Source organism: Labrus bergylta, chromosome 5 (genome assembly GCF_963930695.1).
Source record: "Labrus bergylta chromosome 5, fLabBer1.1, whole genome shotgun sequence".
NCBI classification, from domain to species: Eukaryota; Metazoa; Chordata; class Actinopteri; order Labriformes; family Labridae; genus Labrus; species Labrus bergylta.
Genome location: NC_089199.1, coordinates 8870560 through 9014738, shown reverse-complemented (window position 1 = coordinate 9014738; position 144179 = coordinate 8870560). Strand labels below are relative to the sequence as shown.

The 144179-nt window shown below is 39.7% G+C and overlaps 6 protein-coding genes and 1 long non-coding RNA gene across 14 annotated transcripts in view; 3 read left to right on the top strand and 4 right to left on the bottom strand.

The window, feature by feature from the left end:
- The window catches only part of tespa1 (thymocyte expressed, positive selection associated 1), a 9036-nt gene extending 7595 nt beyond the window's left edge, over nt 1-1441 (top strand). For both annotated transcript variants that reach the window (XM_065954679.1, XM_020636726.3), the window contains exons 10-12: nt 1-7; nt 498-585; nt 1134-1441. The exon at nt 1-7 is cut by the window's left edge and continues 1150 nt beyond it. In XM_065954679.1, the coding sequence (XP_065810751.1) occupies nt 1-7; nt 498-585; nt 1134-1246 (208 nt within the window). In that variant the 3' untranslated portion in view covers nt 1247-1441. The remainder of the gene's footprint in view (nt 8-497; nt 586-1133) is intronic.
- Nucleotides 1442-1550: 109 nt separating this feature from the next.
- tarbp2 (TAR (HIV) RNA binding protein 2) lies at nt 1551-6908 on the bottom strand. 4 transcript variants are annotated; one of them, XM_065954682.1, is made up of 7 exons: nt 6666-6908; nt 5533-5847; nt 5290-5359; nt 5082-5184; nt 4817-4944; nt 4430-4625; nt 1551-3825 (listed from the first exon to the last, which is right to left on the bottom strand). In XM_065954682.1, exons 1-7 carry the CDS (start codon nt 6716-6718, stop codon nt 3668-3670), a joined length of 1023 nt encoding a protein of 340 aa, XP_065810754.1. In that variant the 5' UTR covers nt 6719-6908; the 3' UTR covers nt 1551-3667. The 4 variants fall into 4 exon arrangements, with proteins under 4 accessions (XP_065810754.1, XP_020492450.1, XP_020492451.1 ...); XM_020636794.3 differs by having other exon boundaries at nt 5506-5847; nt 6666-6907; XM_020636795.3 differs by having other exon boundaries at nt 5082-5199; nt 6666-6904.
- LOC109986239 (uncharacterized) lies at nt 4845-5951 on the top strand. The gene is made up of 2 exons (XR_010666407.1): nt 4845-4977; nt 5111-5951. It is a non-coding gene; the product is annotated as an uncharacterized lncRNA (long non-coding RNA).
- Nucleotides 6909-14988: 8080 nt separating the features above from the next.
- On the bottom strand, nt 14989-19409 carry sp7 (Sp7 transcription factor). 2 transcript variants are annotated; one of them, XM_065954680.1, is made up of 2 exons: nt 19253-19409; nt 14989-17768 (listed from the first exon to the last, which is right to left on the bottom strand). In XM_065954680.1, exons 1-2 carry the CDS (start codon nt 19286-19288, stop codon nt 16428-16430), a joined length of 1377 nt encoding a protein of 458 aa, XP_065810752.1. In that variant the 5' UTR covers nt 19289-19409; the 3' UTR covers nt 14989-16427. The 2 variants fall into 2 exon arrangements, with proteins under 2 accessions (XP_065810752.1, XP_029133711.1); XM_029277878.2 differs by having other exon boundaries at nt 19268-19388.
- A 24650-nt stretch (nt 19410-44059) lies between these two features.
- igsf8 (immunoglobulin superfamily, member 8) lies at nt 44060-58391 on the top strand. Its single transcript, XM_020636761.3, has 8 exons — nt 44060-44220; nt 44399-44554; nt 48483-48863; nt 49980-50444; nt 52430-52608; nt 53282-53534; nt 54390-54848; nt 55777-58391. The coding sequence occupies exons 2-8, from the start codon at nt 44500-44502 to the stop codon at nt 55902-55904; spliced, it is 1920 nt and encodes a 639-aa protein (XP_020492417.2). The 5' UTR covers nt 44060-44220; nt 44399-44499; the 3' UTR covers nt 55905-58391.
- A 1654-nt stretch (nt 58392-60045) lies between these two features.
- soat2 (sterol O-acyltransferase 2) lies at nt 60046-74082 on the bottom strand. Of its 2 annotated transcripts, XM_020636808.3 has the most exons (16): nt 73895-74077; nt 71952-72057; nt 71628-71686; nt 71233-71372; nt 71044-71097; nt 70380-70487; nt 69334-69616; nt 67792-67867; nt 67094-67178; nt 65550-65595; nt 65106-65235; nt 64528-64625; nt 63200-63298; nt 62843-62978; nt 62163-62308; nt 60046-60797 (listed from the first exon to the last, which is right to left on the bottom strand). In XM_020636808.3, exons 2-16 carry the CDS (start codon nt 72028-72030, stop codon nt 60741-60743), a joined length of 1596 nt encoding a protein of 531 aa, XP_020492464.2. In that variant the 5' UTR covers nt 72031-72057; nt 73895-74077; the 3' UTR covers nt 60046-60740. The 2 variants fall into 2 exon arrangements, with proteins under 2 accessions (XP_020492464.2, XP_065810749.1); XM_065954677.1 differs by lacking the exon at nt 71628-71686 and having other exon boundaries at nt 73895-74082.
- Nucleotides 74083-76081: 1999 nt separating this feature from the next.
- On the bottom strand, nt 76082-143839 carry kif5ab (kinesin family member 5A, b). Of its 2 annotated transcripts, none has more exons than XM_029277876.2 (29): nt 143140-143839; nt 121084-121171; nt 119117-119190; nt 118648-118752; nt 118194-118242; nt 116313-116368; nt 115095-115182; nt 114780-114904; nt 113203-113307; nt 111606-111754; nt 110034-110182; nt 106126-106325; nt 105263-105331; nt 103903-104109; nt 100097-100243; nt 98519-98707; nt 97426-97543; nt 95612-95676; nt 93687-93796; nt 92048-92149; nt 91505-91565; nt 91319-91390; nt 91036-91140; nt 88382-88598; nt 85105-85381; nt 84577-84641; nt 81924-81951; nt 81256-81338; nt 76082-80301 (listed from the first exon to the last, which is right to left on the bottom strand). In XM_029277876.2, exons 1-28 carry the CDS (start codon nt 143266-143268, stop codon nt 81269-81271), a joined length of 3219 nt encoding a protein of 1072 aa, XP_029133709.2. In that variant the 5' UTR covers nt 143269-143839; the 3' UTR covers nt 76082-80301; nt 81256-81268. The 2 variants fall into 2 exon arrangements, with proteins under 2 accessions (XP_029133709.2, XP_029133708.2); XM_029277875.2 differs by having other exon boundaries at nt 81256-81368; nt 143140-143838.
- Nucleotides 143840-144179: the final 340 nt, after the last annotated feature.

Below are 144179 nucleotides of genomic sequence, written 5' to 3'. Positions count from 1 at the left end.
GGAGGAGGTACAGTATAGGGAACTTATAACAGTAATACGTAAATGTGTACACTAGATATGGACTAAAATTGAGATACATTTGTTTTTTATTCTATGAAGTGAGAGTATTGGACTTAATATTAGAACTCCCTGTGACTGTGTGCAAGTGTTTATTGTGATGTTTATAATCAATCATATTATTGTTAATGGTTTGAAGCTTGATCAAACATGGTCAGTGACTCAGCTAACGACTCTCATGTGACCATGCTTGATCTTATAATGATCCACAGAGGCTGTGTGTCTACCAGTTAGTTTAGAACTAGAGAGGCCTTTCTGTGGAGAGGTCTTCAAGATCTTTAACTTAGTCCAGTTGCCTTTGGATCAAGCTTTGAATTTTACCGTGACCTGGATGACTGAGAACCTACACAGACATTGTTAAAATAGTGATTGTGCACGTCATTGTTTCTTAATTATACAGCAGTAAAAGCAGTAAACACACCGTTCTTTTGTCTCCATAGGTACACAGTGCAGGGGAGGAAGATTTTGGACAATCAGTAGTTACTAGAACAGGAACTTCCCTGTTGTCCAAAAAACAGCAAAACAAAGGTAAAGCATGGTTTAATCACTCTTTATTTTATGACTTTTTTAATAAAGCAGAAGCTACAACTTTAGCTTTGCTACACTGCTGAGTGACATTTTAAAGAACTGTAACCTCTGAAAAGAAAATTCAAGCAGCTGTTTCTTCTTTAAACAGGATTAGTCATCAATTTTCTGAGCACCCTGATAAACAGCCAGTCTGAACACTTCTAGAGACTGTAAACATGTCAATAAAAGTGTGAAACTAACCAGAAGACACAAAGTAATTCGCAGAAATGTCTTTTAGTGAAAAAACAAACAAAAAAAACCTGCAGAACTTGAATATTTGTTGTGGGGCTCACTGAATGGGGTTGGGTTTGGGGTCAGTGATGACATGTGAGGAATGGAGTAGTTTAGGGATGAATAAGTGAGCATGTGTGTGTATCCAGGTCATTGTGCAGGTGTGAAAGTAACAAGGAAAAGACTGTTTGCCTAATCGGGTCACGCTGCAGCTGCGTTTGTGCAGAGTCGTACAGTTTACGGAGCTGTAGTCTGACTGAGTTTGTGTTCCTGTGCAGGTGAGGTGGTCCGGGGCGACAGTGTGCAGTCAGACAGCAGCGGGTATGCTGATGAAGAAGTCAGCCTGTCGTCCAACACACTGCGGATGATCGATAACCTGAACTCCATGTAACAAACAAAAAAGAAAACTCCTATCAGCCCAGAAAAAGAAGACATCTTTATACTGTTGGAGACTTTTCCCTTCACAGAAGATTTTTTGAAGAATTTTTAAATTATTGCAAGCATTTTGTTTCTCCTGCAGTCTAACATCGAATAGACTACTGTAAATAATAATAAAAATAAGTTAATAAAATGGCTTGATGACGCACTTTGTGGACATATTTAATTTAATTGTCATTTAAATGAAATTTAAGCCCGTTCAAGTTATTTGAACAAAAGCTGGCAGTAAAATTAACACACAAAAAAGTTTCACAAAGTCAGTTTCACATTTTACTTTATTGTTCGTCTAAAAACGGAGAAATTTTCTATCACCACAACAAAGAATTCTTGTTTAAAAGTATTAAAGTTAGCACCTGAAACTCACAAAAAAAAAAAACAGGTTCAGTTCATCGTTGACAGTAATGTGAAGAACAAAATGCAGATCTTCCAGTTCAGAGAATTAGGTGGTTTGAAACACACAGTGCTGTTCCAGGAGATACCAGTGGGATTGGGAGTCAAAGTAATGAAACACGGTCAGCTTGCAGTGTGCAAAGGACATTATCTTTTTAACAAGTGAAAAGTATTTTTAAAACGGTTTTTAGATGAATGCAAACACAGTACAGTACACGGTGGTGAATCCTTAAGAAGAGGAGGAGGGATAATACGATGAAGAGAATCACTCATCAATATTCAAATTTCACTTTGGGAATAGTGACTAAAAAGAAATCAAAGTGACTTAAATCACAAGTGGAACTAAATCGGACAAAAGGAGCACTGAAACGTTCAGTTTTAGAACTCCATTAAAGAAAATGAGGTAGTTTTGTTTCTCTGGTCTATGATGTCAAACACCTAAAGTGAGTTTAAAGTTTAAAGTAATACATCACTACTGCAAATGATCAAACAGTGGTCATTACACTTCACTATGTTGTTTGCACATTTTGGGGCAGATGGGACCAAAGTTGAGAAAATAAAAGCATTTGTAATGTAGAGTCTTTTATAAGCTCATGTGTGGAGTTTTTGGCTGGTTATAAAACACACTAATGTTAAAGATGATGCCTGTGTTTGCAAATCATCAAGCTAATCAGACTAAAATGGACAAGATTGATTATTTCTTGATGATCTTAATACCTGTAAACACTGCTGGGGGGGGGGGGGGGGGGGGGGAGTCAGACGGAGTGGTTAACCGTACTCTGCAGAAATAGCTTTTCTTTTCTTTTTTACTATTTCCACAGCAATTATTTTTGTGTGATACATTTAAAGGTTTCAATAACGTGGGAGATATTTAAAAAGCATTTTTTCAAAAAGGGACAAAATGAGTAAAGATAAGAGTTACAGCTTTGTCCACAGGGGGCGTCAAAATTGGGACAAACCGAATGTTTAACTATCCTCAAAGTCAAAAGATTTTCTGTCGTATGGATTGTACATTTTTAAACTTGTACAAATTTACACAGGAAGTTCATAAAAGGGGCAACACTACATCCTACTGTGACAATTCACGTTATTATTAGCCATCTAAGTCAAACGGTGACTCCTTTTCAACTTTTGGAATGCCAAGGAGTAACATGATTAGTAAGGGTCCATGTTTAAATTTGGAAAAACTTATTTCAGTTCATAATGGCAGACAAATGGCAACATGTTGAGTTTTAACCACTGAGAGTTAAAGCAAGAGGGATGAATATCCCAGAATTCAAATCTTTAACGCCCAACATCAAGAGCGTCGTGGAGACAAAAAGTTTTTAGGGTTCAAGTCCAAAACAATCCACATTTTCAATTCTTGTACAAGCTCTTCTGGAAGTGGGGCAGCCTTTAAAATAATCATCCTCTGGTACGGGTGCAGCAGAGTCTTTTTTCTCTCCCTGGTTCCTTGCGTGGCTTGAAATTTGGTCTCTTTTTTTCCATCCATGATAACGGGGCAAAACGAAGCACCAATGAGAAGCAAATTCCGTAGTCCAATTTCTACAACTTGTTTAAGCTTTTTGTAGGATCAGAATTTTCAGCAATTCTTTGGGGATTCTCTACAAGAGCGACTCTTCTATGTTAAGGTAAAGGCTCTCTAAGTGTTAGACTTTCAGAAAGAGTGCTGCTTTCCAATGCTGGGCAGACAAGAACCAAAAAATAATTTTAAAATAGTGAATGATAATTAAATGATAAATGTCAAGGAGAGGGGTCCATGAGTGTTTGGGCAACTAAATCTTCATTGGCAACATTAAGACATCCAAAAAAAAAAGATGGCTCCTGGGGGCTCATCTGGATCAGAAGAAAATGTCTTGATTTCCAAATTTGAGGTAATTCCTGTTGTTTGAAGTGACCACAAAGTGCCTCCTCCATCCTTTATGGACATTTTATCCCGGCACTGTGTCAGGGCTTGTTTGGGTCTTTGAGAAGGCAGATGACATCACTTCCCTCCGGCCATGATTTTGAGGTACTGCAGTGCATTGTGGGCCGCATTGGCCCGAGCGGCGTCTATACTCGGTGCGAAGCCGTGGCACACTGTGATTGGCTGCGTGGAAAGCTCTACCAGACACTGACACAGGCCGCTCAGACTGCGTTCCTCTGAAACAAGAAACAGAGAAGTTAACAAAAGTTGTTTTTGTTTTGTTTAGCTGTTACAGTTTAGTGTCTGCTTTGTGTTTAGTGCTGCTTCAGCAATGTTAAAGACCTCATTGTGGCTGGAGGCATGGCTGAGCCTCCTATGCAAATCGTTCAGTCGCATTTCCTAACATCAGTGTGATCAGACAACAGTTAGTAATCAAAACTGCTACGCGTTCATTTATCAGCTTCAAATTCTTGTTCATTTGTGAAGTGCTGTCTACACATGAGTAAGTACATCACTAAAACAATCATAAAAATCATAAAAAATACACCACATAAAAAAAAAGTCAGCCTGACAAAATGTGGCAACATGCAGCTGCAGGCTACTTCCTCCATTTCTGATGACAGTAACTGCAACCACACCGCATGACTTTCTTTTTCTTTTTTTTTGTGGTACGCTGTTATCATTTAAGATTTGACTAGAACGCTGTTAAAGTCTTAGTGTGTGCTGTTGTGAAACCACTAAGAAGCTTCCCCATCAGCAAACATAGTCTGATGAACCCTAATGAGTTTTGTCATAATTGCCAGTGAGTCATTTATTTGTGTTCACTGTTTTTGAGCTCACCAAGATCCAGGTAGCTAACGTCGAAGCGCTGCTCAGCTGACAGGTCACTCAGCAGAGAGCAGAAGTTGGAGTCAGAGGGCATGCCCAGAGGATGACTGCGGAGCTGCAGGATCTTCTCTCCAGCAGAGTTACGCAGAGAGTCCCATGTGCAGCTGAAGCCTTTACTTTTACCTGACTCAGCTCTGTTACCTATGTGCTGTGTGTGAGGCGAATAAGAAGTAGGGTGCCATTAAAAACAGTATTATCTGCCAGAAAGATTGATGACATTGCTATGGATATTGTGGTGAAAATACATAATTTGAATGATATTAAGGCATCACCTATAAGGATGCAAAAGGTACTTAGTTTTAGTCAACTGCCGGACATAGTAACCGTCTGTTTCCTTACCATGTTGAACGTGTCTTCTTCTGTTTCAGCTTCGTTACTTGTCCTCAGGTCTACTGGGACGTCGTGTATTCGTGATAACATCTTTGCTGCTGCGTTTCTCTTGGCTAACTTCTTGGAGGTTCCACTGCCTGCAGAGATCCAGGAGATTGAGAATGAGAAATGTTAGGCTGCATACAGCATGTCATAAATGTATTTTTAAAAAGTGGATTTTGTTGTCTCAAGAGACAAAACCGGTTAATTGTAGAATGAAACATTTTAATTTTACCAATTTCCACAAATCTCTCGACTCTGCAGGTCATGGTGAACTCTTTCCGATGTGCTGGACCGGACTCCTGAGTGACGGTGTATTCTGGCAAACGCCATCCTTTCTGCACCACCAGTTCCTAGCAGAGAGGAACACAAACATGTAATTATCAAAGCAAAAATGCATGCAACTATAACACTTAAACTACAGTGGGTGTCTGTTTATTCACCTGCAGAGCTCCTACAGGGTTACATTCGGACTGCTGAGAACTGCCTGAGGTCTTCATTTCAGACTGGGAGCTGTGCAGAGAATGAGATAAAACAAACACAGAAGAGGAAATACTGAAACCACACTGGCTTCTTCTCTCAAAGAAGGTCAATGACTTGACATCCCGTCAGATATACAGAACATACTAAGATGTTAAATCTGAAAAACATCTACTGACTCTGGAATCACATTTTGTGAAACTGACCCATCTTCATCAGTAGACACGTCAACACCAATAAATCTGTCAACTCCAACACCAACCCCGGCAGGACCTCCGAAGCCTCCTTTGAGCATCTTCAGAGCAGCCTCTGCTGCTTTGTGCTTGGCCGCCTTCTTGCTGGGCCCTTGGCCGGTGCAGCTGATCTCTCCGACGGAGACGCGGAATGTGAAGTTGGGCTGGTGGGCCTGTCCCTCGGCCTTCAGCAGGTCGTACACTGGGGTCTTGCCTATCCGCGTTCCATACTCCTGCAGCAGACTGATCGGCGTCTTTCCGGGATTCACAGCCAGCATTTGCTCAATACTAAATAAAAGAGATGCAGAGCATGAGGGAGACTGTACATCAGCTGTTCAATTTACAAAATATCAGACTACAGTTAAAAAACTATAAAGACCTTTGCATTATTATTTGATCCAAAATGTGTTCTTGTCACATGTTAACATTTTTTTTTTTTTTTTTTACACTCTTTCTACTCCATACTATCAGTACTGCACTGATCAGGGGCAAACACATTTAAAAGGACTCCAGGTTGTGGTGCTTATCAACCAAATTGTGTGTCTATTGTTTTGCCCACACCATTTAACAAAGGAGAGGGCTGGACAACAGTAACATTTCTTATGCATATTTTAGTTACATAGTTCTAACATAAGTGTTAGACCTTGGTTTTCACACTATAATCATCTTACTGCTTGAAGGACGTGCTTGCTCTCTACAGTGGACTGTGTACACTATTAACAGACCGAAACACCAAAGTGTTTTAAGTTAATTTCCTACGACTGAAAAACAATGAACACAGCAAACCAATTTAAAATTAGTTAAAAATGAGCCCGACAAAACAAAAAAATAATTTACACGAATTGGCACGATCAGCGTGACGACACAGATGTAAACAAAGAGCAGGAACAGATTTTGAAAGTATTATTGACAGTAAACTTAAATTGGCAGCTGGAGCTCCTTCAAAGGCACAACTGGAATTGTATTTTGAAACCAGCCAGATCTAAGTAACAAAATGTCAGAATAATACAGCTTTTATTACAACATATTTTGATAGAAGGGTCTTTTTTTTTTTACCATACTGTAAGCCATAACAGTGAGCTAGCTTAGCTTGTGTGCAGCTTCACCTGGAGCACCCGGAGTTTCTCTTCCAGCTGTCCGATGCTGTCTCGTCGTTCATTCCCTATTTCACACAGACAGAGCCGATCTGTTTCAGATGGTTAATCCCCCCACCTAAACAGGCCCCTTCTTTCATTTGACAATATTATCCCAGACGGATTGGTTAAGGCGGCGAAGACTTGACGAGAGCCCCCCTTTCGCTCCGACGGGACCACAGGACAGGACACAGCGGAGTGATCTTCTGGGTGCACAGATATGACGTAGACGGAGCCCCGCGAAACTTGAATTCCTTTGGTGTTAAGCCAAGCCTGTAAATGGAGTTTAGCTCGTCTTTTAAACCGGAAAACCCTCGTTTTATCTACGTTTCTACTCCACGGTACGAAGTTTAAATGTTAAAAACATCCACCTCATGACTGTTTCATCAAAACAGAAACAGGTGACCGGCTTCTATAGCTCGACCGGAAGTTGTATTTCTGAAGGGTTGGAAATAGAAAATATTTGACAAGCGGTACGTTTTAAATGTTATAATAATTAGGGTAATTTAAGGCTGAATTTATTTAAATTAAAACTGTTATTTTATCAATGTACGTCATCCTTTCAGCAAGCTGGCAAACCAGCTAACTCAGCTGAAATCTTCAACCAGACAGCTCCATCTAAAGTGGAAGAAAAAGTAAGTTCCGTGATAATAATAATAATAATAATAATAATAGTAGTTCATTTCTGTCTCTTTTTTTAATCTTTGTGTTCGAGCAAATATCTGCCCAGAGAGTAGTTGAATAGTGTGACCATTTTGTCCTGTATTCAGTAATTTGTTATGTCTAAAACAAACCAGGAGATGGCGACAGTCAGTCATTTGAAAACACTCAGTCCTCGGGGGTCTCACTGTTTTGCTGACACCTGCCATCGTCTCTTACTTCATCATATAACCCCCTTCATATATTAAATATTTGCACATTCTGGTCAATATTTTGCCCATCTATGCAAAGCTAGCTTTTAGCTATTTGCTATATAGCTTAGGCCAGGGATGGGCAACTTTGGTCACAGCAAGGGCCACATTCATTCAACTCTCACTGCCAGGGGGGCCAAATTGTAGAATACCAAAACGATTACAGACAATTATGTCTCAAATTTAACTCAACATATACCAGTGATCAAATATTATTATGGACATATTTCTGGTGATTTCAAGGCAGATTTTGTCATGTTTTCTTCATGTTTTGATATGTAAAAATTGACCTGAGGGCCACATTGAGGGTTGACGAGGGCCGCCAGTTGCCCGCTCCTGGCTTAGGCTATCATTTGTCTCATATTTGTTCTACGTTCTGTATTGTAACATTTTTTTAAGATATTTTTTTCCTTATTCTTACTTTCATGTTCTATGTTAATATATTTAAGGACCACAGATAAACATCTTTTAAATAAAATACACAAAAATACTGGGAAAGCTGAAGGTCAAACAGTGAATGACAAACAAATTACAATACATTAAATAAAAAAATGCAAGTGAGAATCTGCTTAGACAAACACTAAATAGCCTGCGTGATCTGAATCAAATTTACGCTTCTTTTTCCTTTAAATCAACAATGAACCTAAATGAACATCAAACAGACTTGAATAATAACTGAGCAGAGAGGCCAGTTTTTTCATGGACAGCCCCTTAGCTGATGTTGTCAGCCACCTTTGAATATTTATAATAATACATGTTAAACAGTTTAAAAACGTTTTCATTATCGCACATACAATACTGTATATAGCCTACATACAGAAAACCTGAACATATCAATTTGCAGAAGAAACAGATTTAGAAATGTTGCTTTTATTCCTAATCTAGGCAAAGGTGATATTGCAATTGATGGTATCCCTACAAGCTGACAACTTTTATTATTGTTGGAGTTTCATCGCTTAGTTTGGATCCATTCGCCTCAGGGAATAAATATACACCAAGGACTTGTGCAGACCCTTGAAATCCTTTGGACCCACAAGTTCCTCTCGTATGAATGCCGCCACACTTCCATAAAACATTTCAGTCCATTTTCCACCCCTCCATCATTTCCTTTATTTTTGTGGTTCAACAATTAATCTCACGATGGTTTGCTCGTAAACCCCTTCTGGCCACCATAGAAATAGAGCTTGGTCCCTGACGGCTTCATTCACTGGCATCGGTGTGTCAGTGTAGAGAAGCACATTTTGCCAAGTGCAACACTAAGTGGACTGGCAAAGACAAATGGAGAATGATAAATGAAGTTGTCTTCTGTTTGAACTCCCAAACTTACAATAAAAACATAATGATTTTTGTGCAAACAGAGGAAACCCCTTCTACTCATTACTTTCAGTGATAATTTTAACTGGACCTTTATTTGTCTGCTAAAGCCTTAATTTATTAACCAATGACATGATAAGCTTAGTGTTTTTATTGAGCTTGTGGTTTAAACAAGGAGCGAATGACATCAGAAGTTAAAACTATCTTAGCAGTTTCATTACCTCCAAAAATGTATGCACACACAGACACACACATCCACTTTCCTTTCCTCTGTCTTGGCCTGGTGAATTAGTGTGTGTGGTTCTTTTGTTGCCAAAATCATCAGTAGATATCTTCAAGCACAGAGCTGTATGAATGCTCTTTTTCCCCTCCTCCTATCCACAATATGATGTGTTTCCTTTTTTGTGTGTGTTTTGATCCCTCTCATGCGGCCGGGCTGTGCTGTGGTGAGGCGCGGGTTCGAGTGGCGCTCCTGTGTTATTTTTGGCAGCTGCAGCGGTTGGTGGCTGTTGGGGAGAGAGGAGACAGAAGGGGGGATCGCATGAAGCCCAAAACCGAGGCTGTTTAAGGGATTTCTGTCTGAAGGAATTGCTTTGTAATGATCAGAGTCTCATTATGGATGTGTGCACTCATGCATGGACACACTCTACAATCACAGAGAGGAAAAAGGCTGGCATCCACATTTGTTCATTTAACACTTCACAAACACCTCATATACATGTTCTGATTCACAGACCACACACTCGGTTGCTAAATTGCTTAACATGTGAGAAGCTTAGATTTTTAAAGAAATAAGAAATGTTCCAATACCATTTTTCCTTTCCTATCAGGTTTCCACTATCTAGACTCGAGTATCTGCCAATGTAGAGAACCCTTTTCTACTATTGCAATTAAAAAGCATCCAGATTATTGTTATTGAACAGCTTGAGTCTAGACTTGTAACCCTGCGTTGATGTCATATCATTGCAATCATTGCTGAATGACTTATACAATAAAGGAATGCAAAATAAAAAAACAAGCTAAGCACCCAAGCTAAGCTAACATTAACCTGATTTTTTTTTTTTCACATGAAATGTCTTTATTTTGTGTTTTACCAGTTAAAAATATCTAAACTTTACACAAACAAAAAAAGCTTTTAAATGTGAGCTTGGAAAAAATGTTGTTGGCTAGCTGGTTTTGTGTTACCCTCTCTGTCTTGTAGCTCTAAAACAATAGAAGTGGTTACAGAGATTCAGCTAAACTGTCCTTCGCTCTGCAAACTGGATATCCTGACTTGGGTATTGGCTAAAAAATGTCTTTGTTTGTTGGGCAAATACTCACCGATAACAGTGATGAAAGCAGACATCTCTTGCTTTGACGGTAGTTCATAGGCTACTATTTTAGAGAAGAAGTAACAGTTGATTTCTTGGGGAGGAAATATATTATAGTACCACATCATTGCACTGACTTGTATTACATGGTTGATGATCTGTTAGCACATTTTAGGTCGTATCAGAAGCATTTCTGAACGCCGTATCAGTGCAACTCCAATGAAACCAATGAATGATGGGAGAAAGGCAGAAATCTGCCATCAAATTTAAATACTTTTCCTTTTTATTTTCCAAAGTCTGTCACATGGGAACTATTTCTTGTTTGTCATCCACTTTGGTTATGCTCTCTCTCTCTCCTCTGTGGGAGTCAGTCTGAGACATGCCGCCTGCTCAGACTACATGCAGCGTCAGACATTCACGCTCCTCCCTCTACACTTCTGAAAACACCATTTGAAAAAGATTTTCTTGGCCGCAGATCAAGAGAACATTATTACTCGATTTTATTTATTTATATATTGTGGCGGCGATGTGTGTGAATGTATGCGTGTGACTATGTGTGTGAGTGAGTGTGTGTGCGGCTGAGTGATATGTAATTGTGTATGTATGTGCGTTAACCCACAAAGATATTTCAATTTCTCCAGAATATTAAATAAACATGCAGCAGCAGCAGCAGCAGCTTCAGTGAAGCGCTGCCTGCCAGTGGGTTTTGGGTTGGATGGGTGGCGGTGCTGGTGGTGACGGGGGGAGAGGGGGTTTGTGGCCATGGCTCTGGGGGGGTGAGGCAGCTCATGGTCAGGGCCCCCGCCGGACACACTGGCGCCTCGCGCTGGAGGACTTCTGAACCACCACACTCCTCCACCAAAAACCCTGCCAACCCTGGCTCCCTGCTCCCGCTCCCAACCCAAATCACTCAGTTCTCTCTCTGCATTTTAACTCTCTCTCTCTCTCTCTCTCTCTCTCTCTCTCTTTCTGTCAGTCTTACTGCCTCCCTCTTGACTTGTTCTCCTTTTTTCAGTTGATCCAAATCCAGATTCATTTGCTATTTGGCCGCCTTCTCTTTTCTCACTTACCGCTGTCTTTTTTTTAGTGGCAGGTCTCTGATTGTGTTTTCTCCACTTTTTCTTCAGAGGATTTAGTGTTTTCACATATCTACTACCTCTTTTCTGCACAGTCTCTTAAATCCCTTCACTAGAAATGTTCCAAGGAAGTATTAAATGGCTTTAAGTAAAAAAAAAAAAAAAAAGCAAACACAAATGGTTTGGGCTTCCTGTCAGTCAGAGTTTAATCAAGATAGTAAGCATTTTCAAAAGGAAAGAACAGTTTAAGGCTTTATAGTTGTAATGGTACTAGGATATAATTTGTTTTTTTCCAACCTTAACCAGTAGCCAGATGCCTGTTCCCCTTGTCGGTTCCTGTTAATACTTGTACTGAAGAGCTCCTTAAGTTCCTAAATTAATTATGTGTCCTGCTAATTAATGGCAATTAACGTTGCATGATGACAAATACTCGTGATCATTAAAAAAGCCAATGAAAGTATTTGATTTATGCCTTTAATGTGGCCGTGCAGAAATATCCTTACTGCACCTACTGCTGTGTAGCTGTGTATAATTTATTTATGGATGTCAATGATTTTAAGTACAGTGGACGCGTCTTTATGTGTCACACATGCGATTTTCTTAACTTAATTTCTCCTTGGAAGCAATTTGTCATCCGGAGGCCATTTAATGGGAAGCATAATATCGTTTTAAAGGGGCACAGAGTCACCCACAACCCTCCCACACTTTCTATAAACAAAATGGCCTCATTTAGTGCAACATTTGGTGCATCGGGCAGCAAGGGAGGACTCCTTTTAAACTTTAAAGGCACTGCTATGGAACAAGCTTCAACCATGTATAGTGAGAAATGGAAATATAAAAGTAATGCATGAGGGCACTCAGTTTTGTGTTTGTTTTCTTAAATGTGAGCGGGGGGGGGGGGTTAACCTCCATCAGCGATGTTAAAATGATCCAGGGAGGGGAGATGGAAAGTAGTGCTGCAAGAAGCAAGTAGCTAAGCCATAAATACTGAGCTTATGAAATAAGTGAAGAAAATCCCTCACATCTATAGTTATTTCATCCTTAGCTGTTTTCACACATGTACTAAACTCCTACAACATTCTAAATTTTCAGGGTGAGCTACATGAGAGAATGCAAATGGCTGGATTTTTTCACTGATTTTCACCCGGATGTAATGGTAGCCCCCCTAGAAAAACATTCCTGTAAAGTCAGGTGAGCCAACTTGTAAACGCAGCATGTAATATTCAAGAAGATATACCTCGAGCAAGCAGGCCGGGGTATTGACATTTACATCACGCTACTGGTGCGATCATCATGCGTGTAATGAAGCAGCTTCATACACGTGTGCTTGCCAGTATGCTCTATTCCACTTGTTCGTAGATACTGTGAATACTTCTAATTACAAGTAGCTTTTATATGAAAAACGTCAAAGTGTCAAAAATGTTTTAGAACATTTCCAGGAGTATATGCTTGTATGTGCTCTTTTGAAACATGCTGCTGTTTCCATTCTGAAAGTGATGGCTCAGAATGATAAGCAAAGAGACAACAGACACCTGTAAGATCACCCAACCTTTTTACCTTTTGCCCTTTCTTATCTCTTATGTTTTCCTCTTTATCCTCTGTTTTATACAGCCTGACCTCCTCTGCTCTTTAGGTCATGTTATGGTTCACTCAGGCCTTTCCACTTTGCTTAAAGCCTTATCTTGTTTTTCCTTACAGTCTGACTGCTGAGCCTCTGGGCGTGCTGACATTCTTTTCCCTTTCTCCCCCCCTCTTTCTGCCACCGTCACACCTGCAGACACCTGTGCTTTTGTCCTCCTTTATTCCTCCCACAACCCCCTCAAACTACCCTGCCTGTGGCTATGTCGGAGCACAGTCCATTGTTTTACTTGCCTATTCACTGAGGAGCAGATAATAACAGGAAGAGGAGGTTCATTAGCATTTGTTCAGCACATCATGATGATCTGCTCATTCGCATGAAACAGCAGGAATCTCATAATCCCAGGAGAAGTTCATTAAGTAGTTTATGTAGCTCATCAAGTGTTATTATTAATCCAAAGACTGCTTGAGTGACTGTTTTTAAATTGTTTCTTTGTGTTAGTAAGGTCTGAAATGGGCTGCGTGATGTTTTAAACAGGTGTCTCTGGGATCCTCTAACAAGTCTGATTCTGTAAACGGAGTACAGGGGCACGAGTAGGCAAAGCATCTGGAACCAATTTGTTCAGCTTTTCCCTCTGCCCTGAGTGTGTCAATGAATGTATATTTTTCCTTTTTTTTATGACTTTATTTGAAGCGACACTTAATGTTTCCTGGCTTTAAAAAAAAAAAAAAGAAGTAAAAATAAAGTCACATTTCCACCACAGCTGCTTTAAAAGAGAGCAGAAAATGAGCAGTAGCAGCAGAGGTTTAAAAGCCACTGACCATCTTCTCAACCCCCCCACCCTCCTGACTGACACACCCTGCCCATACCCCGTCCCCCCCTGTTTGCCTTTTATGTTGTGGACTCGACTGTGCGCCCACTTCAGACCACCATAAACATGTCGGGGCCCTGATGACAGAGTCGGCCCCGGGACGTTTTATATAAATTGACCTCAACTACAGCTCATTAGAAGTTCTAAATTGGAACCATGCTGCCTGGGAAGTGTAAACGTTACAACAGGATGGGCAGGTTCAAGATGTACAGGTCCTCAATTTAGTGAAGACACTGCTTATTTTTAAATTCAGAATGTTGTTATGCATTGTGTTTTTCCTTTTCGCAGACTTCAAATAATGATTACAATCGTAATATATCAACCTTCTTAACTTCCAAGTAACAAAGTGCTTCACAAATCCATCAAAATAAAACAGGAAGGCCTTAAAAGTTATTGAAAAGACTTGCAAAGTTATGCAGTTGAGACAAATATTGTGGGTGACTATTCAAAAAGTTTTTTGATAGAGTTTATTTCAAACAACAGATAGTATAACAAATATAACCTTCTCATCACCTTTTAGCAGATAATATAGATTTACTCTTTGATTAGTTCTTTGTCTTGCCCTTTTCCCTCACAACACATCTATCATACGCTTCCTTTACTCTTTCCTGAGGCTATATCTCTTTTGATGCAGAGTCCACCCAACTCAAGTATTTTTATTAGTCTGCAGTTTACCCTGACTGACCTGTAAGACACACAAGTGCCACTTTACGCGACTTAAACTCTCACACAAACACAGAAAAAGACATCTACAGTTGCAGCAGAGGCTAAAATAAAGGATTTTTTTGGTGGGCTCTTCTTCATTAGTATCTCCACATCATGTCCGTCGTCCTGCGTCCCACCTTAATTGGCCTCCTTTGTTTGACCGCCTCCCTCAATAAACAATAAAACCGTAGCGCCCCTGTCCTAATCCCCCTCTCCTCCTCTGCTCTGACTCTGCTGGAGCATCGCTCGCAGTAATTACCCCTCTCAGGCTGGAGAGCGGAGTAATTGTCTTGAGTGTAACTACAGTGGCTCTCTCAAAGGGGGTCATTGTGTGCAGTTAAGACCTCACTTCAGTGGCCGGCTTTGTTTGTGCTGCAAAAGATAATGAAAGTATTTGGTTGGCCACGGTGAGGTGGAAATATAGTAAGATATGAAAAGAATTGAGGAGAGGAGCGTTAAGCTTCTATGCTGAAGGAACTACTCTTTTGACTCTTAAACTTTTATAACAAAATAACACCAGCAGAAAAAGATGCTTTTTATATTTCTTTACTTTTCAAAGCACCAGAACTGTCATGATTTCACACCTTTACTTTTTACAACACGTTCACCTTTAAGAGGTTTTGTGCCTCATCATTATTTACAGTATCTGACACACTCATGTCACAATGAATCAGCTCACATCGTAGTTCAAAGCAACAAATTCAGCTTCTCTGTGTCTGTCGCTTACATGATGTTTTTATAGAGATCTGTTTCATCATAGAAAGTAACACCAAATACAGAAAAATACATAAAAACAGTAGAAAAATAACACACCCAGCAATATCTATAAATTGTATAGATAGTATGTACAAACAAGGAGAAGCCCTTATCAACCATTACTCTGCCAGGTGTGGAAGTCTTCACAATTAAAAGATTATATAGCAATAGTTTACACATCAAACAAACTTCAAGATCTTTAAATAAATCTTTTAAAACATTGCCCAAAAACTCCACATTTATAACTAATAAATACGAGAGAGAAAAAAAACTTAATTTAATGCATTTTCTTTTCTTTTTGGCCAGCTTCAACCATCTTGCGTACTTTTTCAGGCTTTATATATTTCCTGCAGGGTGCAAGATAATCTTCCACGTGTATAATTTAAGACATAAATTAGATTATTTATGTAAATATGAAATTAAATTAGACATTGTACGAAGCAAACAGCAAACAAAAGAGAACTGAAAAAAAAATCCATTACATCAAAATGTCTTTGGCAACAATAAAGCAGTAAGAAGGATTGTCCGTTGATTGTTTCAAGAGTAATGAAGTATCAAAGTACAGCTGTAAATCAGATTTTTCTCGAGACATGCAATGCTCCATCAACTCCATCATCCCGACCATAAGTCTCCTTTTAAAACTACTTTCCTTTTGCGGCTCAGAGCTCTTTTCCTTCTGCTTTTGCAGATTAAATTTCCCCAGTGGTTTGTCTCATTTGAAAGGCAGAAAATGTGTGTAGGATGAATGTGTGCATTTGTGTATTTGCTTGAAGTGTGCAGGCATTCTGTGTGTGTGTGTGTGTGTGTGTGTGTGTGTGTGCATGCATGGATGCATTACGCATGCACATTTGTTCATAGTTGTTTTCTTTGCTTGGGTATGTGTACATGTTTGCATGAACATCCCATCTTTGGTTTGTTTTATTTTTGTTTGTGTATTTTTCTGCCTGCATACATGTAGACATTTGTTTGCAGGCCATTGTGTATTAGTGTGTGTGTGTGTGTGTGTCTGTGTGTGTGTGTGGTCCAGAGAAAATGAAGTGATTGCTACCTGCAACATGGTCAGTCATTTATTATATCAACTCTTTTCAAACTCTCAGAAATCCTTTTATGTCTTGAAACCAAATACTGTCTTTTTAAGTTTAAAGGTTGAATTGTGTCGACAACAACAACAACAAAAAAGCCCACCATGTCTCAAAAAGAAAACTTAACAAAGTCAGATCTCCAACAGTCCGCTGCTGTTCTCCACTCCATTAGGCGTGCCAGTCTTCTCGTCTCCGTTGGTGATTTGGTCATCGACAGGGTTGGTTTGGACAGCGCTGGTGTTGAGCTCTGTGGTCTCTTCGCTGCGAGGATCTGTGTCCCCCTCCACAGCAGCTTTTCCCTGCATTGCAGAATCAGCGTGGGTCTTCTGGTGCTTGGACAGGTGGTCGCTGCGTGTGAAACGCTTGTTGCACAGTAGACAGGTGAACTTCTTCTCACGTGTGTGGGTGCGTACGTGCCTCTCCAGTTCGTCAGAGCGAGTGAAGCGTTTCCCACAGAACAGCCAGTTGCAAACAAAGGGCCGCTCGCCAGTGTGCCAGCGCAGATGGGCTTTCAGATGAGAGGCCTTGTTGTAGACCTTCCCACAGCCGGGGATGTGGCAGCTATGGACCGGTTTCTTCCTCAGGGAGGCAGCCGAGGCCCCCAGCCGCTCAAGCTCCTGGCAGTTGGGGCAGTCACATGAGGATCTGGTGGGCGCACCTCCTCCACTGTACCCACCTGATCCCCTGGCAGGCTTCAGGCCCATGGGACTCTCAATCAGTCCCGCACTTTGCACAGGCTTGGGCTTGTACATGTCCTGGGGCAGCATGTGCTGGGAGGACTGGAGGAGGTGTGAGGAGGAGCCCAGCCCCACAGAGGGGTACGGAGTTGGGTTTAGTTGTGTAAAGTCGGTGCTGTAACTGGGCAACTGTGGGCTAAGGGAGGCCTGGGGTGCTACAGGCTGCAGCGAGGCCTGGAGACCTCCATCTGTCTGGGACTGGGTTGCTGAGAGCCAGTTGGAGTTTGGGTGGACGTCCCACCAGGAGGACGTGGCATTGGCAGGAGCAGCAGTGATACCAGGATGGATACCGGCTTTATACCAGGAGCCGTATGGGTGCGTCATATCCAGGGAGGTGTAGACGCTGGTGAGACAGTCGGCCGTAGCATGGGCCTTGGACACTAAAAGAGACGGGTCCTGGGAGACAGAGGTCTGGAAGGAGTGGGAGAAGGGGTTATACTCTGTAGGGTAGCCTCCGGATGAAGGAGGGGGGCTTCCAGTTGGGGTAAGCAGCCCACCGCCTCCTCCTCCAGCTGTGGTGAAGGAGCCAGTGTAGGAGTCCGCCAGGCCGCTGCCGTCTGCGGTGCGCCCGTTCTTAGTCTGCAGATCAGAGGTCATGTTGTAGGGCTTCTTTACAGGAGTTGTGCTGCCGGGCTTACCGGGTGTAGCCGAATCCCTGATGGGGCTTGTGCTGCCAAACTTGTTACAGGTAGCAGTTAACATAGCCAGAGGACTGGAGCCATAGCGTGCGTCTTCCTGGGGGAGGAGGAGACAGGGGAGAAAATGAGACTGTCTGTCTACAGGAAATGGCTTCTTGCTGTTGCTCCTGTCAGTGTCAACTCTAATAAAAAACTTCTGTCTGAGTGCCACCGCCGGCTTTTCCTGCTCTCTCTGTTTTCAAAGTGGTGGTCAGGGCAATTTCAGCCAGCGAATGTTTACTCTTGTGAAGGATCTGCTCCGCTCAGCAAGGCAGGAATTCCCTGCTCTTTTGTTTCACTTAAACCACTAGGAAGAGATATTCTTAATTTAGCGTGAATGTATACTTTAAAGTTTTTCTCCAGTGCACAGAAATATACATAGTACGATCATGTTTAGGCGCTGCATTATCAACTTAAACTGTGGCTAAATTTCCACATTCTGGCATTAAAGAGGTTTGATAAGTTGATGGTATATTGTGTCACAGCAGTCTTGTTGTTCTGTTAGATTTACAATACTCTGTCTCTGCTGATCATATTGAATGATTTATCTGTTGATTGAAAATAAGTTCATATAGATATAAAATTATATGTGTCCTATTAGAAAACAAAACTTTTTCATCTTTTGTCTATCTAAAAGTCCAATTAAAAAAGTTAATGATTTTACGTTTTAGCCATTTAGATTTTTTGTGAATTCCCTTTTTCACGTTGCATAGCATTTATACTGAACGCATGAACAACTCATGAGAATCACTAATACTCTTACAGCATTTACATAAAACTAAACAGAGATTCTGCAATCTGTAATAGAGAGTAATTATGCTTATGATCGAATGTTACCTGCTGTAGGAGCAATGAAAGATTATTGTTTTGATCAATTTGTAGACTTAAATCTTGTGAAGTTGTATTTTCAATCCAAGCGCAATACATCTCTCTTAATACGAGTCTTTGACTTTAAATAAGTGTTAGTAGAAAACTGGCTAAAATATTATCACCGCTTGAAGACTTCCCTTTCACACTGGCTCTCCCCTCAGAGGTGATTAGTGGTTATCTCCTTCTCTTACAAAAAGCCCCCTGGGGATCAGCCCAGTTTTCAGGTTAATAATGTTTCATCACAGACTTATTACCCCTGTAAGGCCAGCTGTCCTCCTAATCTCTCACTCCATAAACTGAAACTGTAGAGTTCCACATAGCTCCTTTTTTTTGCTTTTGCACTTAGATTAAATACTCCTCCTCGAGGGAATGTAAATCCTAGACTTTCAGATGAACAGAGGTTAAGATTTGAGTAGTAAAGTTATTAAATGATGTCAGCAGCTCAGCCTTAAGATTCTTTAAATCAGCTTCCATTAAGACTTAAACTCTTTCTTCTACAACGTGAGCTATATGTTAAATTATCCTCATTTATATTCAGTCATACATTTTCCTGCAGACCTCCCAAACTCCCTTCTTCAACATACATTTGCATAGATTTAAATCAAACATTTACATAAGAAAAGTTGAGATTGTATGCAGAAAGAGGAAAAAGTAAATATAAAATCTACTTACAATCACATTCCCTACCTCCAGAATAGATGCGGCCATCCCTGAGAAACAAAATCCTAAGGAAGCGGAGTGGAGTGGGAGAAGCTCTGAGTCCCGGGACAGTTTGGGAGAAGTTGGGCTCTAACGCGGGGAAGTGTTTTGAGGCACGGGGAGCCCGCCCCCTAATTACAGGCTCTGGGCTCTTTGAAGACTCACTAAGAGGCAATAAAAACCAAGAGATGGAGGAGAATAGGCAGAGATTGGTGGATAGAAAGAGGGACATCCCACCTACCCAAAAGCAGAGTGTCGAATCATTTTTCAAGTTAAATGCATGAATGGGTTACTCATCAATCACCATGTTGACATTATTTCAGTTTCACTGGCATTATTTTTTCCACTGGGATTAGTCCAGAGGAGTCTGAGGGAAAAGATTACAGCTAACATCATCTCAGAGAGAATTATCTCGCAGGATTTCTTCACATGGATCGTGTTGTAAATTGTATCCGTGCTCTTTGACGCATTACTGTAGGAGAAGTGTAAATAAGAAGTGAAAAGCCGACTGAAGCTTCCCCCCTCTGGTTTCCTGTGAGAGAGGAAAAATAACAAAAGAACATGTTGCCTCAGCCCGCGACACATAAATCACAAAAATTAAGCTGAGCGAGTCTGTGGTTTCCATCTGAGATTTTATTATTCTGGTTTCAACCCTCTCTCTGTTTCCAATATTCTTTAACACAGTTAACTGCCTTTCAGACGTTAAATGTGACGGTTAAAGAGACTGAGCTACAGAGACAAGGAAGAAGAAAAGGCTTGAGTCATTATGTGAACTTAAGAGGAGATTATAACATCAAATAAAATAAAAGAAAACAGGGAAATCCTGAGGATGGAAAGACGTAGGAGATTGCTCTGTAAAGAAAAAAGTTAAAGAAATAGAAAAGGGAATGAAAAACAACAGGATAAGAGTTTGGAAATGTAAAAATAATAAGTCTTGCCAAAGAAGTTGCAAAGTAGAACTTTTGAAGTAGAACAAAATAACTTTCTGTAATTCTTCATTTTTAATTCTGATACAGAAAACTGTTGGTCAGAAATTTAACAATTTACAAGAATCTCATTTGACTAACACATTGTAAAAAAAAAGAAATCCAAACTACCTTTTGATGCTAGCTTATGGTTGTTTTTAAACTTTGTTTTAAAAAGTTTTCAAATCAAACAAATATTGATTATTCCTTAAAACTTTAGAATGATGAAAAACCTTTGAGAATTAATTTATCTTTCTATTCCTTAGATACAAAATAACTATCTGAATCTATCGAAGTTTGGCTTTTTTGCAGACACATTTTCTTTGCGTGCAAGAAGTTAGACAAAAAAGTATCAAAGAAAGTTAGATTAAAAAGCTTACAATAGATTCAAAACAGCATTTTCTCATACACTCTTAAAATCATTGTCACAATAAATAGGAGAGACTACCACTGCATCCTTTTTGTACAGTTATAAAACTACATAAGTGACAATTCTTGTTTTGCAAGTTTGAAGAAATCTCATTAAATAAGATTTAATACAATTCTATGATATTTATAAACAACAGATACATTCCAAGAGAGTGTAGTTTGGTTTTCACTGTCAGAGTTTCAGGTTAATCAGGATTAGAAGAATTTCATTTAAGAATTCCGTTTGTGAAGGAACCAAACTTTCTGTCCTGAGTGAGACAGATTTTTTGTGGGCGTCTCGTTTTCTGAAGGAGAGCACAGAAGATTAAAATTGTTGTCAAAAATAAACATATAATTTCTATCCTTATTTTCTCCTCAATTACAGGGCATGGTCAGAGCTGGGCTTGTCGTTCTGGAGAGTCTGGCCCTCACATGAACACAGCAGCTATATTTGGCAGTCTGCTCTCCGACTGACCTTCATTGCTTTATTTTCTTATTCCAGAGCATGTGTGAGGAGAAGAACAAAGGCTGCTGAAACATGCTGCACTTTACACTGTCTCCTACTCCCACAGAAACATACAGTATACCTTTAAACACATCTATCTATCTAACTATCTGTCTCTCTATCTATATCGGTCTTTCACTAGCAGTTTCAGCCAGGCATTCAAAATTACAATATAGAAATAGTCAATCTCGTCGCTACAAAAGCAAATGATTGGTGAAGATCATTTGTTTTTGCAGGTACTTTAGAGGCATCAGTATACATTGAAGTATATTTAATAAGCCATCAAATCTCCAGTTTATTTCAGATAAAAGTAAACAAAAAATCAATACCTGCTCTGTAATGTGCCAATGGATTTTAGGGAAAGGTATACCTCTGAAGGACATTTCTACCAGCTATTTCTCTGTAAAGTTAACTGAACCTTACATCATGAAGTAATGAACATTAACTTGACCTTCAATGTCAAATTCAAGTTGATTGGGAATATTGTTTTGCACGGAATCTCCTCTAACAAAGGCAATGTTTACTAGTTCATTGTAACAAGTTCTTGTTCTGTTTCATGGCTTTACTAGATGCCTCTTCTCTGCTTGTTATAACAGTTTCATGTTGATATTACATTACAAGTTACCTGTCTTGTGTGATATACACTGCAGCATACAGCAAGGACATTCCTCTTTACTGTCCTATCAATTAGGGTTGTCTGTCTGTCTGTCTGTCTGTCTATCTATCTATCTATCACAAACCCCACAGATGTGTTGTGTGGCATTATTTTCACACTTTCTTTGGCATTTCCCTTCCCTTTCATTAAACACATGGTGTGTTTCTGCTCTAAGTCTTTTAATTGAACTGTTCCTTTTCTTCTTAGCGTTCATCAGGGCTTTATGTTTTACATTTAAGTGAAATGAGAGGGGAGGTAAACTGCGCCCATTTTGCTGCAGAGTGGTCGCTTTTCCTCATCTTTTATGAGACTTGTAGTAATCTAAAAACTTTGGCGTGTTCCCATTTACAGTTCCCTTCAAAAGAGAGCAAGTGAGATCTATAATTAGAGAATGAGTTAAGCTCTTAACAGCCTCTTCAAAAAGCTTTCTCTGCTCTATTTACTATTTTCTGCTCTGTGTGGTTGAGATTTTTGGGTAGGTACAGTAGGCACTGCAGGCTTGATGAACCTCGGGGCGTTGGGTGGGCGCAATTATGCTCCCCATGGCTGATTATAAGTTTGCAATGGATAGTTATTGTCCATATGACAGCGATCACGTGTATTGGCAGCTACAGGTTTTGTAGTTTTCTAGATCATTAACCGAATCCTGTTGTTGATGCAACAAGTGGCATTGGAGCTAACAACAATCATAACTTCAAAGTTTTCTCCTAAAAGTTCAACTTCGTTGTAACTTTCTGTGCTTTTCTTGTGGATTCCTTTCAAACTTAAGTACAGATGACATACATGTTGCTCAAGCACCGTTAAACCTTTTTCTTACAAAGCAGTCAATTCCAGTCAAATCATATTTGGTATGGACCCCAAGTTTAATCCCTTCAGATTTCTGACTCAAAGCTCTGACAACAAAATACTTTGATTGACTTCATTTTTTTAGAGAAAGTGGAGCTGACTCTTCAGATGCAAAAGAGATTCAAATTATTTAATGTGCAAAAAAGTGATAGATTTGACAAAATAGGGACTTAATTTTGAACAGTATGCTCAGCGGACACAAACTTCAGTCTTTTGTAACACAAATAACACATTGTCATTTTTTATTAATTACCAAAGTTAGAAACATACTGTTTTTATCACTCTTAATGCCTTTGTTGTAGTCATTACTGTGCATGTAAGCTACCTGCCGTACACAAGACCAACCTTTTTTGCCACCATCAAGGTCAGACAGTTTACTCTCTGTGCATTTAAATTATTTTTTTTAATTTAGTGTACCAAAATAATGATGTCTTCCAAAGGCTCAGCATAAATGTCTCGGACTTTTGATTGTTGCTGGCAGAAGTTTTCAGAAAGTTTCAGTTGGGTAAAAGGCAGGAAGCACTAAGACTGTCTCCATCATGTTTACCAGTGGTCAACTTTTCATGCGAACCCTCTTGTATTTAACGCTGGCAGAAATTCTCCTGGTTTGGTCAGCTCTGTAGAAAATGAAACCACTCCCTGTAACTGGTTGATTGAAGTGAGATCAGTTTGTTGTATTGACATGAAAGTCCCCCAAAAGATAGACTCTTCAAGACCAAAGCTTTTTGACCTTTTCAGTACTGAAGGGAATGTGTCTGAAGAACCTGATACTAAAAAACCCCTCTGGAACCAAAACCTAAAAATTAAAGCTAGGGCAAACTGAAACCAACACTGATACCTCTATGACCTGCAAGAGCAAACAAGACCATCAGAAAGGGGATTGATTTTTGGTCTATTTAGTTATTTTTAATACCTGTCAACGCAGTTGAACAGATAACACTACAGGACAGGACATAATCAGTACAGTGATAAATTGTCTCGCTCTGTTCGCACAGTAGCTTTTCACAGGCGTTTCCTTATGTTACCAAAGTTTAGAAGTGGGTTGAGTAAGAATTTGACTGTGACTGAGAGTTTGAAGCGTTTTTTAAAATCAAGTATAAAAAAAAACATGTTCACATGTGTACTTTTTGTAAATGTACCAACGTTAGATATACAATTTGGACCAGCAGCAATATTCCAAGTTTTTAATGAAATTAACTTCATCACTGTTGAGTGGCCAATAATGCTCGCCTCAGAAACTTGACCACTAATGTTCAATATTCAGCAAAAGCAAGATTAAAGAAAACCTATCTTTTTGTTTCCTTTCTTTTAAATATTCATTGTACAGCTTACTTATATCCCCTTCAAGTTAATCTTTCCACTTACAATCCATATTTCATTTAACTTCATAAAGACCTATAGAGAAATGGAAATATTGTTTGCCATTTTTTTAAATTTTACAAAGTGAAATATGGTTCAGTCAGGCATGCAGTGGTCCCAGTAACTTTTTTTTGCACACTTTAGCACCGCCCAGTTCAACTATGAGACATCTTTCTTGAAATAGTGAAAACTTTGCCAGATAATCCATCTTGGTGGTAAAACACAAAGGCACAGCAGCAGTCCAAACAAGCATAAAACACAGTGTTGAGACTCCTCCGATGTTTATACATCAACATCACATGCTCAGTTGTGATGTTTTTTCTTTTTTGGGGGTGAATAGTCTTCTGTTTTCTACATTGGCTTTAAATTGGCCTCTTGGTATCATTAGGCCATTACAGCAACCAAGTAAGTGTGTATAATGGTGGATCAATGGAATATCTCGCCATAATGCATTTCCCTTGACATTCCCCTCTGGGCTGAAACCCTCAGAAAATTAACAATGTTAATAATACTGCGACGGAGGGGGAAAATTGAAATGATTAGATGTGTTTTACTTCGCTGCTGATGGAAATGTGGTGAGAGGGAATCAGGGTCAGGGATAGACTTGCCTTGCAGCATGACTCCGTGCAGTTTTTCCAGGCTGTGTGGTCAAAGATTCAGAGCGCTTGTCAACGGAAAAAGAGCGAGCAAGAGGGGATAGAAGGGGAGAGGAGAGAAAGAAAGAAACATATAGACAGAGAGACTTGGTGGTGGGTTATACAATTCACCAGTCAAGATCATGTTCATTTTTTAAATTCTGTTGATGCTGCTGAATGTGTCTATACTGTGTAAATAATGCAAGTAGTCACTGTGACATCACCCATGGGTTTGTTGACTAACTATTTTGGGGCATCAAATCTGGCATTATGCTGTCACCAGAATGGATTTCTGTAGCAGGAAGTGACCATATTTGGAGGACAAGGTGGTGCTGGAGAGTTGTGAGGGGTTGGAAAACACAAACTTTGTTATCAAAGTTATGCTGTCAGCACCCATGGTTAGTATACCATGTATCCCAAGTATAGGGACTGGCTGATGCTTCTATAGCTGATAGAACTGTCAGACTTCCCAACCCTAGACATCACATAACAGCAGCAGTCCGATGTTATTTTCCTTTTACATAAAATAAATAAACTTTGATTGGTTATTGGTTATGGTTATTAGCTGCCTCATGAGGTTGTTACCAGATTGAGATTATATTTGTGTTAGACTAAAAACCTTTGTAGAGCTTGTCAAAACTTGTCTTTAAGTTTTCATAAAAAGTCCCCATAAAGCACCAACAAGACAAACAGCTAAGAGGTTAAGTTGACTGAATTAACTGAGGTGATGTAATATATTGTAAATGGCTGAGAGCACCAATAGCCTAGTGGTTATGTCTCGGGCCCCATGTACAGAGGCACAACGACTGTGGGTATGAATCTGACCTCGGCCCCCACTCTCTCATCCCACCATTTCCTGTTGCTCTTCAGCTCTCCTATCCATTACAGCCCAAAAGGCCCAAAAATTACTTAAAATAAATAAATTGGTTGAGTAACATCCCACTTTTACTCGCCAAACAATAAACTTTCTACGAATAGAAAAGTTAGCTAAAGAGATTTCAGGTCTATTTCCAGGCTTTAAATAGGTTTTTATTGTCTTCAAGTTTAGCATTTGAAAATGGGGCCAAATGGAAATTGAAGCAAGCCTCAAGTGGCCACTTTTGAAACTGCAGTTTTTTGGCATATCAGCATCTGATAGTTCTCAGACTGGAGGTCGCTGCTTGATCATGGTATCAGATGTTTGTCGCTCTGGTTTTTTTTCATGGGTAAGAAATAAAATGGGACAACATACTTTTAATGAAATGACCGGCCCAGCCAGAGAGCTATGTCTCTGCTTTGAGGCATGTTGGTGGTTTTGAGTAATCTAACCACAAACAGGCTGCATTTCAACCAGTGGACAGAATGTATTCAGTCACCAGATAGGATGGTTATCACACTGATGCCAAAGAGAGAAAGTAATCCTTTCCCTTTATGAATTTAAAGAGAAAAAAATCATTTTCCCTCTGCTTATTACTTTGAATGTTGTTTCTAAAGAACAACATAATTTCAGTCTGAAGTCCCCACCCCCAGCAGAGTCTCTGTCTCGCTGCTGTCATGTCTCAGTGACCACATGTCAGAAATAATCTTGCATGGCACCAGCAAAGACATAAATTGTTTTTTTTATGAAGAATTCTTTCTTCTCCCTCATGACAATTAGATAGATAGATAGATAGATAGATAGATAGATACTTTATTGATCCCGAGGGAAATTCTAATTATTCAAGTTATGCTCCTACTTTAGAAATCTTAATATGCATTTTTTTATCATGCGAGTATCAGATGTAGAAAACACAGAAGTCCATCTTCTCCCAAACAAATCCCAGTCCACCGCCTCCTTGTTGTATACAAGCCGACATCTGGCCTGTAATCTCCTCGTCTGTCAAGGAGACTTGCGGCCATCTAATGACCCCAACAGGCGTCATGCATGCAATTGCTCAGGATGGCGAAATGACAGTGTCTTTCAATATCTCTTTAGACATACTTTGGGAAATGAGAGGGACCTAGAGGTGAACTATGCTCTTCTCCTGGACACTGCAGTCCATTTATGAGCAAACACTCATGAAGCGAATGTCAAGATATTTACCTGATCCTTAAATCATTTTGACTTAATTCCATAAGAAGTTTAAAAAAAAAGTTAACATGACAACTTTAATATGTATCTATTCGGCCGGTGCATCATCTCTATTATCAAAAGCCTTAATATCTGTACCACAAGGGGGATTTTAAAATACTGAAAATTACTATGACCTCTCAACATCGCATTACACCCAATGTTTTAAACTGCAGACACCAGGGAAGAGCTGGCAATTGATGGTCACTTGGGATCATTTTTTCTTAGGGGACAAACATCTTTTGGAAAGTGAGGTGACAAAGTTTTACTGATACTTTAAAAAAACAAGAAAATCAGTTTGGGTGGGCAGTCTATGGGCCGTCAAATGGACCACAAGAAAATTGGAGTTTGTTTTCTGTGGTATACACAGAGTAATTTTTATTTTTTATTGACCAACCACCGCGCCACCAGCTCCCCAGTAATTAAAAAGAATAATTCACAATGTAACTTAATGCACATCAAATCACGTTCTTGGGTTTGTTTCTTTGTTTTATTCAAAATCTAACCAACATGCTCTGGTGCCTTAACGGAATCAAACTCTGACTGGTCTATAATGTTAACCACATACTGGAGGCTTTCCTATTTAAATACTTGATATTTTAAGTTGTCTCTTTCCCTATAATTGCAGTCTTTTTGTCAAAATTTTAGTCATTGTCTGCTGATTTCATTTAAAACTACACTTGCCAAAAAAAAAGGAACAGTTACTGAAATCAGTAATTCAGCTTTTTTTCCAAAAGAACATGGCAAGGCAAAAATGTGTTCAATGCTAAATAGGGAAGATAATGACAAATCATACAGAATAAAATGACTTCACAACAAACAACTTTAAAATTACACCAGGTGTCCCACCAAAATAAACCCCTAAAAGTTTTTTTAATGGCTCATAATTCAGCCTTACAGTGAAACAAAGACTTTAATCGAAGGATACATTTGCCCTAAAATAATCGTTATCATCGCTTTCAACATTCTCTTGTAAAAAAAATGAAGTATGTCATGGAACGTGGAATTTTAAATCAATGGACAACAGTGAGGAGTGAAAAATTATTTCAACCCCCTGTAAGGATACTTCAGCATTGTTAGTCACATAAGAAAAACACTAGCACATAAAATGCTTGTTCTAGTTGATGAAGCCAAATGTGGTTGAGTCCAGAGGGGCAACAATAAGACTTGTGTGAGGGTTATTCACTAACAGCATACGTGTTTCCATGTTTCCTCTCAGTTCAGCCTGTTTACTTGCTCTGATCATTTAGCTGCTTCTTGCCATCACATGTTGACCCTGACTGATTTCTTTGAATCATGTCAGAAAGTAGTGATCAGTACCCCACAGAGCAGCCCACCACCTTCCCTCACCCGCTGCTGGTTTAAACATATTTAGTCAGAGCCCCCAGACCCTGACAGCAGCTGGTGCTGAGGTTTGGGTGGGAGCTCATTACTTCTTGGTGGAGCCCAGCCAAAAGGAGGGGAGTTTTTTTTTAAAGGGAGTAAATTGAGGTTTTCTTTTTTTGGGTTACTTTATTTCGTATGGGCAAATCCAGCTCCATGCATCGTGTGATCTGTTCCATGTGTCATGTGTTTGCCACCAGTAGTGGTCTCCGGTCCCCTCACCCTGGAAATAACTTCCGTTCTCTTTCATTTGATGTACTAACCTTGTGGATATGCCTATTTCACTGAAATAACCAGCCTTTTACTGGCTAGAATGATAACAATAATACTGTATTTGAAATATTTGAATTTGAGAAATAAAATAACTCCAAACCTTAAGTCCAAATTAAGGAAATTAAAACATAAATTAAGTATCTAAATGTGATGCTTTAGTCTTTGCTCAGTTACATCTAAGGGGCAAATATTGTACATTTTATATTAATTTAAAAGCTGCTTTTAAAGTTCCCTTCAGGCTAACATTTTGCAAGATGTCCATCATGTCAGTCAGATAAAAAAGACATTTCCCCTCCAAAATTGTTAAAGTTTCATCTGTTAACAAAAACCTTTAGGTTACCAAAAAATGATGACACATTTGTGCAAAAAATAGAGTTTTTAATCATTTTTTGACCCCTTTAGATTGATCTGGCGACCTTTTGAAGGGCCCTGACCCTGAAGTTAACGAGCAAACTAAATAAACGTGTGCAAATTAGGTCCACATTGACCATCCATAACAGTTAAATGCTGCGTATGCACTGTTATATTACTCATATCCACCGTATTATTTCATACAAAATTATTTATAAGTCACAGGAGTCACATCTGATTAACAATTGGAATCCTGGATACGGCTGATACTCCTCTTCTGTGACTGAAGTATAGGATTGAACACTGAGCGTTTAATTACACTGGAGAATTATTTTAGATTGTTGCTCTGATCAGTCGGGCTTTATTCAGCAACCTGAGGTGAGGTTAGAGTAACCAACACACACTTTTCATAAAGCACTCACAGAGATATCGGCTGCAATAACTGAAACATAATAAAGTGAGGATAAAGGAGTGCACACTTCACACAGAGACATCAGGCAACTAAGGTACATTTATATCTCCTTACTTAGAAACTAATGTAAGTCAATGTTTTTATCTCTTTCAATATTCATATTCAACAGATCACAATATGATAATTCAACAAAAGATTATTCTCACACTTTTTCGTAATTCATTTACATCTGGCTCCAACAGTTGTATTGTACTTTGATTTAAGTAAAGTATCTGACCAACTTGACAATCACAACAGTAGCTGTGTGTTTCTGTCTGTGAAGAGTTTCTTTTTTCTTCCCTCATGAGATACACTTCAGCTTCGTGGTTCGCCACCCTCATGACAAAGCCCCATCTCTCTGAGTGTTTGACTCCCAACAGAGGATCGTTCAAAGCTTTACATTTGATGTCTTAGTGCCATAACGATGTGGTCTGGAGGACCGGAGCGATTGTTTATTTATGAGAGACATATTGCACTGCAGGAGAGGGGATAATATCTTCAAGTTGGTCAGAAGAGTCTCTAAGTTGTAGACGGGTGACCAACAGTATCAGATGTCCCCGTCTATTGACTGATTGTGTGGAAGAGAAGTGAAGTGCTCTTGACTTGTGTTTCCTCTTTTGAAAGGAGACTGATGTGGGGACTCCCTGGTGATACTGATCAAGACTTGAAAAAATGGGTAAAAAAAGTGTGGGGGGGGAGGAGGGGGGTTGAAAGGGTTAAAACTGACAAAGCTGGTGCTTGGTTGATAGAAAGGTTAAAGAGTGTGAATATGCTGCATGATGGAGCTTAAAAAAAAGCTGCAAGGACTTGTAGAAGCAGTTAGAGGAGTGGGCAGGGCATGAAATACAGAAATAGAATGACATTATAGGTAGGTATAATAAGCAGGCCGTACCTACTAAAGGGAACTTTATTACTTATAACCTGAAACCCCTAAAATCAAAACAAAAAGGCCAAGCCGCACCATATGTGTGCAAGAGGAAGCTAAAGTCTTCTCTCTGCTTTAGACCACCCAAATCTTCACCCACACACACTGACAAACACAGAGCCTGAGCAGGACTGAATCAACCGAATTTCACGTATTTCACAAGATCTTGGAGCAGAATTTAATATTTTCAGTTCAACTATTCTTTTATGATTGGGAGACACTCCAAACCACACAACTTAAACAGACGAATTAAAGTTACTGTGGTGTCCAATTTTATTTTTCTTGATTTAAAAGCACTCTGTTGAGAACAAAAGCAAGGACAAAACTTTCATCAGGAAGAAAGGTGGCACTTTTTTTTTTTTTTACTTCCATTTTCTCCTCACTGTCTGAGGCTTGCAATTGTAAAAATTCTCCCAAAGATCGTGGTGCTTTGACTGAAAATAAAGAAGAAACCTTCCTTCCTTCCCCCCTCTCGCCTGAAGCCACAGCATGTGGTCTACTCTGTTGCTGCTCTAAAAATGGAAGACGGGCGGCCTCGGGAAGAGCCCAGAACAGCCTCCACCGTAATGGCCGTGTGGGTGTGGCTCCTCGTAGATGGCTTTTGAGGGGGCCCCTCCCGGACGCCCGCACCCCTTGCCAGCGCCCAAGGGCTCCAGGCTGCCTGACCATAGACACCGCGATGCGGCCCACGCTGAACCCAGGCCGAGCCGGGCTATGGTGGGTTGGGCCACGCCGGGGCCAGTGCAGGCTGTACAGATGCTTCACGGCGGGTTCCTGTGATCCTGCCCTCTGCTGGGGTCACTGAGAAGTAAGATAAACAATCTGCGGAGAAAAAAAAAGAAGATGCAAGAAAAGTTCACCAAAGAACTGCCTGTCTGCGTGACTGAAGTTTGACTGAACTCCTGACAAACATGACCGTCATGTGCATGAAACTCCTCAACAAAAATAGGTTTTTGGTGTGTTTTTTGTTACAAATAAGTATATTTTATTTTATCAAATGACTTATCATCTCCTTATATATTTTCTGCCTTATGTACTTGAAAAAATAGACGTGAAATGATGTGAACAAGTGAAATACAAAGAATTTTACTTGGGGTTGACAATGGCTTTTACATTTGATTCTACATTTTTCCTCAAATTTACAGCGTTTAAGAAGTTTTTACTTTTTAGATATGTCATGATGACTACACTGACCAGTTACTGTTATAATAACATTTAAATCTAAACATGTGATTGTATGATTAAATAAGATGAATTTCCATTTGTTAAACAACCCAAAATTAAGTCCAAACGCTGCCAATTGAAAAGATTAAAGCATTAGAAGTAATAATCCAATAATGAGATTTGATTATCTACACAGCATTTTGCTTTACATTTGCTTCAGTAAAACTATGAATGCAATAACATAAACTTGCAAAAGAGTATTATACCACAGCGGTGTTGCTACTTTTAGCTCCAAACAATGCCACATATAAAGTCAAAACAATGTTCTCCTGGCAACCACAGACAGTACGAGCAGTCAGCAGTAGGTGCCTAGCAAAGACTGACGCCAAGAAATGAGAGAATGAAATGGGACTGGGACTCTATGTGCTGCCATTTCCACTGTTTTAATGTGGCGAAGAAAAGGCTTTAATCCTTTGAAGGATCTCTGCAGGTCAAACAAACACAGTATGACTCCATGGATGTGTCCTGTAGAAACCCCAGCCTTTCATTGAAGGAAACAAACAGTAAAAAACCAAGAACAACTCTGTTCATCTCAACTCCTTTCTCCTATTTGAAGCACTAAAAAGATTTGAATTTAGGGCCAGATTATGATATTTTAACTCTTAATACATAGGAAATCCTGTTAATCTTTAACCTCCTGATGTCAATAGTTGACGTGCACCAACCACGTGTGCTACCTCTCCAAGTTTGTATGTTAACCTGCACATGTAAAGGTAACGAGGCCAGATAGTGACTGATAGGGTGAAGCAAGCCAGTCACCTTCTGTTTTGAATCATTGGAAGAGGAGGGGGTTTACTCTCGGTAGGTTGGCTTTTATTGCTTCTCCTCTTTTTGGTTTTTAACAGATCTGCCTGTTTGTGGAAGTGTGGCTGGCGGTCGGCTCCTCAGCTGGCAAGGCAGTGGCGTTTAATTGCTCTTTGTTGTGGCGGGTTGGGGGAGAAGAAGGCCCTGTGGTTGCCGCTGCACAATGGCTCTTTGGCCTGCCAGCACACACACACACACACACACACACACACACACACACATCAGCTTGCACAACAGCGTCTACACTCCAGTGTGCTATGCATACTTTAGCATGCACATTGATGGGTGTGCATGACCAGCTGTACATGTGTACCAAAACTGAATCAATTCACGTTTTCTTGTTGTATCTTCTCTTATTGTCCGTTGCTTCTTGAAATGAGAAGCTAAACAGCCGCTATATAATAGTTAACAGAGGAAACAGCTTAATGGTGTTATAATGTTGGTTTATTATAGATTAACTAAGTGGTGAAGGAAATAACGGAGGAATTACAGGGAGAATAAACAGAAGCAGCAGCCTTTGTATATTTGTGCTGTTCTCTGAATGGGCAAGCATATAATTATCACATTTACAGGGAAGAGCTGCCGAATAATGGGTTATAGTGGGTGTTGCAGCAAGTGATCGGCCCCTCCCAGTGTGTGTGTGTGTGTGTGTGTGTGTGTGTGTGTGTGTGTGTGTGTGTGTGTGTGTGTGTGTGTGTGTGTGTGTGTGTGTGTGTGTGTGTGTGTGTGTGTGTGTGTGTGTGTGTGTGTGTGTGTGTGTGTGTGTGTGTGTGTGTTTGTCCATGTGTGTGTGTGTGTGTGAGGCAGAGTAACCAGAAGACATTTGTGCAGTTCTATCACATAATGAAATAAAGCTTGCTTTACGTCTCACTAATCCATTCAACTTTCTTTGCTGATATACCTTCCCTTCCAAATGTATAAAACACATTACTTAGTTAATCCCAAAGTTAAGTTTATTGGAGTTTTCACCTTCCTCTTCCTCACAGTCTCCATTTGAAGCCTTCATCCTGGCCAAAAAGGTCTTTGCCTTGTTTACCTTTCCTCCAGCCCCTGCACGTGTGTTTATCCAAATCTGAAGTATTCATTCTTTTTCCTTTTTTTTTTTCAGCTCCTCCGTCACGGTGGCTTTTGTGCTCAACTGTGGTGAGTTTTGTGTATTTTTGTGTAATTTACTCCTACAATTGGGGGCATGCTGTGCTCATGTGCTCTCTCTCTCTCTCTTTCTCTCTCTCCCTCCCCCCTCCTCTCCCCTCCCAGAGAGGTTCTTTTCCGTTGATGCACTTACTGTAAAGTGTTCCCTCTGCCTCCCTTTGCTGACCACATCAACTTGGCCAATCACTGATGACTCATTATACACACATAAACAGAACAAAGCACAAACAGTCATCACAGAGTCACTGCATACGTTTACAAAGGCAGCACTGCAGAGCTTCTCTCAACTCACTCTATCTGTGTTTTACCTTTTTCTCACTCCCTCTTTATTTATATAGTTCTATAAAACACAACACACACACACACACACACACACATACACACACAGCATGTATGCACATAAACTGAACTGTAATCTTTGGAAACGAAAATGGAAACTGGCACCAATTAGGGAAACCAATAAAGAAACCTCAGTTCTATATGTTTGCCAAGTGGTCGAGGGGATTCAACTGGGGAGTATAGAGTTACATCCAGCCTTTAGGTTATCTTCCAGATATCATCATCCAGTTTTATACCGCATTTCTGCCATTAGACGAAGGACAACATATAAATCAGATTCGGAATCTCACACATAGTTAAAGTTTTAGGTTCAAAACAAAATAATCAAGTCTGTTTAATAGCCTCTCATTAAGTAAGTCAATGTTTATATCTGCTTGCAGTCCAGCTAGATAGCAGAGCAGTGAGAGGGACATGTTTTGATTTTGCCTTACACTTGCTTATTGTGCCCCTCACGGCTGCTGCAATTAATTGGTTCCTGCAGAATGTTACAGATAAGAAAGAAGAAGGAGGTAGGCAGATGGGGCGGTAAGTCTTAATCCTGCCTCTGGAAGAGAGACTCAGTAATTGGGTAATGATCATGCGGTCCTCTGGTGCTGATGTGGTGTTGAGAGAGCAAAGGAGAAAGGAAAAGAGAGAGAGAGACCTGAGCTTCAGGAGAACCACTAAATGCTGCCACATTCATCTACGGCAGTGACGCCATGCCGCACGCCAGTCACTCGATCGGCCACACACTCGTGGATACACACATGCCAGATTATACACACACATTAGGAGGTGCTGTAGCTGACAAACCCACACACATATGTTGGTGGAGAGTTCAATGAGTGCTTACAAGCAAATGGAGAAAACATCTTCATAGTTCTGACAGCACAGAAAACAAATGAACCATCAGGAAATAAAGACGCACAATGACATATCTGACAACACATACTCTGCATACAGGGATGTCCCACAAATACAAGAAACAAAAACAACTATAACGACATGACAAATCTTACAAATCAACTGAAACCCCAAGATGCACTAAGTAGCTGCTTCAGATGGTTGTTTTTATGTTTTCAGTAATTATAATAAGGAGCAAAGAGGAATCAAGGTAACATCATGTCAAATAACTAAACCAAACACTGTTAACATGGAATAATTCTACTCACTTTCTGTTTCTAAGAAACCAGACTGGACCAATTTGTGTCATTCTTGGGTGAATGAACACATGGTTTATCATGTGGATTTATTTATATGAGTTACCTTAGTTGTCTTAAAGGTGGCCCTGTTTAAACAAATAAAGAATGTGTCATCATGATGAAAGCTGAGAAAACAGTAAGCAAGTTGACCTTGAAGGGTGCAGTATGCTAGATCATGAGAATTTTAGAAGTGTGTAGCAGGTGTGAATCATGAGCCCTATTCACGCTGCCGCTTCAAGCCCAGGATATTTACGCCCCTGTAACGTTTGGCCTTCAATCTGAATGTCGTGAAGGCCTAATATGATGAAGTGATCCCCCCTCTGTACTGGTCTTTGGACGTAGTAACAGAGGCGAGACAGTTTCAGCGGGGGAGCGCAGCACTGTACATGTCTGACTGTGTGTGAATGTGGAGCTCTCGCTGTGCTGTGCTTCTACAACACCGAAACGCAATGTGAATTCACAGAATGGGACACCAATATTATGCCATCACGGAATCAATATGAATGTATAAAGACGTGATGAAGGCTGAGCTTAGTAACGGCACCTCTGCGGAAAACAGCAGTTTGAAAAAGACTACAGACTCCTTATGGAAGCATTGATTTTTCTCCAGGAGCAGCCTGGACGTTGTGGATGCAACACCATTTGGATAGTTGAGTGCAAAACACAAACAGACGGTACAGGAAAGTGATTGTATGTATATGTAGAGTGAAATATTATAACCTTGTTTATATTTTAAACAGATATATTTCTTCACAGATTCATCCATGTCAAAGTGACTGTGATTGTCATGTCTGTTTCTAAAAGAAACACAAATTTGGTAATAGAGGCTATTACCTAGACACAATGAATCAATCTGATAGAATACTCAGCTTCTAACTTGGATTTAATTTGTAATACCAATATTTCAAGAATGAATCCAGGAATGCTTTTCATGATGAGTGTTAAAAAGCGTGTAACTAAAAAAACTAAAAAACAAATCTTTCTTTGCTGAAGTCAGTCTGTCAGATAAGAAGATTTTTCAATTGTGATTGTTAGAGTACAATATTACAAACAGGTTTTGGAGACTGTGCTCTTAGGAAAAACAACAGCATCAGTCATTGCACCACTTTTAAAAAGTTAGTAATGAACTTTGAGTGTATTGAGCTGTCGCTGCTTCTGCTCTCACACATATGTATGTAATGGTAACAAGTAATGCACATGTTTCTGGACAAACATAACATGAGAAAGCATATACGTATACATATGCTACATGGTTATGCGTGAGTACACATGCAGGGACCACACTCAGGGAGGTTTTCTGATGAACAAGATACAAGAGTTCAACTTTAAATGGATCTCTTGCAGACTTACACAAAGTCACAAACTTCTCTGTGTGCTTCCTTTTCATGAATCCTCTCCCACAATGTCTCATGTACCCACTGAAATATTTTTGCATAATGAATACAATGTTATTCTGCACAGTAGTTTGTTTTTTCAAAGTAAAAGTCCAACAACCTCCAACCAGTCATCTGTGGCTCTTTGTGAACATTTATTTAGCCGTATCCTGACGTTTGCTTCCTTTACTGCTCTTTTCTTCCCTCTGGGCCGTCACTCCACCTCCGCTCCTCCTCTTCTATACCATATATCGTTTCCTGTCTGTTTTCGCCTTTCCTGTCTTCCCTCCCTCCTTTCCCTTCCCTCCCTTCCTCGGTCTCTCCCTCTCTTCCTCCCCCCTCTGTCTCCCTCCTCCAGTCTTTCTGGCCTCACTCTCGTCTCCCTCGCAGTTGGACTCATGTGGGACTGATTGAGCTTGCGGATCCAGCCCTCATCAAAGGACGAGTGTGGTCGAATGCGAGCAAGCCACTGAGGCTCCAATCTCGCACTGGTTAATGAGCCCCCTCTCCCCCCTTCTTCTTCTTCCTCCTCCTCGTCTTCTTCCTCACCCCCTTCCAGCCCCGGTATCCCTTCAGCGGCAAACTCCCTCTCCCTTTTTGCTTTGTCTCCTCCTCCCTGCCTCTCCACACTTGATTTGTCTATCTCCCTTTTTCTTTACAGCTCCCTCTTCTTCTTCTTCATCACTCATCTTCATTTAAGTATTCCATAACCAAATTTTCTCCTCTTTTCCTGTTTTTCCCTTTTCCCTCTTTCCCCGGTTTCTCCACTCTCGATCAGCCACAGTCCCTCCTCAGGCTCAGCTCCAAACCGAGGCTGGCGTCTGTCTCCCTGTGTCCGACCCCCCTCCTCCTCCTCCTTTTCCTCCTCATTCTCCTCTTCTTCCTCCTTCTCCTCCTACTCTTCGTCCTCTCAATACTGCCACCGTCACCACACTGATGATACATACACTACCCGAACTCTCTTGCTTCAGACCACCGACTTCAATCACTGCACGTTCTTGAGCCGCACACTTGTGCATTAGCAAAAAACCTGAACGCAGGTGTGCCGTTTTTAAGCTGCTGCATTTATGCACATCACATGCTTGTAAACACACACATTGGTTTAATTTAGCATCAGCCTACATGAATAATGTATCATTTCCGCCTTCAGTTCTGTTTTCCTGCAGCAAAGCAAGAGAAATGCCACAATATTTGAAAGAATGCAGTAAACCATTGGCAACAGAGGAACCTCTTTTGATTCTGTTCCAGATGTTAACTCAGCTTGTGGTCATTTAATTCAAAAATGACTTAAAAAACAAAACACTGACAAGATGCTTCAAACTATCTCATGATTAAGTATTATAAAAAGTGTAACCATTGGAGATGAAAGAGGGGCATCATTAGTTTAAAAAAAAAGATAAATTATTCTCTTAAAATGACATGATCATGGCAACTATGAATAATATAATCATTTGAATTAGATCGTTATTTATTTTAATCTAAGTATGCAACCTTGCATGTCCTCTAAGTGTAAATGAATACCTGGTTAAACCTTAAAAAATGTATATTCAACATGTTTAACACAAGTGTGGTGTAAAATATTATATATCAAAGGATAAATCTAGAGCAGGCTCAGCAATCTTTTACTGGCTGCTGTTTATTCTGTGTATTTCCTGATCTGTATGCATGACTTTGACCAATACTGCATCCAGTGTTGCAGACCTCATGATAATGTTGCATGAGTTTCAAAAGTTGGCATGGTTAAACTTAAGGTGGTCTTAAGGGCGCCGTTTTTTTAAGTATGAGTCCAAGATGCATGATTGGATAGAACTGAATTCAAATCTAATGTGCTATCTCTACACTGGGGCCTGACCGATATGGGATTGTTGGGGACTATACCGATATCAGTATTGGGGAGAGAATAAAATCCGATACCGATATATTGGCAGATATCTTTATTAGATCTGTGTTCGATCTTTAGAGATAGATAGATATAGACACATTTACTGTGTTGATCCCTCAAATGCAGATATCAAACATTTGTGGAAAAGATTTATAACGAAGACAAGATGGTTACTCACCGCTCGACACACTGGAGAGTGATAATGCTTGTTGTAATCCATAAAGCGCACTCTGCTGGTGACAAACAGAAAGACAACTGCGAGTGTAATACAATGAAACTCAAATTAAATGCTTTTTGACTGGTGAATAAATCTTGTATTTTCAGCACATATCTGCAATAAAATTAGCCGATACTGATAGTCACTGGATATGCTAATGTAGGTCGATTTTATCGGCCGGCTGATTAATCGGTCGGGCTCTACTCTCCGCTTGTGTTGTGGTTTGATGATTATTGTAGAGAAAAACTTATGATTCAACACTCCTTCATGTATTTTGGCTAAATCATTCGATCATATTTTTCAAGCTGATTGGACCTTAATTTTCATGTCAGATTGGTAAAAAGGAAAACTTAATCTGTGAATGTTTAATGTTTTCAATCAGCTCTAAAGTTTTCCTTCACACAATACTTATTTGTTTTTGTTTAGTTTTTTCTTTCATTCAACTATATAAACATACCACACGCAAAACACAATGCAAAATAACACAGATATCCCCCAAAAACCTTAATTATTCTTTCTCATAAGCAGTATTTACAGTCGTGTCATCTGCATTTGTTCAGCATTAGTTACTCGCCATCTTTCTTCCATAAAACACTGCGAATCCGCTACAAACTTCTGCCCATGTATCATCACCTTCTCACTCAGCCTCACACCACTTCTGGCCTGTTTCCAGTCTTTGTTGTGTGTGGTTGTCTGGCTGAGGCAGAGAAGAAGAAAGACCAGCAGTCAGACCACTGCATATGTTTCTGATTCCCCCCTTTGCAGACCTTCTTTCTCCTCTCTTGGCCTCCTCGTGCCCTCACATCCTTTTTTTCCCCCCTCTCCTAGCTGTGTGTTCGCTCTGTCTCTCTGTCCATCGAATTGCCCATTAGGCTTTCTATTTGTCTATCTGCTGGACGGCCTGTCTGTGGCGTGGCAGCCAGCTAAAAGTATCCGCCAGTCCATGCCAATTACACCATGGGAGACCACTTCTAACATTTTATACTACAGGGCTGCCAGAAGACAACTAGGTCCTCTTCCTACACGATCTAAACTTAGTAGAAACCATATAAAGGATCATACAACACATGCATGTGCTTTGTTGCATTTTTGTTGCATCCACAAATGTTCTCCTAATGACAGAAAACACCCTGCATGGAAAAAAGACACTACATGTTATGTGTTTTATTTCAGGACTGCATGCATGTGGTTTTAAAATGTGGACAATACAGCTTCTCTTCTGATCTCTTCTCTGGTTTTTATATTCACATTTTGGGTTGAAAAAAAACAACAGCAAAAACAAATTTCATACAAGTACCACATCTGTTTTTATTCTCAGATTCTTTGATACATGTATATACGTTCTCAATATTTCTTTCCCGTCCATCTCTTATAAGATTTTTTTTTTTTTAAAGTCGTCAGTTCCAAGAAAAACTGACTGATTAACCTCACACATTTCCAGTCCAAGACAGTGACCAAAAGAAGCCGAGCGATGCGGTCGAAAGCTTAGCTAAACATTGTTGTTGCGTTCTGTAATAAAGAAAGGAAACCTAGAAAACCAAAGGCCCTCTGAGAGAAAGTTATTAATATCCTGTCAGCAGTAAATTAGCTGTATGTGTACACGTCTCTGTCCCCTTTTTTTCTTTGTTTGGTCTAGCAGTGGTCCCTCCATCACCACCGCTGACTGGATGTGTGTCTTGCCGTACGGCGGTGAGACTGAGACAGAACGGTCATAAAAGTGCTGACAGAACTGAGGAACAAATGGAGCCCATTTATAGAACATGTATACATGTGTTTGATTTGTGCGAGGATGATCTATGGTCAGCACCAGGATACGTTTGTATGTATTGTATGTGTGAGGAAGTTTTTGGACCCAGTTGTACTCTTAAAACCGTGTCCGGGACATGAGAAATGGTGACAGGATGAAGAGGTGGACGAGAAAACAAACACTAAGAGACAGAACCTGAGTCCATCTGAGCCTAAGAAAATAATTTCAGAGCAAGATAAATGAACAAAAGGTGCAAATCCATGTCTTTACCTACGGTGTGAACAGATGCCACACACGGTGAAAGGATCATCTCGTTCAATCCCACCGATGACAGGGGTGTGTGCCTGACTACAGTGACTGTACAAAGTAATTAGAGGCAGGCTCCAGTAGGTCACAGTTTAGTCTATAGTGGCCTTAAAAGAGACAGAGTGGGAGTGAGGGCACAAAGAAGAAGGAGGTGAAAAGGTGAATGAGAGCTGAAACTGAAGTGAGTTTGTTCTTGATGCGTGTCTCCTGTGAGGAGTTTTTAACGGGTTATGAAACAAAATGAGATTAATACTGATTTCTCAATATAAGCTACAAAAGCAAAAGTCATTATTAATGCTTTCAAATTCTTCTGCCAGGTAGTTGTCATAATGAGGCAATTTACAGCACCCTCCAAAAACAGCATTTTTTAAATTGTTTTTGCATTTTGAACTCAGGGTGTCTCTTACCAAGGATTTACAAACATATATAGTATGATCTGATTCAGATTCTGTCTATCGTCGACTGATCGTCCAATGTCTTGGGTTTTGTTTTGAAGAAAGACGAAGAAGAAAATAAAATACGCAAAAGTACAAAGACGTCAGATGTAAGATATGTCTACCTCCTATCCCTGGCTGCATGTTTAATAAAGATTTCACTTCTAGTAACTCTTAGAAGGTAACATTGGAATAAAAGTATTTAAAAGTACAAACTTCAATAGAAAAGAGTTTGGGCTTTTATGATGGCTGTCATGTGTAATTCACAATTATTTGTTCAACAACCAACATGCAGATCAATGCAGCTTTTTAGAGGTTTATTCCCCTGGAAGTGGATCAGACTACATCATGCTCCAAACGTCCAACTTGGTTAAAAACGGTGATGTATTGGAGGCCATAAGAGTGAGGAAGTTTACTCTGCATGAGTGCCATCCCTCAGTGCCGCTGTAGGCTCCTGCTGAAGTCTGCACATCCCGCTCGCCGCCTTGTTAACCCAGAATACCCTAATGACTTCCCCTCTCTGGCTGCCGAGCCGCACTGTGAAGTCATCCATTTCCATGCAGCCTAAAGTGAGGAGAGGAGGGAAGGAAAGGAAAGGAGAGGAAACTAGACAGGATGGAGCACTGGTACCACTAATGAGCTGTGATGTGATGGCATAAATCCTCCTCAGAGTGTCCAACAGTGAACATCCTACATTATACACATAACCACATATGGGACCATATCCTGCCCCATCCTGCATTTTTCTTAATTTATTTTCGCTTAAGCTTTGATTTTTTTTCTCCTGACTCTGCTTCAAGTGTGGAAACACAAGTGATCAGACTCACTTTTTGAATTTCCTTAGGGAGATGTTACATTTAAAAAGGATAGAGAGCGAAGGAGGAGGCAGGAATGTAGCAGCTCTGCTACATTCCTGCCTTCTGTAGGCCACAGAAATGTAAGTTTGGTTTTATCGCTGTTTTACATCACTGTCAGCTCGTGAACATTGTTGTTCTAAAAACCTCATATACTGTATGGATGATTCAAAGCTAAGGAACCGAGAACGGACAAAAGAAGGTATTTACAATATATAAGGAATACAGTATCATGAACAAAAGATCATTATGGATACAGTATATCAATAACTTTAGTAAGTAGTAACACAAACAAACAACTATGTTGTCATGTGCTTGTATTGTTATTTGAATTAAGTTTTTTTAGTGGTAACTCTGCTGTCTTTTTCCTTAGCGTTGATGAATGGAGCTCAGTGAATCAATTGGTTGCTGCCATCTTGTGGTTGAGTCTATAACACAATTATTTTCATATGTGATCATCATAGCTATGGTCTTGAACACAAGTCGCGCACACAAAAATCTTTCATTGACAGAAAACAAATGAGGCCCAGCCACAAAAATACACAAGTTGTACAAAAACTATAATAACACCATAACAACCAAAACATACATTTCTGTATAAACACATGCACAAGAGAACTGAGGAAATACACTTCTCCTCTTAGTGGACATGTTGACCTTTTTCACACTAAATAAATCACAGTGGTGGTCAAGTATCCCTGCAAGCTATGACAGTGTAACAATGTATTGGCATACACAACACTGGGGCTCTGACACTGAAGAAGTTACATTTGAATTAAACTAAGATTAAGTCTATTAATAACCCCTGTGCTTTATATTTTTAAATTGTTGTTCAAATAGAAATGGCTGGTTCAAATACACACAAATAGATTAGTTATGTATGCACATGGAAGACCATGCAGTTGATTAGAGGGTAAAAAAAGCCTTTTCCATTGACTCTAGACACAAACCCTGGAGTCACATGCATGTATCCAGGTCTATGTGCAGAGATTCATGGATACATGGGTTATAAGAAGGAGAACAAAAAAAGATGCATTCTGGGGCGTTGGTAGTCTAGTGGTTAGTGTGCACGACCCATGTACGGAGGAGGTGGTCAAGCAGGAGACCCGGGTTCAACTCTGACCTGTGGGTCTTTTCCTGCATGTCATTCCCCACTCTCTCTCCCTGATTTCCAACTCTATCCACTGTCCTTTCTCTACAGTAAAGGCACAAAAAAAAAAAATATATATATATATATATATATTGAATAAAAGGTTGTATGCTGTATTGTAGGGAAGTGAACTACACAGTTGTAATAAATAATATTCATACTAGAAATTTGGTTCCCTTGTGACAAACATCAGAATTTTCCGATTTTGACTTACAAGCTTAATTCGAGAGAGCTGCAAGCTCATGGACCTGAAACACAAACGTGCCAACAAATACAAGAGTCCAAGTAAAAGAGGATATTTGACGTTTTATATTTTATTCATGCTTTGTTGTGATATAGCTTTTATAGAGACAGAAAATAAAAACCCAGAGAAAAAGAGGAACAAATGCAAGAAACAACTGTACCTTTAACTTCTATTCAATAGACATAACCTTGATTAAGATTTTGGATAGTGATGTCCTTTGGCTCTAGATTTTATATCATGTCTACTGGTCTGTTTCAGGAGTGACTGCATCTCATTAAGAAAGCCTGGCTGAATACTACCATTAATAAAAAGGAAATACCTCCACTCATTTCTATTTCCTTTTTATTTGTCCTTTTATAAGTCATTACACAAGACTGCATGTTTAGGAAGGTTTTTGTCCAGCATTTTAAAACAACAAAGCAAACTTCATTTTTATTTTTTTAAGTTCCAATAATAAAATGGACAAACGTGGGAGTAGTCTGAGATTTGTTGTGGACATTTTTTTTTTATTTCAGCATTTGCAGCAATGATGCAAGAATCAGTCGTGGCCACATCTGTAGTCTTAGCACTTCAGATGCATATTCTTGAAAAGCTCATATGTGCAGGAAAACACAAGAATTGGTCGTAACTCATCCAAAGCCTTTAGTTGTTTTGTCAAAATCAAGTTGTGTAAATATTTAAGTCAATGCCACCGACACAACACGTCCCTATGATATCTGCAAAGGTTTGTGTTTGCATGGTTAAAAGCAAGGCCACATAGCACAGTACAACACATGACACTGGAAAAAAAAACCCACATTTTATTAATCATTTACACTCCTGACGGGTCATGTATGTATTCAGGAACTTATGTGTTTTACTGCAGCGCCCTCTAGCGGTGTGATGATGGTGTTTGAACGGCCTCGCTATCATTGGTTCAAAATGCCATCGTCTCTTTCTCGACCAATGGCACCTCTTTGATTTCTTTTCTCGGAGCCTCTTTAACATGCATGCACCGCCTCCTTTCTATTGACACACACACACACACACACACACACACACACACACACACACACACCCAACCCCCTGTGATGCTATCCGCCCCATGGCTGTACTGGGACGGCATGTCTGTCGAGGAGGCGGTTTAATCTGAAACCAAAACCTGGATATTATGGAGGAATTGATGTGTTGACGGAGATGCATGAAAAAGGTGATTAAATCTGCAGATAATTAAATGTAAACATAGGTGCGCCTCAGTGCCCCATGATAGCGCTAACTCCTGTGCAGCCATAATCTCTCTTTTGCTGATTTTTTTTTTTTTTCCCACACATTGTCATCTATTTCCCCCTTTATAATAACCGCATCGTGTCTGTGGTTTGGTTGTGCAGACAGTCGGACTCCGCGGCGGGATGATTGGCGATAACCGAGCACAGGAACACGGAGAGAGAAATCTGAGTCACCATAATCCATCTGGACGCTGGGGGGGAAGATGAGGACCATGATGGCTTCGATGAAAACAGCATTATTCGTATTCGTACACTGGGGTGAGTGACTTTGTACCTGCTTTGAATCCTCTGCGCACAGCGACTCAAAGCGCTCTGCCATCTGTCACGACGCGCATTTGCGTGATTGTTTCTAGAAGCCGCCCAATCAGATTATTCATTTATACATCATCGGCATCATGTAGATTTGTAGATCGTCTCTGCTGCCATTGTTGTCGCCTCCAAACGCTACTCCTTCCCCGTGGGTCGTTTTGTTGCTCTCTTATCAGTGTTTCACATTCCAGTGGTAGACCTAGATACCAGTGGTTATTTTTCCTTTGATCACACCGCAAACAGTCCACTATATCAAACAATATCTCACTGAGAGTGGGCTACGTGACTTGACTCAGGAGAAACAGGTGTTTTGGAAAATAACAACGGGTTCCGGGAGTCATCCAGGAAGTCCCAAGCAAAAAATATTCTTCGTCAATGAGACTTTTTTATTGGTATTTCACAGTAATAATCAAGTTTTTAGTATTGCAGATAGTTAATTTATGTTTTAAAGTTAAGGCTCATGCAAATCTAAATGTTTCTTGCTGTTTTGTTACCCCATCAAAGCATTGATGAAACAGCATTTGAATATCTTGACTCTGATGTTTAATGTTGTACCTGTACATAAGAGAGCACAGCTCACCGAAGTTAAGTTCCTTGTGTGTGTGTAAGCGTACCTGGCCAATAAATCTGATTGTGATTCTGATGTGGAATCACAATGAGCACCCTCTCTGCAGAGAGGGTGCTCATCTGTGCTCCTAAATACTGATTGTGATAACCAAACACATGACTAAAAACGGGGTCAATATTTCTACCGCAGTCTGGGCTTCTTCTGTTTTCTCTTATTTCTGATATAAAATAGATTTAATGACGACAGCCAGAAGTGTCATATTGAATAATACTGCTCCTCTGTTTCTCTCTTTTCACTTTTTATAGTATTGAAGATATAGTATAAATAATAACAACCACACGGACAATCAGTCTGTGCTCTAAAATGCATCTCTTCGTGGCTCCCTATGGAAACTGGGGGCTCCCTCCTCCTCTTCATCACACAGTATGTAATCCAGAGAGTATCGAGCATTGTTACAAGCCGCCGTGTCCCCCAGACCTATCAGTCCTAGCCCAATGTTAATTAGGACTTGATCCGCTTAAGCCTCCCACTAGTCTCCCATGTCATTATCTACGGGTGTGTTGTCATCGGGCCGTGCCTCGGCCTGTGAGAAATCTTCTGTTGATTTTAGGTCTGACACACACACACACACACACACACACACACACACACACACACACACACACACACACACACACACACAGAGGTGGGGAGTGGCAAAACTCACCTGTCCAGCATTTCTAGTTGTTCAGGTGTTTGTCAGTTTAAGGTGACAGTAAATGGGTGTGTTGGTTAATACTTTGTTGATTGACAGTTTTTTGGGTTTTGTTTGTAGACAGTTATGTTTGAATGATCATATCTTATTTTGCAATTTGGTACACGTTATTCAGGAGATTGTCTTTTAAACCTCCTAAACAACTAAAGCTCAGTTAATATCAGTCAACCTTTTTTGTGAGAGCTGTTTAGGTTTCCATCTTGAATAGTTTTATCTCATTAAGTCTGCACTGTTTAACACGGTGATTCTGACCTCATTAAGCCCTTATTGTCCGTTATATGACTACAGTGGATCAGATTCTTGTTCAATGCCCTTACTAACTTATATATATCTTTTTCTATTTTCTGATTTTGAATGTCCTTGGACTGCTGCTTCTTGTTGAGTTTATTTATCTCAGCTGGTGTGAGGGAAAAGGGTAGATCATCCATTTTTTATTGTGTTTCCATAGTTTGTAGCACAGCTTTTTGTTAGCTATCATTTCTTTTTGTTATTTCGGTTATCTTTCCTCTATATTGCCCTTTTTCTAATCAGTTTGTCAAAATGACCACATAAAGCTCCTGCTGCAACAAATGATGGGAAATGAAATGTATTTTTGTATTACAGAAGAAATGTAAACAGACCATGTCCATAGAGCCAGTTAAAAAAAAAACTTTTCTTGCTTCCTTATTTTAGAAGAGATAATTATCCACCTTAACATATGTTTGCTTTTCAAAATAAAAAAACAAGGTGCTTAAAGAAATGGTTATATTTCTTGCTGTGTGTGTCCTGTCACATTTGACTGACTTGATAAGAACATGTGATTATGTTGGTCAGGGGCTGTCTTCATGAGATTTCAGTCTTTAGATAGTCCAGTGTGGTCTGTGCCTAAAACTATTTTGGAGATGTTTCAGGGGAAGTGGGGTATGCAGCCAGACAATGAGACTCAGTGAAATACAATGAGGCCTGAACCTGGACGCTGGCTGCTCTCGGCCCTGAGGCCATCATACTGAATGTTTTTACTCATAAATATAACTCTGAAACTCTGCTTTGTTGCCAAGCGGCTGTTGAACACTGAGGGGATGTGGAAGAGGTCGTTTTATTTTTCCCCTTTTCCTCGAGTTCAGTCTTCTCACTCAGGGAATATCAGGTTTAGCCATGTTTTTTTGCTACATTTAGCGGTGAAAAACTACATTTGTTAAACTCAGCAGCAACATATTTCTCTAAACATGATAACAGCTGCTCACAATGACCCACAGAACTCATCGTGAACTGTTTGATGGAGAAGAAAGAGAAACGCTGCCAGCAAACAGCCTACTAAACTACTTTGAATTCAGAGGAAAAAACAAGTTTAGAAGTTCTGCAGAATGATGAATTTCTTTAACCGGGAAACACATTTTGTGTTAAGATTTTACTGTTGAGTTTGTCAAATGTTCTTTTCAAAGCTCAGATGATTAGTGATGGACAGTCGGTTAGTCAGCAATGATTTCTGTATTTCAGTAATCATTGAGATTTGTTTTGGGTTTGAAAAAAATGACAAACACTTCTCGTAGAATGATCCCAGGCAAGATATTCTGCCACCTGTCTTTGTCCTGAGTGACAGTCAAATGAAAACTTTTTGGTTTTGGACTTTAAGCTGGAGAAGAATAGCACAGACGTCGCTTTTGGCTTATTGGATGTCAAAATCAGTATTTGTCACTATTTTCCAACAAAACTGATTTCTCAATAATGTTTTGTTTGAGAAAGTGATTTATATCTTAAACAATCATTTAAAAAAAAACCTCTTTCACTGTATTAGAGTGACATCAAGTCTGCTTTAAAAAATCTGAAACATTAAAGCTCCTGTGAGGAGGTTACGGTTTGGGTTGGTTTTGGCGCCCCCTGTGGACAAATGGGTATCCCTTTGCTTACCATATTTTGCCTTGTACTTGTGTGAGTAGCTTTCTATTTTTTTTAAACTAATAATCGAATCCTGTTCACTTTTAATAGGGAAGTGTACTGCTTGAATCATTGCTGTAGAAAATGTAAAAAAAAATCCAAGCTGTATCTTCAGCGTGCTTTTTATCTCCTCATCTGACACCTACCCTGTAGCAGCAGTTTCACACATTGAAAATAACAATACAGAAATAATCAGTCTAATTTCTCTTGGTGTTGTTTGCTTTTGTAGGTCATAAAGAGGAATCCGTATTCATTTCAGTCTGTTTCATTATCAGCTAAAACTCCTCACAGGGGCTTTAAGCTTTCTTTGACAGTTCAAACTAGTTTTATTCTGTTTTTAGCAACCTGTGCCTTAAGTTAACCAACAAATTAAACAGTGAGTTATAACATTCACTTAGATAATTGTATTCCAATAATTAAATGTCTAATTGTATTCAAAGGAAGTAGCAAAGCCCTGGTGTTTACCTCCTGAGCTATTTAATGTATTGATCGTCTGTTAGTCGCTCATCAGATCAGGATATTGATCAGAGTCCATGTACAAATTAAATGCTTCAAGCAAGACTTTGACCCACACAGATGACATAGTTACTGTTTCTGTTCTCTCCTAACAACATTTCTGTCTCTCCGTTTCTCTTCCACAGTGATCCACTACGCTGTGTGTCGCGACGTAACACTTCCCACTGGAACCCTCTACCGCGTCGCAGGGTTCCAAGTCTCCCTGCCGTGTTCGGTGTCGGGCTTTGAGGGACCGCGCACGCAGGAATTCGAGTGGTTCCTGTACAGGGACGATGCTGCTGGGAGGCAGATGGGAGTCGTGTCCACCAGGGACAAAGGCTTCCCTTACGCCCCGTTTCAGCCCCGGGTGAAGAACGGGGAGGTGAGGGTGGAGAGGGACTCGGGGGACAAAGTCCAGCTGGTGATCCAGAGGCTTCGGGCTGAGGACCAGGGGAAGTACGAGTGCTACACACCCAGCACAGACACAACGTACCAGGGGAACTACAGCGCCACAGTGGCTGTCAAAGGTGAGGCTAAATTCAGACAGAGGCTTCACTGAGATTAGAAATCACTTTAAGAGAGTCCTGGCCATAATAGCAGCCATAAAACCTATTATAGAAGAAGCTACACGCTTTTCTTTTCTTTTTTTAACCTCAAGAGTATTTTAATTGATATTTTCGACTGATTTACCGGAATTTGCAGCAAACTCTGCAGGATTTACCCAAAAATATAAGGTACATTCATATCCCATTCCTTCAGTTTAACTTCAAGACTTGAGTAAAAAACAGGAATGTGCTGGAAGTCAGAAATGAAGGAGCAAGAAATGGACCATTAAATAATATAGGTATGCAAGTTTAAAAAGGGGAACATAAATTAAACAAGAAAAAAACAAGTAACTCACCTTTAATGCGAACTTAGCAACCTGAAATCTCATTAATTTTTCCATAATTTATTATCAAGGTAATTAAGTGTTTGACTGTGTTCATATACAACCTTCAACGTCTGTTTTGTAAAATAAATTTTAATATTTCTTAAATGAAGGCTTTTTGGTAACTGAAAAAAATTACGAATGCAAAATTGAGTTCAATAGAATGGAAACCAGCAACCAGGTCATTCAAGGTCCTTCATGAGGGCTCTGAAAGATTTACTACATCAGCCACATTTGTCATGCATCAATCATATTTTGTGTGTGACTGGGTTTATAAACTGTTGTTTACATTCAACATCTGGAGTTTGAACTCTTCTTTTTCTCTTTGTCGTCACATAATCCATCTGCTGAAGTTTGTGTTAATAATCTGCCATCCAATAGGTCGTCAGTGATGTCTCCCCTCAGCATCCTTTTAGTGTGAGGTTGATGTTGGCAGGGTGCGTGGTGTTAAATTTGCTGCTGAAGAGTTTTATCTTTATAACAGGCAGTTAATCCCCCTTTCTTTGGCAAAGCTGGTGCCAAAAGCCAAAGGCTGGCAAACGGCTTTCACTCAGTCACAGCGAGCCTGTTTCATGAAAAGATTCTGTTTTCAAAGACATAGAAAAGTCTATAAACAGCAGACAGGGGTGAGAAATTAAATTTGAGGTATTTTTTCTTCCTGTTTGGCTCCTCTAGCCGCTCAATGTAATATCATTGTCTATTTGTGTCTCTGCAGTGATCCCTGACACACTCCAGATCAGCTACACTCGCTCGCTCACTGGTCAGCCTGTGCCAGAGGGGGCTGAATTAACACTGACATGCTCAGCTGGCATCCAATCGGAGCAGCTCACCCACCTGTCTGTCACGTTTGGGAAGAGGAGCGGAGGAGAGGGCACAGGGAGCAATGGCGCTGGAGGGGAGGTGAGCAACGTTAGAGAGATAATCTCCATCGACAAGATGCTGGGGATCGTTCCTGGGCGTGGGTACAAGAAGAGGTATGATGACGGAGAGATCACGCTGGAGAAGAGGAATGGGGAGGCGGGGCTGGCTGTGTACGTGATGAAGATGAAGATGGTGCAGCCGGACGACACGGGCTCATATTTCTGTGAAGCCTCTCAGTGGATTCGTGACCCTGACCGATCTTGGCAGAAGATTGCACAGAGGACTCTGGATATTGGCAACTTGACTGTTCAGCAACTAGGTCAGTGTGATTAAAAACAACTATTAATATTTCCCAAACTATGATAACATTTTCCAGTGTCACAATGTACTACCACAAGCATACCTTACAAAGAAGTTAGTAATACAATCCTTAAACAGGCACTTTGTGAAGTAGTGAGCCACACTGAGGTAATAAGATATCAGGAAATAAAATTGGCTTCTCAGTTGCAGAATAAAACAAATCGACAGACGCTTGGTTTCTCCCTGTCAGTTAAAGACTCTTAGCTCTCTCCCTGTGGCGTCAGTCGGCCTGGATGTTTAGTGCTGTTGAGCACTCTGGACCTTGTCCAGGTTTCAGGCTGGGTGTTTGTGTTACTTGGAGCTTAGCTGAATGTCTAGTTTGCTGGCTGGCAGATTGAGCGCTGTACTGACTGGACAGATAGGCAGCTTGTTGCCTTGTTTGTTGGCTTGTTTGGACAGAGAGCGTGCTTGGGGTTCTGATTAGCTGCAGGGATAGCTGGGTGGTAACTGTGTAGCTCTTGTCACTCACACATAACCTGTTGGAGGATGGATGGACATCTTAGAATTAGGGCTGCAGCAAATTCTCTTTATTGGTTTATCTGCTGGTTTATTTTCCTGATTAATCTTCAGTCTATAAAACAACAAAGTTTCAAGGTCCTGTTTTGTTCTTCTTTTTTTAGTTTTTCTTTTTAGAAATGTTCTACTTACCTGAAAATGTCTGACAAGTTTTCTGAATATCTGCAGCTCTGCTTTTACTATCAGTTCAGGCTGTCAGCTGTCAGAGCGCCTGACTGACAGGCTTGGCGCTCGGGCCTCTTGTTGAACATCCCTCTGGCTTTGATAGGTTCAGTAGTTTGCAGCATGAGCAGCTTTATAACTGCTTCACTGCTCTTCCACTTGGCTCGCTTTACATTCTGAAGAGATGGTGTTGATCTAAAGGCTTAAATCATTTCTCTCACCTTGGCCTCATCTATCCTGCAGAGAGGATGAGTATCTTTCTGTCAGACTGGTGTCTCCATTACTGTCAGGACAGCTCTGCCCAGCAGTTCCTACTCAAACTGTGTACATTTTGTATTGTGAAATTTGGCAGATTAACTTATACTACCATCAAATTGTGTGTATAAGACAGACTTGTCATACTCATTATTTTTTCATATAAAAAAATGGGCTGCATCTTATATACACGTGTGACTTATATTCTGGATTGTACAGTTTATTTTAGATTGTTTTTTGTCTTTGACTGAGAATATTTTTCCTCTGTAGCAGCTTCATCTGTGTAACCCCATTAACATAAATTCAAGGACAAAGTAAAAAACTATTTTTTGTTGACTTGGACTGGAGCAAAGTTATACGTTATTCTCAATAGTAGTAAGTTTGAGAGCTCAAAGAAATGTAGGTCAAATCATTTTCTGTTCAGCATTAAAACTGAAGCTGGAGTTGAAGAATCAAATCTGTTCAATGCATGCATTGTTTCTTCTCACACACAATGCTGACAGGCACTATTTAGTTCAGGATTTTCTGTCCCCTGCTGTCTGACTAATACAATAGTCTGACATATCTCCTTTTGTTCACATCAATAATGTGTCTCTTATTGAGCAGAGCTGTGTTTTGGAGAAGTCTTGTGGTTAAATAAGGCCTCGCTCACACAATGGACAAATCTACCTTCTAATTATACCAGGCTATCAGCACTGACTATATGAAACCCTTTCATTTAACAAAGTAAAACAAGTTTCTTCTTTTTGTTCAGAATCAAATACAGTCTCAATCTATTTCATTCTGGCAGTCACATCATGTTATGACTGCCCTGCTATCCTTTTGCAAAGGAGCTACACTCAGATTTTACTAGTTTCTTTTCAGATTTTTACTGTCACAGACTTAAGAACTTCTTTGAGTCTTTCCACCACAGAGGATTTCCGATGCTTTCACTCTCACTCACTAAGCTGTCTCTCTCTCTCTCTCTCTCTCTCTCTCTCGCTCTCTCTCTCTGGCTCTTCTGTTCCCCAGCCGAGTCACTGAGTATAACATCCTCACCCCGAGGGGAGGTGACCCTGCAGATCGGTTCCCCTCTCATCTTGACTTGTGAGGTGTTGGGGATGCCGTCTGATGTGAACTCCGGACTGCTCGTTCAATGGATGAAGAGGGGATCAGTAAGCAGCGACACAGCTGTAGCCGGGGGAGTGGAGGTACTGATCCAGATTTTTTAGACATCCTTGGACTAAAATGTTTTTTGTTGTTCACAGGTTTTTTTGTTCAATATGGGTGTTTTTTTTTTTTTTTTTTTTGACTGTAGTCAAGGCAGAGATGCTGCTGTTTGTTTATGCTGAGGTCTTTTTTACAGCAGTTATCAGTGTGTGTTTGGAATCTTACAACTATGGAAAGATGTATTTAACAAATGTTATCATTAAAACAACTTGAAGGAAAAAATTAGACTGATTTGCCTTCACAGTCTAATAAAATTCCTTTAATGATGATAGATTGATTTTAAATAGATTTTATTTGAAGCACAGGTAGAGGATCAGTCACAGACATTATTAAGGCAATATATATTTTCTGTCCAAGTCGCGTTATTGTTTCATACAGATGGACAATAAATGTTTTGTCCAAGTGCTGGAAGCAAATTCTGATAAATGACATGTGAGAAATGGCTGTCAAACAGTATATTTTCCTTCAAGAAACTTATTATCATGGTTTCTTAATGTTTGCAGATAACAGACATTATTGATCAATCTACGGCATACTTAAAAAAAAACAGTTACCTAGTCTATACATTTCATACATTTTTTGTTAAGATGCCCTCAAAAACGTAATTCCTGCTTACATTCTAACTCGTCCTGACATCTTTTAATTTCTGATCAGGTGGAGGTGGCCCGGATGAGCCCAGATGGTGTCGTGAGTTGGGGGGACGACCTCAGCCGATCTAGCGGGGGCTCCATGGAGAAAGTGTCAGAGGGAAAGTACTCTCTGAAGCTGTTCTCAGCCCGCCCTCTAGACTCCGGTGTGTATAGGTGTGTAGTGAGCGTATACGCTGGAAGAAGAAACCCTGGTCCCTCTACACCTGCAACACACACCCAGAGGTCTGAGGGAGTCACTGTCAACCTCAAGACCAAAGGTGAGAGTCAAGTCAAGAGAGGTGTAACACACCAACAGAGTTCTATCCATATCTCTCATTCTCAAAGAAGGGTAACAGCTACAGGATTTGGTTGTAGTGGCAAGTGGAGGTGAGGAAAGCTAGCGGAGCAGCTGCACTGTAAAAATGTTTTAAACAAATCAGAGTTCATGAAAAATGAGCATTTAGGTCTTAATATAGATAGCTTAAATTAATGGGACGGGGGGAAACTGTTCAAATGCAATTTTGAAGAAATGGATAAACATTTGAAAGGGTAAGATAAAAAAAATGGCTGTGGCCCAATGGATCGAGGATTCGATCCCCAGCTCCTGTAGTCACATGTCGAAGTGTCCTTGTGCCAGGGCACTGAACTCACTCAACACTGAAGTAATTGTTTCCGCTGCTGTGTGTGTGAATGCATGTGGAGTAGTGCTGAAGGGCAGTTAGGCACTTTACGTGGCAGCCATCAGTGTGTGAATGTGAGGTGAATGGGTGGCCACATCCACAGATAGTAATAGATTAATTGATCAAATCTAAGGCTAAAATCCTGATCCAGCTTTAGTTAAACCTTCTTAAGTTTACAGTAAATTCCTAAAACTTTGTCTATTTCTGAGAAATGGAAGATGAAATATAAAATGAAGTCAGTATAGATCAAACTGCTCAAGGTAAGACTGAAAGAAGTAAAACTGTGATTTGGTTCACTTCTTATTATAAATGCATGTTAACTTGATTGAACTCAGATTACCTAATAAATGTAGATTGATTAACTTTGATTGAACAGATGAAATATATTTTAGTAGTTCTGTTTTAGTATACTCTGTTATTTTCTATCTTTGAATTTGCCACTTTCTTCCACAGACGTGCTAGTTTCAGCCGTGGCTCAGCTCCCTCGAGGCCCCCTGTTGAAAAGAGGCAGCACCATCACACTGATCTGCACCGCCACTGTGACAACTACGGGTCCCGCCCAGGCACAGGTGCAGTGGCTACGCTGGCCGATCCCTGCACCGTTTATCAGGAGAGGGCAGAGCACGACTCCTGATCTCACTCTACCAGCCCCCCCTGTTGACGACAAACCCAGAGTGGTAGCTGCCCTCATGTACGATGGCGTTTCGAAAATCTACACCAACACAAGCGAGGTCAGCATCGACCGCCTGTCTGCTGTCAGCTACAGACTGAGGGTCCACACAGCTACAATGGAGGATCAGGGAATGTATGCGTGTCATGCAGAGGCTTGGGGGCAGGACCCGCATGGAGGCTGGTACAACACAGGGACCAGGGCGGAGTCAAATGCAGTGACTGTTTACCTCTATGCTAGAGGTAAGTTAGGATTTATAATCCCTTTTAGTCATAGTGGATAATGTCAAATATCACAGACAAATCCTTTGAATGTACTTTTTTCACAGCTCTCCTTTTAAAGCCCACAGTCTAAACACATTGACATCTTAATAAAGGAATCTTCCCGTCTGATTGGCTACAGAGACGGTACCGTCGGGGTTGTCGGGCAAGTGCTGCCCTTTCACTTTCCCTCCAGATTTATCACAGTAGTCTGGAAATCGGACAGGTTGAACAAAAAAGCAACCTTCGGTCACAAGCTTGAGGGTTTCCTGTCTAAATGTCAAGTGTAAATTTCAAGCCTTGAGTCTTAACCTAGAGTGATGTATGCACATTTAAAGTAGATTTATTGATTAACCTCTACATCCTTCTTCCCTCGAGCTGATTGCAGGTCAAAGTCCTCCTTCATTTACAGCTTACGAATGTAAACGTGCACTTTACAGTCCCCTGCAGCAGACATTTTGTAAGACTAAGAAAAGGCATTTCTAGCTAAAAGGACTGCCATCAAAGATTCTTTTATCAAACAATCAACAGATGGATATTTAAATTTTAGAGTTAAAATCATAAAATTCCTAAAATAAAAATATTTCTCAAAGAGCAAAATGATTTTATGTCCATCACTGTTAACATCCTAGTTGTTGGTGTTATTTTTTTACTCTTTGGGTCGATGACCTGTTTTCTACTCTACATGCTGGTGGACTCTAGGTTGAGAACACATTTGCTTTTTGTTAGAAGGTCAGCCCATTAACTTGCTTTTGATCAATATGTGTTCCCCAAATATTAAAAATCCATATAAATGCATGTAGTCCATAAATATGACCTAAAATACAACTTAAGCACATCCTACTGTATTTCCCTTGTACAGTTGTTTGCATCATGGCTTTTCTCTCTTTTTGATTTTCTCTTTCCCCAGCTGCTGACCTCCTCCTCATCCCTCTGGTTGTCGGAGTATCCTCTGCTTTGTTTGTTGGCATCGTCATCATCGCAACGGTGACCTGCTGCTTCATGAAGCGACTGGCGAGGCAGCGCGCTCAAAAATAAGTTGGCTGGCTATGTGAAATCTTAATGTTTGTGAAGAGGCCTAGAAGAGTGATGCACAGAATAAAATGGAAGAAATGGCAAAGAAATGACTTCAAGACAAAATTAAGTCAAAAATGAAACAGGTACATAATGGTTATCCTACGGTAATACAATCAAAGCCAGAAAAAAATGTTGTTTTATAATCTCATGTATTTTTATATCCAAACCTCTGAAAAGAGCATACAACTCAGTGACCCTGTCAATGTCAGACTTTTTAGTGATCCATTTTTTCCCAATGCAAAGGCAAGACGTGTTCTTAACAAGGTCAAAGTAATGAAGGTTCTTTATGTTTGTTTAAAGTGAGGAATGCTACAGTTACTGCAAAGATTAAAAAGTATCGTTTCTCTAGGAAGGCCGAGCAAAACTCCCTCACAGAAGTCAAAGTTGCTGAATAAAGAAACCAAATTGTTTGGATGTTTTCAAATGGTGCTGGATTCAACATTGATAAGTTATGATTATTTTCTCATGTATACAAAAAAACATTCTGTGTTTAACAACGTGATGATACTGTTCCAGATGATCTTTCCTTAAACAGCATGCTTTTCTTTCATTACAAACATGAACAAAGTCTTAATGTCTCTGCATGCTTAAGCCTCTAGCACTACCACTGACAGTCACATGAATGCTAATGTGAGCAGCTAAGCCTCCAGAAAGTTAATACGAGCAGGGATCTCCGACTGCCTGCAGTCAGGCCACACTCTGCATGTAAACAAAGTCTATGTCTGTTACTTAATAAGGAAGGCTCTGGCCCAGGACTTTGTGATGCCAAGACCAATTGAGAACCGATTCTAAACAAGAGCATTCCTCGCCTGTTACGCTTTAACACTGAAGGGAGTTTCCTATACAGCGTTGTATAGATTTGACAAGGAGAAATGGAAGAGACATCCATTATGCACTGAGCTAAAATGTGTAAATATTGTATTAATTTTTGCAGTTTTATTTTCTTAATGTAAGCAAGACTGTAGTCATGTTAGTCTTTGTGCAAAGCACCTGTGTTTAAAAATCTACTGCAGTCTATTCTGCTCTTTTGAAGCATTTGGACGTTAATGGGACCAGGACCAAAGCCCCTCTGTATCCTTCTTTCACTTGATTTACTTCCAGCTGAAAATTGAACGTCTTTGCCGCACTTGAACTTCAAGCTCATGAGTGTTATTTTTTCTTTCTTATTTTGTGCGATTAATTGGTTCCTCTGCTCTTGTCAGGTGACTGAGAAATGAAGTCAGTACTGTGGAAAAAAGAATCCCCCCCCCCCCCCCCGTTTGTTACACTGTTGTTGTTGTTGTGCCACACTATGTAGGATCCCTGAGGTTCAAATCACCCGAGATGTGCAGTCATATGACTCGATGAAGTCTCAACATCCTCGTCTTCGTAGTCATCATGCGGTTCCTGCCGCATATTTCTACTGCCAAGACTTATTATGACTTTTAACCTCCGCTGCTAGCCCACACAAAATCTGTTGGACAGATTTACTGTGTCTGCGCACTTCCAGTATAATGAGTGAAATCTATCCTCCTCTTCCTGTCTAAAGTAACACTGAAGAACATTATGATCATACGAGTGTGCCACATAGTGCGATCATTTAAGGTTAGAGATGTGTTGGTGAAAAAGAGGCAGAAAGGAGAGTTTGTTGTCATCAAGCTGGCAGCTATCTAATGAGGTTATTTCAGGTTGTCTTTTCCCTTTCCTTTTGATTATATTTTTGCTGAGAGATGCTTGAAAGTCTGTTTTGTTTGATTTCTGATGATTATGTTACGCTGTGAGAGTCTGTCTAAAATCTGCCCGTCCTCCCTAACCTGTGTGCTCCCTTAAACCCTGATTATAAATGTTGTCCACGAACATTAGGGAATAAAATCACAGCTCTGCCCAGCATCCTGAGCCACTTTGCTCCAGATCAACTCCTCAAAGCTGATTTTGCTCACTCACATACCCGCCCACCACATGATTACACGCACACACGCACAGACACACAGACAGATCCACGAGCACACAGCAGCAGCGCTGTGCTGTACTGTGCTGGCATTTCAGATAGAAGTATGTGAGTATCTGCGTGTTCATCTGTAATCCCTGTTCATGGCTGCAGTGTGTGTCCCGCTGCCCCTCCCCCTCCCGCTCAGTGTGCTTCAGAGGCAGCGTCGCTTGTATTTGATTCATTTCAGTCTCTGTCCCCTGAGAATCACAGCCAGCTTACAAAAAAAAAAGAAGTGTAGCACATAGCGTGCAAAGTGTGAAAGCAGCTGTCTGAGTTGTGCTTTTCTTTGACGATGTTTTAAACCCTTTCTTGAAGGTGTTATGTTTTCTTTGTATTGTTTACTCATGCTTTATAACCACTGTTCCTGAATGCATCTTGCTGCCATGGAAATATATAAAGGCGGATTATCGCTCACTTTGTTTCTTATGGTGCTTTGGCGAACCTGCCAGTTGATAAAACAATAAAAAACCCACTCTGGATTTATAATGTCACTTAGTTTTGTTTATCCCTTTATTGTCTAATGCTGCAGAACATCATCTGTTTTCAGCAGAGAAGCTGGAAATATTAATGTCAGGAGCCCCTGGAGACCGCTGGAGGACAGAATGTGCTGAGAGAAATAATTTAATCACTCTCACAAAATGGTTCATGTGCTAGTTGAGCATATTTTCCATCTATATATTATAACCAAACCCAAACATTTCTTGCGGTTGCTCCTTTTTCTGAGCAGAGGTTTGTATTTCAACTCCATATTTACTTTCAGGCCTTTGTGATGCAGCTGCAGAGGTAAACAGGCTGAACATTGCCCTACATTCTCACACAAATGTGATTTTTATAATGCAACCTAATTAATATGACAATAGAAGAGAAGAAATGGCTCTCAATGTGAAGATGTTTGTCATTTATTGACCAACGAGTAAGTCTCATGTAACACTTAAATCTATTGAAACAGTATATCAGTAAAACATTTGCAAAGTTAAAGCTGCAAAACTACATTTATTTATATATACAGTATATTGAATCAATGGATCAAATGACTGTCGCAAAAAAGTACTGTACTTTTAGAGACAAAACTCGAGAAAATTCTCACCTGAATCTGCAGGATCTTTGCTTCTACTGAGCTTTTGAGTGTCATTCAGCTCTCTTGTTTTAGTTTTACAGCAGCAATTTAACAATTTGGCTAAATGTAATAGTGCTCAACAACCCTGTTTGTAAAAGTAGCAGGCAGATGTTTTCAGTTTTCAGCTATGGCACATTTGCGATATACCTGTCCTGTATATAAAAAAAACAGCACACACACTAAGTTGGACTGTTTTTACTGAGCAAACTGGTTTAATTTAAAGACTAAATATTCTCTCATAATCCTGAAACCAGAAATAAAGGAGAGTGAATCCTGTCTTTCTATTGGCCAGAAACATTGCCTCCAAATGAAAAACAACATTTTATTCCAACACAAAAGTAAAAATGTAAGGGAATCAGCATGATGCTGTGACTTATGTCATCCTTAACCTTTGTCTCCTGTAGTGGTTAAGTTCTGCCTTATTTAGGGGGTATTATGTTATTGTTATAATTATTAAGTGTTATCATTTGATCATATAATTTTACAATTCTTTGATTCAAGCAGCAACTTCTTCATTTGAGATTCAGCTCTGTGGAGAGGATTGAGTCGTCTCATTTAAGGCTGCACTTCACAATCCAATCCATCTAAGACATAAAATATGACAGCCCATTGCTTCTGACTCGTGTATAAAACTGAAAGAGTTGACTAGGCAGAAATATGTTTAATTCTACTATTGATACTGTCTGCCCTTGCTGTGCCTCTCTGAGCTCCTGTGGTATTACAGTATATCAGTTGACAGCACGTTACATCACTAATGCAAATGTTAATCCTCTTCTTCCTGTATGTATGACTTCAGAGGTGGCAGGCAGACAAACACAGGCTTTGTGAAACACTGATAAGAAGCTGCTGCCTGTGGCTGGTTGGTACTTGCGCTTCTGACCAATCCCTGCCACCTGAACATTAACCAAGGCAGGATTAAACGAGCAACACACACTCACTGTGCAATGTTTGCAACAAGTTTGAACAGATTCCAAATAAAAACATGCGTGATATGGGGTGAAAATAAAACTTCTGTCTCAGGTTTTGTAGACATGTCTAACTTTATAATACAAGTTCTTTAGACCATATATCACAATTTAAATACATTTACTCATTTAATGATTTACATCCAGGGAGGTAAAGAAAATACAAAAAAGTCTGGAAAATGTTTATAAATTTCCCCATATCTTTTATTTCATATGAGCCGAGAGGCTGCTACCCTCGCTTAGCATGACGACTGGTAACGAGGTAATAAGCTTGCATTGGCTGTGCGCGAAGGTCAAGAATTTGGTTTACATCCAATCTAATCTCCATTACAGATCTATCAGTACTCACCAAACACATTATTTTAAATTATCACTTAACAAAGTATATACATGCTATCTACTGATTCCTGTGCAATATTTTTTTTACAGTATGATATTCTTTCACTACTTGGTAAACAATATATAATTTCAGGAACATTTTCACACCACCTGAAATAAACAGTATATAATACTGGTACATATAAAAAGTTAAAACATTACAAAAGTTATAAATCAGCGACACAAGGACAACTTAATAACAACACAAGGAGTAAAGTGACCCAAAGAGTCATTACACACTAAAAACAGAAAACCTTATTTATGTACAAGTAGTTCTTTGTCGCTCTCTGGTCCATTTTCAGTCCATCATGATTTAAAATCCTCCATCCTGACATTACTTATAACTCTGGGCCAGAACAAAGGCAGCTTCATCTCTGGTAGCTGCAGGACCAGGATCGAGGTGTCACCAACTCCAGGAAACTATTCTGTTGAGGAAGAGTCAAAGAGTTAAAATATTCACACAGGGCTCATGCTTCTAGTATTATTTTTTTTATAATTTAATCTGTATGATTTAATGTCATTTCATTATCATGTGATAATCTCATTCATTTTAATGATGTCATTTCTATTTATAGATAACAGTTATCTGTGTTAAGCCACTGTGTGTGTGTGTGTGTGTGTGTGTGTGTGTGTGTGTGTGTGTGTGTGTGTGTGTGTGTGTGTGTGTGTGTGTGTGTGTGTGTGTGTGTGTGCGCGTGCGTGCGTGCGTGCGTGCGTGCGTGTGTGTGTGTGGCTTTAGCTGGGAGTTGTTTGTAGTGGAATAAGTATGTTAAGTACATCTGTGCCCAGCTGTCACACAAATCCCTGTGACTACATTGAACACTTGAGCTATGGAGGAGGATCTTTAAGGGTTAAAAACATGCCAGAGTTTTTACAAAAATCCATTATTTGACATGTCACTCTTTTATGTGCCTAAATGTGTGGGAGTTAGGTGTGTTATCTCTTTAAGGACCTGTGTAAGCACTAGATTTGTGTTACGACATGTATGCATGAATGTGTGTGGTAACAGATGCTCATAAATGACTGGAGATAAGAATAGACCACAAAGCCAGGATGATGAACAAGTGAAAGGAGTTAGTGAGATTGATCTGTGTTTGACATTCGACATCCAAGTACTCAAGTACCAGTCTGGCTAAGTACCTAAGAATTGTGTTTCTATGAGTTGTCTCTCTGTATTTGAGTCATTTCTGTTCTGTGTATATCAAGTTATATTTCACCAGCTAGCAAATTTTCTGTTTGACCCTTGTTTGAAATGAGTGTCAAATCGCCATCTAATTAGATCATTCTGCTGTTAGAGTTGGACATCATCACACATGAAGTCACACGGGATCTGTTACTGTAGCGGTAGTTTTTTTTTTCCTGAAGAACATTTTCTGTAATCCTCTAATACATTTAAGCCTTCAAACTGCATAGTACCCCTCCCACAGTGTCGTCAATTATTTATCAATATTTTCTGCCAAAAAAGACTGATGTCAGGTTTTTCATCAATTGTTACTTGGACACTTCGCTGCTTCTGTCTCAGATGAAGCCAAGAAAACAAACAGAAATCATGTCCTGACCCACTTTTTAATAACTTTAAAAAATATAGTAATATCTGTATTTAAATGCTTTAAATACAATACACACATTTACAATACTGCTTGAAGGCCTGACTAACATCCCAACAGTACCTGCAGGTTTATTATCCTAGAGAAATAATGTAAAACCATCGACATATAAAGAAATAAAAAAAAAAAAAACATCTGCAGATCATCAGATCAGAACCAGCTGAATGTAGGTGGAGTACATACCCCTGTCCGAGGGCAGTGTATCTGTGCGTACCACTCTTGGCAGTACAGACACACCTGCACACCCTGACCCAGGAAGAGACACGCCCACATGATGACGTTGAACACAGGGCTCTGCCGCTTGTCATTCATGGTGAAGTTGAAGACCACTAAGAAAAAAAAGGAAAAAGTTGCTATTTGTTTTGTTTTCATAGTCTGACTGCAGCCGTGTCGTATTTGTGTTACTGCAGGTAGTGGGAACAGTGACAGACAATAAGAGCAGGAAGTAAAAGGTTCTGTCAGATAACTACTTATTGAGTCCCAGGGGAGAGGACATAATGTACAAGTACTTTCTATAAATATAATGAGAGTTGTCCTCTGAAAACAGCTACTAAATGTGTGTGAGCGTGAATAATTACAGATCTTAACTTGAAGCCAGAGTCCAGAGTGTGGAAGGGGACATTTACATATTTTAACAAGCAATTCAGATACAGAGCTTCAGCTTTAGTACAGTAATGAGGTGTTGGAGACTTGAAGTATTTCTCCCTTTCTCTCTCTCTTTTTCTTTTTTCCCCCCCAGTACTTATTCAAACTTTTATTTATTAAATGTTTTTCAGCAGCCCGGTTAGAGCACAAGATGATACCAAGTGTTTCTGTTAATAAAGTAGTGAAATTGTCCTCTAGAAAATGAGAATTTAAATCACCTCCAAAGACAGCAAAGAGACAGAACATGACAGGATAGAAGAAGCCGAAGCCCATGGTCAAGGCGTACTCGTGGACGACAGCAGAGACGATGAACACGGAGAGCATGGCAGCTGTTCTGCATTTCCTTTTCGACAGCTGCAGGGATCAGAGACAGAGTAAACAGTGTGGGGTTTGGCTCAAAGTTCACGGGTCAGGCTGGTTCAGAGGAATTTGTTTACAAGAATTACAGGACGAGTGTTAAACTTCTTTTTGCACTTCATAGTGTGGCACGCTTCTTTGGAAATACAGATTATTCTAGTTTTTTTCAAATATTATTGAACTGTTTTTATGCATTATTTTAGTTGAGTTTTTCTCACCAAGAGGAAGTCCCTGTATCCATAATAATAGAGCCAGTCATGAACGACCACGTTCCAGGTACGGTAATAGTTGGCGAAAGATGTAGAGTTCCACCAGTCCTGGAGAATCAGAGTGTTAAAATGAGTGTGGAACAAAGAAAAGGAAAGGAAAGGCTGTCAACAAACCCAAAACTGAATGATCTTGTTTTGATACTTAATTAGATATCGCCTTAAAACCCCAAAATCAATATCAGAGTTTGAGCTGCTGGTGGCATGCAATTGATTTAAACTCAGAGGTAGACTTTTAAAGAACATCTAATTTACATTTCTACAGTTATAATAACAAGCACAGAAGTTAAAGCGAAAGCCTTCATGGTGTGAGAACGCAGGAAATGTCACAGTCTGACAGAGTGGTTTTAGCTGCACATTCTTAAATCAGTAAAAAAAAAAAAAAAACATTGATAGAGATGAAATAATGCAAATTTCGATAAATTATGTGGCAACTATATCACTTTACTGTAAATAAATAAACAAAGCTAAGAGCTTGAACATACTACTTTGATTTTGACTGCAAACCTGATATAACGTTTTTTAAAGGTTTATTTTGGGGCTTTTTATGCCTCTATTTAGAGTTTCAACAGTGGTTAAAGTGAGAAATCAGGGAGAGAGAGAAAGTGGGGAATGACATGTGGGTAAGAAGCCAAAGGTCAGATTTGTGCACACTAACCATAACGCTACCGGCGCCCCCAGATTGTTGTTTACTTCTTAAAAGGATGTCAACATATTTGAAAATTTACTTTTGCTTTTCCTTATAAATTCAATTAGAGAAGATTGATATCACTCTCACATCTCTGCGTTAAGCTTTGAACTGCAGCCAGGTGATGATTATCTTAGCCTAGCATAAAGGTGATAGGCAGGAAAAGAAGCTAGCCTATAGCTCTCTCCCAAGTTTCAAAGTTAGATAAACAGATTGTACTTGTTTGTTTTTGTTTTTACACACATAAATGTAATAAATTCAATTTGAGGTGTTTCTGGAGAAGGTGTTAGATTAGGTGCGGTAGTTTCTTTGGTATTCCAGTTTATAACTCTCCATTCTTAAAGTCAAACACATGTTTAAACATGAACATTAGCAAAGTGGCTAATAAAAAATTAGCTAATAAAAAAAACGAAAGACGCCACCGATAAGATTAAGCTGGTATACTCGTTCTTTTGTTCAACAGCAAATTGTGTCAACAGAATCTCAGGCCACTTGGCATTTGTAATTGTTTTTTCATGTGGAAAAGCAACTCAATCTGAAGACAATGTGATGATCACAGGAGAGGTAAGGCCACACAGATCGTTTCACACACCTTGTAGAACATCCTGTCAGCAAAACGCAGCAGCTCCCCGAAGAGGTTGAGCCAGCAGTGCAAGAAGGCGAAGAAACACAACAGCAGGAGCATTATACCTGAGAGAGAGGGAGAGAGACAGACAGGCAGACAGAGTCAGACAAAGAGGGTTTATTAGGATCACTTTTATTCTGGGCACTGCTCCCAGCCTTCTCATAAGAAATGCATCTTGACACTGAGGCTCTGATATCAGCACTTACTCTGTAAGCTATTCAATTAAATGGCGTAATGAAAAAGCCAGTCTTTGATACCTGTGTCTGATTGCATAACAACATCTTTAATCTTATCACTGAATATGAAAACACAAGAGACTCTTCTCTGGTTCTATATTAAGTGATATCAACCAGCGCTGACTTATAAAGATATGAGATCATAAAGGTTGTTAGCAGATGTGATGTTACAGATCGATTATAGATGACCTTTAATTTATGTGTTTGTTGTACAAGTGACTTCCTTATAATATTTCCCTGGGTCTTCTCTTCCACGCACGCATACAGAAGAGGGGGTGAATACAAGGCATAGAGTTTGAAGTACAATACCTGGTAATATTGAGTGGAACACAGCCAGAACCATCGTCCTTTTACTAAAAGGCTGATTGGTCGCAGGTCTGAAGACAGGAATACACAGGCGGACCAGGATGAAGTAGCCGTAAAAAAGACATCCCAAGATCTGCAAATAACGTGTTTAAATGTAAATCAAAGTTATGATGGGACCTTTGAGCGGGGAAAAAGATTTAAAGCATGCTTTGGATTCAGCGGTAAAGAGCTGGAGATAGTCGTTATGTTAGATGTCAAAGATAAAAAAAGCAACTCTAGTTTATGATTGCGGTTTTTTATCGTGCCATACCAAAAGTGCAACAGTATGTAATAACTACTCAGTCAGATCTTATCTAAATCAGTTCACCTATAAAGACAGTCTATTCCAACTTGGTGATAAGTGAAACGAAAATGAACTCAACGCCCAAAATTAAAACGTCCTCTTACCATTCCAAGTGTGACGCCAACATACTTCCATCTAATGTGGTTGTTCCTGTGAAAAAAAGGCAAGATATTTTAATTCACATATGAACACTTTTGATTGTACGATGGAGGATTAGGGCCACATTAAAACTTTTTTTACTTTTTTATTTCGAGATTAAAGTCGTAAATTTACGAGAATAAAATCGTAAATTTACAAGAATAATCTTGTAAATTAATGAGTTCCAGACCAGCCTGCGCGAAAATGATGAAAGTAGAACTCTTAAAGTATTTTCCTCTGCAGACAACTTCCTCCAAGTCAGTGTGGTTCTTTCTTCGGAAAAGCCATGTTTTCTTATTTTATGACAATGTGAAGATGATGATGTGCCAAAAGCATGTGTAGTTTCATATCTGCATAAATTCAGCCCCAACGCAACTATTTGTGTCTGTTATCGGTCTGCCTTGTTAAAGTGTCTCATGTGCAGAGCCACTTTGTGTCCTGTTCATCATTTTACAGATAAACAAGGTCTTGCAAATTGAAGTGAAAACTTCTCTTGAACTGTTTTTACCGACTACACAAGGATGCAGCCTGTTTCGTTATTAGTGAAACCTTTAGGACAAGATGCTCCATGTTTGTCATTTGAGAACAGGATGCTGCTGCTCTTCTGATATAAACTCAAATAACGACTTTATTCTTTTATTCTTTAAAGACTTAAAGAGCTCTACTTTCATCATTTTCGTGCAGGTTGGTCTCGAACTCATTAATTTACAAGATTAAACTTGAAATTTAAAGAAAAAACATGGCTCTAATCCTCCATAGTATGATTGAGCAAAATGTAGGTCAAAACATGTAATGTGGCATAACACTATGTTATAAATCTATGTTGTAAGCGGTTGTAAGATATAAAATGGGCTTTTACACAAGGTATGATGTTGTATGGGCACAAAAAGATTCTCCTTACATCAGAAATTTTCACCCCATGAAATATTCATAAACACTAGGGCTTTGTTCCTGCTCTAAATCCAATATTTACAGTTACTAAGTAACTTCTAATGAGTCAATACTATTAAAGTGACACTCACAAAGGTGAGTAGAGGTTTACCAATAACATATTAAGACAGTTAAACCCAATAAACAACTATAATAAACAAATATCTTAGACTACAAGGCTTCAGAATCTTAGTCTGTCAGTCTATGGATTGTTAAAAAGTCTCCAAATCTAACAATAATGTTGTGTATTATGCTTTTATTCAAACTATCACAACTTTTTAATTGACAAATACAAATGTCAATAAGGGCTTTGGAAGGACTCATTGTATTACCAATTAACTAATGTTAACCACAATATATGTAATATTACCACAGCGACAGATCAAAAAGGTTTTACTTTAAATGATAATTTGCATTCCTACATGTTAAGGGGATGCAATAAATGCAAAATTATACTAGATTGCTGTCATACAATATACATGTCGTTACATGTCCACTCACTCACATGTCTGTAGGTAATTTTAGTAAGACCAGTTAACAAGGCATAAGCTAAAAGGATAGAGGTCAGATGGCTTCTTACCGAGGGTAGGATTCCCTGTAGATAAGGGTTGGACAGAAGAGGAAGTAAAGATAGCTGGAAAATGTCGGGAATCTGGGACTTTCTCCTGAAAAGCAAACAAAATGTGAGTAAGTTCTGAAACATGTCAGTGACAGAGCTTTCAGCAGTCAAATGTGCAGGTCTGTGGTTCTGACATTAGCTTAAATATAACATTTTTCTTGATTAGTTATGTGCGCTGACATCAGCTGTCAACTTTCTCATTTGTGATTCTGATGCACAACCTTATCTTAGTGAAGGGAACAAATGGCCTTAATATTGTATTAATGGTGAGATCTATCTATCTGCCTTAATGCCTCTAATCTTTTTCCCAGAATAATTATTGCACTTCAGTGTCTTATATGCTACTCTTTTACAGAGAAACTTTCAAACCATGGTAGAGTAGACTTTTATTCTTACTGTACTGCCGTGATTGAGTAAAAAGGAGACACATTCTTCACCACTAACAGGCTTCAACAATAGGATCTCAGTGGGTTGCACATACTTGAGTTTCTTTATTGTATGTGGGTGTATCCATTGTTAGCTTTAACTTCAGCATGAATCATTAGCTGAAAGCCTGCTGAGTTCTGTTTAAGCCATTTTTCTCTGTGTCTGTGAATGTCACAGTGAGTAACGATGCTGCCTGAGGAGTAAATACAGCTGACATCAATACTGTACTGTACCTTCCTTCGTTGGATTCTTCATAACAACAGGGGCCGTTTCTCTTATGAACGAGTAGCTCTTCATCAGGAATCGAATCTGAGGGCACAGACACAGTTATTATGTGATGTGAAGCATAATGCATCAATGTAACAACTTCTCTATTGTCCATGTTTACTGCATGAGTTTACAACGGGCCTGAAGTGGACATCCTACATCGTTGTGGCCTCAATCTCACATTTCTATGTTTATTGACAGTGTGATTTATGATTCAGATATTTATCTGTTCTTCTGTCATTAGTGAAGAGGAAGCACAGCTAAAGGGAACTATTAGGTATGTATCAGAAAAATAATTGGAGGAGTGGTTTATCAATTTAGCGTGTTAAAACTGTGGTTCAGACGTGACATGTCAACAATCTGTATACTGTGCAGCAGGAACTGATGGCTTTTTGAGGAAATAAAAAAACATCATTGTACAATGTATGTACAGCATGAGAATATAAAACAGCTGGATTTGATGGAAGTCAATTGAGGACTAGGGACTGGTTTCCCAAAAGCATCAAAGCATTGGGATTATCTCACTCCATTGAATGGCGCTAAACTGATTTTAGCACTAAGACGATTTTGGGAGACCATGGCCTGAGTAATAAATGGGATGAGGAGGTATTACAGTGTGCAGTGTGGGTCCATGAAGTTCAGATGTTGGCTACACTGATATCTACCGTCCCTTTGGCGCTTTTCCAGCAGGAAGTCTCCAATCTCTGCTCAGCAAGCTTTACAGCTGCTGGTGGACAGGAAGGGCTGCATTTGTGATGCTGCTTACCAACATGTATGATTTCATGTTATCTACAGTTTATGATTTTTAGAGAACAGCTCCTTCCTAATAAAAATGTTTGTGCATGTGAATTATTCCATTGGATATTTTTGTTTTTGCTGAGCAGCAATTTAAAGTTGGAATAAAAAGACTTTGATGATACTGTTTTTAAAGGATGCTGTGTGGAACTCAAAACAACCTTTAAATGACGTGACAACCCAATTTTTTACACTGAACCTCATTCATGTTATAATTGAACCACATGACCAAAATAATTTGTTATTTACGGACTCCTTAAACCTGCAGTGAGGTTTTAACTTGTCACAAAACCATCTTAATGTAACTCTGATGCCTCTGTGTGATCTAACAAAGCAAACTAGACGATGAGCTAGAAGATGAACAAAAGATTGGACATAAACATTTCTATAGAGTGAAGAGATAAGACATTTCTATTTGTGAAGAGATAAGAAATATTACCAGGCGGCCCCAAAATTAACATAAATCGGGAATTCCTCAAAATGCACTAAATTTGGGAAGAAAAATCTTCAGCAAGATATCTTTAAGTTGAAAGATAAAATTTTTAGTATGCTACAGTGATACAAATTAAGATTTGGTTTATTAATTGATCAAAACAATTTGTGGGCTACATTCCCAAAATATTGCCAAATATATATGTTATTTAATTATAATAGTGTTGTGAAAGTGCATCAGTAAGTCAATCATGTGGATGATCATTTCCTCTGAAACTCACCTGCTCCAGTATCACAATGAACCGTGAAGCCGGTGGCAGCTGGTGGTGTACAACCACATGGATGGGAAAATGTCCCAGTGCGCAGTACTGCACTGCAGACAGGACCAGGCCCATGCTGAGGGACAGACCCAACTTAGAGGGGAATCTGTGGTACATAGACCCCCAGAGCACCAGGGAGCAGTAGGGGACAAACAGGGAGTAGACAAACATCACAAACCAGGCCAGGGCGACTGTCTGCAGCTTCCCAAAGGCGAAGAACAGCATGTCAAACTCCAGGACCAACCTGAGAGTGCATATGTAAAAAAAAAAAGAAAGTATTATAACAGTCGACATGTTGGTGCACTCTATTTGCCACAAGGGTCTGTTTTATTGCTTTAAACTGGGTTATTGAGTAAAATGGTAATGATTTCAAACATGAATGGTTTTAATAAACAGCCGGCATATTTAAATACGTTTCAGATTTTTCCCCCAATTTCCGAAATAGACGCCTCTGGTGATAATAATAATGGATTTTTAACACCCAATCATTGCAGCATGTCAAAGCACCTCTATGATTCAACACGGTACACTTGGAAGTGTGATTTTATTATATTTTATTATATTAATTTAGTCGTATTAAAATCAATGTGAATGTTTCAAATAACTTGCACACAGTGGAGTGAGTGATCCGCTGACGCTCACTCCAGTGGGAAAAATAAGAATTAAACTCACAATCCGGCGACTGTGAACAGCAACCAAATCATTACAGAGCTGCCCAAAGCAGCAGATGAAATACTCAGAGGGATTGATTGCTCTATCTGTGTGCTGCCAGATGAGCAGAGAGGCAGGCGGAGAAGGAGGAAGGGACACAGTGAGCAGAATAAAAAGACGATAAGTATTGAGGAAGACGTTTTTTAAAGCCTTCGGGGTAATTAGATGCTGTTCAGGGTCATGGAGTTTGATACACATCAGTGTGTTAAAAACACACATGCCTCCACACACACACACACACACACACACACACACACACACACACACACACACACACACCTTCACATGAAACTGACCTGCCCTCGTCAATGTAATCAACTGCTAGAGTGCTCAGGCAGAATATGAGCAGGACGGCTATGAACATGTGGTAGATGGTCCTGATGTGGCTGATCTCAAAAAGTTCACTGGTGGAGAAGAAGAAAGACAGAGATAAAAAAACAAATCTGTAAAAACATACTGTCATTAAAATGTCTCTCTTTATTGTATTTATTTAAACTCAAGAGGTTTATTCACCAGTAAACACACAAACATGCCCATAAGTATGCTTATACAATAACTATTGCTCTCTGCAGGGTCTCTATGTCAGTCTTAACAAGCTGCATAACTCTTCTTCAATATACCAGGTATGTTTATCCTTAGTTCTCAAACATTTGTTGCACAGAAGCGATTAATGTTTTCAGTTTTTCTGTTAGTTAAGTCTAAATTCAATATTTGTTTTTTTTTATCTGCTGGTTTGACAAGTCGACATATTTCAGGATGTAACCCTACACTTCAGAAAATTGTGATTAGTGAGTCTCACTATTTACCAAGTTTCATTGAATGAGTCATTACTCAACAAAATAATTGGCAGATGTTTCAATACTGACAATCATTGTAAGTTATTAAAGTTCACACTGGTCTGCTCCTTGCTTTTTTCTTCTTCTCTAAATTAGAAATAGACTTCCAGTCCTTCATACTCACTCCAACAGTGACGGCCTGTCCATAAACACTTTGCCGTCATCCATTCTCTGAGCTCTAAAACCAAAGGACACAGAAAAGGGAAACAAGCACATTTTATTGAACTTATATACACATCTCCAAGAGAAATATATCAAAGCAAGCATATATCTAACACAGTTTCACTTGAGGATGTCCTCTCCTGCTCCTCACCTGGAATCAGGTTTTTTGGTCGTCTTTCCATTTGTTTTTGGTTGACTTTGTGTGAAAGGCTGAACGGACTCATTCAGAGCTTTGTCCAGTATGTGACTGAGCTGATCCTGGACCTGCTCCAGGACTTCCAGTTTCACCTTCTGCAGGGGGACACACAAGACAAAAATAATAATAATAAAAAAAAACATTTGTTTACAGCTTTCTGTACTCACCCCATTCTCTACATCGTAGCAATCCATGTTTTATAAACTTTAAAAAAACGACTTCACATTATATATTACTCGTCACAGCCTTAACATCTGTGTTTCGTCTCAGAAGGACTCAGACTGAGTAGATTCAGAAGAACAGAGGATCTGTCAGACGTGTTAATGGCAATGAAAAAGATTAAGGCTCACCTGTGCATGTTTCTCCCACTGCCTTAGCTCTTCTTCATGTAAGTTATTATGGCCCTCAACTGCAGAGTGAACATCATAAATTGTATGATTAGTATATAGTACAAAATCCCATCTGCTTTTTAAGAACGCATTCCCTGAGTTCTGAGCTGTTCTACAGTTAATGCTCTTGTTGCTATCAGCTTTCCAAAACAATAACTGAATATATTGAAATGGATATGTATTAACACAGAGGGGTTTGCAAAAAAGACTTCAAACACATGGAGGAAAATGAGAACAAAATACAGCCAAGTTACACAAGTCATGCTATTCTATATCAATACATACCATGACTGGAGATCTCCTCAGTTTGATGGGATTTGACGTTCCGGTGGTAAAGTCCATTTGGTGTCTCAGTGGTCGTCATGGTTTAGTGTGATTCAGGTGGACAATCCTGTGAAAAAAACAATGAAGTAGGTTATGTGTTGCACCACTCTCCATTGCCTGATTGACAATGGTTGCTGTGTTTATTCATACATATATAATGTGTTATTCATATATTTATAGTTTTTTGAATATATTTTGAGTCCTGTATGTAGCAGTTTTCAGTTTGTATTACCGTTGTCTAATTTGTTGTCCTTGTTTGAAGCCTATGTCTTCTTTACTGTACATTAGCAGTAATTTAAAACCAGTCCTATTCCTTGTATTTGCACACATAACTGTCCAATAAACTGGTCAAAGGTGTCATTTAAAAACTGATACGAGTTCTACATTTGATGTCACAGTGGGAAAATCACCTTATTAAGCAGCCTGGTTTGTGTCTGACCTGCGGAGTCTGTTTTTGACACAGATACAGACAGAAAAGCCATAGATGAACTGGTTGACCTTATTTACATCTATCTGAATCCACACATGGCTCAGTTCCTGGTTGCTATCTTGGCTAAAGCCATACTAGGTAACCTGGAGAGGAATAACTCTGGGTCATTGGCCCTTAAAGAGAAGTGATGTCATTAAAGTTAGATGACACTTCAAAACCATAGAGGGAAGTCTAAGTAGTTCCCCTTTGTGATAGTCATGATTTAGAGTAAATCTTAAACAATATATTCAGACATATCAGTAGGTCACGCAGGCCCGTTGCTGTCAGGTTATCTCAAACCAACAAAGCATTGTATAAGACCGGTGAGCTTCAGTCCCAGTGAGGAGAGAATCCCAGAAGAAAAAAAGGGCACTACTTCCTGCTCTGAATACAGAAACATATAGATAAGGGGTTTGAACGATGGTAACCTTTTAGCTTTACCATTACAAGTGTGTTATCACTAATCATTGTAACCCCAATCTCACTACTGTAAACAAATAATAAAGTTGGCCTCCCTGTCCCCTGTTGAAGTTCACACACTACAGATCAGATACACAGAAGTCTGACAGGGAGATTGGGTTAACTCCACAGAGGGGTGAAAGACCCAGAGTGACCTGGTTTTCCAATCCCTGCTGTTTGATCACTCCTTAGTAGAACATAGCAGATAAGCTTTGTGAAGATATTTATTATACATTGTGCTGCCGCGGACGTCGGCATGGCAGAGAATGGAACGACAATCCCTGTGTTTTTGTGCCGATAATCTCTTGCGCAATGATCCTTTGAATGTTACAGGTAGGTTGACTAGTGAACTTGTGGTCCATTTCCAGCCTGACTGACTTTACTCTCTTTACTCTTTATCAGTAAATAACAGTCTGGATTTATATTTAACTGCTGTGTTGTAATTAGTATAAATGAAATAACTAATCAGTTCTTTTCCAAAGAAATACTATTATTTTTCTAATAACATGTAATGTAGAAAAGTTCTAATTTGACTAGTGGAAACAGGCAAAGTTTGTGTCATCACCCATTAGAAGGTAAAAAAACAAAGCTGTAATCATTATTTTTCATAATTTCATACTTTTTAAAATGATCAATTAATTAAATTATTATTTCCCGACTGAGCAAATGCTTTTGAACTGTTGATCAGAACCCTACAAACATATAAGCTAGTTCATGATCTTTGTTCCTAAAAATGAATGAAAGTGGTAAGAATCGGATCCTTAGGATGGTTTGTTTTGATCTTTCCTGTTTGATCCCTTTAGTACAAACTCAGAAACACTTTTCCAGCAGTCAAGACAGAGAGTTACCTCTAGTCTTACTTTTCATCATTTGAAGTACGATAACTTGTTGAAAATTATTAGGAAGCAGAAACCACAGATTTTAAGAAGTAAAACCAAGATGTGTCATACAGTCTTTCCCTCGGATTCATACTCACAGAGACTCGTAGCCTCAGGCTCACTCGGCAGTCCTCGGGCTGAGAGGGTCTGATTCAATCAATGCTTCCCACTGAGAGAGAGAGAGAGCTGCTGGAGTGCTTTTAAGTGACTCACTACTCTTGATATCTGTGTCCTCTCTCAGTCCTCATCTGATTTTCTGCACTTTGGACCTTTTGGCTCCTGGGCCCTGGGCAGGACAGGCCCTCGACTGTCCAACCTCCCCTTCGCCTCCTCTGCTCGGTGTGTGAGGTCATGCAGAAAAACAGCAAAGTTTGTCATGAACTGGTATTGCAAAATGTATTACTGATTGAAGTTATTGGCCTTTCTTTGTGGCCCATCTGAACAGGTTTGCTTGTGAAGGTTCTCAGACATCCAGGTAAAAAGGATTACAAGAAGGACTCAGCAAAGCAAAGTCAAGAATAAAAAATATTACATTTTGTTGCTTTTGATTACCACATCAAAATATATATTTGTGAAGATTTTCAAAAGTCCCCATTCACTAAAAAATGTGTTGTGCTTGAAGTTCTTTTGCCTGGATGTTTGACCTTCACTGTAATGAGAAAGTAATGAGAAAAGTTTTACAGTGCTCACCTTCAACCCAAATTTAAGACCTGCAGGTAGGAGATGTTTTTCCACTAAATCATGATGAAACTGATGTGGAAAGTTGCCTTCAGAACTCATAAACGTGAGAATAGAAAAAATCCATCTTTTGTATAGCAGTAATACTAAATATCAATAGATTCTGGATCATGAAATGAGGAAGGAAAATGTGTATTTCTAGAAAGTTAAACTTGTGTATTTTTACCTAGTGTCTTATGTACATGCAGAGCATTACTCTGGCATTACTGAAATGGCCATCTGTTTATAACAGCAGTTTATTTGCCTATTACAAATATAGACCAGTCATGCATGATGTAATAAAACTAGAACGATAGCAAAGTTCATTTATTCTGTGGCTGGAAACACAATGAGCACCTCGTTTGGATGTTTTGTTTCATGACACAGTGAGAGGAAGTTTGGTCACAGAACAGGTTGTCCAGATGATTGTTTTTTTTGGGTCCTACTGTTTGTGTCCTAACCTCTGTTTAACTTAGATGGTAATTAGAACAAAGTTACTTTAATGTCAGATAATATTTCATCACAACACGCAGGGTGGACACAAGCAGGAGGCAAAGTCATAAAAGGTAAACAAACCCATGTCTTTGGCAACTGATGTCAGGTATTGACTGAGCATAAAATTAATGTGTTTTTGAAGGTGGGGGTCTGTCTGTCCCTTGGATTTCTCTATGATTTGAATGCAGTCACATTCGGTGGGTGTATGGCTGAGGCCCAAGGGATTGCAAAGATGAATGAGTTCAAATTAAGCCGGATTGTGGCGCAAGAAGAACAAACATTACCTTTGGGCACATAAAAAGTTTCAAAACAAAGTTATTTTTCTAGATATACCACGGGTCCAGATGAATAGGTAACATGTCTGAGTCTAAATATTAATATTTTCTCTTTATTAATCCTATTTATTTATATCATTTTAGAAATCTTCACCAACAGAGAATTGCTAGATTAACAAATGTTGATACTACATAACTGATGAGAGTTTGGTAATTACTTACTGAATTACTTAAATGTTGATGGCAGGTGTTATGTTGTATTTGTAATATCTCTCTTATTAATATACAATATGATACACTTTACTGTCCCCTTGGGGAAATTTGTCTTGGACTCATATTGTGCTTTTGTAAAAACATTTGGTGGACATGAATGAGAAAGACACATTATGTGCAGAACAAGAGAAAGGTATGTACACTGCTCAGCTCCCAATAAGCACTTTTATTTCAAACAGGGGAATGTTTCGATCCAAAACATCATCCTCAGGCTTGAAGAAGCCTTTTGGAGGATCTTTTTGGATAAAAACTTTGCCGTTTAAAATAAAATTGCTCATTGGGAGCTGAGCGGTGTGCAGACCTTTCTCTTTTTCGGCAGTTACTATATTTTTTATCCTACACCTGTATGCAATTTGCTTAGATATGCACATTATAGGCCATATGTTGTACTGTCTGTATGAAAAATCTGAATCTAAAAAGAATTGTAACTTGATGTATTTTTATTACCACAAATATTGTGATATCCATTGAATGTGCTTTTCAAAGTGCTTAGAGACTAACTAGAAAAGAGTAATAACAAGAGAGTATCATTACAATATGTACACAGGATCATGTTTATTGAAAGGAGTTTTATGAGACAACAGTACTGTTTCTCAGCAGCTACAGAAGAAAGCACTGCATGCACTAAGTCACACGCCATAAACAAACCAACCAATGCACAGAAGTACAAACAAACACTGACATCTCAACCTGTTTTTTTTTTTTTTTAAACCACCCTTCCATTCTTGTCATTGTTTTATTCCTGCATATTTAGGCTACAGTTTCACACATTATTCACCTTGCCAGAATATTTTCAGATTGGTTACAGTTAGACAAACAAAACAATAAGACTGAAAATAAAATGTTATACACTCAATCAGTCCAGACATCTACAGTTCAGTACACCACCTGAGTGCATGTCAGGAGAAAAGTTGTTTTTCTTTGTGGTCTTCATTGACATAAAAAGGCCATCCACATTCAACTCACGGTTTCTAGAGGTTGTGTAAACACACTCAACTGCAGTGATAATGTAAAGTTTCTGTAGGTCAGTGACCTTTTTTTATCCCTTTGGAAGAAATCAATTTCCCCAGCAGCGTTAAATACTCTATGTCAAGGCTTCTGAAGAGTGACAAAGAAGAAAAAGAAAAGAGTGATAAAGTACTTCATGTATTTCTGATTAGCCTTAACATGTTAAGAAAATAGTCTGTTAATAATATTTTAGATCACAGCTCTCTTTACAATAAAATATTGTATATGGAGGGTATCATGACGTATTCACAGGGTAACCATTTAGAACGAAACTTTAGAGGGGAGAACAGAGGATGAAGACTTTAAAACTGTTTCATATGTCCTGATGATGTTGTTGTGTCCTCCCAGTTGTTGCACCTCAAAGAAAGGAAAATAATTCAACAGTGCGGATACCTCAGTGAAATTAGTTTTGACGCTTGTTTTGAATGAATGTAGTTCTTCTTATAATTAACATGGTGCACATTATATGTCGTAGTGGAAAACATGTGTTAAACTTCACAGTTAGCTGCGACAAACTAATAACTTCTATTTATTACGATGGGACGCAATTTTAAAGCACAGTAATTAAGTAATAATGCAGTAATTAAATATCTACCTCACAATCAAAAGTAATGTAGCAGAAAAAACAGCTTCTTTGGCCTGTAACACAGGGATATCTTTGACTATTGAGGGGACAGAGCTCTACATATATTATCTCTCAGAGGTAATATAAAAGTATTTTTAAACCAAGTTATATCAGACGTTGTCTGGATCTTTTATTGGCATGGCTCCTGAGCCTGTGATTCCCCTCACCTTTAATTATTTAACATTTACTTCTTCATAGTTCTAGGGAAACTTTGAACCTTCCTCTTTTTTTATTCATTCTGCACCGCAGGAACTATAAACTACTTCAGGTCCTAGAACCCTGTTAAGAGGAACCTTTTTAGCTCCTGCTTCAAAATAGGTAGCATGGCGGTGTGAATGCAGACAGAAAAAAAGTTCCCATGGTGGAAAGTTCTTATTGAACTGCCTAGAAGATTACTCCTCCTCACAAAGTCCCCAGAACTGTTTGGTATGAAAAACACCTAACTTATTTCTAATTTTTTAGACCGCTTTCTGAAACTCGTCCATCATGCCAACACAGTTAATACCCTGTAAATATTTCATAGATATCCTCATACAAAAATATTGGCACTGTAATTGAAGTCAAAGAATAAGAGTCTTCATTAAGAAGATGCAGCTACTATTTTATCGCAAAATACACACACAAACACACACATACACACACAAACACAAAGGTCCTTATACTGTCACCCTTGACTCTCTCCCTGACTGGCTGATCAGGAGGTAAACAGAGAGCGTCTGAGGGCAGCGTGTAAGAGACCGTCAGCATATGTGTAAAGCGTCAACTACCTTATCGCCGTAAACTGCACAAGTAATACAGAACATGTGACATATCTATATTTTGGTATCAAAGGTCAAATACCTCATTGGCTGATGAGGTGCTTTATCTGAATGTGTGTGTGTGTGTGTGTGTGTCAGAGGGATAAGACATGACTATATCAGCTCTTGATAACCTACAGTAACCCTTGAGGTTGTATGGACTACTGAAGAGCATCATCCGGAAATGAGTCACTACAGTCAAGGCTTTGGTTTCAGTCTGAGGAGGTTCATAAAGAACCATCATCCCTTGAAAAAAATCCATATTTGAACACACATTTTCATTCAGTGACAAATCTGAAATCCAAAGCATTCTGCAGTGTAAGAAACAAGGTCAACAGGAAATAGTAACACATCAGAAAAAACCCAGTATGCTTCACATTCATCAACTCCTATAAATTAAGTATAAATAGCAAATAAATAGCATTTGAAATAAAGCAAATGATCATTAATAGATATTTTTTTTAAATATAATTAGCAGTATAAAAATAGTTGCTACACAAATATTTTTTCCCCTCTCTGCCATGCTTTTGGTTGTCATGACAATGACTAAATATTACACATCTGATCCCTAACAGGCAAGTCTTACAGGAATAATTGACAGCTTATAAGTCTCTTTAATACAGCACAGTCTTTTAAAACAATCAGGAATCTTCTTTTAACACTTGATGAAGCGGCTTATCAGACGAGTTCAAACCAGTGCAGTGTAGCTAAAGTCAGACGTACTGTGGATGACTGATGTTTACCACTTTTTTAAGTTTTCAAGGTTTTATGAAAAGTGTGATTGATGAACTTCTGAAGGAGGTCACTAATTTGGTTTACTTCTATAGATGTTATAAGATAATAACGACTTTGTTATATTAAATTTAACTAGCTGAAAAACATTATTTGAGAGTAACAAAATACAAAATGTGTGTCTTTAAGAGTTGTAAGGTCTCTGATATTGAATGACACTTGTATGTATGAAGCAAACTTGTCTTTGCTCCATTTTAAATCATAGAAATTGTCTACATTAAGGCGTGGCCCATTTTCAACTACTGCAGGTATTGACAGGTGACACTGGTTCTAAAAAATACCAGTTAGCCTCATATATATAGAGGGAGTGTACCTCAAAAACAAGCAATACTGCTTTTAATTAGGATTGAAACTGCCCAATGTTTAAACTTCCTTTAAGATGACAAGTCTGTTGAAATTCTTGATTTGCCATTAAAAGACAAAAACCAACAATGAATGTAAAGCTTGGTGTACTACTAGTGTATTCCTGTGTGCCAACCGTCTCCATTGTTCAAATTAAAACACATCAGTGAACCACGCTGCTGCACAGGAGGACATACTTTCAATATCACAAAGAAGCTAAATCATTTTAAGTGCGTCACAAATACGCCTTCCTCTGTTACTGTAAAAATCGAATATGTAATAATCCACAGCTGAAGTCCCAAAGAGATGATTTGACATTAAAAGCTGGTTTTCAATTTTTTTTTTTTAGTTGTCTAAGTCTAGAGCACACAGCTGAAACTGAAACAACAAATCAATGGCTGCTTTGTGGATAATACGGTTTCAGTTTGCTCGAGCCAGAGACACAAAAACATGCATTGTTGGTTTCTGTCTTTTCATGAGATTTGTTGACCATAACAAAAAACAAAAAATGTATTAGACTCCCCGTTTATATTGATGAACTGTGCTTATCTCCTTCTGGTGTTTTAATGAAAACATTGGGTCACAATGTTGTCTCAATAGCTCTCTTTTTCTTTTTCCTGTGTTTTTCAAGAGAAATTGAACACCAACATCAAAAATCAACATGCAGAGTCAAAAGTATGAATACTAGTAAGATGAGCTCACGGGTTCACACTGTTTTCAGAGATCTATAATCATCTTGTAGAATAATAATGATGATAGTAGCTCTCAGCTCACTGATGAATGTACTTCATGTGTATGGTCACACCCTGCCGAGACAAACAGCACTTCCTAGTGGTTCTCTAAAGCACTGCAGCTTCTTCTCCACCTTTCTCTGAGTAGTCTCGTTTTTTTTCCAAGTCGCAGGCTGGGATGGGCAGCACTGTGGGTGTAAGCTGCCAGGTCGGGTATTTGAGATGCAGAGTTTGCCACATGTCCCACTGATACCCACAAAGAGCCCATGTCATTGTACAGGAAGGAGAAGGGATTGAAGAGGAGGTGCAAGCAAGGGGAGGAGAGGGAACACAGGAGAGGCAGAGAGGGGCTGCTTACAGCAGGTGAGGATGGGTGAGGGAGGGGAGGCTAAGAGGACAGTGATCAGCTGCATGCAAATAAACAGAGGAGGCCTCAGAGAGAATGTCTGCCTGAAAAAAAGAGAGAGACACATACACTCAGAGAGAAACAGAATGAATGATGGCAGAAAAGAAGAGACAGCAGCAAGTGAGTCATGCCAAGATTGCCAGAAGGAACACGTCTCCAATCCTTTTACTTCTGGTTGTCTTCACTGAGCGTTAGTTGTGTTTGGGAACTAAGAAGAGCTCTCTCAGACCAAATTCAGACTTCATGGGAAGGATGAATTCACCAGCACTGTGCAAAACTTGTGTTTACTTTACAGACGGCTTTATGCAGAAGTTCAGGACTTCAAACGTTACAATAACTTCGATCTTTCTTTAATTAAGCAGTCCCCAGTCTGCAGGATGCTTTTTTCTTTCTTTTTTTTTTTTTTTACAGAATTTAAGAACAGTACACGTGACTAGTTTTACCAAAAGTTGAAAGTATCACATTTCAACAATAAACATAGATGTCAAAACTGTTACCCAACTGTTTGTATGGAACAAGTAGGTTAGAATCAAACCTTTCACTATCACTATGTGCGAGCAGTGTGTTTTTTAAACAACAATTTGCTTTAAAAAATTATGTAATAGATATACAGTATGATGTGTACAGCATGTGGTATTGAAGATCACTGGTAACAAACCTAATATTTCTTTTTACCTATACAAGTTTAACATGCAAAATGCACCACTATTCAACCCCCCAAAAGCCTTAAGGTCGTCATAACAATCATCCATAAATCAAAAAAAATATCCAATAGCTAATGGGGAATAGCTACTGATGTGGTTTTGTTTAAACCCCATCCCCCCCTTCCAATCTTTGTTTTTAATCTACATTGTGCTTAAAAATTTCACAACAGAAAATGCCACTTCTACAGATGTAAAACTATCACACTGGTTTGCTTGATTCATGGTTGTATGTCAACAATAGAGATTTGTAGGTTTATTCTGTTCTGATGTACTTAATGTACTCTCGGTTCTTACCTGCTCAGGACTATTAGCTGGTTGTCGCCTCAGGCTGCAGGCTGTAGAGTCTGGCTGGATCCTGGTTGTCACAGATGTCAGGTCTGGACACAGAATTCACATTGAGACACATGCTACCAGACATGTTAGAAACACGGAGCGGCCACAGCAACGTCACCAGATTCATCAACAGCCGCATCCAGAGAAGGAGCAGGAGGAGCAGCAGTAGCAGTGACAGCAACAAGGGGGCAGCGATGCAGCAGAGAGACACAGCAGTGAGGGAAGCGAATCAGTGAGGTTATAGTAATTGGTCATAAGGTGGAGGAGGATCAGTGCATGCAAGGTAATCGAGGGCAGTGACATCCTTTAAAATCTTCTTTCACATTTACTGATTCCCATAAAACATACAAGAGGTATAAAGATTATTACTTTTAGCATTATTCATTTTGATATTGACAGCTGGTTACCTCAGATTAAACGTAAAAATTCAGCTGAAGCCAAGCCGCCGTTAGCCAATCACAGCAGACCAAAATAAACCCTAACATTGATCAGTTTCCACAAAGCCCTGAAAAAACTACATTTAGAGGTTTCTGCTTGATACAGACCAAAAAACAAAAGCCTGCAGTAAGAGAACAAAAATAGAAGCAGGTGTTTTTTGCAGTGAAAACATAGGTGTGCTCCCATCTTACCTGTTGTCATTGATATCTGTGGTGTTTCCTGTGGACAAAAAAAAGGTGCATGAGGATGCAGGCAGGTGCACAGTGAGTGTGTTGGTGGTGTGTTAATAAAGGGAAGAGGTGTTTTGTTTCCACAGATACAAATGTGTTTAACTGAAACTGCCCCTGAAAAGCCATTGTAGACAAATGAATCTGTAAGCAGCAGCTGGATAATGTGTTACCTCTCAGACAAGAAGATATTTTATATAAATGACTGAATAAGGTGTTTGGGGGTGTAAAACGACTTAGTTATGCAGTCTACTGATGTGCAAGGAAAAGACACAGCAAGGTCGAAAAATAATACGAGTTTCAGGTAAAAGAAGCACTATTGGCAATTACTTGGAGTATTTGTGCCCTTAATAATCATCCAACAATGCTGCCTCTTCTTGAAGTGTTAAAGAAGGAATGTGCGACTTTTTGATCCAGTAGATGTCGACCTTGAGCACCAACATGAACCCAAAGCAAACTGCCCTTAGGCGACAACTCCGCTATTCTGAAGCGTCCGCTCTCCTCCATCGGCACACTCCAAACCCTCTTCACTAGCGTTCACAATTAGGATTTATTGATTAGAACGCACCATAATGAAGCTCCATTAAGCACAAGCAGCGGCCAAATTTGTTCTTGGCTCGAGCTGCAATTGCCTGTGGTCTGTATTGTTGTGTTAGCAGGCTAATGTTAGCATACTTTGGCTAGTTCACATTGCACATAAATTGACACAGTATGACCGTGAGCTGACCACACTAACGTGACATCCAAATAAGCAGTGAGTATGTTATTCTTCTTTTCTCTATTCCTTGACTAAAACAGCTTTTCTATGCAAATCCGTCCTGTCCACGTAAACATGATGTCAACACGACTCCGACAATAGTACAGCTGGCGGGACTCACGCTTCTCACTTATTGTCAACAGTCATGACTCAGAGAGACATTTACATTATTTTTATCTGTTGCTAATTAAACTTATGTAAATACAGACTCACCAATTAGGGTACATTTATATTCCAGTTGTTTTAAATGTTAATCCTTTATCAGAAGGCGTCCTACTCCTCCCATCTACTTTACTTTCCCTGAACTCTACCATGACAGTCATCTGCAAAATATTGACTTATCTTATAACATGACACTCGCACATATCTAGAAGTTCTCCCTGTTCTCTCTCTCAAGAGCTAGTTAAGTCTATATACGTTTATTCATTGTCATTCACGGGAGCCAGTCCCTGAATTAGTGTGCACTTTTCCTCAGAATGATGAGTTCAATATTATCAAGCGCTCTTATCCTTGACTGGATTATGACACTGTTTAATCTCATAGGAAGACATAAATATCTCATCCTTACTTGAACTCTCAAGGCTACACCTCAAAAGAATGAAAAAAAATGGGGGTACAGGTTTTGAAGAGCGGTTCGACTTTGAGTATAACACTTCCCCATAAGCTCTGATTGAAATTCATGACACTGAGTCGAATTATGTCCCAGGGCAAAAAATATGTACCAGAAGAAATTTCCTTCCAAATATGGCTTCAGGATACATCACGGTGTCCAAGCAATTCATTCCAAAGTGCCATATGTCTGTTGTGGGGATGAATGAATGATTGAATACAGACTGAATATGAAATCTAAAATAATAAAAACAGTAGCAAACTGTTAATTTTAATCCTCAACAGACCTTCAATATTTGCAAATCTCCCAAGATGAGTCATGTGGAAAGCTGCCAGTACTGAGCAGGACTATTTTCCAGGCAAAAAGAGACAAATATGAGAATAATTCACTGAATGTTTTTGTCTGCGGGGTAACAGGGTTAGAAACCCTCTGCAACAGCATTATAGGGAGCAGAAACCATCCTGATTGAATTCTTCACAGGTCCGCTGACTGGACAACATCAATTATATGTGTTATTTAATAAAAGGCAGGTTCTGTCACATTAGATTGATATATTTCCTCTAACCCTGCTTCTGACGTTTATTGATATTTGTGGAGAATTGAAGAGGTGTGGTGCTGTAACAGAGCTCTACAGCTGTCATCACCTGGTCAGGGGCTGAGGTGGGCACTCAGCCTGTCTGTTCGGCTATCTGTCTGGCTGACTAATGAGCCTGCAAGCCTAATCTATCTCCTTTGTGTGTAAGTGCGCTTATGTGTGTATGTGTGTGTTTGCGCACCTCAGTGTGTCTAGGAGCACAAACTTGAAGATGCACAAGCCTCAAATAGCAGCAGCTACGGAAAATTAAGGAAATGAATGGATAACTTTACAACCATTACAGGCTGTATCTCTTAAATTTGGACTTTGTCTAAAGACTATAGACCTTTACTTTAACACCTTCCTCACACACCAATGGCTCAGAATTATAGTCCAGGCTGGAAACTAAAAGCCCATTAAGAGAAGATAAAAGCGAGAAGAAGAAAAAACAACAAAGGGACACAGCAGGTGGAATTGCTATAGCAGCAGGGAAAAGTGCTTTTAACTGCCACCTCTCTGTAAGAGTACATAAAACTTTCTAACATAATGGCTGGTATCATAGCGTAATGGAAAGCACTAAAAATAAAGTCATGATATCAGATGTATTTTAACCCTGCTGGTCTTATTCGTAAAATGTTCTCATTATTTTTGCAGGCTTCATCTGCATAGAGCTCACCATTTTCTGAATCGAGCATCTCTGCAGTGTTCTTGACTGTTTGGGTCGTGGGTTCATCTGAAAGCCTACAGACAGGAGAGAGAAACGTTAAAAAGGTTTTTCTAAATCTTAAAATGAATCCTTACACCAATAGTCTATGAGTTCACTTAAATCAAATACTTACTATAAATTGATAATAAAAGTGTACCTAAGTGTTGCAGTGAAGGCTGGTTAGTAAGTATATTAGTAAGAGGACCTTGAGTTATGACAAAGAGACATATCACAGGTTTTAAGATAAGACAGATTAGGGCTTCTTGAGTTAAAATTATTTTCCAAACTGAAATATTTAAACCAAATTCAATTCAATTTGAGTGTAAGCAAAGGAAAATTAGATTAATGATCTTGAGTTAACATAACTTTTTTTTTGCAGGAATAAGATGTAGTAAAAAACATGTGTTGAGCTCTGGTTAAAAGCAACATAAAACTAGAGAAACGTGGCCTTATCTTCTGCAGCATATGTCTCAGTGATGACTGCTTGGTTTTACTTACATGTTGTTCTGAGAGACGTTGTCAGTCGAATCGTTGTTTTTGGCGTCGAGGTGTTTGGAGGGGCTGTTCTGGTTGGAGTTTGTCTCAGGTAACCTCGGCTCACTCTCTGGTGTTTCAGGAGCAGCAGCAGGAGCAGCAGCAGGAGAAGCTGCTTCTTTGTTGTTGCTGTTGTGGAAATCAGCTCGGAGGAAGGCAACGGGGTTATCGCTGTAGCCTCGAACGAAGAAGGGGTTCGTTGGAGAGCATGGTGTATAGTGGCCGGGACGCACAGGCTTGGCTGTCAGTGATAAAACAGAATTGATATGCATTGAATTTTCCATTCATCCAGAAAATGCAAAACATTACTTTTTTTCTCCTAAAGGGATGGTTCCTGTAGGACAAAATAATGCATTTTAATGTGGCTGGAATACTTAGAAGATATTAAGAGTCTGACTGGAATGAAATTGCATTGTTTTGTCTTCTACAGTGGCCGCTGGTTTAGCTCAGTTGGTAGAATATGGCAACATTCTTGGTCACATTGGTCTCAGGGTTGACTCTCGATCCTGACTCTGTTTGGTGCATGTTCTCCCCAACTCTCTCTCCCCACATTTCCAGTCCTTCTACAACTATCCTACCCAAATAAAGGCGGAATCCTTAAAAAAATCTTTTTCAGCATATGTACCTGCTCAGTAAACCACATGCTCGTGTTCTTCTTCAGTAATAAACAGAAACATAAAAGGGAAACGCGTACATCTTCTGAAGCAGATTCTCATTTACTTTTCATAGCAGATGAAAAAAGACCCTACTTCTCTCTTGATTTATTACCTCAGTGAGCGTTTTCTCTACTTTTCCTTTCCAGTTTCCTGGTTCATGATGAAAAATAAGGTCTAATTAAGTTTTAAATAGTATATATTGCACATATTGTTGAGAATCGAATCAATCATGATCGAGGCAAGAGGACGCATATCCACCAAATGTGGTTACTCTTGACTCCAAAAAAGGAAAGAAAAATGTCAGCCAAAATGCCAAAGAACAGCATGTGAAACAATAACACAAAAACCATAATCTTTGAGCAACAGACGCCTCTAACTCCACGAATTAAGTCTTCAACTTCTACACCTCACAAACATGGATACACATTTTCCTGATCTTTGACTTCTCTTAGTTTATAGGCTGGATGTCTAATATAACAATACAACAAATTAATAAATGAAATGGCATCACATATCAGCTGGTGCTGGATGCTGGTGTGGTCATAACTCTACAACAACATAAAAAACAGAATCAGTCCATGACACGGTAGCTGTGACAGTGCACTGTTTCTTTGTCTTTCTTTCACTGCGGTATATACAGCATGACAAACGCCTGCCAGCAGCTGATGACCTTATGTGATTTCAGTTGGTATTGAATATCCACCAAAGCTATTCTCAGATGCTGTGGTGTCACCCCAAACACTCCTTAATCAATAGCTCATTTCTGTCACAGCAGCATACGTGTCTCATTTCTTTCACCCAGAATTAAAATTCATCAGTGCAATTATCTTCAATTGAACACAGTGATGAAGTGAGTCTTTGTGATTATAATGGATTAACACTGCCTTTCTAATAAACTGCCTTTCTCTCAGGAGAACAGGCTTGTTGTGTTTTAGAACAATTCAAGAATAAATGTTGCAATAGCAGTTTCATAGTATGATGACAGATATTGTCACAACATATGGCAACTAGCCAGTGTTTCCCCTACCATTATTTTAGGGGAGCGGCCCGCCCTCCCTACGCCCCCCTTCCGCCCCCCCATGAAGGTCAAGTAAAAAAAAAATATATATATATATATATATATATATATATATATATATATATATATATATATATATATATATATATATGCCTTTATTGTAGAGATAGGATAGTGGATAGAGTCGGAAATCAGGGAAAGAAGTAATTTAAGGATACCTTTCCGATAGAAAAGGACAGCTGTCATTAAAAGTAACGCATGAAACCTAGGGGAAACACTGCTAGCACATGTTGGATTTAGCTTGTTTCTTAAACTCTTTCTATGTTTTTCTCAGTGGTGAAATTGTGTCTCTGGTGCTTCTAGTTTCTGAGTTAGTAACACGACTGGCGTCAAAAAGCCTGCCTCCCAGCTCGTTCATGCATGAGGAGGAGGTGAATGAGTGTGTGGTGTTCTAGTAGGAGGGAGGAAAATACATGACATATGATGGAGCATTGGGGAAGCAATCCAACCAAGGATGTTGCCTGTGAGGAAATCACACAGTGAAGACATGAAACGGATGGTTGCACCATGCCAAATGATTTTTCTCATGGTGCACTGTAAGGGCAAACATTCGAATAAGAAGCAGAAAGAATGGTCTGACCCAGTGGACAGGAGTGTTTACGTGCGTAACATCAGCAGCTAAGTCGTGACAGTAGTGTCATTTATTTTTAGTTTTTTTGACATTAATCTCAAATGTTCTGAACTTCTTTAGAGGTTCTTATTAATTTCCTTTTACATTCTTTAGAAGATAGAGATTCAAACTTATAAAACATGTGAATACATATGGATGAATTCTGCAAAGAAAATAACATAAAAAAAAAAAAAAAAATCAGTGCATTTCTTTTTCTTTATTCAGGGAATGAAAAGGGGAAATCATGATGCATTGGTTGATTCCATTTCATAATTGTGACAATTGTCAGCTGGTGCATTGTATGTAACTACAGTGAAACAATCTAGAAAAGTTTTCGTATGGGGGCACTGGTTGGCCTTGCGGTTAGGTCACGTGCCCAACGTACCGAGGCTGCAGTGCATAAAAGCTGGTGGCTTTCGTTCGATTCTGACCCTCGGCTCCCTTACCGCATGCCATTCCCAAATCTCTGCTCCAAGCTTCCTACTCTATCAGCTGTCCTTTGAAAAAATAATATCTGTCCAGCTGAGTAATGATCCCGCAAGCCTAATCTATCTCCTGTGTGTGTGTGTGTGTGTGTGTGTGTGTGTGTGTGTGTGTGTGTGCGTGTGTGTGTGTGTGTGTGTTCGAGCGTGTCTAAGTGTGTCTAGGAGCAGACACACACAATCTTGGACATGCCCAAGCCTCAAAAGCCAATGAAATAAAAACGTAAAAACATTTAAAAGAAGTTAAAGATGCATTGGGGTGATTGCTCACGACTGCCTGCTTTTTAAAAACCATTTCATCTGATCACATAGCTTTTACTGAAGTGCAGCCATGTAATGCAGTGTCTAGATCAACGCTGATGGCTGTTTGAATATCTTTTAACATCTGATCGTGTGAGCGAGGTGCATTGGTTACCGATCAGTGCTGCATGGGGCCGGCGGAAGGGATTGCGAACCCTCATCACATCTTTGATTCGCTCCACTTCCTGCTGGTAGCGGTGGCGGTCGTTCATGGCTCCTTCCTTGGCTTCCTTCAGCGCACCTTCAAGCGCCTTGACTCGTTCAGCAGTAGACCGAAGACGTTTCTCCAGTTTTGGAAGTTCACAGCGAAGATCTGCATTGTCACGTACCAGCTGACAAAAAACACAAACGGACACATTCAGTACGCCCAGACAATGACTGAACATAACTAGAAAAATGTTATATACTCAGTCATGTGAAAAGATACAAATAACATGCAAATATTAAAGAACTACTGTCTGAATCTGTAAATACTTTTAGTTGAAAGATGCATTTTTCTGCTAGAGATAACCATTGCTGAAAGCTGTTTTGGAATAATAACATGTGCCAGTTTTGAGATAAAACAACAATGGAAATGGATGTGTTTTCTTTCTTTTTTTTTCATCTTTTGTTCGACCGTTTCCACTGGCAATGCATCTCCGTTTTTTGTGTGATGAATTTCCCCTTTTGTGGTATGAAGTCTTAACAATGGAAATGATAAATTGACCACAAAATGCAAAAAAGCTTTTTTGTGAAGCTGAGTGTGACGTGATGGGGAGTTGTCTGATGCCTCCTATGCTTAACTACCTCTAAAAAATAGGGAAGCTCACCTACAAGGCATGATAGACATATTACTGTAAGCATCAACAGACCAGTTAGCTAGGCTACTCCTCATTAGCTTTACCGTCGAGTGCAAGTAATGCCCTTTATCCACTTACTGTTCCCTTCACTGAAATCACTATGGTGTAAAGAAATAAAAGTCTTCAAGCAGCTGGCACTGCTTTTACCAGAACCTTGGAAGAGTTTTGACTTGTATTAATGAATTAACAGTAAAAGAGTTGCATATGAGACCACACTGGAGTGCATACCCGCTTGTGAGGAAAAGACTGGATGTTGACTAACACGTTGGTCTCAAGACAGACTCAAGACAAGACTGAACTCAATAGATAAAGTAACTACTCCTTTAATGCATGTTTAACTCACATTTTGAGAAGAAACCATAGCTAGACTCCATGGTAGTTGGATTTTTGCAAGGCAGTAAACATAGACCAAGTGTACAATTTGTGTTGATGACTATTACTTTGAAATTGTTGTGATAGAAAGACACCTTATGTCGTTCTTGTTTGTTTTTTATTTATTTTTATTTTACTTAATTTTTACTTTCTTTATTTATACTGTAAAAAAAAAAAGGTGAAAAGATGGCTCTCTCCAGAAGTATTCTAACCAATGATGACTGTACAAACATCTGTTTTTTATCATGTGAGATTCCAAATTCAATTACAACATAAATGAATAACGTAAAACTGTTGTGAAAACCAATTTAGTTGCATATAGGGGTATAACCCGACATAGTCACTAGTTGGCTTGTTCGTTAACATAATTTACCAAGAAGCAAAATAGATGAGGAGCTTTATTGATTTGAAAATGCTGCTCACAGCATGTTCCTTATACGTGGGAAAGGTACACATTAAAATCAAATGACTGAGGTCCTTGAACATGGGGAGTTTGCTGCTATACGTGATCATGCAAACTAATCCGCACCCTGCAGAGATACTGAGTATATAAGACCTAAGGGTTTAGCAAACAGGTAAAGCTATCCAACAGGAAGCGCAGACCTGGGATAAAGGAGCCCTGCAGCCTGGCAGGGCTCCTTTCTTTTTTGATGGTGAGTCATTTTAAAAGAAAAACAAAATAATGCAAGCCAGACTGGTGTTGTAAGTGAACTCGTGACAGTCCTGTGTATGTGCAAAAAGATGGACACACAAGCAAGCACACATTACTACATCTTTACAGGGGGCAGGGAAACTCATACATAACCCCAGTGCAGTGTCCACTGGCCCTCTTTGGGAGTCTTATCACTTTCCACTGTGGAGTTTTGCTGATTTATGACCATGACTTTCATCTTCCTTTCCCACAGTATCAGCAGGTGGTGGATGGGATGGAGACTCCCAGCAGCCACTTTAGGATTGGTTTTCTGCCTGACAGACTGCTGCAGTGCAGCTCTCACCAATCTGTATATGAGTATATGTGCCAGTCTGCAGAATGTTTGGCACATCAACACTTGGTGCACGACTGTAGTCCATTTAGGGATATTAAAGAAAGATGTGAAAGTGTGTCTAAGTTTGTTTTTATATCTTCTCCTTTGCTTTAAAAGGCTTGGGTGTCAGCTAGTGAGAGGAAAACACACAGTGTGTTTGTGTGCAGCTGAATGATGAATCCACTCTTGTTTATCAAATCTGACTAACTGTTTCATGGTGTCTTTCCCTAAAGGCAGCGTAGTTTAACATCTCCTGCAGCTCTGTTTTCAAGGAGACTTTCATGTGAAGTTGCTTTAGTGAGATGATTGATGGTGCCAGCGTTAGTTTTGCCCATAGGAGAGCGATGACAAACGGCACACACTGCTCTGTATTTTAATTTGGCTGACTCTTTTTTGCCCTCCTTTATTATTCTGTTCAGCAGAGATGTTCTACCCTACAGCTGCACCAAAGCACCAGGTTTTCAGGACCATTGGAACTGGGCAATCTGTCCTCCTTTATGATGCATTCTTAAATATTTACTGCCTATTGTTACCTGCTTGTGAACTTTTGTAAGCTGGTCCAGGTTGTTTTCAAGAAAGGAAATCTTCTGTTTCTGGGTGATGTATCCCCCACTGTCATCAGGCTCCATCTGTGCACTCTGTCAACAGGAACAGCACACATTAGTAAAAGTGTAACTTCAAAACACTGCTGTCAGAAACCATGTAGCTAAGAAAAAAAAGCATGTGCAAGCTACCTTTGTACAGCCACATGTTCTTTAGCCATAATGGTTACATGTTGGGAACTAAAAGTTTTATTTGAGGTTGTGTCTAGCTTACTTTTCTAACTCGAGTCGTGAGGTCTTGAACAAAAAGCTTGCGTAGGTTGTGCAGGGTGTGAAGCTCACGAGCCTTCAGCATACAGGGAAAGACAGAGATGAAAAAGTCAGAGCAGTTACAGATTATTTAGTAGATCAGTGGCCTCTGAGGGAGCACAGTGAGTCGTGACAGCAAATAATGACTTACAACAGTCTCCTCCAGCCCTTTGAGATCCTGCTTTGACTGCTCATGTCGCTCATGAAGAAATCTATAATAAGACAAAGGAAAGTGAGATGGATGGATAGTATATTCTTAATGAGATTCTTTCTACTCCAAATGAGAGCTGGAATAATTAATGAATAAAGAACAAACGCAGCATGGGCCGGCTGCCCCACTCGTGGGCTGTTACCCATCTGCCATCTGATGCAATATGCTGCAAAGGTCAGCGTAAAAAGAGGCCTATTAGCAGCCAGCTGCTACCTTATCCTAAAACTCATAACGGACATGCAAAGAGGGTTACACAGAAGGAAAGAGACCAAGAGAGACCAACTGTAATTCTCCACATAGGGGAACACAAACTGTAAATAGTCCACAGTCAGAGCTGCAGAGCAAATGGAAAATAAATAGACACAAGGATGACAAGTGGCAGAGAGAAATGGAAGACGTGAATCAAAAGAGGCAGCTCGCCCCCAGGCCTCCATATGGTGAAGTGTTTTGAAAGGCGGCCAGGACAGTAAAGCAGAGACTCACGTCAGTTCCTCCAGCTGCCGGCTCTTGTGATGCTCTCGGATCCTCAGACATTCAAAGTCACAGTGCAATTGCTCCAACTCCAGCTGCTGTTTCTGGTTGCAGCTGAAAAGGTGAACAGAGGCTCCATCAGGGATTCAATGGGTGTGTAGGTTTAAAGCATTTTCAAAGAAATATATACTTTGTTTCTCCCTTCTCAAGGTAATTAAAGGTTTTCATATGTATGTGACACTAAAATGTGAAAAATCTGTTTTACAATGGATCACAATATTGAAGATATTTTAAACTCTTCTGACCTTGGAATCTTTATATCGTTTTACTAACTTGCCTATTTCAGAGTTTTATAACTAAGCCTCCAGAAATTTCTAAGAAATATTACAGGACAAATGGGGGGAAGATTAATCCAAACTGGGAGATAAATGCTATACGAAAGGACAACTGCTTGCAATGGGATCTGTTTCTTTTTGGCCTCAGAGAAGCATGAGAACAGACTCGCTGTCACAAGAGAGAATAAATTGTCTTTTTTGAGTCTGAGGAGTAAAGATGCAGCTCTGCAGCGTGCACAGACATTAAAATAATTAGGAGGCTCATGTTTCTGCACGCAGGGCTAGAATTTATGTTTCCTCCGAAGTCACATAAGAACTGCATTGAACACAGAGGTACTTAAACGGCCCATTAGGTCAAAACTGCAGAGAACACTGAAGAGTCCCATTAGGGTGTGTTTTAAATAAAGGGGAAAAAGCAAATAAGTGCACACCTGCACATCCACCTGAGTCTGAGTATTTTACATTTCAGCCAATTTGCTATCTTTTCCTGATTTTTGAATCTGGGAAGAACATGTTTTATTCATACCTACTTTTTAGACTCTGTTTTAAGGATTTAAAAGGCCACTCTGCTTCGATTTAAGATGCTTTCTACCTCACTGACATCCATCCATCCATCCATTTTCAAGCCGCTTACCCAAATCAAGCTATGCCAGCAGGACAGGCAGAACATCCCCACACATCTTTGTCATTCAGACGCCTCTGCAGCTGCTCTCTGGGTGTTACCAGACCCTCCCTGACAGGCTTAGAATTGTACTTTCTTCCCTCAAGTGGGTCTGCCCTGCGCTATCCTCCCAAATGGTCACGCCTGGTACAGAACATCCTGAAAACCAGGGACCTCAGGGGGCCTATTTCTGAAGGAACCAGCCCAGTAGCTCCTCACATCGTGGATCAGCAGTGGCTTGACTCTTAAGTCCCCTCCACGCTGCAGTTTCCTCAGCATGTCAACCACCCACACATATTGATTTCAGCCCCTGTTGAAGCCAGAGCGGGGCTTAGATTTTTTTAAGAACTCAACTACTGTATCGGCGTATCCCTTATTTTTGGCATTTCCACGCTGCTTATGGGGACAGAATTGAATTTAAAATGTGTGCCCGCAGACAAAGCGGGTAAGCTGTCTGAGCATGTATGGCCTGAATAAATAAGCAGAGTCTCATCTCTAAGAGGGAAGTATAAATGCCTTTTCTATGACATTGTGTGATATTTGTATACTTAAACACTCTTTTGTTTCATTTCATACTCTTGCAAATTTTTGGTGGCTCAAGAAAGCCTGGCCTAAGTCTACAAGAGAAGGTGAAGAATAACAATGAAGCACTGACTCGGTTAAGTCATCAATGATCTTCTGCTTCTCATTGATCTCGTCTCGCAGGCGGCTCAGCTGTTTGCTGTGCGCCTCACGGTGCGACTCCATCTGCTGCTCCAGAGCCCTCTGAGGTACCATCAATGAGGGGGGGTGAGAGACATACATATATTATGAGAGAGAGAGCAGAGAAAGGGTACCAAAAAGGTGGGCTCAAAAGGAAAACAAAATGGCTAAAGGAAGACTGACACACACCGATGCACATTTTGACATGCGCTGCCTGATGGGCATTGAATATAAACACACGCATGAGCACACACACACATCAACACAGCAGACTGTGACTGACTACAATGTGAGAGATCACTAACAAATCATGCACCAACCTGTAAAACAATATTGATGAACATTTGTAGAAAGACAGGTAGATAATCATAAAAACTCCCTGCTCAACAAGGATGTTTTTTATTTGAAAACTTAATAAGTTGCCTGTTTATTATAAGGCTGAATCGCCAGCTGGCCAAAGTGGGCCACAGATGTCCCGGGACCTGAGAAACCAAAGGTTTATTTTGTGTCAGAAGCCCTTGAACCATGAAAATATGTATTTCTTTCTAAAGTAAAATATGAACTGAATACTTCAATACTGCACACTTCTATCAGTAAAGAGGCCATGTATTGAATCCATATGAAGACCCAGAATGATCATATTATTATTTGGTTATATTCTGTTCAAAGTACAAACATTTCTACAAATGATGTTTTTGTTTTATGAAATCATAACAAACATGCAAATAAAAATTCAAGGCCAGCTAGCATTCACTGGTTTCTGTCTGGATCTCTGAGCAAATTACAGCAAATCTGCTGTCTCAGGTTCTCAGTCTGCACCGTACAGTGATTGGAAACTGGAGGAACCAGAGGCCCAATAGCTTATTAGTGCTGTAGGTGCTGAAATGACTCTTCCGATAGGCCATTAATCAACACAAAATGCCCAACATTTGCTGATGCAGCCTTTTTAAGTTTTAAGATAAATTACTTTTCTTTATTACGTCCCAATGTAAATTGAATATTTGTGGATTTTGGCCCTCACATTTGACATATTTGAAGGCTGTGGGAAACTGTGATAAACAGCATTTTTTCTAAATTTATGTTTTACTTAAGAGCAACGATGTGACATTTTTGATAATTCACTTTCTTGCTTTTTTTTGCCAAGAGTTAGATTAGAAATGTGAAAACACTGTCATGAATATACAATGAAGGTGTGGAAGAGCTAGCAGCCATTTGGCGTATGTTAGCTCAAAGGTTGGGTAAAAGAAGGAACCTGGCTCTATTCAGAGGTACGATAATCAATCTTGAAGGATCTTCGGGCTCTCCATGTAACAGTTTTTAATCAGGCTTGATTAGCTGGTCAAAAATCTTTGCTTAAAAATAATTTATTTTGATTTAATGGGGCGTTATATGTCAGATAATTTCTTGACTGCAACTAGTTGCAGCATTGCAGCCATTAGTGGTCAAACAACTTTCGCTTTTGACACCTTGTAACCAACTGCTTCAAGTTTTAATACAAAGTTTTACTAACAGGCTGCTTATTATAGCCTAAGGAATTATATAATATACACATGAGAGTGATATGGATCTTGATCTTTGCATCTAAATGTCAAATAGAAAGCTAATAAGCACATTCACTTAAGGTCAAATTGGATTTTATAATAGTATTGTAAGACAAAAGTTCTCAGATCCATTTGTAATTAAAGTAACTTTTGGTCACATGCATGCACTCACATTGAAGCAAGCTCCCAACAAACTCACCCACACTCTATTCCCATCCCAGCCACACACACACACACACACACACACACACACACACACACACACACACACACCTGCTAACCCATCTCGCAGTGTTCTGAGGCAGCATGAAAAAGGTCATTCTCTCTGTAGTCATACCTTTATATCAGAGGAATCCAGGTCAGACGTGTGATTCTCCCCCCTGGTCACCTGTGACACGCTCTCTGAAACAAAGACACACACACACACACACACACATAGCTGAGAGACGACATAGAGAGAATGTGAGTGAGAGAAATCAAGACGGAAAGAAACAATAAGAAAAAGGAAGAAAAAAAAAAAAGACGCACTGCTGTTCATGAAAGAGGTGAGTGTGACCTGACTTTGACTGCTCAGTAGTTCTCGTTCTGCACGTTGACAGCGAGGTCAGCGTGATCTAAGTTAATTGTGCTTCAGGTGCAATAATATCTGTTATTGAAAATGGCAGCTCCTATTTCCCCGCTGATCTGATTTGCTGTTTCCACACTGCTGTTCCTGGTGTCTGATGATGAAATTAGTGAGGCCTCTACCTTACACTGGGCTGTGTGATCGACATGACCTGCAGCTATGTGTATTTATCCACTTCGGTAATGACTCGAGGACCACCTGGTTGCAGTGTGGAGCAGGGCAGAAATTGATTTACCTGCGCTTAAATCCACTAGTTGTTTAATGCAGTCCTGTGGGGCTCCTTAGGACTGGTTCTGCTCTCGCCCTGATTCGTGCAACATAACGGAGTCCTGGGAGTGTCTGTCGTTTGCTGAACCTTGCACAGATTTCAAATGTGGCAATTATCTATATGTGCTAGCGCTGTGATATATACGGACACTAACACTGTTCATCATTGTTTACCCTTGTATTACTTTGTCTTGACAGGAGAGAAATCCCTCTGGCACAGACTCAAAGTCGCCCTTAAAGCGAATAAAAGTGTTTTGAGAGTGGAGGCACTTCTTCTCAGTTCTAGTTCAGTGGAGCTGAAATGCAGCGACAGACTTGTTGTCTGTTTTTGTTTTACTTTATCCAGACATGATTTGTATTGACTTTGACATATCATTAATCTTAAATTATATTCTGGCTCCTCAATGTGCCTTGAGCAATTTAGCAAGATTTACAATGTAGATCAATATTAATATTGTTCACGGAGTAAAAATGTCCCACAGGACAAAGAAAATCATTATTCATTAGATTTTTTTTTACTTTTCAGCGTTCAAATGTCGCTCCATTGGACAAATATTCAACTTAAGCTCTATTTTTGTGAAGTGTTTGCTGACTTGTTTTTGCTGTGTTGTTTGGATATGCTCCTGGAGCAGTTTATTTTTCCTCTTTAATCAGAGATCATCGATATTTCCCTCCTTCACCTTCACACTTTAACTCTTTGCTCAGAGTTTGCTATTTTTGATCACATAGAATAAACATCCCAACCTGAGCCTCAGGCAAAAATACTTTTCTGACAAACACAGAAGGCTGCCTGTATATTTTAATTATATTGCTGGAACATGTTTATGCAGTATTGCTGCTTGAACCTCAGGTTTAAAAAGACAGTTATATTTCACCTGTAAAATTAGATTTATGTTCTAATACTATGATCTATTATAAATGAGCTACACTCTAAATGTGTGTATTCAAACAGATATCTAAAAGTCATATGCCACTGTTGTGTTTTAACACTAGCGACACTGCTCAATGGATTACAATATCAATCTTTTGTCTGGTCAGTTGGGTCACCACTTATGTCAAGACTGAAATATCTCAACAACCACGTCTTTGATTGGACAAACTTTTCTAAGACTGGGAGACGGTGTACAATATTTGTCAAAAATAAACATGTTAGCATTGTGTGAGCATGCTCAAAGTAGGTCTTACCCCCTTACTTGATAGAGAAAGCAACTATTGTACTTTGATAACGCTTTGAAGCATAGCATGTTACATGAGTCTACCTTGAGCTTGGACTTTGGCCAGCTCTTCGCTCAGGGAGTCGTAGCTGTCCTCCAGCTGTCTCTTCTTCTTCTCCACACTCTGCATGTACTCCGTTAGAGAGCGGATCTTTGCCTCATGCTGAAAGTCAGAACACAGCGTCTCAGATGCAGAAAGTAAAGTGATGAACAGAGGACCTCTGTCCAAGACACAATTAGTACAACAAAGTAAACACAGCGCTTTTAAAAGTGAAATGATCTCTACTGATCCTTGTTCATCAGGGAACTAAAAGCAAACATCATATCAATACTCACAACATGAACAACATCAACACATAGACTACAGATCATCCATTCCTTATTCTTCTGATGCAAAAAAAAGTATTGCCACTAAAAGTTAAGTGACATTTCGAGCACAGTACTCTTCATCAGAGTAATCAACATTGCACAAAGGTCTATATAATAGAGCTTGACTGATTGATCGGCCGATATTAGCTTATCCAGTGACTATCGTTACCGGCTAATTTTATTACAGATATGTGCCGATATTACGATATTTACTTAATTCAAATAGCATTTCATTTGTTTTTCATTGTATTAAACTAGCAGTTCTCTTTCACCAGCAGAGTCTGCTATATTAATTACGACAAGCATTATAACCATCCATTGTCAAGCAGGGATGCACGTTCATTCACAGTTTCCAGTTGAGTGACCATCTTGTCTTTGTTATACTGTATAACTTTTACACAAGTGTTTGGTAACTGCATTTGAGGGATCAACACAATAAATGTGTCTGTCTATATCTATCTCTACAGATCACAGGTAGATCTAAGAAAGATATCGGCTGATATATCGGTATTGTATTTTTTTCCCCCTCCCCAATATCAACAGTCATTATCAACCCCAAAAATCCATATCGGTCCGGCCAAACTAAAAAAGCATTTGTGATACTGATTAGGCGCAATAAGAGGATTGTACTCCAAACGTCACTCACTTGTTTATGATGATAATCCTTCTTTTGGTCTATTGTCCGGATTTTACCACTTGATTAACAGATTCACAAACATTTTTCTATGCCACTTGCTTCTTTCTTGGTTCCTGACCATCAATCCCTCACCTGTGACACGAGGAGATGGCATGAGGACAACTCTCTGCCCGTCTCCTCCATCTTGCGGTGACACTCCATCTGCAGGTTTTCCAGGTGACGGCAGCGCTTCACCATGGACTTCACCTCTGACTTGATTTTGCTGATGTAGAGGCGAGCCACGGTGAACTCCTCCTCGATAGCCCCGGTGATCTCCATGGGCTGGAGAGAAATGAGGCAGCGAGAAGGAGAGACACTTAAGAGACTGGTGGAGACATTTGGTTAGGATTGAGTGGAGATCATTTAAAGTCAGCGGGGAAGTTAAAGAGGGATGAAGCGTCTCTGAAACTCTTCCTGCCATTTTATGAACACATCCATTAGGTTAACAGCATCATTTAGCAGATGTCGTCCTCAGAAGTGAACTGTGGAGGACAGACTATACATCCACATTTTAAAAACAATCTAAATACTTCAGCCAAGATGTATGGTTGAATGTTCCTATAAACTATCTTCAGATGTAGAATAGAGACTTTCTCAGTCAAGGTTAGTTCTTATACTGACTGTTTTGCATAATGTTTGGCTCCTCACTCTGTAAACACAGCCACAGATACACAGACATGTTTTCTAATTGCTCATCAAGATGAGTCATTTTCCACAGATGCCAAATATGTCAGACTGAATTTGAGAGACACTTGTATGAAATGATGCTAAATAGAGACTGTGGAACACTTAACCATCGTCACAGCAACGCAACCTGAAATGTTGCAATAAAATACATTAACATGGATTTTAAACAATGTTAACTGTGTAAAAGTGAGTATCTATAAAACTATTATAATTTGGGCTGCCAGAAAACCTTTGTACATTTTCCATAGTTATGGGTCTTAACTTCTCTGATTGCCTTTTAGGAGGTTTTTGCACACTTGCTTGGCATAAGCGATAAACGTACAGAGCCTGGAACCAGTTTGTATTCCCATCTAATTTTCCGCATTTCTCTTAGCAACTACAAAATACCCCCTGAATTAATAAAACACAGTTAGGAATCACTGTGTTGGAACATTTTTCATTAGGGGAAATTAAGGTTTCATACAACATGATCTTGTTTGGTTTCCAGCCTTTAACTCCACCGTTTTTTTTTCAACCCACTGCACATGATCGATGAATTCTGTATGTTAATAAAAAAATGAGAATAAAAGAATCTCCGTGGATATAAGAACCTTTTTGACAGGATATTTTGAGCCTCAGTAATATTAAACTATGTACTCATACTATTACAGAAAAGTATAACATTTCATTTTATTTCATTTCGTTTACTTTTTCTTTAAATTTTTATTTTATTTACCATTTCATCTTATTTTATTTACCATTTTGTTTTGTACCTTTTGCACAATTTAGAATGTATTACTGTAAATAGTTTCATGTTTTTCCACCATTTTTTTCTGTAGGGGAATATTACAATTTACACATTTAGCAAAAAAATGTTGTGAAACGTGTCATCTTTTGTCACGGCAAGCAAGTGTTTAATATCAGTGTGTCCTGTATTGTTACTTTTAAAACTCATCTTATCAGGGAAATCAGTGTCAACAAGCCTGCATTTTGTGTCCAACTCACCAGCTTGATGTCTCTGTTTCCAACAATGGTGCTGAACTCGCTTAGGTCCCTCATCAGCCCGTTGAGAATCTCAGCGATGCGTTTCCTTTGGTGGCTGCTCGCTGCCTGGATGCGGGACAGCTCCACCTCCAAAGCCATGAGGTGAGCCTGTGGGAGTGAAACAAGGGAGTCAACACAATGCAAAACAGGAAGAAAGTATGGTTTGGTTAAAGGAGAAAAGGATGAGGAAAAGAGAAAAGCCCAGAGGGTTAAGAATAATAAAAGGAGTAAAGAAAAATGGCAGATTGAAAAAAGTTTAAATTCCTTGAACCTGAGATCACAAACAGCATTGAGACATATTTTAACCTCTGACCTAATTCCCATCCACAAAACACAAGCAGTAAACCGTAATGGCCGCTAAATTACAAATCAATAAACTAGAAAGATAGGGGCTGATGCCATCGGTGCTGCATGAAAGGATCTGGAGGAATGAAAGATGGAGCTTACTCTTCCCTTCTCCATTTTTTGTACAGCAAGCAGCTTTTTAACAATGCCGCAGACCCACTGGCTTTAACACAAAGAAACAATTTGGATTCATTCAATCAGTCTGACGAAACACAGTGAAAGATGAGGGTGTGTGCAGTTTGTCTACCTTGGAAGCAAATTCTTTGATCTTGCAAAACTGTGTCCTTGTCTTTCAACATAGTGAACCTGAGCAACATATTTATGACACCTTTGAAACTTTTGTGATCAGCGGTATACAGGGAGTTTAGAGGTCAGGAGCCCAAATTACCCATGGCCAACCCCATCTCCCCTAGAAAAAGAAAAACCTCAACATGTCAGATTTCAGGAGCCCTAAGTGGACATGAATCCGTACATTTAATTTACTTTGTATCATGATAAGTTACTTCCAGATGTATTCTCAGGATATCAACTTCTTTATTTTGTTTACTCTCAAAATTAAAACTCTAGGAGGATTAAAACTAAATCCTCTTTCATTTTGTGCAAAACCAAAAAACAACAAAATCAGCCTTCAAAACCCACCGATTTTAATCTATCTGCAATTATAGACTGAATGACTGTAAGTCTTCCAAATGCCAAAATCTGTAGAACCTTGATTAAGACGAGGCCTTGGTCTGCTCTGTGGTCCCTGCAGCCCAGTTCTTTCTTTCATTGTGACTTTGAGCAACACATTTTTAAAATGGAATTATAATCTTCTTTGTCATGTGTTCCTATAGAGCTATTGCAACAACCAAGGTATTTCATCCTGTTCAAAGTGTATCATACTTTGGCATAAATTAGATTCTTGAGAACTTTTTTTTAATGGTGCATTTTAGGTAACTGCTTCCATACATCACAAGTCAGTTGAATGCACAATTAACCCTCTCCTTGGTAAATCTCCAGTGAAATGTACGCCTTCATGAACCACTCCATCTTCATCTCCTTCATTGACTCCGAGCCGTGTGATCATTTTCCAGGTCACTTCACGTGTCAAAACATTAGCTTAGCATATATGGCTGTAAATAATTACTCGAAATCGATTCATTTACAAATAAGAAAAAGCGGAGGGGGCGGTAATGAAAATGGTTCGGTTAGTTAAGGAGAGATTTATGGAGAGGTATCATAAAGATGGCGAAATGATGAATGGAGTTAATTAAAATAATAGAAAATGGCTTAGGTGGACAGATGGATTGAAAGGAGGTCCTAAAAGGAACAGATGAGTGACAGTTACAGTAAGCGATGGCATGGCCTCCTGCAGAAGAAGACTGGAGTTTTCATTGAAAGCTGGCATGAAGACAGCTGAGGTGGAGACAGTGATGAATGAACTCTGTTGCAACATTTTTCTAGGCCAGTGCCACCCTATTTATACTGTAGATATGGAAAAATGGGAAAAGCAGCAACACTGCACATTAGCATAACAGCTGGCAAGCAGAGAGTAGAGAAATGATAATGACAATTCTGAGGGAATGCGGATGGAAAGGCCCTGAGAGGATGGAATTATGCGATTTAAAAAAAAAAAAAATCACTACATCTGGTTATCCAGTATCACATCATGTCAGACTGCTGGACAGCGTTTGTGAGTGGAGTCATGTGAGAGGTCAGGGCAGAAAGGGACAGAAGAGGTCACAGAGAAGGCAAGGGAGATGATTGAAGAGTGAAGCAGGTTGGAGCTGGATTAAGCGGCTAAACTGTGCAGTGAGTAGTTATATTGTCAAATCCTTTCATCAATTCCTGGACCAGCTTCTGAGAAAGACAGATAGGGAGGGGAGGACACTCTGGCAGAGTGTAAAACGCTGCATGAAATATTGAAGAGGTTTTAAGAAGGTGAATAATGGACCACTTGGTCCACTGACGATCGCATTATTAAGACTGACCAGCTCTGCCAATGGTCTTTTACTTTTTCTCTAAAAGTATGCACAAAGATCCAGCTGCATACAAACCTGAGAATTACAGCTTTTCTTTGCAACCAAGTCAAGGAAACAAAGGAAACTCTAAAAGCTCTAAAAACATCTTTTTAACTCTTCTTTTAGATAGCCATTACAATTCAGTGACATTTAAATTGAAGGTGTGACATTAGAGGGGTGTAACTTTAATACCTTGAATTGGCAATGTGAAATGGACAATAGCTTTTTTCTTAAGGCTTCCACGCACATAAATGTAGGTGATATGCATAATCAGGAACGTGATGGTGTGGTTGGATTGACAGGGACCAAACAATCCCAACAGCTGGTGTCTTTGATTATTTGTTGCTTAGATTAGTTGGTGCACGTAAAGTGACTGACACAGAGAAAAATAAAGAATTGATAAAAACAGAAATCTCTTGTGTGAAAATCTAAAAACTTTAGAAATTAAATTTTGTTCAGTTTTGCTCTCTGAAAGTTTTCAAGGCTTTTAAGTCTCGCAGCCCATCCTGATTAAAAATTCATTTTTATTTTCCAAACTTTTCAAAGCCTCTAAAAACTGACATGAATGTGTTTGACTAAAATAACTTAACTCCCCAGGCTTTCTGTTTAAACTATGGCAGATTAAACTAACTCCAATTAAATCTTCTGGCCTCACTCGATGCTGCTTTTAAACACAGCCTCAAACAAGCTGATCAGTGAGAAGATGACAACTTCTGTAGGGAATTTATGAGGCTCCTCTGACAACTGACCTTAATAATGAAAAGTTTATGTATTTGTCTGGGGGGCTGTCTTTATGATTTCCAGTGACAAATTTTGGACAAAATTAGAAATAAACCAGAAAACATCTCCTCAAATGAGTCATCTTACAGGTCTCCCCCCCCTAATTCCCATGTTTATGCAAAAACATTTCAGTTAAGCTGCTGACTTCTCTCGAGTAACTTGAATGCTTCTTTCTCCACCTCTTCCCACCCTATATATTAATACTCTTCTTACAGTTCACGTTTGTCTCTCAGTTATCAGTTCATGATTGCTTGCTGCACAATTTATCAGAATTTTCTCTGTTATCTTTTCTCCCATGCAGCTCACTAATTTTCCTCATTATCTCTCTAATTGCATTTTAACAAGCAGTTGTACACGTTGTGGAAAGACAGGGACGAAAATCTGAGGAAACTTTTGTACCTAAAGTCTTCTTTTCTCGATAATCTTAAAAAAAAATTTAAACTTTACAACTATATATACTGCGGGGATACAGTATATGTCCATGCCTTTATGGCTTTTATTGCCAGAAATAAAATGCACAGTAACTATACTTCTCTCTTGATTCTTGTTTGTCTTATCTCTTTCTCCCTGCTCGGCTGTTTTTCGTGGCAATATAAATGTGCCTTTGTGGCATGAAATGAGCCTTTAGGAATTCAAACCCACCATTTTCTTTGCAAGCTCTTCAGCCAGCAGCTTGTTCTGCACGCTCTTCTCCTCCACCTCCAGGCTCTTTTGGTCGTAGTTGACTGCCAGCTCCTCCAGGGCCTGGAGGACCTCTTTGACCTCGGCCTTGGCAGAATCATTCTCTGTCTGCAGCCTGCCGAGCTCTGACTGAACCTTCTCACTGTCCCCTCTGGATGATGCTAAAAGCTGAGGGACAACAGAAATTGAACAACTGAAAATAAACCGTTTTGAAATGAATATTTCATGTAAAAAGGGAACAGAGAGAATCACTGTATCGGAGCATTGTATACAACGAGCATCCACTTCATTATTCACAAGGCTGAGCGGCTATAGCTTAATAAATCATAATGTATTTTTCCCTAGGTAACAGAAGATAAGCATGTGAACAAGCTCTGTTATACAATACAGGTGTAATTTAGCAGATTAAACATATATCAACAACTATTACTTGTCACTGTAAGAGGTGACATTGGCTGCCATGATTTTTCCTTGTATTGCCCTGCTTTACCAGCTGAGGGGCATTTTACTAAATGGATGTCATTAGATGTCGATTTTGCTCTACCCAGGGTGTGTTTGCACTGCAGCATACAGTCTGCTTTGCCAAATGGATGTAAAATCATGTTACTGTACACAAGCTACAGCTGGGTAGTTACCATCGTGTCGGCCTGACCCACAGCAGGACTACTCTAGGATATAAATGAACTCATTCGGCAAATTTGGACTCTCTCACATGGCAATGCACTACATGCCACAGCTCGCTTCAGCCTGTTTAGCCCACTGGTTTAGCCACTGTTATGATTACATGCTGTAAATTCTCCACTTTACTGCCTTTTAATGGAGTCTTTTAAGTGCTGTTTTTTTCCCACAGGTGGCACGTACTGGCACCCAACCCTGCTAAGTAATGATTTGTGATGTGAGAAAAATACAGTAGACCCGCGTAAATGGCCTCTATATTAATGAGATGCTGATGATATCATCGTCTTAAGCTATTTAAAGTCACAAAAATAAAGCATCTGAAAGCATGGGCTTGTTTGTCTGTCAGCTCAAATGGTACATTCTTCAGTCCTCCATAAATCTTCACAACCATTTATTACTGAGCATTTTGAAGCCTATTCTTTTTTTAAAACTGCTGTTAACACTCAAATAAGCCCGCACAATACGACTTTATATTCTTCAAGAGCTTTTTTTCCCTCATTTATCTCAAGGACAGGATAATAAAACCTCTCCTGGCTGAGTTCTATTCAAAGCGTGGTTGTGATGGCCACGTTTTGCAGGACTGTGAGCCGTTTAACCGCAAACTGATGAAAGGGTTTAAAGGGGGGGGGGGGGATTTTTTTACCTCCTCCTGGTCGAGCATCTGCTCCTTCAGTTTCTCCACCATCTGGCTCTGGTGGTTGATCTCATCATCCTTCAGTGACAAGACAAACCCAAGGAATATTAAACAGTTCATTTACATGCTTAAATCAAATGTGTTTTCAGTTTAATGCTATTCTAGAAAGACAGGTAAATTATCAACGAAAAGTTTGTATCGCCCTAAAACATGTGTATCCCCCTCTCTCTTAATGATAAACTTCACTACTTTAATCCAGTAACACCAAATATAATGCCACCAGTGTGTTGTGTAAATAAATTAACTAAACTTTTAAACATGTTAACATCATTCATAAGTTCTGCTATCTTAGGTGTGCCGCTTCAGAGGAGAACATTTTAAATATATATTCATACCACATGAATTGCTCTGTAATTGTGCTCTGCTGCATACCATGAATATACCTCCAAATGTGTAGAAAATAAAAGGCTATATTTCTCAGAGTCCTTGTGAAAAAATGCAAATTGCATCGGTGCATTAAAACACAACTGGTTGTGCATATTGAATGAAACCCGTTCATAAAAGCGATACAATTATACGTAAGAGCCCCGTGGAGCCCAGCTAGTGTGCATAGTTGATGTACTTAGAATAATAAATTAAACCTTAATGCTTCTCAATGTAAAACATTGCCATCTCTCCGATGACATCTTTTCCAAATAGTCCCTACATTAGTCACTGTGTGTCTGATCGTGAATTCATTAACGTGCATAATTTATGTATGATATACCCTTTATGTTCATGTGTGCATACCCATGCAGAAATCTCCGTCTCTGTGTGTAAACAGATTTACATTCAAACAATCAAATGGTTCACGTGCGTCACCCGTTTGCTACCTTTTCATCAAGCTGTTTGTAAAGCTTGCGTATCTCCTCCTCATACTTCTGCCGCTCCTCCGCAGAGATGTGCACCACAATGGAGGAGGCGTCAGAGCATGGGCTGCAGATGTCGAGAACGGGCTCCTCAGACTCAGGAAGAACCCGGGGGACGTCCTCAGTTTGTGGGCTCAGAGGCTCCAACACAACAACATCCTCACCTAAAGGCGAGGGAGAAAATATTCAGTGTTTGTAAATGCGGTTCTCTTATCTCAGCCAAATCCTCCTCCATGGATTTATGCATAAAAAAGGGATTAGTGGAATCATCTTCAGTGTCTGTCCTTTCCTTACCCCTGAATAGATTGAAATCTGATGTTCGAGAATTGTCTGCTATAAAAACCAGCTTCCCTTTCATTTGGCTCAACGGGCGCTAAAAATACAAGACCTATGTAACATTAAAATGTCAAATGTCCCGTGTCTGACTCTTGCAAAAACTGTTCTGGTAGTTCACAAAGAAAGAAATGAATCTGGAAGAAGTGAGAAATGTTAACAGGGCACAAATGCACACGCTTAATGACATGAAGAACACAGAAAAAGGTCTGCTCTGACAGCTACTGACAGCTACTCTGGAGTGTAATGTGTTATAATTGTAATGCTCTCTCTCACACAGCATCGAGGGTTGTATGCTGATGTGACACAAGGGATGATTTCACCGTTGTGTAGGCCCCATACTTGATTTATTTAACACATAAGCAATTCACAGTCCTAAGACTAAATCTAAATCTTTCTGCTAAAAGGATTACCGTACAGAGTTCAGCGGCAATTTTGTTACAGTGAGCGATGTGCTGCATATTTGTATCGAAGCAGTAATAGAGAGGTTAACGGGATGCCACAAAGACAACAGAAACAGTGGTTCACATCATGACTACTATTGTGGTTATCATTATTATAGTCAAATAAAGCACATTTCTCAATGTAAGGGACAGGTCAGGGTTTGGTTTATAGTTAATAAACTTTTGTGTTGTCTCAAATCACTGTTGACTCAACAGATCTTCACCTTGCCTTACCTAACTATCTGCTGTGTGTACGAATAGAGTAGTTAACTCCACTGAGTTTGAGGATCTTGCGCTTTGTGTAGATTTTGGCGCCCCCTTTGGCCGCCTACAAGTCTAATCTATTTGCTATGTTTATCCTGTACACATATAAGTTGTGTTTTAATAATGAAAAACTTCATCCTGCTTCATTTTACAGACAAAATAAATAACTTACTGCTGATCTTTGCATTGTTTTGTGGTTTTGGCAACATGCTGTAACTCACTTCTACTGACACCTACTCTGCAGCAGTGTTGTACTAATTATTATTATTTAGAAATGATGTACTTTGTCCATTATGGTCTTGCTTGCTATTGTAGCTCATAAAGAGACATCGGTATTAATTTCATAACCAGCTAAAAACTCCTTAAAGAAGCTTTAGAAGATGTTTTACTGCTAATAATGTATATTCTCACTGTTTTAACAGAAAATGTAATCTAGTGATAATTGTGTCATCCTCAATTCATATATGTTAGTCAAATTTGACTCCAGTGTTTAAGAGCTCTGATTTGACATCCTGAGAGGAGGATGGATCAATTTGGAAATCGAGCACTTTGCCCCTTTAAGACAAGGTCAGTGTCATCCATAGTTTAGACAATACACCTGGCTGACACCTTTTAGTGATTTGTTGCTTCTTGTCTGGTTGAAAGTGTGCTAATCAATAAAACAAGGCTGCCTGGTTAAATGCAACAAAACATAAAAACACACGATTGAACAGTGTAGGAGATTCCTGACCCTCCTCCCCCCCCCCCCCCCCCCTTTTCTGAACTGAGAAATTTACTATAGGAGACAGCTGTTCTTGTCTTTGGGCCATCCTTGAATAAAAAGTTGTGTAATGTGGTACAAGATGGAGGTCAGCAGCTATTGTCTCAAGGAGCTGTTGCCCTGAGGAAAGCAACAATATAGGGAGTAGTATGGGAGGAATGGGGGGAAATGATGTTGTCAAGATGATCCATTAGGAAATTAAAAGTTTAACTCGTGAGCGAAACACAGCAGTATGTTAGAGGGAGATATAGTGTGTATGTGTTTGAAGGAGAATGAGAGTAACCGAGAGGGATGAAGCAATAAAATGACTAATTTTCACTGATAGGTTGTCAATAAAGATATGTTGGAGCGTTTTTAAAATTCAGGTCAAGCACAGAGGAAATTATCTCCAGAAAAAACAGCTGGCATGATTCATTACACCTCTTAAATGTCAGCCCATCAGTACCATTGAGAGCTCTGACATTTGAACTGACCTACAGTCTAGCAGGAGATGATGAGAAGAAAGAATTGTGTCCTGTATGTGTATGCGTGTGTGCAGTGCTGTATGCCCTTGTGTTTTTGGGGTTTAGGTACGTGTGTGTACTGACATGGGAGAGGATCAGGTTAAGTTATGACTTCTCTGTAGCCGTGATTAGTCCGTAACAGTGTGAGGATTAATAATACATAAGGATTTATAAAATATAAAGCTCTCTAGGCAATGCTTGCCCTCAGGACAATGTGTGGGGAATCCAATTATACAAAGTGTAAAAGTCTGAATATAGGTATTTTTAAGTGTTGTGGCACAAAGCCAGCAGGACTGTTTGTCTCTCTGCTCATATCTTCAATGACTTGTATTCCGATGATCTCAAATAAAATTAAATCTGTGTCTATGTGGTCTGAAAAATAATCTATAGGGTAGCAGCCTGGTAAAATTTCCATTTCTATATGTATGTACTTTTCCATGCATGAACAGGGAGTATAACAAGAGGTGGAGAATTCAGATTTTTTCCATAGGGGATCATATAGAGGCTGTGCTCTCTGGAACAGATTCCCATTTAAAAATGTTTCCTAAGCTGTAGCTATAGGTTTGTGCAATAGCACCATGGTGTTCTTATCTTTTTCACTTATTAGTATTGTGTTTTTTGCAGGTCATGTGCAAGATATCTGTTGTTTGTAGGCGTTATAGGTATGTGCTTCTCTGGTTTAGAATAATTCTTTTAATTTGACTGAAAGTTACATCATTTTGGAGTCATATTTACAACAGTAAATTTAAATAGGTTGAGAGTCTACAGCCATGCTTACATCTCTGTGAGACTTTTTCGATGCCCAGAAGTGATGTGAGATAAATGCTAACTCAGTATGATAAAATGTTAACAGAGACAATGAGGACATGGTTGATACTATGTTTACGCTTTGCAATACCTCAGTTGAGCATGTTTCCATGCTTATTGTTGCTGAATAGGAATAGTGGTAAGCGGAAACTAACTGAGGAGGAAAGAATAAACTGCAATATTATTGGTTTTGAAAATATTTGGTCTTTTAATCAAAATATTTAACAAATTCTAAATTTCACCAACTGCAAAAAATCCCCAAGGATATGAATGTTTATTTATTTTTTAAAGTTTTTTGGGGGGGCTTTTTTGCCTTTATTGGATAAGACAGCTAAAGAGAGACAGGAAATGTTGGGAGGAGAGAGTGGTGGACGACATGACAGACACCGAAATGAGGACTTAAGCCCAGGTACATGAGGCATATGACATAGATGCTATGCTATTGGCGCCCTGAGGATAAGAATGTTTGAAGCAAAAAGAACGGCAACCCATTCAGCAACTTGGATTATAATTCAGTCAGAGGAATACTAAAATAATTAGGAATAATCCTCTTGAGATCATAAAAGTCTGAGATCAAAAATCTTCCCTAGCAGCGGAGATGCTGCAGCCTTCACTCAACATAAACTGTTATTCTGACATTAAAAGTGCAAATTCTGTCAAAGTGCCATAACAACATTTTTCAGCGCCCTCTTCTTTTAGAAGACATGTTTATATATTCTGTGTTGTTGTGAGGTGTCAGCATGTTAACAGTGTGGTAATTACCGCTCCTCCAGTTGTTCAGCTCCGCCTCCAGTCTTTGAATTGCGTCCTTCATTGACCTGTTCTTCTCCTTCTCCTTCTCGTACTTCTTCTTCCACTGCTCGGCTGTGAGCTCCAGGTTCACTGATACAGTATTTCTAATGGTCTTGGCTCTAATTAGGGAGAAGCAGGGAGAAACATAAGAACAGATGAGAGGAAAAGCGAAGGAGAACATATAGAAAAGAAAAGAGGGGGGAAAAGGGAAAAGAACAGCAGAGAATAAAGAGGAACTGTCAACAAGGGTATTTGAGCCTTGGCTGCTCATTGAAAGTGGTCTTGCATCTCATTCATTTGTATGCAAATTGTGTTTCTGCCAAATGTGCTCTATGGCGCATGAAGCAAGAGGGTAAGAATTCACATTGGCAGAGGGTCCAAACCTCTGAAAACATACTCACATCAAATATAGCAACCATGCAAATCATAGGAAGAGAGAATGCATGAAGAGAGAATGTATGTACTATAAATAATAGCTCAATTATGACGCAAACAAGGGGCGTCGCAGAGATGAAACATTCATGATGCTCCAGCTGCAGCACTAAGCTCCACTCATGTTAAATTCTACATCGGTGGCCATCGTTTAATTTCACACTCCAGTGGGAAAACACTGTCCACCTTATTAACTTATCCCCGAGACAAACAGTTCTGTCTTAATATGTTCATCAAATCTGAATTTAGATAACACTTTATTTGGATAGTACAGATGATGAAACATCAGATGGCAATAAAGTTAATGTTGAACGTTGAATGTTGAGTGGAAATGGCTTTTTATGCACTAAATTTTTAACAGTGTGTACTCAACCTATTCAACCATTAAAGCCCTATTTCTTAAAGTAACTAAATGTTTTAAATTAGAGGAAGCACAGACTCAAAATTTCAGTGAGCTGACTTAAATTGTGCCACTCTCGCTTCAACTTGTACATTTCTTTTACCTGATATTTTCATTACGCTAATCTCCAAACAAAGTGCGATAGAAATGTGTTTACTACCGTGTCATAATGTTTTTGGCATATTGATTTTTAAACAGCGATTAATCCTGGTGTTCAGCAGCCACTGTGGCTGACAGAGAGAGATAAGAAACCAAGTTTTATGTCTGCTGTGGATTCTATCACTCCCTTTGCTCCGTCTTACATTATTTATTTCCACCAACTCTCATGTCACTCTCTATTTAAGGGATTCAATTGTAGAGGGGGGAAAAGTCTGGGGATGCATAGGGAGGTTTTTTCGGGATCTGTCATCTGTTGACACTGAGCTATAGCTGAAGAAATCAAGTAAGCAAACCAAACCTCTGCTCCTTATGAGTGCAGCTTCACCCCCTTTAGATTAGAAAAGATGCTCTTTAAGTAATCTAAGCACGATCAGAAAACAAATTGCAACACAAACTCTGCCTGCAAAGCACGGCAAGGGGCTGCCAAAAGCAAAGTTGGAGGCAGTAATATCTGAGGGGTATATCTGAGTTAAGCAAATTGAGAGGCATCTGAGAGAGGCACAGATGCACAGTGCAGCAGCCCATGACTACTTAACATGACTGCATGTTACCTTTGGCCAAACATCAAGGTAGATTTAGTCTCTGCGTCATTGTAGCTGGAGGGAGAGCAACAGATGAACATGGTGGTGCGACAGTTCCCGCCCAGCGAGTCCTGTAAGATGCGAGTCATTTTGCTGTCACGGTACGGCACGTGGGATTTCTGCAGAGAGATAAAGAGAGGAGGGAAGAAAGGGAATACAAAATGGCGAGAAAGGCTTTGGAGAGAAGAAACCGCACACGCTTTAAAGATAGTAAAAAATGCTCTGAATTGCTGAATGGTCAAATACGTTCTTGTCTTTTTAAAAACCAGAAAATACGATGCTGTGAGCAGCACCAGCACAGAACAAAAGGAAGAGGAGGATTCTATCCCTCTGATGCATCATTCACAGAGTGAACAGTTTTTTTTTTTTTTTTTAACCTTTGTAACGTCTTCAAAAAAAGGCTGTGTGTAATGAATAAAGAATGAATGCCATGAAGATTTATGTGAAGGAAGATGTGGTAGGAATTTACAGTCCATTTAATGGAGAGGTCCTTAAGAGTTATAGACAGTTATATAATACGAGATGGTTAATGGTTTAATTACCCTGATGGAGTTTTGAAGGACTCTAGAGTGGGCAGGGTGAGCTGGTACGTTTGTTTTGGGTTTCTTATTAAGAAAACATAATCAGATGAAGCAGCATTGGGGGTTATGGATGATGGGGCAGAAAACAAACTAATGTGTCATTGCTGCATTCACATAACTCAACTTCAAGACAAGAATTTCATGTGAATGGGAGCAATCAACAAAACACAGATTATTCAATTGTGCTTTTTTTCTAAGCTTTTAAAGTAATTGCTTACCACAATATCTTTGCAAGGAGACCCTACTGTTTTACATTAGGGAAAGATTTTTCTTGGCATATCAAATTTTGTTGGAGGGAAAGCTCAACATTTTGGGGAAAGTACTTATTTGCTTTGGCACGAGTAACATGAGATAATTAAGAAAATACTGAGGCATGGGCTTAGATAAGCTTGGTATAAAGCCTAGAAATCAAAAGATACTGCTAGCCTAGCTATATTCAAAGGAAACAAAGACCCGTCTTCCATCTCAAGAGAAATCATAAGCATGCTGTATTTTGTCAGTTCTTGTTTTATTTGACTGGATGGAAAATCGGTGTGTGATGTAGACTATTTCTCAGCAAGGCACAGGGACTTCCTGGAGGAGCCAGGGTGGATGTTTCTATTCCTTGCTTAGTATTTACAGTATAAGACCAGCATTTTCCTTTTACCTTACATTTGGCAAGAAAAACAAATGTCCCCTAAATGTCAGGGTTATGGACTTAATTGTTATATGCAGAGAGAAACTGGGCTAATACATTATGTACTGCCATCTGGCTGCAAGTGACTGGTGATGTTATTTTACATACAAATGGATTTTAAAGTTGTCAAGGTTGAGCTGTTCAAATTCCCTCTATTTATTTTCTGCAGGTAAAAGTAAAAAAAAAAAAATGTTGGGCAGCAGGTGTTAGGTTTTGAAGAGAAATAACTTGGATGAAAAAGGATGAAGCAGCCAGCATCCACTGAAGGTCTGACGGATAACATGGACTAAAGAGTACTTCTTCAACATACCGTTCCCTCGGCCAAAGCTGAGATGACGTTCCCCAGAGCTGACAGAGACCTGTTGATGTTCTTGGCCTCATCCAGCACTGATCCCTCTGCGCCTGTCTTACTGACCTGACACAGAAAACACACACACACACACACACACACACACACACACACACACACACACACACACACACACACACACACACACACACACACACACACACACACACACACACACAAATGGGAGGAATTAGCTCCTAATCTGCTCTTTCCTATTTATTAACACGGTCTTGTAGATGCTTTGGTTTGAAGAAAATAAATGATCTCTTATAGTAAGTCCAAAAAGGATCTTGATAACGTCTATGTAATATCAAATGTACTCAATACTGAATGAAAATGATGCTCTTGAATGTCTTTTGATCAGCATGTTGTACACAGGCAGGTATACGATTAATACGATGTTGTCAATAATAAACAAATGGTGAATGGGGTTTAAAGGGAGCTGTTCTTTAAAACAAAATCATCTGGAATTCAACTGCTTAGAAACTCAACACAGCCAATTAATTTCAAAATATTGTCCCCGAAATATGTCTCTTTTTTTCCATTCTCAGTGTAGTGTTATAAAACTTTTCTTTTTATAGTAAGCACGAAAAAAATGACGGTGCAGTATATGACTGAACCATTGCTTTTTAAAGTGATAAAGAAAGACACAATCGTCATGGGATACAATTATTTACAGCGAGAAAATGTGGAGCTTGATTATGAAGGAGAGCAGTTCAATCAAATCATGCTGTGGAGCGTTAACCAACTTAGTTCCTTCATCTTTAGTACCAAAGTCTGAGAAGTCGTTGGAGCAGAACCACTTCCACCATCGACCCCCTGGGATGACTGAGACAACTTATAGATGCACTTATTAGGTAGAAACCACTGCCGTCAGCATAAATCTAGACTTTATGGCGATCTACTACTCAAGGTACACACTCTATTCTATATTCTGCATCAATACTATCAACATGGGACGATACCCACAGGCAAGGGTCCAGTTCAGCCAGGGCTCTAATGTATTTTCTGTCTGTGTTCAAGAGTATGACGTAAATCCTGGAGATAAATTGTTTTTTAAGACAATGTTACAAGTGAGCAACACTGGTGAAACCTAAAAGGCCCTGAAAAAAGGAGAACAATTAGTTGTTGATGGCCTTACTCAATTTGGCCTCTGTCTCGGCAGTAGCCTCTTTTAAAGCCTTTATGAAAAGAGCAAAATCATTTTTACTCAGAAAGGGACTTTTTGTCCATCAGTCGCCCTGAAAGGATTCTTGAAAAATGAGCAAACACCAAACTTCAAATTGCATCAGCAGCAGACTTATCCGAGCCCTGAAAATAGAATCAGTCCTCAGTGTATAAGCCAGATTCCTCAAAATTCCAAATTAAAAAGGAATTGCATAGGGTTTCATTAGTGCTTAGAAATGCTGAAAGATTGGAGTTAACGGCTTGAGATGATGTTTATCTGCTTCTTTTATGTCTATTTCTTTAAAGACATATGGTCTCTGTGTTATTCAATAATGAAAATTGTGAATGTCGTCAATACACATTAATCTTACCTTCTCACTACCAGCTAGGTCGACCAGGTACAGCTTTCCACATAGCTTTAGCTCCGTCTCCACGTTTTCTTGTTTAATGTTTATCAGGAAGATGCTGTGGCTGCGAGAACTGTGCTCATTCATGTCTGAAGAGCAGAAAGAGGAGAGGAGAGGAGAGGAGAGGAGAGGAGAGGAGAGGAGGAGAGACTTTAATTCAGAAGACCTATTACAGTAAGTGAGATGTTCACTTTGCACCTCATCATGGGTTTATCACCTCTGCACCTTAATGTTGCTATATTCAAACTGTGACAAAAATAAATTGGCAATAAGACTCACTGGTGACAGCAACGTGGCGGCTGGCCTTCCCTTCATCTATCACATCCATCACTTCCTCGGGGCTGGTGACAAATCGCTCTGTGCAGCCCTGGGTTAAAAAAAAACATGTTTATTTATTTCATTTATCTGTGCTGTTAGGAAAACTGATGGTATACTCCTGCGCACGATTAGATATTGTCTTGTGCACACAAGACGTAATTATATTGTGCGCACAAGTCAAATATAGTGTGCGCTTTTTGGGACTTCCGGGGCTCCGTAGATATTGTTAAACTTCAACCCTCAACACTTTAGCGAGCTGCTTATTTGTTTGTAAAATGGAGACTGATGTTAGCTCGATCAAATGAAAGACATTGCTTAATGATAAATGAACTTGAGCTTGTATAGCGCTTTTCTAGTCTTCTGACTAATCAAAGCCCTACTCATTTACACCCATTCACACACTGATGGCAGAGGCTGTCAGATAAAGTGACCATCAAAAGTAACTAATCATATGCATACATAGTCATTCATAGTCATACCCCGTCGACAAAGAAGCAGGAGCAATTTGGGGTTAAGATCTTGCCCAAGGACACATCAGCTCCTGTGGTTGCAGAAGCTGGGAATTGAACCCCCGACCTTCCGGTTGAGAGACGACCAACTCTACCACTGAGCCCCAGTATGTTAGATAAACTTAACCAAAGGACCTATTCCTAGAAAACAGCTAGCCTGGCTGACCCACTGTAATAACACCGATCTATTGTGTTTGTTACATTTTTTAAGAGTATCAAGAGGGGTCACTAAGACAGGGGGCTCTGAAGATTATTTGGCTCATAACTAATAAAGCAGGAGTAGACTTCAGGCAATTATGAGGTGTGCCAAAAAACGCTTGAAAAATAATCCCTTAACAAAGCAAAGTGACATCTGTAAGTTGGGTTTCGAAATTACAAACTAATGAGCTCAATGCTGCTAGATGACTTTGACAGAGTCAGGTTAGCTGTGCCCCCTGTCAAAGGTTGATGCTATGCTAAGCTAACACCTAGCTGGCTGTATCATTTATTTATATATGTATATTTTAGAAACAAATATGAGTGAGGTATCTGTCATGTTGTCCAACCCTTCACCAAAGAGCAATTATTTCCCAAAATGTTAAACTATTTAAAATTGAGCCATAAAACAGTACCATGTGAAAAGTGAAGCAGAGAAAAGAAAGTGAATCATGTCAAACTTCTGTTGACTCACCTTTACATAAGGAACTCTGTATTTGTCTTCGTGCACTGACAGGTTGGTTTTCGTCACTGGAGCGTGAGGGGAAATGAAGGGAAATGTTTTTGTGTTAGTCAAGCGTTAATTTATCTGTGTTTTTGTTATGTGTCTAATTTGAAATGAGTGCGCAAGTGAATGTGTGTTTTTACTGTCGGCATAACTATAATCAGACCTGACTGTGTTCCCTTCATCTAAGTGAGTCACACTCTGGTTATGTGAAGGTAAAAATATGTGAGGCTCTGGCTATAAATGTATCTAATGGACCTGAATTATTTTAGCCAAAGTCACTGAGACATAAAGGTTAAACAAATGACTCGGCTGTGTCCACAAACAAAATACAAATTTTAGGCAATGTCTCTTGTTGGACCAAATTCCTACTTTAGTTTTTTAAAGTCCTGTCTTGTCGATGATAATTAAATTTCACCAGATTTTGTGTTTTTTCCTTGAAGTCTCTGGTGTGTGCATTTGTGTTTCTGCTTTGTGCGTTCTATCACCCTACAGACATCCTTTTTTCCATGCAAATACGTCCTCTGGGTGTTTTTTCTCTGTGCTGCTTCGATTCATCTCGCTTGTTGTCGGCTCTTTTTTTTTTTTTTTTGTTCATAGCTTAAATGTTCCTCAGCTGCTGTGAACTCTCCTGCATACAGATGAGGGCTTTCAGAACGGTCTCTGGCTCGATTAAAGATGTAATCACAAGGCTGCTGCCTACCTCTCCCTGCGACGCCTCTCCATCATTTTACACGGGTTACATCTCAGTGATAAGACTATGAACTGTACTGTTGTGTTCCTGCAGTTTGCTTCACTTCCACAGGTTTATACTATGAATAAAAAAAACTATAGAAAAAGGCAAACTGGTTGTGTACTCTTCCAATCTAACACCATAAAAAAAAGCTTCTTGAGTTTACTTGCTGCTATGGTAACTCAAAATGATAAGGGGTTATGTCTACCGCAGACATTTTTGTGATGTATTTATGCATTTATTTGTAGTTGTTTCTCTTCGAAGTCATTTGTTGTTTTGTTTATCTTTGTCATTTTTAATCTCTTTCTAGTCGTTTTGATCCCAGGCTGCCCGCTTTTGAGGACTGTAGCCTCTGTTCATGGATAAACCACTAACCCACCAGCGCAGCAGCACACCAATTTAAAAAATATCTCCGTTCATTTATTGTTTCATTTTCTTTCCAGCAAGACCTGCTGACAGTCACTTCAGCAGTTTTCTAGGAGGCCCAAACCCCAAGGCCTAAGGTTTACTTTTAGAGATAAACTTTTTGAACTTCAGGGTTTCTTCAGATTAATATTAATCTTTAGATTAATATTAATCTTTAATATTAATATTAATCTTTAATATTAACCTACATAAAATCCTTGAATAATGTACAATGCCAACTCACTTATTTGAGAATACTGAATTGCTGTAGAAAAGTAATGATTTGTTTTTGTATTTTCACCCAAAAAAGCATGAAGACAAGGTTTAAGTACATTTGCAAGCTCTGAATTATGCCTGCAATCAATACCAATGAAGAAGGTCAAACTGTATTAAACCCAAGTGTTGAGAAATAGGGCAAAAAGAAATCCATGAGCCACTGGGTTCCCTTCTCACTTATATCAAATTAAGCTGTGTGTATGAGTATAATGAACATGTAATGTTCAACTTTAATTATATCGTCTCTCACTGGGTTTTGTAAGAAGATTATTTTATTTAAAGTTTTAGTAGGAAAATTAATGTCAAACTATAAAGAACAACCATTGTGTCACTGTAAAGATTTGAAACTGTGTAGTGCAAGAGAACTGCGCTATATTGACAAATATCAGTGGTGTGTTTCACTGCTTATTAGTCGTGTGTTCAGTGCAAAAACACACCATCCAGCAGGTCCCGGATTTTATCCATGTAAATCTCAAAGTAGGAGACCTGAAGCAAAACAAAGAACATGTGGCGGATGATTATTGAGAAGATAAAAAAAGACAATGAAAAAAGTAAGTGCTATAGATAGAAGAAGACGTGTTAGGGATGCTTATTGTGCAATTATGTAAAATGATGATGCAGTAATCTGTCCTCCTCTGGGCCTGCAGAGGTATTATCCTCTATTAGAAGACTGTTGTGAGAAGAGAAAACAGCACAACAAATAATGCAGGATTATCAGGATTTCATACCATGATTTATTGATGCTCTGCTGATTCCACTCAGCCCATCCATGTGAGGATTACATCAGAGGCCCGAGCTTTATTCCCAGAGTGTATCACAGTGTGTAACAGTAAAATTGAGTATCCCTTTGTGTAATGCTTGAACAGACACACATGGAAAATTCACACCAACCTTAATGTGGAACTCCAGATTCTCATCCAGGGCAAATATATGTTCGAAAATGTCCTCTGCGATACGGGGGATGATTCCCATTCCCTGGGGATCGTGAAGGTTCCCCTGCGGGAGGAAAAACCATAAGATAAGAAGTGGAGAGAGAGAGAGAGAGAGCGTGAAGAGCAGGATAAATGCAGACCTTGGGATGAATTAGGTGGAGAGAATCGTAAAAGAAAGGAGAGCAGAGTGGCTTTTGACTTTAAAAGGAACAGGGTTGTTTCCCAGAGAGAGCTGTAAAGTGAGGTTAGCTCCCACAGAAAGCTGGTGAAGAGAGATAGCGAGTGATGACAGTGATGGAGGGAGATGTACTGTCTGGGCGAACAGAGCAGGAGATACCAAGATGGGGAAAGAAAACGTGTGTGTCTGTGCATGCATGTGTGTGCCTTATAAAGAAGTCTACCATTTGAATTATTTAGCAATACTGTACCTCCATGGTGTGCGTTTTTCCCGAGGAGGTCTGCCCATAGGCAAAGATGGTCCCATTGTATCCACCCAGTACATCTAAAATGAGAAAAGAAGAAAATGAAAAACCTCTTACAGAAAAAGGAATTGCATAAAAAAAGAGGTTTGATTGTAAAACTGAAGGAAAAAAAACAAGAACATTAGACAAAATAACAGTTTCATCCAGACATGAATGGAAAGAAAAAGGGACAAAAGGGTTGACAAGTTCCTGTAGACAAAGACAAATATCTCTGACCTTTGCTCCAAAGACGGATCAAACTGTGCTTCAGTGAGCCTGTGTGCACTCAGATGAACATGCGCTTTAAGCTTGGTTTGCCGCTGAACGACCTCGGCGGCTGCACACAATAAACAACGTCTACCTGCAGGGTTAAAGTCACCAGGAGGCATTCAGGGAGGTACGGATATATTATTCTCTCCATTCATCTGTTAGGAGTGGCACTGAAAACAACAGCTCCTCGCCATTTGAGGTTATAAAAGCATCAGTTGGCTGAATGTCATATTGCTGACTAGGTCTTATAAAGTTCTGTGGTAAAAGTCAAACGGTGGATAAAGGAAAACACATTGCCCTGAACCGCCGGCTGCCACAGTTTTAGCGGACCACAGAAAAATCACAAAGGCTCTCAGCTGAAGCAAAGAGACACCTTTCCCCTCCCATTCGTCAGCTTTACATAGTAAGGCACCGAAACAGAGTGCAAGAGAACAAAGAATAAAGAATCTGCCTCTGAGAGTAAATAAAAACAGCGGGAGATGAGGTCTCTTTACAACAGAGGAATACAGAAAGAGATACAGAGAGAGAAAGGACAATGAGAAGGGCGAGAAAACAGGTGGCAAACATAAAAACAGAAAAGGAGAGTGAGTAAACATGAATGCGTCACAAATCCAGCTTTCTCAGGCCTTGCTGACCCTCTTCGTAACCCTTCTCCCCTGATGAATTACCAATCCTTCTTATCATCTCCTTTCTTCATTTTGCTAAATCCCAAAACCTTGAATCCTTCCAACCCTTGTGTCGGGTTTCATCTCGCCTCCTCTTTCGTCTTTCCTCGGCCTACGCGATAATCTCACACTCTATAAGAGATCTCCCACCGCATCAATCTGTTTTTCATGCTCCATATAGAGCGGGCTCACTTGCTTTGAAGGTGGCAAAAGATACGAGACCTTAACAAGAGGGGAGAAAAGAAGCAGAAATATGTAGAGACATGCAGATGAAGAGAAGGGCGGGGGGGGAAAGAAGATTTGACTCTTCAGGGTGTTGGTTTTGTTTGATCTCGGGGCCTTCTGGATATGCTACTCCCGCTGTGCTGGGATAAGCATGTATTTTGTAAACTAGTGAATTTTTGATGCCCATACCTGTGGGTTGTGTGACCACATTTTGACATGGAAATTGGTTTTCTCACTCGCTTGTGAGGAGCAAGTGCAGATGCATGCTTCGGGCAATTAGGTTTCTACCAAAGTGTCAGATATGACCTTGTGTTTCACTTTGTCACTCACTCTTCCCTCTCATGTACATAATTTTATGTCCTGCCTGTGTGTGTTTCCAATTGTGTCCAACACCCTTGTTTTTTCATCTGATCCTTAATAGTCTCAGACTTTATCCTTCTTCTCGTTACTTATGTTTTTTTTAAACTAAATACATTAAATGGTCTGCTTTTGGGTGCTGTCTTTTTCTGTTAAAAACAAATGTGTACTCTACAAAACCATTTAGGCTGATTTATAGTCCAAAATTTCAATACAAGATTTCTAATCGTTGAAGAGGATAACATTTTTGGAGCTTTAATCAGCCAGTCAAAAAAAAATGTTGGATTTGTATCAAACTTGATTTTGGCAAAAAAACCAGAGGATACGGTGATTCAAGAAGTCTTTGCTTTCTCCCTCATCTTGTTCTGCTCATACAGCTTGGATAAAATAGAAGAGAAAAGCATGTACTTGACTCACCTTTGACAATCTGCTTGGCGCAGGTGTTGTAGACCTGTTCCTGTGTGGTGTTGGTGGGAAACACCTGGTCAAACACGTACGACTTCCCCTGCGAAAATCCAACACAGACTCAAGTCAGTTACATGACGACACTGACAGTTTAGAAAGCACTCCTGACCACTTTCAACACCTCCTCCTCCCCTGCGACTCGCTGTTAAATCCAACCCAGGAAGTTTGTGAAGCCGAGGAGAAGTGTGTGGATGCATGTGTGTATCTGAGTGTGTGAGAGAGAAAGACTTCACACATTATGTTCCACACTTAAACATTATGTAAAACCATATTGCGACAATAAAAAAAAGGCCACACATCAATATTTGCTTTACGCACAATGAACGTGCTTTATTTGTAAAGTGTCCATCTGTGTATATCAGGCATGGATAGCAGCACATATATCACATTAAGGGCCCCATCTGTCTGTTCTGAGTGGTGTGCGAGTTTGTGTTGAATATTATGTGTGTGTGTTTTTTACGAGTGTTTTGAATGAGTGCAGTGCAGCTTGAAGCCTTGGGCAAGTCTGTGCGACCCCGAGAGAGACAGGAAGAGACATCACATGTGAGGGGAAGCCATTAGAGGCAGCGTTCAAGGACTCGAGGAGTGGAGTGATGGAGTGAAGAGACGTGGAGTGGAGGAGTAGAGCAGAGGAGTGAAAGTGTAGATATGGCAGAAGAAAGTGTGTGACCTGAAACTAAAGGATTGCATTTGTAAAAGAATAAAACACAAAGAGTAAAGGGTAAAAAAAAGAAAGAAAAGAAAGCCATCAGGAACCTAATAAGACAGCCAACCAGCTAGCAACTAGGCATTAAACTAGTCACACAGCCAGGCAGAGATAATTCAACAGTCTTTGACTATACCATTCAACCAACTAATTAGCCAGCAAGCATTATTCAGCTCATAAGCTATTTCACCCAGATATTCAGTGAACCACACAGTCAGAAAATAATGAATTGCAGAAAAACAAAGTTCTGATGGCAGAGCGGGTCTGAGAGCAGTTTAGTGTCTAAATTAAAACAAGGCTGTACGAGGCTGTAATTTTACAAATAGTGTATGAGCGACTGGGTGAAAGGATGTATGTTTGTGTGAAGTTCAAAGCCGCAGTGTCTGTAATAGTACAAGACAGCCTGCACCTCCCACAAACCCTGCAGACATCCAGTGTGAGACGCAGAAACACAGAGAGACTAAACTCCACACTCACACACACACTCACAGTTTCTGTTTGGCTGCAAGACTAACATATTGCGGCTCTGTCTCCTGGAAATTACAATAATTTACTGTATGTCTTTTTTTATAATGAAGAATTTTTGATAACTTATGCACAGTTGCAAATATTTAGAAACTGAACGTATAGGTTTACTGGTGACATATTTCTTTGTTTTCTTTAAAAATTAGCAATCTTGCGACACCATACTCTGGTATTGATAAGAGTGTTAGACGTGGACCCCAGACAAAAATAGGGTGACAGTCACCACTTTGTATTCCCGCAATCCACCCAATCTTCATTCTCCAATTTTAAGCACGATATACATAAATATTGTGTTTCAGCCTTAAAATGTCAGTGATTATTACATCATTGCATGCAATCAGGTAAGCAGTTTTTTTAATATACGAACATACGTCCAAGGAGAAAAAAGTTGCACACTGTACTCTACAAAAGAATTTAGGCTGATTTACAGTCCAACATTTCAATACAAGATTTCTAATCATTGATAATATTTTTGGAGCTTTTTTTTTTTCAGCCAGTCAAAAAAATGTTGGATTTGTATCAAACTTGATTTTGGCTAAAGCAGAAAAATTTTAATTTTAGACCACATCTGTCTCTCATAAAAGCAACACTAATACCACAATGAAATTCTCACAGTATTGGAATTATATACAAGCATAGTGGTTGAGCATGCAGATTTACACATCATAGAAGTCAGCACTATTGGCCTTGGAGAACGGAGGACTTAACACGAGCAGACACAGGACTCATCTTGGGTGTTGACCTATATTTAACCATGAAACGTGACTCAGTGATGTCTTTTTTTTAAGCCTGCAGAAAGGCTGCTTACTTCTCAAAGCCCAACAATGAAGGTTTCTTATGTAATCTGGATGTTCTGTATAGTAGACAGGATTTGTATTGGACACAAACCAACCATTTTACATCCGTATCCATATTGCCGTGAGGGTTGCATAGTGAGTAGGAAGAAGGAGCACCAAGTTACATAAGCAAGGCATTAAATCCATACAAGCTCTATAGGTCTTGTTCTATAAGCTGCCCCAACTAGGAAAGAGAAAGCAATTTCCCTACATGGGAACCACATTACACTTTATTTTATTATAAAGATAAAACCACATGCATTCATCCCCAGGGAGAAAGATTAAGAAGAAAAAAACAGGATCAGGGATTTAAATTCTTTAATCATGGAAAAAAAGAATACGAGTGTGTGGGCTGCTCCATCATGCTGCCACACACTGAGCACCATCTTGAATGCTATTAGTTTTGATTAGTCCTAATAAGCTCACCAACAGTGATGCTAATGCCTTTCACTGTTACATAATCTACCGTAAAGAAAATGACATTTCAACGTGTAGAAACATGTTACGTACTGCCCTTTACTTAAAAGCCATACTATTTAGGAGGACGCTTTAAACCAGGATTATTTCTGCACCAGTGATCTGGGATAAAGTTCTTCAATAATCCAATGCACCTCCTAGCTGTTTTACATATGGGCCCTGCTGCCTCTCATGACTGTTATTATCAACAACTACAAAATATATAAAGACTTTACTATGGCTTGATCATTTCTTTATCTGTAGAACCTTTGTCAAAGAGTGAGATAAGATAGCCTAAAGGTCTCAATTTTAAACAATACACTGTGTTCTGGTTTCTCTATCCATCCATCCATCAATTACCAAATGTCCCTCTAGGGATTAATGAAGTCTTTCTGATTCTGATTCTGATTCTGATCTAGCCTATTTATGTTTTTATTTTGTTTGGTAATATAAGTAGCTGCTGATGATCCCTGATCCATGACAACATGCATAGCCAATGGTGATTGCAGGATAATATTCCATAGAACGCACAAGAACCATCAGCCATATATAACCTTTAAAGCCTAGACTCACATATGCACATACGTGCTCTCATGAGTGACCGTGCAAATAAAAGAAAGACAGATCGGCTGATTCAACGTGAAAGTCTGATTAACCCCATGTCTTTTTAAAGGCCAGCCAGAATGTCTGAAAACCAACAGCCAGCTATACTACATGGGCAAGAAACTACATTTTCCAGATTTGCAGAATATGTGAATAAAATGTCTGCAACTGATTTAATCACTAAGTCACATTATTTGTAGGACTGTGGCAAAAGAGACGAAAAGAAAGACAACAAAATGCTACAGCGACAAAACATATCTGCCATGATTTTCCCCCCTCAGTTTGAAGTTAATTTGGCGCTTGTTTCTCAACCTCTTACAGAACAGCATCTTGATTTATTCAATTATGACTGATGTTCATCAGTAATGCAGTCAGTCATTTGTTAGTCTTGTATTCCTGAAATACCTCTTTAATCGATACACAGCTCACAGCACTGTAAACAGCTCTGTCAGTGGAAAAATGGCAAAATTTGCAGAAACTTCATGACTGTGTTTATGTTTAGTGTAGATTTGATGATGGATTCCTCACAAAGCTTTTGGATCATTAGGGGTATGGACAAGTTGCTGGCTGCGAGAGCAGAGCGTCACTAGGAGTGCCCGGAATGTTTTCAGGTAATTTACCTCTCACCTAAAGCCAGTGACATGAACTAAATATGTGTTACTCACAAAGTTATTGGGTGAATGAAGCCAAGAAGATTATTCGAGAGTTCAAAAGAGTCAGTATATAAAGCAGTATAAAGCAAAGAGTTGAAAGATGTGCTCTACTGTTGTCATAGTTTCATTTTCAAGAAGAAAACAAAAGTCCCTATAAAATGTATTCACAGTGTGTACAGGGTTACGGCTGCTGGCACCCTGCTGACAGTTGATGGACTGAGATGATAAATTAACCTGATTAATGAGAAGTGTATTTTATTTCAGTCGCAACAGAAAACTTCACCATTGTGATATTTCTTCAGGCCCTGTAAAGAAAATATTTTTGCTGCCAAAGTTGACACATTAAGATTAGACGAGCGTTGCTTTCTCAGTCTGCTAAGAGAGACTTTAGATGTTTTTCTCTTGACTCTCAAAGCATCTGTTCATAAGAAAGCATCAGGAAAGCAACTATGGAAGGAAAGAAAATGCAATTTGTGCCACTCCCTGTAGCTGTAGCTGAAAATCAAGGAACATTTCTGCAAAACAAGACTCTGAGTGGGAACACTGACCTCTAACTTTACAGCCCGAGCTTTGCATAAAATAATTTGTTCGAGACAGAAGCTGAAGACATTTTGGCAAAACCCAAGCTTCCATTTTTTTGTAGCCTAATTCTTGTCCATATTCTAATAAGATGAACTGTTTGGTTGTTGTTTCCAAATGCTGTAATCACAGCTGCCGGTACAAACAAGCCTCCCATCAGAACTGATTATGCCTGACTCTTTTGCCAATGAGCCATTTGTAATGCTACACAGCACACATGCAAAACACATTTACTATCAGAGAGGCAGTGAGGGAGTGAGAAATCATGATGTGGTCTTCATTGGGGTGAATAAAATGAGTCAGTTACATAAGCGGGATGAAAAAAAACAGCCCCTTTGCTGGTCATTTGTTTTGCTGTCTGTGCCTTTACAACACTAATCTGCACCTGTTCTGCTTACACATGATAATATCCTACAGCGCTATTACACAAATCTGTGAGCTCACCATGTCTACATGTCCATCTCTTACCCTTTTGCGTTGCCTAGGTGTAGAAACAATTTCTTCTTTGTGTTGGTTGTTAATCTAACTGATGTATTTTCAATGATGTGCATGCCCGCTGATGTTGAATTCTGTAAATAAAAACTTGAATATGTATGCATGTGTTAGTGTGTTTCTGTGTGTGTACATGTGCAGATAACATTTAAAAAGATGCTGCTACATGCTGACATTGTTTGTGGCCCTCAGCTTTGTATGAATGTCAAACACCCACATGTCCTGTCCAGCCTGCAATGTGCTGCTGTCTGCCAGGAAACAAAAGGGTTGCAGGCAGACAGAGAGAATGAGACGGACAGCTATAAAAAAAAAAAAAAACGGCAAAAATTATTGGCAGCAGGCAACAAAGCTGAAAAAGAAGACTTGGGTAAACTAAACAAAGAGAAGAAGAAAGTAACCAGTGAGTACCAGTGGCCAGAGTAAAAAAACAAATCCATAAAAACAGCATAAACAGAAATAAAAGAGAGGCAGAGAGGGTGAAGTACTATCAGAAATCGCAGAGTGGGAAGGTGGAGAACATACAGCATGAGAAACAATCGACCGAAAGCAAGAAAATGAGATAGCCAGAACCAGAGAGAGAGAGAGAGACAAAGGAATGAAGGGCTGCAGCAGCAGCTGTTGAATTTAGATGGAGGTCTTCTGGTACAGAGGGTTTAAGACCCCTGGGACCACAGAGGCCCCTCTCTCACCAGAGGGCCTGGCAGCAGCCTAACAGCAGAGTGCACAGACACATTTGAGCATTGCATTTGTGTCTTTGTGAAAATCATTTATTATAATGAAGGTACAAACTAATTATAAAGGAGAAAAAAAAAGTGTTTTCCTGTGCAGTCTGCAAATGTGATGTTAAAAAAGACAACTACAGCTTTTTGATCATTAGCTAAAGCATTGGATAAATTATACAATTATTCCCTTATGATACAGTACAGTAAGGTTTAAGAGATCAACATGGATATTAGACATCCACCTGAGAGGAAATGTGGACCATATTTCTTGGGAATTCATACAAGAGGTAATGAGATGTTCAGTTCAGAATCACAAATGTCAACTTCATTGGGCCACTAAACAAAAAGTTGCATAAGATACTAGGATGTGAATGTCAATTTGTTCCAAATCACCTAGTACAGTAGATGCTCAAACTTTGACATGCAGCATAAAAAGTCAGGGGATACATTCACATCTTTTTGGCACAATTGATCCTGTTTTCATTGCTGTTGAGACTTTTCATTCAAAGGTACACATTTGAACCTCATTGTGACTATCACAACAGTCAGGAGGATTCATCTATTTGGACCAAATTTCAAAATTTTAATCTTAATGTATCCAGTAGTTATAACGATATTTTGGTCAAAAGGGTCGATGGACGCTGCCATGCTCAGAATGAGTCCAAACTGAACACAACAAAAGCAACATTAACCAAAAAACTCTGCTGTTCTATTCTGAAGTGTCCATACTGGTTAAATTAAAACAGTACTGTGAAGCACAATTTCTTTTAAGGCACTGTTTCTATTTTTTTCCTATTGCTTGTGTAGCGCTGATTCATGAAGTGGAAATGAGGCTTTATCTGTCTGACTAAGGACGGTGGCGTGAGGGAGCCCACCAGGCTGAGCTGAAGGTTACTTGTGTGAGTGTTCTGTAAGGCTGCATTACGGTCTACAGGCTGCTCATTATATTTGATGTCATTTACAGCAAAGAAACACATAAGAGTCACAATTTAAAACATGTGATTTCAGTTTAGAAGATCCAACTAAGGAGGATGTTAGCAAACTCACTCATCTCTTACTTTAGAGATGACTTCTTTGCTCTGATCTTGAGCACACAGCTCAGAGGTTTATTTACAGACGTGTAGACAACAGATTAATTGTGGACACAGAGCGTCCAATACTATTGATGGGTGGACTCTAGGTGTTTGAGCAAAGCTTCTAGTTTGGACAAACGTTTCATACAGATGGTTAAGGTCTATTCAATTTAAGTTGAACCTCTTGATTAAAGGTACCCTGTGAAATGTTTGACCATTAGTAACTTCAGACTTTTGGTTTGAAGAGCAGATATGTCTACATCTTGTATAGAGGATAAGCCTAGAGGATAAGCCTCCCACAACTTGTACCAATTGATGTGCTCAGAAAAGTAGAAATGTGTCAGCAAAGGCGAGAAAAAGAAAAACCGCGATGGTAGGCATCAAAGTATTCAGAGAACACTTGATGTGTTGTTGAGAAAAGAAGTGCAAGTAAACATGACTTTGTTCACAAGAGAACTCCACAGAGCAGCTTGAAGGTCAAGCTGAGAGAAAGATTCAGTTATGTTATGAAACGGACATTAACGGTTGGTTGGAGACAGGGTTAGATAGCAGCCTACCCCGGCTTTGAAGAGTTTTCTGACACAATAATTGCCTCATGCTATATAAATTACATAGACAGTATTTGACAGGCCGCAGGTTTGACTCCCACAGTAAACCAAAAGGTCACATGTCAAAAAAATGTAAACAGAACTGTTTTTAGGAATTGACCAATGCTTTCATTTTTGTGCAGGGACCATAATTGAAGGTACACTGACATTAGCCATTAAAAGAAAGCTAACACAAAGAAGACTCATATGATGAATATTTGTTCACTGCCAGTGCCAGCACTTTAAGCAAAAGAACAATACTTTTGAAAATGGACACATATATACACACACACACACACACACACACACACACACACATATTTAAGTTCCATTCAGGGAGGTTTAATTCTTTACACATTCTGCCTGTCCATCTGATTTCATGCTAAAGTGTCCCTCCTACTAACCAAGAGATAAATGGCTAAATATTTAAAAGAAGAAAATGGATGTTAAGAAGATTATGCATGCGTTCTTTTTCCTCCTACACGTTGGTGGGTTGACAAGCAGGCGGCTGCTCACTTTTTTTGCTCCACAGCACTTTTGAGTGGTTCGGTGTTGGAGGGTAAACTCGACTGGAGGCAGAGAAGTCGAGGTCCTGTTTTTCCTCATCAGACTCTGTGTGCGGGAATGTTTGTGTGCGTGTGTCTGTCTTTGAGTCAGTCTCTGTATCTGTCTGCCACCACAAACTCATCTACTCTCCCCTCTCTCCTCACACACTGAATGCACACAGAGACTGTCGGAGGAGAGGAGTTCAACGCCTATGTCTGCTCCATCCGTCAAGCTAATCAGGCTCCGAGCTGCAGATAACACCATCATTAGTGATACTCTCCACCACAGAGCCCCTGCCCCCCCCCCCCCCCCCCCCCCACCCCCCCACCTGAAAAGCAGGAGCTCCTATTTGACAATATTCGCAAACATTACTGTATTTCTTAATTCACTTTGCTGACAAGTCACTGCAAAGTGTCTCGAGGGTGAGGTGACGACTTCCTCACAAATATAGTAGTAAAATCTAAAAGCTGGGACACGATTGGTTGTTTTTCTGTTTTTTTGCACCTCTGTTGTACTTATCAAAGCAAGTTTTGTAGCAAATTAACTTAATCACCAGCTTAGGGAACCAAAAGTTTACCACCTAACAGTACATTGTTAACAGTTGTCTAATAATTTGACTTATTTCCCTGAGTCAAGTTGTTTATTAAAGAGCCACACATTGAAGTGGAGCAATTAGTCCCCCCATCAGAGCGAAATACTCTGCATAATTCATCAGGGGGAGAGAGGGAGAAGCAGGAGAACAGAGGGTAGAGAAGATTGGAGAGTGGAGGAGTAGAGTGCTAGAAGAGAGGGAAGCCATGATTGGTCTTTGTTCAATGAGTTTCAGACCAGAAAATATGAGCTACATCAACCTCCCTCTGGACTCCAGAGGAGGAAGAAAAAAAGAGGTTCGGAGCTACATTCACATCCAGTCAAAGACAGACGGAGTAAAAGATTGTGAGAATGCAAATGAGCTGAGATGATGGCCTAAAAATTAGAGAACAGAAAGACAAGTAAAAGAGAAGACTGCAAAAAAAAAAAAAAAAAACCTGCAGAAAGACGTTCTTTTATTCAATTCTGAGAGTGTCTGGAATGATACATTCATTCAGCAATGACAGCACAACACAAACTGCATGTTTCTAAGGGAAGGTAAACCTCAATCTTTTTGAGAATAGAGGCAAAATAGTCTGGAGAAGAGAATAGAGGGATTGGCCTCCTACTTGATATATTCCCAGTTAAAATAGTTAAATATTGATTCTTGATCAAATAGATCTAATCCCTGGGTCCATTTAGAAGCTGTCCGAAAATTCTTACAATTTGCTGTCACTGAATTTTAGACCAATTTGAGGGAACAGAAAAAATGTGCATACAATGATTGTTCATATAGTGAACTTTTTTGCAAACATTTGATTATGATTACATGTTGAGAGATAGTCCAAGTAAAGTCTCTCTACGCACTCCTGAGGAAAATTATGGTAAGCAGTAAATAGGGCGCCTTTCTATACTTCCAACCACTCAAAGCACACTACATGTCACAATTACCCATTTACACACACATTCATGCACAGATGGATGTGCCCTTCAAAATTAACTCATCTAACTCATAGGCATAAACACACCACTTGCAAAGCCACTTGGAGCAATTTGTGGTTCAGTGTCTTGCCCAAGTTCACTTCAGCATGTTGACAGCATCAGCTGGGATCATACCACCAACCAATTTAAAGACAACCAACTCTACCACTGAGGAACAGTTCAAGCAGCTAATTGCTCCACAATGTTCATTAGCAAGTTCCTCAATGTGTTTGTCTGCTGCAGATGCAAATGCTAAACCCCACATGATCTGTGTGCATCCCTTCTCTCATGATTTGGTTTTGTATTTGAGTTTCCCTGTTTTATCGCAGTGTTGCTTGTTTCCCTTGTGTGTTAATGTTCCCTAGTGTTGCTGTTTTTTCCCTTGTGTGTTTCCTAGTTTTGTCTTCAGTGTTTTCTGTTTTATTTTGTCATTTATTATCCTCGTGTATCTCTGTGTTCTAGTGTGTTTTGTTAGAGTCTTGAGTTCTGTGTGTCTTCTGGTTCATCCCAAAAGCGCCACTCTGCTCTACTCCACCTCAAATAAGCACAGCACGTGTCCAGCAGATCATCCCAGACAGGAAGTCAGAAATGGGAATGCATAGAGCATCCTGTTACTTTCAAAATAAAACGATCGTATAACTAATCACATTATCAACATTATGTTGGAGAGCAAGTCAACCTAAGAAATGCAAAGTAAACTGTTGTTCTCCATATATGATCTTCTGAACTCGCCAAACCAGCTCCTCTGGGCCAAGCTGAGGTATTGCACATGCCATTGTGTAGTATAACCCTTTTCACACATACGGAAACCTCCTGAAAAACTCCGGAGATTTGGCTACCCGGAGGCGCTTTAGGCTATGTGTGAACGCAAACAGCCGCATTTTTCGCGCAGACTTTACCCGGAGTTTCTCCGGCTAGACTCCTAGTATTGTTTCCGCAGAAAGTCCGAGTGAGCTGATGTCTGAACGCGGCAGCATATACTCCAGAGGATTTAATTCGAGCCAATGGAACCCGTGACGTTTATATACAGTGACCGGCTAAAGTGTCTGCACACGACCACTACGATCTCCGTGTACGTAATTAGACGGCTGTGTTATGTTTTCTGTTCGTCAGTTTGTTGTTCTCCTCTCTTTTGTGGATGTTTTCATTCCATTGGATTACACATAGCATTGAAATAAAGGCAAATATTCTCATTATAATGTTGTGTAGCGGACTCTGTTGCTTCGGGCGCTACTTGCGCGTTGTTTTTTTACGTCACATTTTACCTCAGGAAATCCCCCGATCCCCCTCCCCTCTGACAGGGAAAGTCTCCAGCTGTGAGGAGCATATGCACTCTGGACACACACAGATGTGACACACACAGATGCTGTGGGGTCTCAGAGTACAAGTGAACCAAAAAGATAGAGTTGAAAGTAAAACTATGAACCCAGACTTCCATTCCTTTAAAGTCAAGGGATCAGAAAAGTCCAGTAACTTGCAACTACAAGCAACTCCTCACAATGCGGCATGATTTCAAACCATCATTTGATGCAAAAATGTTTACAGTCTGAATCTTTCTGGTTTCTCCATTGACACGGACCTTTATTGCCTCCAGTATCCTCATGTTTAAATGATAAGTCCTTTTTGTCTTTATTGGAAAAGCTCAAGGGTGCACACATAGACCCAGGAGAGCCCAGAGCAACAAAGCACAAAGAAAAAACAGCAACACACAGAGAAAATTTTACCCAGTTCAAATAGACTGGCTACCCAGATACTGCAGAGATTGACAGAATAAAATAGATTGAAAGAGAGGGAGAGTGGTGAGGGGAAGGGCACGAAGGAGAGAGGAAAACACTTGTCAACAATGACGAAGAAGCCTCATCACCTAAGTGACACTTTGACTGTTCCAGAGCTCGCAAGCAATGTCACAATTGATTGGGCCTCCAGCCTTCACATGCCTCCAGTTACTGCGGTTTATAGAAACATAACAAAATATAGAATTGAGACTTGAAAAAGACAAGAGTTGTCTTGTCTGAATAGGGATCAGCGACCTCAGACTGGAGCACTGAGCTTTGATCATGGCCTGAGACAGTCTAAGAGCTATTAGCCCTCCTCTCTCTCAAAGGGAATATTCGATGTCAAAGCAAACACCTGAGGTCTCATGGACTCGGAGTCATTACCTCTGTTTCAGCCCACAGCCACAAGCGCTCAGCTCAATGTGGGCATACATGAATCCAGTCAAAATTAATTCACGAGAGATACAAGCTTGCTCCTGACAGCAGCTTTGTCTCTGTCTGTGCTGCTTCAGCACGTCAGGGAAAAAGCCAAACACATTTAGCTATTAACACTGAGAAAATCCTGTTTTCCAAGCATTCCTTAAAAAAAGCCTTGTGCCTAATATAGCTCTGCATGTGTAAAATAATCCAATTAACACTTACTAACACTGTGGGGATAGGCAGTGCATCAATTTTTCACAAGTACAATTTCATCTGAATGTTTTCTTTTTTTAAAAAGCAGACGGATCGACTGCTGAGAGGTGGAAACACTGAACAATCTCTTTTTGCATGGGAGGCAATGTTAACAGAGCCATCAATCCCTCTCTACCACTAATTCAGTTTGTACATCAACCCCTGAGCCTAATGCATTGAGTGAATTTAGGAGAGAGTTGATTCTCCAATGAAATGATAATGCAGCCAACTTATAATGCAACCACGGTAGACATCTTTAGATCTGTGCCAAATTGAAATGGAGGTTTGGCGTTGTCTTGGTCCAACATTGCAATTAAATCTGAACCCATGCAGAGCCTCGACATTGAATGAAGAATATCCATGCAGTAATCCACCAACTATAGCTGCATTACACTTCTAGTATGAGCCCTGTTAATGAACACGTGCCAGAGAATGAATAATAAATTAGTTCATGAAAGGCCGGGATGGAAATATGGAAACATGAGCTCAAATTTTATCAACTTCTGTTTGCTGGCAGCTATTATTAAACACAGTGACTGAAGAGAATAGCTTGGTGGAAAATTAAGCTATCCAAGAACTAGCATTGAGCAATGATTTAAATGTGCCGTTAAAATCAACAAGAGGGTTATTGGGATTCTCTTTGTAACTCTACCACAACTAATGACTGAGCTGTGCAGGGAGGTAATTTGGATAACAAAAGGCCTCCAGAAAAAAAAAAAAAGTGAATGGTATTAAGCGTTTGCATAAAATGTAATTAATTAGAAACTCGGGGAGATGGAAGAGGTCGAGTAAAGGAGCAAGAAAACAGTATGATGTGATTATTGATGTACCCACTGGGAGCAACAAAGAAACAGCAGCATGCAATTCTAGCCTGGAGAAGTGTTTTTAAAAGGTGTGGACTGGGACCACATCAGGGCCATGCACGGATTAAAATAAGCTTGAAATTCTTGTTTGTCAAGGTTTTCCAAAGTCTCTCTTATATAAGGCGATTTTATTCAAATCTTAAATTAGATTAACCTAGATCAAAAACAGTGGAGGAAAATGTGCTTGAAAGCGTTGCTCCCCTGAGAGAGGAAGAAAAACAAAAGTGACCTCGAGAAGATGTCAGCGTCAAATCTATAAACTGAACTTTGATTAATTGAAGGAAACAGAAATCCTGCATGATAGGGGATGCTCCTTTTGTTTCCTTTAAGGGTTTCCTTCTTGTCCTATTACAGCACATATATGGCACCAACTCTGCTCTGGGTCTTGGCTTGTGAACACACGTGTTTGAACATGTGCTGTTAGTTAAGATGTCGCCTCAACAGGGACCGAGGGGGCAGACACAGGGACCAGGCAGCATCCTGGGCAGGGCCATGGCTAATGAGGAGAGGATGCTCCATTACCGCACCCCGCAGCTAAAAGCCTCGCAGTCATAGCCCACTTCTGTCATAAAGGGACAGAAACGGGCAGAGAAGGGCTGACGAACTGGCACAAGCTTATCAAACCTCAGCATGTGTGCACGCTGGGTAAAAATAAAGATGAGCTGAAGGAAGTGGCAGCTAACGCACTGACTGTAACTAGAGACCAGAATGGTGACTCTTGTATTAACCCATCAGTGATTGTTAAATAAACTTTATGTAAAGGAAAAGTCGCAATCACACTGCTGTGGTGCAAATAATTCCCATTTGGGTAAAGCAGACTGTAAATTCAGAATGAGGCACTTTAAAAAACACATGCAAAAAATCAAAAACATGCAAACATGAAAACGTCTTGCAATTGCAATCATTTTGATCAGTTTTAACAAAATAAGACACGTGTGAAGGTTTCTGTGATTACATGTTTAAAAAATATTTTGCACCTAAAGGCCAGATAGCCTTAAAAAAGCATTATGATTAATAGAATATATATTTTCCATTAGCTTTTCCAGAGAAGAGAAGAGAAATATCGCTCCCAAACCTTGAGTTTCCAACAGGCTTTCCCAACATTTTAATGGCTAATGAGCTTATGGTTATGAATCTATTCTGTTTAATATCAGGGAGGAGAGGGGAAGGAAAGCTGGTCGGCCTTATTGATATGGGTTGTGCGTATAGATTAGGCTCTCTAAAGCTTAAATAAGAAGAAGATAGCCTCAAAGAAGGCGTGATTAGAATATTGATTTAGCTCTTGAAATACAGAAAATGTAATCTCAGCAAACCCATTTCTAATTTTGAGGGTTCTCACATCTTTGCAGCTGACTGCCATAAAGTAAATCTCACAAAAATTACTTCATCCTTTAATTCAGAGTCTGATTGAAGGGAGCCTCCCCTCCAGACACCATGAAAAGCTGCTGGAAGCCTCTACCTTTACTTAATGAGATGACAGACGATGCTGAGCTCCTTTCCTCCCATATTCCCAAAAGCGTAACTGCTGAGTCATGTGGAAATGAGTGAGCGGTAGAATCATTACACCATGAAATACAGCTAGACAGAGAAAAATGGAGTGAGAGAAGACGAGGGGGAGAAGAGGGAGGATGAGGTCTGATCCCATGTGGTAGTGCTCCAACGGCGACGTCCAACGGGGGAGAAATGAGTGCAGATCTTGACCCGACGCAGCAATCCCATTACACTTGCCTAATTGGATAGGGTGTGTGCGCTGCAGTGATAGAATTAGAGCACTAAAGCTACACCAGGCAGAGATGAGGGGAGCCCTCTGGACCTCCATTTATGTGTCTGTTTGGCTTGCAGACAGTTAAAAGAAATATCCTTGAGGAGAAACAGCGTCAATGCAACCATAAATAACCAAAGGTACGAGACAGGTAGATGAGTTTCCTCTCCGCCCGACACACTCTGTCAACAGTTTGTTTCGACAGCAGCTGTTTCTCCTTCCTATTTTTCACCGCAGCCTCTAATCAAGAAAGAAACAGGAGAATAAAGGAGAATCAGCTCTCAGCCGGGCACAACAAGAAAAGCGCTGCAGCTCCATCAGAAACCAGACGCTTAGAAACTAAGTGGCTGCTGATGGATAATCAGTTAATTTTCAACAATATTACATGCCTATTTTCTGCCACAGTAGCTTGCCATATAATCCTTTTTCGTTTTCATAATTTGAAGACAGAGCTTTCAGGTGAGAATAAGCACCTCCTTGTGAAAAGAGCAAATTCAATTGTGAGCTTTAGTGCAGAGTAAATTCTGTAGACTGGTATAATCCTATTCTTCCTAAAAATGTAAACAAGCTGTATTTCTCCACAGCTGTGAATACAGCCACCTTTAAAGCCCTGGGGTTTCTATATTAGACTTGTAAGCATGCGAGGGAACAGCAGCCATGGAAAGGTAATCCATAGGATTATAAATGGTGCGCAGAAAATAGAGAATCGATAGTTCTTTAATGCGCACAGTTCAATTGGACTGTAACACGTGTGGAGGGACCTATTTCATTCACCACCAAGTTCACCCTGCTCGCCATCTGTCATATCTTTCATGGGCCAACAAAACAAAATAAACAGAAAAATCCACGTGAATGACAGGAAGGTCAAAGTAGAGGTCAGGGACTTGATATAATGAGTGTTTTAAACAAAAGTCAACACAACAAGACAGCATTCGCACACAACCTTGGGCTGAATTCTGCAGAATAACAGCTGCAAGTTGGCAGAGCAGACTTCTCTTGTTATTTCTGAGGTTTTGTCCAACTTCATATCAGTGTGATCTTTTTTATTTTTTAGATGAAGGCTCATTAAAATCGAACCTCTTATCTTGGAAAAAAAGAGTCATAGTTGCAGAGTAACAGTCACATGAAGCTGAAGAGACAGAGTAAAATCCACCGTGGAGATTTGCTCTTGCTTGCTAAAAATTCTTAGAAATGATATGTGATCTAATAATCTTTCACCAAGTTATGTCATTCTTCTTTCCCCCCTAAAGCTATCTCAGAGCAGGCAGCTAAATATAATCACAAGGTTTTGCAACAACAGCAGCCAAATGAACCATAAAATGATTTGATTTTGGACAAAGGGGGCTGAAAATGAGGCCTCATAAAGCCCTGACGGCTTCAAGAAATATGACACCAAAGAATCATTGTGCAAATAACACAGCTGTATAACAGCAGTTATTTCTTATCATCATATACAGCCGCTGTTATGATTTACATATACCCACAATTCATTTTTTAATAAACCAGGACTGTGTATAGCTCATATGGCACTGGCATGTCATATCTGTATGTCAGCGGCTGAGAGCAAAAAATGAAAAAATGTAATATCTCTCTGCCTCTGAGGCGTCCATGATCAGTTATTTATTCATAGAAGAGAATCCAGAGTGTGATTCATCGTGGCAGTCTCTTTTGCCTGCCAGAAGATTAGGAGGGACAATCTGGCCCCTGTGACGCCGCATTATTCCAGACAGTGAAATACTAGAGACAGCTGTGTCACTCCTCTGTGAAGCTAACACAAAGGCTATGCCGAGGGGCAGTAAAGCCCCAGTATGAGGTTTATAATGTCACACAGACACTTGGACTCACAGGGCTCCACAGGTGGCCATGCATGTGTGATGAAAACAAACAAACAAAACAATCCCAAAATAATGAAGTTATTTCTTCTTGGGAATGTGACATTTTGCAGGTTGTCATTTACATCGCAATGTCTCAAACTGCTGCAAGGAACAGTCCAGGAACCTGACTGTCTGATTTGTGCAGAATATGGTTTACTTGTTCGGCACTCCACGAATGTAATCGATTCTTTTCATAACTCTGAGGTGAATGAGTAATTCTGCTCAGTTCTCTTGAGTTTCTGCTGATTATGATGTTCACACAGAAAAGTCCAATGCTGAATTTCAACCAAAAGTACCCAGGAGGGGTGCCGGTTGCTCTAGCAGATGTGTCGAGCGTCTTCATGTGCAGAGGCTGTAGTCCAGCCTGGGGGCGACTCCCTCCCTTTGCTCCTTTCCTGCAGGTCGTTCCTTGCATGTAGTTCCCCGCTCTGTCTACTGTCCTGTCTCTCAAATTCACATTAAGCAGAGTTTGTATGCTTAATACTCAATATTTGGTGAGAGCCTGTCTGACACAGAAAATCTCCAGAAGTTGTCAGGATTTGAATGTCCAGAAATTGTCTGGAAATTGTCAGGAGCTCATGTGAGAAAGATGTTTAAGAGCCAACTGTTCGCGACACTTACATGCAGACGTCTGTTTGTAGAAAATAATTTAACAATGTGTTCTTCCGCCTCTTTTGATCTTGACACAGGCCGTTTCCTTGAATACAGAAAATGCCAGCTGTGTTGTTAACTCAGAAAACAAACAGAAACCCAACACTTCTGACACCTACAATCGTGAAATTTGCTGAATCTGTTTACAAAGATTATCTAATGTGTGAAAGAGTCCTCTGAATGCTACAAGTACTCCACCAATCAGATAAGTTCAGAGTATAAGAAGTACAAGACTGCACCCTCAAAGTATTGTGGCACTGAACATTTACAACCCCATAAGCATGTTCTTATTAGGGGGTTAAATGTTGTTCAGAGTACTTGGTAGTTGGTAATAATTAAGTCTCTTGCACCATATGCTGACTGTCTGAGTTACTCCAAAACTATAGTGCCCTGGGAAAGTTCCTGCTGTGGAAATGCTGCTAGTACTATCCCTTTAGCAGGGACTATTTTGCAGAGAAAAATTAAGTAACTTGGACTTTTGTTCGATCCTGGTTCATGCTGTGGATCTGAGTACCTCCTTAAGTCCCAGTGTATGGGGATGTTCCTGCGGTGGAAAAGCAGACTTAGTTGAGTCTGGAAAAACTGAGTTGAATTCTCAGTACTCAGGTCTGTGCCTGAGGACCCTAATTGAGTTTTAAAGCTGCATTAATCACATTTTAATTTTAACAAAGGATCAAATGACTGTAATTCAAACAGGTCTGCCCCCACAAATCCCACAGATAACTACCATCGAAATCTGCAGCTACACTCAGTTCTGTGGAGCGTTTAAGCATCTCTCCTCTCAATAATTTGATTTTATGACCTATGACTTTACTCGCCACTCTCAACATCATTCATTTCAGCTGCAGAAGGCATTTGTCTAAAGTGAAAATGCTCTCATAAACTCACTTTAATCTACCTGCCAAGCTCCATACAGCACACAGAGCAAAGGAAAGACAAACAAGCCAAGCGTAGCGGGACATTTAAGAGCTAAAGAGCAAGATATTTCCCTCAGGAGCTGGTGGAGACCCAAACATTAAATCTAGGTGCATTCAAGTGGTGGCCAGAAACAAAACTCCCAATGAAGACTGATGTTGCTTTGTGTCTGTAGCCTTAAGGCCAGATTATGTAACTTTAGAAAGAAGGAGTAACAACATCTTTTTATTGCAAAGGAAAGGTTCAACTATAAAATGCAACCTTAGTCAATCTCATTCACTCAGTGGGTTTATTGTTGTGGCTCTTCTTCATCTGTTGGCTTATGAAAGCTTGTGTTCGGAGACATTAAAACAGATATTTTGGTGTAAATGATATTTAACAGTCAGTTTGTCATCTTTATTACCTTTTCCACTGTGCTGTGTTTTGGTCTGTTATAAATAAAGTAGTGAAAGTGTCTTTGTGACCACCTGAAAAGACTTGTGGAAAATAAAGGAGAATCAATGAGCCATTATTAAAGTCACAGTGTTGCTTTAATGAACCCCTTTTAGAATAATAACCAATCCACTGAACCCAAACTCTTGATTCAGACAGCAAGTTTGAAGTTGAATTCTCTCGGATATTTCTCATTCAAACGTTTTTGGGTGATTAGTTTAGTTCGACTGATCAAAATTCAGATAGTAGTTCATTCAGGGTTCTTTGATTTTTGACACTAGAATGAAACATCTAACAAGTCAGACTTCACCTGTCCCCCTTATTTTCAGGCCCTAGAGGCATTCGTTCATCAATTCCAAGCATGCCAACACACCATCTTCCCCTATCTCTAATCTCTCAGTCTCCTCCTGTCTGCCACCGAGGTGCAGCCTACCACTCACTCAACCACTCAAATCATTGCCTCTGTCACTTAACAAGTCCTGGAAAGAGACTTCCTTCTCCAGCAGACAAATGTGGGGCCAGATGCCGATTGTTTCTATCAGCCGTCACGATGTGAGGGCTTAGCTGTGGCTACGAGATCCCTGCAGCATGCCTGCCAAGCTTGCGTGCCGGCCTGATATTTTAAATCCTGATACAATCCGACTGCCGCGCCATTTAAACTCCCAAGAGACATTTTTTTTTATTTTACAAGTTCCTCTGAGAGTATTTCAGAGCTACAAGAGGGGAGTTACAGAGAGAAAAATACAGTCTGAATACATTTGCACATCCAAGAAAATACAAATCTTTGTAAGCTCAACAATAATTACAGTCGCAGAGATGAAAACTGCATGCCTGCTTTTATGATAACAGACGACCAAAGAAAAGTCAAAAGAGGCACAGTAAGAAGATGAACAACTGGAGATGTAAGACTGAACTGCAAGCTCCCGTTTCAAGATTTCACCAGTTTTGCAGATTGCTGCTGCAATACAGATGTGTAGAAAAAGGAATAACAGCAGTACAGTGTGTATGTGATCATTTCATAGTAACAGATCACAGTTTACCTAATTGGTTAAAATCATTCTACTCCATTTCCGCAATTACTGTTTCTAGCTGCCATCATTTGTAGACTAGTAGAAAAGTATATATTTCCTCTGTTTAACTCACAATACAGCCTGAAAGGAGCAGAAACACTGACATGAAACAAAACTTTTACTGTAAGACAGCTGATTCAAGATACTAGAATTTAAATCTGGGATTTAAAAAAAGCTCGTCAACTACAAGACTGAATATCTGAATGATATCTTTTTTCATTCTTGTGCTGCCTTCAAGCACACCCTGAGTACATTTTAATAAAGCTGCCAAGATTGATGCAGGAATGAATGAGTTCACGCTGCTTTATAATGCCAACCTGCCATTCCTAAACAAAGCATCAAAATAACGTGATAATGAGCCCTCAGTTCAGGCTGCTTCTGGAAGATATCCTGCTGCTACAAGACAGTCACATAGGGATATCTACCTAAACACTGCCGCCACCATGCATTTTAATGTGTGTGTGTGTGTGTGTGTGTGTGTGTGTGTGTGTGTGTGTGTGTGTGTGTGTGTGTGTGTGTGTGTGTGTGTGTGTGACAACAAAGTAAGCCAATAGGGATTTTCTGCTGTCTTCATCATCACTTGAAGTCAACCCTCAGGCCAAATGGGTGTGTAGCTCTCTCTCTCTCTCTCTCCTTCTTTCTATTCTTTCTCTCTCTCTTTTTCTCTCGCTTTGTGTGTGTGTGTGTGTGTGTGTGTGTGTGTGTGTGTGTGTGTGTGTGTGTGTGTGTGTGTGTGTGTGTGTGTGTGTGTGTGTGCGCGTGCGTGCGTGTTTCCAAATGTATATCACAAGCCGTATTGAATGAGTGCACCTATAGTGTATGAAAGAATTTTAGCCGGCATGTGAGCCTATTTCTTTTCACATGGTTGCATTATTAATTGTTTGTTTGCCTGTGTGTGTGTGTGTGTGTGTGTGTGTGTGTAGCTTCAAGTCCAAAGCATGAGCAGCATTAAGGGTGTGAATACATGCATACAGCACATACAGTGAATATGCATGTATCAGCTTGCATGTGGGTCAATTTCTGAGTGCATGCTTCTGTTTGTCTGCTGGTATAAATGTGGGTGCTGGTGAATATCAACGGTATATGTGCTACGGTATATGTGCTGTGGTGATTTGTGTTTGTGTTCTTGTATGTTTGTGTGTATTTCTCTGTCTGTAAAGCAAGAGCAGTGATATGGGTGTGGTACAGTAAATGCATAAATACAGGGTATGCACATGTTCAAGCTTGCATGTGTGCCCATATTTTGTCTACATGTGTATTTGTGAGTCTATTTGTCGCATGCATGTACGTCTGAGTGCGATTGTGTTTGTGTGTATTCAAGTCCATTAAAAGTGGGGGTGTGAGTGCATGTATAAACAGTATATGAATGTTTTGGTGTGCATGTGTGTCCATTTTTGTGTGCATGCTTGTGTTTGTGTGTGTGTGTTTTGCATGTATGTGTATTTACGTGTGAATCTGTGAGTATACAGTAAATGCGTATGTTTCAGCCTGAATGTGTGTCCATTTCTTTTTGCATACACATGTTTGTATTTTTGTGCATGTGTGTTTGTGTGAATCTGTTCATATAAGTACATGTGCATGTTTCAGCTTGTATGTTTGTCAGTTTTTGTCAGCATGCATGTGTTTTCATACATGTGTATCTGAGTATGGGGGACGGGGGTTGTGAAAGGTTGGTGTTTATATGTGTGTCTCTCTCTCTCTCTGTCTCACTGTATTAAAGTACTTAAGTAAATGTAAATATGCAGTTTAAGTGCAAATTACAGCTTCCATTTTGACCTGCCTGCATGTGTTTGTATTTTTTCATTTATTTGTAGAATTTGTGTCTTGAGTGTTAGCATGTCCAGATATGCTTTACATCTAAACAACAGGAACATTTGCTTGTAGAGCGCTATAATCATCCACTATTAACCTCAGTCTCAAGCGAGTATCTATAAGATTGATCAACATTTTACAGCTTGGGTTCATTTTTATTTCAGCTCCACAGCAGTGACAGCAATCATCAGAGACAAAACCAAAAATCCATTTAGTGGACAGACACAACCCACAGAGCGTAATTACGACTCTCGGGGGTGGGGGGGGGGGGGGTGATGTATCACAAGATACATCACCAGCTATCACTCAAACGTGCATAATTATTGTATGCCAGGAAACACACCAAAATCCAGCAGATCAATACAACAGAAGGAATAATGAGGCAGAGTGTGGGATCATAGAGGTGGGGTCCAGATCCAAGTTTTTTTTTTTTTTAAATCACAATCCATGTAAAGCTCAGGATTGTAGACTTTGCCTGAATACCAAAATGGAAGTGATGAATCTTAAAAAAAATCCTGATTTGAGTTGCAATTGCTCAATTTGATACTGCCTTTTTTTCTGCAAGGTTCAGCCTACATTACAGACCATACCTTGAAGCCTTTTTTGCTCATTAATGGCAGCAGCACACACCTGAATGAATGATGCAACATGCTGATGAGGACACTGATACTGGCTATACTCAGTTTGATCCCTGTCAGATCCCTTCCAGTCCTGTCTAGCCGCTGTTTGATGTGTGTGCCAGATGAAAAAGTGTAAGCCCTCGCGTTAGCTCAACATCGTCTGCATGGAAAGGTGACAGAAAAAAAAAAAAAAAAAAGACGAGGGGATGAAGGGATGGTTAGAAATAACTTACCCCGAGGATGACAGTGTCCTCTCTTTGAAATATTGGGATGAACTTATCTCCTCGTGTGATTTCGGACTTGTTCAGAGGGCGAAATCGACACAACACCTTGATATTGCATTCCGCGTTAGCGTCAGACATCGTGAAGACAAAAATAATGCGCTTCCGAAAGATGAAGAATTTTTAGATTTAAAAAAAAAAAAATCTCCTGTAAACAATATTCCTTTTTTTCCGTAAAGAGTGTGCACACCACCGGCGTCAATGCCTACATTCAAAGCGACTCTAGCAGGCGAAGCATTTTGCAATTATGGACAACTACGAGTTTTTGGAAGAGACTACAGCCAAATTCAAAAAGCAATTTAAAAGAAAAGCAAAAAGCGACCCTTTTGACGGTGTTTTCTTGTTTGAAATGACCTCAAAGCAGATTCAAGTGCAGTTATGAGGTGCGGAACAGATGGAGAGTTGTATACGCAGAGCATATCCCAAACTGGTCCGGTCGGTGTAGTGTCTGGATGGGCTGCAGCCTACTCACAGGCATGCCTTGCCTTGAATCACTGTCAGCCGTGCTCGCTCTCTCTCTCACTGGGGGCGGGGCTTGCGAAAGTAGCGACTCAAATCCTCTCTCATCAGCACCACCGAGCACAGGGACCGAGGAGCAGGAAGAGCTATGACTCTGTTTCTTATTCCTGCAACCACGTCTACACACGAAGTTCTGTCTTTTTTTTCTTTTTTTTTTGTTATTGTTGCACTTGTTGAGACAAGTTCTGTAGTCCAGAGTATATAGGCCAGTGGTTTTTTTCTCTGAGTCAGAACCAGACTTGTCATGGTAATGCTGCTTTGTATGACTAATTCATAATAGGAACCAATGCTTCATCAGTTTTGCTCAGGGATAGCCTACTCCAGTGATGGTGCTCCAAAGGACTCGAGAGACATTTTTTAAATCATATTCAAAGCAATGAAGATGTCTTACAAATCCCCAAGCTGGATAGAACTTCTACATATTCTCAGTTGTGCACCAATTTCTTGTGAAAATACTGGAATAATCAATGGCA

Excerpts from the sequence above, each read along its gene's own strand:
- tarbp2 (XM_020636793.3), bottom strand. The coding sequence starts at position 6,718 with ATGAACGACGAGACAGCATCGGACAGCTGGAAGAGAAACTCCGGGTGC. Across the intron at positions 5,200-5,289 it reads ACCCTGTAGGAGCTCTGCAG|GAACTGGTGGTGCAGAAAGG; the intron begins GTGAATAAACAG and ends CCTCTCTGCTAG. Across the intron at positions 3,826-4,429 it reads CGTTAGCTACCTGGATCTTG|AGGAACGCAGTCTGAGCGGC; the intron begins GTGAGCTCAAAA and ends TTCTTGTTTCAG.
- sp7 (XM_065954680.1), bottom strand. The coding sequence starts at position 19,288 with ATGGCCGCATCTATTCTGGAGGTAGGGAATGTGATT. Across the intron at positions 17,769-19,252 it reads TGGAGGTAGGGAATGTGATT|GAAGACGCACGCTATGGCTC; the intron begins GTAAGTAGATTT and ends CTCCTCCCCCAG.
- igsf8 (XM_020636761.3), top strand. The coding sequence starts at position 44,500 with ATGAGGACCATGATGGCTTCGATGAAAACAGCATTATTCGTATTCGTA. Across the intron at positions 48,864-49,979 it reads CGCCACAGTGGCTGTCAAAG|TGATCCCTGACACACTCCAG; the intron begins GTGAGGCTAAAT and ends GTGTCTCTGCAG. Across the intron at positions 52,609-53,281 it reads CTGTAGCCGGGGGAGTGGAG|GTGGAGGTGGCCCGGATGAG; the intron begins GTACTGATCCAG and ends ATTTCTGATCAG.
- soat2 (XM_020636808.3), bottom strand. The coding sequence starts at position 72,030 with ATGACGACCACTGAGACACCAAATGGACTTTACCACCGGAACGTCAAA. Across the intron at positions 71,098-71,232 it reads ACCAAAAAACCTGATTCCAG|AGCTCAGAGAATGGATGACG; the intron begins GTGAGGAGCAGG and ends CTTTGGTTTTAG. Across the intron at positions 65,596-67,093 it reads TACAGGGAATCCTACCCTCG|GAACAACCACATTAGATGGA; the intron begins GTAAGAAGCCAT and ends TTTTTTTCACAG.
- kif5ab (XM_029277875.2), bottom strand. The coding sequence starts at position 143,268 with ATGTCTGACGCTAACGCGGAATGCAATATCAAGGTGTTGTGTCGATTT. Across the intron at positions 105,332-106,125 it reads ACAAACAGCTTGATGAAAAG|GATGATGAGATCAACCACCA; the intron begins GTAGCAAACGGG and ends TTGTCACTGAAG. Across the intron at positions 95,677-97,425 it reads GGCCAAAGTCCAAGCTCAAG|AGAGCGTGTCACAGGTGACC; the intron begins GTAGACTCATGT and ends TCTTTGTTTCAG.